Genomic DNA, 130,697 nt, shown 5'->3' on the forward strand with positions numbered 1-130,697 from the left:
ATCAGATTTAATATTTCCTTTGTTATAACCAATCAAATAGTGTGAATAACACTGTAAACAATGTATTGTTCTAGGGATTTTTGCGAATGTGCAACGAATCGTGTTTCCACCTATTCTTGGGACACATTAAAAGAAAGGATTGTGGTAAACAAGATTATATCGAAGTAGACAAACAGTTTAATCCTATAAAACGTTATTACAATCGCCAAATATATTTAGTTAGAACACTTTCAAAGCAAGTTTTACAATGAGTCCAATAATTTGGCCAATACTGTATATTTGAGGGCATGCCGTGACTTACCTGTTAAGAGTAACAGTATAAAGATGGCTAAATGTTCAATGAAGGCCAGATTTAACTTAACAGTTTATATTCTGTGACTTTGTTGTTATAATCAGTTATAATGTAGTGAAGCAACGGTATACATGTTGTACAGTTGTCCGAAATGTTTACTTTATAAATTAAGTGTTTATTTAACATGTAGTTTTAATTATAATATTTCCATCCGGTTTGGTTAAAAGACACTCTATTATTGAATACGTTATTGTTTTGACTGAAGCCATAATCCCCCCAAAAAAAGAAAGATAAGAAATTATAAGGACGACATTTTTTGGTGTGTGTAGTCAACTGATTCACAATCTTTGTGAGACCGCAATTTTGTTCGTATAATCTATTTTAATTAATTGATCTGTATTCATAATCGTAAAGAGTAATATTTCCATTATCTCTTGTTGCCGAATATAAAATCATGTATAAATCAATTGTCAACCACTGGATCTAATGAAAACTTGTAGTTTCCTCAAGCCAACATCATTAGATCAATTTGGTTAGTAGTACTGATCTTCATTTGCATGTTTCCTGGGTTCAAATCCCGGTTTGGGCATGGTGTTCTTTGTGAGTGTCCCTTTATCACTTTCATCATATCATCACTCATCCTCATCTTCGCAGATTAGGCAAAGGTGGCAAAAAAGAGAAGTAATTAAATCAATCTTAGCATGTTGCGTTTTAAACACCGGAAAATTCCAGTTAATCAGAATATTTCCACTACAAAATATTAGTTATAGTTTCAGAACATTTCGCGCCCGCCGGTCAAGATCTTCCATAAACGGGCTCTGGGGATTACCCAGGCTATCAGTAAACGTGACCATAGGGTGGTGCAGATGAAACTCCGCTGTTACAATGTATGTAGCCTTTCCGGCACTTCCCCACACTCCCTTTATGGTACGGTACATTGCACTGGGGAGGCTCTTACCGTTAAGTACAGTCACCGGCAATACAGATTGGATACGTACATCCTGAAATACTGGCTTCCCTGCACTGCATTGTGTGTGTTGCTCAATTCGACGGCGATCAGCCGACTTCAACAGCAACTTTTTAATAGGAAGTTCTGCTATTGGCGTAGACTTAGGCAACTCACAGGGGGAGCCAGTATTTCAGGATCTATGTGTCCCATTCTTATTGCCGATGAGTGTGCATTCCTCGCTGATTCAAATTAAGGTAGAACTGCCCTCACCCATACCTTTTCGACGACCCTCCACGAGAACCCAATACCACGTCGGGAAAAAAAATGAAACAAGAGTTATCTTGGTTCACCATTGTCACGTGACATTGATTTCTTCCTCTTCCGTTCTGCTGTCCTCCTCGTCCTTCACGCCTCTTTCTTGCCTCTCTAGCCTCTGGCGCTTCGTCTGTTCCTCGTCTTCGTTGTCGCTGACCCTGCACGACCCGTCGGTGATCTCTGGTGAATTGAGCGGTGAAAGATCCGATAGGTCGATTTTCGGCTTGTCCCCCTCGGCGTCGCTCAAGTCGGGGTTGGGGTTGTTTTTGTTGGGCAGGGTCTGCTCCCGGGAACCCCCGTTGGCCAGCAGCTCCCTCTCCTTGGAGTTCCTCCACTTCATTCGGCGGTTCTGGAACCAGATCTTCACCTGAAACCACAAAGAACACAAGTTCTGACTAAGATTTCAAATGAACTACAAAAAATACAAGAAATCATGAGCGTCGCCAGAAATTTTTGTAGGGAGTCAGGTCATTGTTAAAACTTGAACAATAGAATTAATAATTATTATTATTATCATGATGAAGATAGTTATTATACAATAATAACATTTTAACAAAAATTAACCAATTGCTTCCAAAATAATAATAATTATTACTATTTTTTCATTATCTTAAATATTTAATACAGTTAGTGTACTAAAATTCATAGTTATTCTATTTTGTTACTATACATATAAAGATTTGTGGAAATTTTAGTCATAAAGTTTATGTCATGTGATTTCTCATATAGAACTGCAATTTTTGAAACCATTTATCCATCAAATTAAATGGTAGAATATTAAGAAAATGGTTTCCTTATTTTACACTAAATTATTTCAATCGAACAGTTTTACTTTGGTTAGTCTGTTCGAATGCTAACTGAACTTGATTTCTGTCATTAACAATAGAAACAATAAGCTTTCTGCTTCTTTTACAATGATGATAGCAATTTCCAGGGAAGTTCAACGGGTAGGGTCAACCCCCTCCCCCCTTTCTACGCCCATGCAAGGTACTTGCAAATAATTAACTTGAATCGCAAAGAAAACGTGTACTTATACAGACTTCATCTGTAGTTACAAAGAAAAAAAATGCTTATCAAAGATTTAACTGTAAAATGATAGAGGGACTTCATATGGAATAACAATGAACAAAAAGACTTACTAACACTTCAAACGAAACTAGAAAGACCCGTGGACGTCCGCAGGATTTTTTCCAGGGAGGGGCAAGTAATGTATTTTTTCAGGGGGGGCAAACGTATGGCATGCCCTCCCTAGTATTGTTGCCCTCTCAAAAAACACTTCTTCAGATTTAAGTTATCTTGTCCTTGCAACATCCTTCTAATAATTAACATAAATTACTGTGACTGAAATGAAATATATGTGTGTATATATGGTTACATCCATTTTCCAGGTGGGGCTGTGGTACTTTGTGATTCCAGTTGAAGTATTTGAAGTCCTTGTGTACTTTGTGATTCTAGTTGAAGCCTTTGTTAAGTCCTTGTGTACTTTGTGATTCAAGTTGAAGCCTTTGTTAAGTCCTTGTGTACTTTGTGATTCCAGTTGAAGCCTTTGTTAAGTCCTTGTGTACTTTGTGATTCAAGTTGAAGCCTTTGTTAAGTCCTTGTGTACTTTGTGATTCCAGTTGAAGTCTTTGAAGTCCTTGTGTACTTTGTGATTCCAGTTGAAGCCTTTGTTAAGTCCGTGTGTACTTTGTAATTCAAGTTGAAGTCTTTGAAGTCCTTGTGTACTTTGTGATTCCAGTTGAAGCCTTTGTTAAGTCCTTGTGTACTTTGTGATTCAAGTTAATGTCTTTGAAGTCATTGTGTACTTTGTGATTCCAGTTGAAGTGCTTCTAAGTTCTTGGGCACTTTGTGATTCCAGGTCTAATGTTTGTAAGCCCTTGTGTCCTTTGTAAAAAAATAAAAATAACTTAGATTTGCATGTAATTTATGTGTCTGAGTTAACTAAACCCCCCCCCCCCAACCTTGTCTCCCTTTCCGGACGCCCATGCAGACCACAAAACTGTTAAATCTAATGCGTGACTGATTTTGGCACCAAGTTTAAGAATCTGGTTCCACCGACGGCATTATCCTTTGAAGTTACAGTATTGCACCAGAACTCCCCCCCCCCCCTTGCTCAACTAAACATGTAGACACACATCCGGAAACTTACTTTCCGATCAGCCCGAGTACCGGTAATCTTTAGCGAAACAGGGCATACAGGGGTGAAATACGTGAAAATACTAGAAAAAAAAACATTGTTGATGAGGGCACAAGGGTGGCAACAATGCATGAACATTTATTCTTACTCTGCACCAAATATGAAAAAGGCAAAGGCATAATTTACATCTAAGCACTGAGCGTCCTTGTATTAAGGTCAGAGCGATACATCATCCCTCCCCCAAGCCCAGCCGGCATCTCTTTAGTTACGAAACATGTTGAATTTATTTGCTCACGCCAGCGGTGCCCAGACCTTTCCAATACACCCCCTTCCCCACAGCAACCGTTCTTACCCAAAACCCGCCCCCCTCCTCTCCCCCCCTCATCTACTCTTGTTATACACGGAAGAGAGATGGCCGTGTTAATTTATTTGGAGTTTGTTAGTGGAGGGTTGTGTCCAGCGTTCGTAACCCTGTGTTAATTTTTTTTGCCCACCCGGCGGTGACAGCCTGGCGAAAAGCTGTCGCAGAGAATTTTCACCGGAAATTGCAAAGAATGGATATTTCCGGGAGTCGAAATCGAACAACTGCCGTAGTGAGTGATGTATGCTAAACAGTTGCGGAGATACAGTAGAAGTAAGACCTCAACTATAATCGCAAAGTACACAAGGACTTCAAAGACTTTAACTTCAATCACAAAGTACACAAGGAATTAAAATTTCAACTGGAATCACAAAGTACACAAGGACTTCAAAGACTTGAATTTCAATCACAAAATACACAAGGATTTCGAAGACTTCAACTTGTATCACAAAGTACACAAGGACTTCAAAGACTTCAACTTGAATCACAAAGCACACAAGGACTTCAAAGACTTCAACTTGAATCACAAAGTACACAAGGACTTAACAAAGGCTTCAACTAGAATCACAAAGTACACAAGGACTTCAAAGACTTCAACAGGAATCAAAAAGAACACAAGTACTTACAAAGACTTTAATTGGAATCACAAAGCAGAGCCCTCAAGAAGTTGTAAACACTTCAACTGGATTCACAAAGGACACAATGACTTACAAACACTTCAACTAGAATTACAAAGAACACAATGACTTACAAACACGTCAACTGGGATCACAAAGTACGCAAGGACTTACAAAGGCTTCATAGTACACGAGGACTTCAAAGACTTCGGCTGGAATCGCAAAGTACACAAGGACTTCAAAGACTTCAACTTCAATCACAAAGTACACAAGGACTTCAAAGACTTCAACTGGAATCACAAAGTACACAAGGACTTCAGAGACTTCAACTTGAATCACAAAATACACAAAGACTTCAAAGACTTCAACTTGAATCACAAAGCACACAAGGACTTCAAAGACTTCAACTTGAATCACAAAGTACACAAAGACTTAACAAAGGCTTCAACTGGAATCACAAAGTACACAAAGACTTCAACTGGAATCACAAAGAACACAAGAACTTGCAAAGACTTTAATTGGAATCACAAAGCAAGGCCCTCAAGAAGTTGCAAACACTTCAACTGGAATTACAAAGGACACAATGACTTACAAACACTTCAACTATAATTACAAAGAACACAATGACTTACAAACAGTTCAACTGGAATGAAAAAAATGCCCAAGAACTTACAAACACTTCAACTGGAATCACAAAGTACGCAAGGACTTACAAAGGCTTCAAAGTACACGAGGACTTCAAAGACTTCGGCTGGAATCGCAAAGTACACAAGGACTTCAAAGACTTAACTGGAATCACAAGATACATCAGAACTTTAACGACTTCAATTGGAATTGGAATCATAGAGGATACAATAACTTACAATGCCTACAACTGGAATCGCAAAGTACACAAAGATTTCGACTGTAATCACAAAGAACACAAAATGTTAATATTGCATTTAATTTACATATTTCCTTCATGATATTTTAACTCGTATTTAGATGCAAAGAAAGGAACAATGAATTATTAATAGAATATCATACATAGAATATAAATTCCTTACCAATAACACTTGATCGCAAATATATAAGAACATTTTAGATCGTATGTACTTATATTGGAAATAAATGCTTCCTGTTTACATGTTTCGTTCATTAGTATTTAAAAGTAATAAAAAATAACTTAGATTTGCATGTAATTCATGTGCCTAGGTGAATTTAAAAAATATTTTAATAACCCTTTCCTAAAACTGAAAAAAACAACTGACATCTATGTTTGCCTTTACATATTCTGATAGTTATTTCTAAGCAGACTAAATGTGGTGTGTGTGTGTGTGTGTGTGTAGATTTATCTTATTTATTTCTTCCAAAATTAGTATACATTGCTTTTAAGAAATTATCTATTTTTATTTTATTTTCAGAATTGATTTGCCATGTTCCCGAGAAGTGGTCACCGATGCACTATATGCTCTGAAGTACACGTGAGTATAGATATGTTCTTATTTCCTGGATAGAATGAACGAACCAAGATATCTGACACCCAGGAGCGTATATTCTAGGCTAGCTAGGCTAGAAGCCTGAAGTCTAGAGAATAAAATACTGGAGAAAAATCGATCAGAAATTATTCATATCAGTGAGATGATGATGCTGAATCTGGAGTTGGCAACCTGATTTCTTATGAGTTGGCAACCTGATTTCTTATGAGTTGGCAACCTGATTTCTTATGAGTTGGCAACCTGATTTGCTATGAGTTGGCAACCTGATTTCTTATGAGTTGGCAACCTGATTTCTTATGAGTTGGCAACCTGATTTGCTATGAGTTGGCAACCTGATTTCTTATGAGTTGGCAACCTGATTTGCTATGAGTTTTAACCTGATTTCCTATAAGTTATAAAACCTGATTTCTTATGAGTTGGCGACCTGATTTCCTATGAGTTTGCAACCTGATTTCCTATGAGTTGGCAACCTGATTTCTATTCATGACATAGTGACGTACATGACATAGTGAGATAGCCCTCAGTATACGCCACTGCTGACACCGTAGACATAACTAGAAGTCTATATTTCTTGTGAGAGTGGGGGTCCAAGTTGATCGATTTTTATGTATAAATTATTTACGTATGTGTCGATTCAGAAATTCTAAAAGTTAATAGGTCTTCAGGGGATCGCTCGATAAGTCAAGAGGAAACTGGATCTCTTAAACCGCCTCTAGTTACGCCTTTGTCTATACTTGGCACCATGGCCGTATTTAGAGGGGGGGTTTCTAGGGTTCAACCCCCCCCCCGAAACATCTGACATGTTGGATTAATGGAAGTTCAGAAACCAAAATCTGTAACTATTTTCAGAATTTTTTTCGAAGCATCATACAAATACAAGGAGACAATGATGAAACGATAGAGCTAGAATTTTCATACATTTGGAATTCTGAAAGTTGAGTGAAACAGGATTTATTCTCGGAATTGCAGCCCACCCATGACCCCTTCATTTTCATTTATACTGTCCTCTTTCCAGTTTAGTTCCTGCGTCACCATGAATATACACTGAAAATTCCCTTATGATTGTCCCAAAATTTTCTTTCCAACCTTTAAATTCCCTATCCGATAAAGTTGAAAATCCCCCTTGATAGGAGTTCAAACCTAGGATCTCCAGTTTAGCGCATTACGCGATTGAGGTTACAATCCATGCACCAGGCTAAGTTTTTAAAGAGAGTAACTGGTTCCACACTTTTCAAAATTCCAAAAATTAAGTTATAAGGTCAAAAAACAAAAACTTTGACTAAAATTTCTATCTAAATTTTAGAGCTTTTTCTTGAAGGTATCTTAAAATTTGATAACAAAGTATAATAATTGTGCATTTCAGTACACACTGTACGAAACGTTAAAAAAAAACAAAAAAAAACTTGTGCTCGATATTCACTCATCTGCTGAATTGAGTAAGGCCCCTTAAGGATATAATAATAATAATAATAATTATTATTATTATTATTATTATTATTATTTTGGAATAAAATTGTTTTATTATTATGAAATTTTAATTATTATTGTATAATTATTGTTATTATTAATATTATTCAAATTTCTGGCGACGCTCATGGGAACAATTATGAATGAACCCCCCCCCCCCGAATTTTTTTCTTGCCTACGGCCATGCTTGGCACCATGGTCTGATGTAAGTGCATCTCCAAGAGACATTCATATGCAAGACCTGGATTTTAATATAGCCAAAATATGCACAGAAATATACAGATTACATCACCAAAATTTGTAAGTATATTGAAATGTGTAAATAACCAGGCAACGGATCTACATGTAAATACATATTTATGTATGAAGCTGAAATTAATTATATTTTCCATTATTTTGGTGCATCGGCAAGTAGACTCGAAAAGTTCAGTTTTTATTTTCCATATTTGTAAATACAGTGCGTTCGAAAAATCCCCGCACTCAGACTTTGAAAATATGCTACGAGGGCAGTAGGCAACATGAGTTGGCAACGTTGGTAGGAGGGAAGGGTATGGTATAACCTTGAAGAACGAGATAATGTCGTGGGAGAGCTGTGCTGCTATTACAACGTCCGGTGTGAGTCAGATAAATGCAGTCGGTCGACAATGCATTTTGCGCGAGCACAGCGAATCGCTTTGTTAGAAGCATATTTTGAGTCTAAGTCATATTCAGGGTATGTGGAGAAATGGAGACATCTATTCCCTGATGATCCAACCCACGAAAAAGCGCAGTGTAAGACGATTTCGTGAAACAGGCTCTGTGCATGATCGACCACGAAGTGGAAGACCCAAGGTCATCACACAAGAATTGGTGCAAGACGTGCAGCAGCGATTGTTGCGATCCCCACGAAAATCGATGCAAGTTGGAGCATCAGTTGGACGTTGTGTTGTGTTTGGACAGGTTTTTTTTGGTGCGCTTAAATTAATGTGCCACCTTGTTCGTGTCTTCGTGACCATTGCCATTACAATATTATCATGGACGTCCGAAGGATTTTTTCCAGGTAGGGGCAAGCAAGGTAATTTTTTTCCAGGGGGGGGCAAAGGACACATATTTTCCTCCAAAATAGTGATGCCCCCTCAAGAAACACTGTTTCAGTCTGAAATTATCATGTTTCTTCAACGAATTTATAATAATTAACATAAATTACTGTGATTGAAATGAAATTATGTGTGAATTATATATATAATTTTTAGGTACACATTCATTTTCCAGGGGGGGCAGTGGCGCCCCCTTGCCCCCCTTCCGGACGCCCATGAGTATTATGCACCTTTGGTTTACACATTAATATCTGTGTCGTACAAGAACTAGTGCACCTATGTACGTATTCATTACGTTGCCATGTGGTGCATCACATTCTCCACAATAACTTCTTCAAAAGTGAGTGCGGGAACTTTTCGAACACCCTGTATACCTATCAGGTTTTGGCTCATATTTTACATATTTTAATTATTTTTGCATATTATTTCCATATTTCAGAACATTTCTCAACATATACTCCATATTCGCGCAATAACTACATGTTCCCGTGTGACGGAAAGTGTTGTGTGATTTTCTTGGGAATAAATCACAAATTTGAAATACACTACCATTACTTCTTGCGATATTGAAGAAAGTTTTAGTCAATATAAATCATCTTAAGTGACAACAGAAAAAAATTCACGTTCGAACATTTGCAACAAAACTTTGTTGTTCATTGTTTTGCAAACAGAAAATGAAAACACATTTTGTGTTTTTTACAATTAATGTCAATGTAAGCGTTATGGATTTTTTATAGCTCGTGTAGTGTCTTATATTATTAAAAAGGTAAATTTTTACAATTTTAGTCCATATTTTAGTGAAAATAACTAAATATGTACTTACATATTTAGCATGTTTTTACTACATATAAAATATGCAAATACATATCTTCATATGATGCTAAAATCTATGTTATTTTGCATTATTTTTGCGAATAGTGGTATGTAAGCTCCAAAAATGCTATTGTTATTATCTATATATTAACTTTTAGCACATATTTGAGTTATTTTTACATATAATTTCTACCTTTTCAAACTTTTTGAGATATATTCCATAGCCATGCTATTACTGCATTTTTCATTCGTTTTGCATTCTCTATTTATTATACATCTTGATAGTAGACAATGAATATGTTATTCTAACATTCGTGTCAACAATAGAGAATACAAGCTCAAGCTTACGCCGTGAAATTAATTATTTTAAATATAACCTCACATGCCTTCATCTGTATTAAACGAAGTTTTAGTCAATATAAATCTACAAGAGATTCACAATTCAGCATTTAAAGAAAGTTCGCCTTTATTTTAGTAACAGAAAATAAAGCATATTTTGTTTATGAATTTTCCATTACATGTATACCTAATGCACTTTGTTTAGTTAAGTGAGCTGCTTGCTTAATGAAAAATTGCCATTTTTTAGAAAAAAAACGTAAGTCCATATTTTGATTTTAGAAACTAAATATATATTTACATATCCAACACTTTCTGACTACATATAAATCCGTTCTCTGTTAATAACATTTTTCATATCGTTCCTATCCATGTAATTCGTCGATGTTCGTCATTCTGCTTGGGCACATTAATTACACAATCGGGGCTTTAGTTATAAAGTATTTTAGACATCCTTTGTTTACTCAATAGCCACCAATAGGAGGCCACTACTGTAGTCAGCCTCCTTCAGTCAACTCTAAACACGTGCCTAAACTTTGCTGGGCCATTTACGAGTACAGTGACAGACCCGTAGAGAGGGGAAGTCTAGGGGCGCTGAAGCCTAGAGCGCCATTCACACTTTACATACAGGGTATTCATAAAGTCCCGCAACCATTATAAATTTAATGTACATTGTAATTGTACCGGGACTTTATGAACACCCTGTATATATGTATATAACAACAGTCAGAATATGCGACGGAAAAATTTACTAAACTTTTTTAAAATCAGAAATGCAAACTAACAATGTTTAAATATAAACCATATTATTTTTAATGAGTTCTTCATTGTTTCCCCATTTCAAAATTTGTAGGATGTAAATATCACAAACCATGACATAAGAAGAAAAAATCGAATGACACACACAAAATATAAATGCTTGGTAGTGTGGAAGGATGAGGAGGACGCCAAAATATCTAGCTACGGGGCTGCACAATGAATTACATCTCCTGTACATATCTGCAATGCTCTCCACTGCATAAATTTGAAGTTGTGTAGTTGAGTATCAGGCTGGTTAGGCCCTTGACTCTCTGAAAACTATATTATTTGTTGAGTGTTTAGAAGTAATAGAAAGTGTTTGTGGCTATACTTGATTCTTGGGTCTGCAACTGTCGCAACACAAGCGACTTTGATATGGAAACTTGGTCTCATGAGCGTCTTGTGGCATTGAATGATTATGATAGAACAATTGTTGATTCTCAGTCGAAATGAAATTGAATGTGAATTGATTTTCAGCTAGGGGTGCTTCACTTCAAAATGCATTATAATCAAGAAACTACAAGTTCTTATTACCAATAAGTGTCTATATTTCTGCTCCAAGTTATATACATACACGTTTATAAAGGATACTCGGGCAATCCCCTCACCATTCTGTTTTCCTTGCATTCTGACAAAAGGGGATATCTGCTGCCATCTGTCAGCAAAAAGACGAAATAATTGAGTTATCCTATTGGTTATCCGTAACAGTGACAGTTTCTAAAAAGACCACAGCGTGCATTGGCTCAGACCGACATCAGAACAATGATAAGACGGAAAACAGCGTACGGGAGTGCCGGGAGGTCGAGTATTGTTCGCTTTTCCTCATTTCCAATCCAGCGAGTCCACTTCCTCCCCCGCTGCCTCATTTCCAGAAGGTTTTTTTGCTACAGAACTTTCGGAAGAGCCCTCATATAACCTCGCACAGTCGTTCGAAGCTCGTTTTGAAATCCGCAAAAGGCAAAGCTTGAGCCAAATGATGTAATAATCGATTTGGTATTAAGGAAAGGGAAAAGGAACCGTAAAAACGAAAAACGATCAATCATATCTTGCTGAAATAGGTCCCTTTCTTTCGGTGGGGGGTGGGAAAGAGGGGGTAAATCGGGAAATTTCCGCAGAGTTTCGGGGAAGCGGGGAATTTTCTGGATAAAGGAAAGCCCTTGCTTCCAAGCAACAGCAAAGGGGGAGGTGGATAGGTTATGAAATCATGGTGAAGTCGCGTGGAAAAACTGCTTCCCATTGTAGCGGCAGCCCGCGCGCGCGTAAAAACACCCATGATTCGCTCGTATCACCTTTTCCCTCCCAAAGAGCACTGTTATTTTTTCTTGCCAGTTAGGTTCGCAAGATTGCATCCTGCAGCCTGATGGACTGAGGTGGCAGATGAAAGTTGTCAACTGTTTGTCCGCAAAAGATGAGTCTTTTCCAATCCTCTTTGTGCCTCTGGTGGGAAGCGCGAAGTGGATATTGAAGCAATATGAATTGCGTGATGTTAATAGGCTTACCAACCCTCCAGAAAAGGCCGGTCTCCTGGACAAACTTGGTTATTACCCTGAATGACAAGGTTTAGTATTTTTACCTTTTCATTATTACCTTAATTCTTATTGGTATGGATTTGTTATTGCAAACAAAAGAACAGTTTTAAACCATTATTCCTCCATTCATCATTTTGCAGTGAAGATTTATCACACACGAAATGATGTGCCGTAGACTATAAGTTTACGTCTACATGCGTTGTCTACACGTAATCTACGCGTAGATTACATAGGGTTGTAGTTTACATAGACTACGTAGACAATTTAAAGTGCACTAAAATTAATTTTCAAGGCTTTCATGAAAGGAAATTGACATTTTCAACTATATTGGTTCCTAACGAAATGAAAAGAACCCTATTTACAACAAAACTCCTCTTCTCTTCTATTACCAACTATGGTAGAAGATAAATAGTATGCAAAAAACAACAACAGATGGCAGTCGTGAGGCAAGAGTGGTCTTATCCCCATAAAACACTAGAATATTTCCTATATTAGGTTTCTTCCAAGGTGAGAAATTGTTCGAATTTGGAAGAAAAAGTATGAAAAGTTCTCCTCACACATAAGCAAATGATAGGCAGTATAATTTTCTTTTAATTCCACGGCGCCCTTTGCTAAGTTATCACATTTCGCCATGTTGTGTACATAGATTACGTAATGTACGTGTATAAAATAGTCTACGTGTAGAATGTAGACTATCGTTGTTTACGTGTAGACGCACATCACTTGGCATTACCAATTTCAAAAAATTATGAATTTTATCACTGATTTGATCATCTCCTTCCTCAATAAAGAAAATCGATTTCCTCTAAATGGAATAGGGAAATCAAATTTAATAGGGTTTTATAGCTCTTCGAGAGTAGGAAAAAAAAGAAGATCTTTCAAACTCAATTTCATCCTTATTGTATGAACTCCGGAATATTATCAGCTTTCCCCAAGAGGGTCCGTGAAAGGCGCCACCTTACGGTAAAAGTTTAATAAGGGGTGATCCGATATCTCAAGGAAATCTTCCACATTTCTATTAGTTTCTTCCTCTTCCTTCAATCCTTTTCTTTTTAATATCGTCCTCCGTCGCTTCATTTTCTTTCATTTCGTCCCCTTTCTTTTCCCCCCGATCTTGACTGCTTAATCCCTTCCCCAAAAATCTTTTATTATTTCCACTCCAATACTTCCTTGTTTTTCTTGCTCCGCTGCCAAATCACATTTAATTATAGATACATAACTTTCCCTCCCCCCTCGCCCTCATTTTCAAAAACTTGAAGATCGATTTTTTTTTTGGGCTCGGATTGAAGAGTTTCCTGGCGGAAAGAAATATCCCGAGCCCGTCCCACGCCCCCTCTTTTTTTTTTCTTCCAAAACGTCTGTCGTCCTCCGCAACCCCCGCAACCCCCCCCCCCTCTTTAACTTCGCTCTAATTCACTATTGCGGACGCGGCAAGATGGCGACAGGGGGGAGGGGGGATGGTATGAATAGACAATCGTATTATCCGCATCGCTTCGCATGCATCAAACATGAGCAGGGTCGTTATCATAAAATTGATTTCAATGACGGTTTTATCCTCCCCTCTCTCTTCTATTCCACCCCTCATCCCTCCACCTCTTTGTCATTTCTCTCTGGCGCTCCTATATTGTTTTTCAGCTCCCCTGTGTTTGTTCTAAAATACACGATATTTTTATTCAAGCTGCTATGCCTCTACACGGATTAAAAAGTAGTTTGTATTTATGAAGTGCCTCCATAAGCATAAGACGTTCCTTCTCTTCTATACATAATTAACACAACACTAGGGTTGAGCCGATATCGATACCGGAAAGTATCGGTTGAATATATTGACCGATACCGGCCCATACTTTTCCGGCATTTTTTTATCGTTCACAGGCCTCCACAAAAATTCTGCACAAAATTCGAAGTTTCCATTGATTTTGTACCAATATTATATGAAAAACTATACTTTATGATTACATAAGAGGTATTTTGATATTCTGGTAAATTAATGCTTATATAACTAATATTAATAAAACAATTGAATAACTTTTAACTTGCAATATTCAAGCATTAGTATGGGTATTTGTAGGAATCGGTGTGGGTATCGGCTGAAAGTGGTATCGCCTCAACCCTACACAAAACATATTTAAATATTTTAACATTATTATTATTATAAGTCAGCTTAGTTCATGCATGCAAATCTTATTTGACATAAGAAAACAAACATTTGTCTTATAGAAACTGAGAAAGGCAGAAATAAGCTCATGAACTGTCAGACTATTTTTTCCTTATTGGCCAAAGATGGCGCTGAGAATGTTTTCAAAATAAATATGGTCTTCCTTGCAGTTCTCTTCAGATGTCGTAGGTAGTAAACGTGTTTTTGATACGACGATGTTTTCGTCACAAATATCTTAAAGAAATTTTTGAAGATAAGTCATTCACAAAGTGATATTTTCAAAACAGCATTGAAGTTCTTGCGACAAATCTTATCGATTATCCTTTTTTTTAAATAAAAAAAATCGTCACAAAAAAGTCACAATTGTACTGAGTGTATTTTGCATTGTATAACTCACAATCATGTATGTTATAATTTTGTAACGTAGTTATTTGATTGAGGATATTCCTTGTTCCATGTCCAGATGTGATACTGGTGGACTATCAGTCCTCTTGTGGACGTCGGATGACTTAGTTTAGCAACCGCCCGCTATTTTTCGATTTTTCCTTATTTTTTTTACAGTTAGATGTCAAAGAAGGGACAAAGATCATTAGCTAGTCTTAATGTTTATAGGCGTTTTGTTTTTAGTTGTGTACGTTTCGGGGAGGGGCTGGTTGTAAATTATTCTTACGTTAACTATTTTTATTGTTATATAGCCATGATAAGGGCCCTTTCAATCTTATATTAACTGAAAATGAATTGTTGGTGTAAGACGTTTCGGAGGGACAACACCCCTTCCACCCCTCTGCTTACAGCGCATAGCCTATGTTTCAAGGACTTGTTTTCGTTCTCTTGCTCCAGAGATTCCCGAGACAGTAAAAAAAAACTTTGGAGTAGCGCAGGGGGGCGACAGCCAAGAGTCTATAAGTCTAAGTATATATTAAAGTGCTGCAGCGAGAGCATTTCGCTCGAACGCCAAAAAGTTCGCACGAACGACGCTAGATAGCGTACGGAATCGAGAGCTTCTTTGTTGAAGCGAATAACGCTCGAACAGACAAAACGATAAGTAATCGCTTGAAACCCATTAGTACAAAAAGGCCATTCGGTTTATTATAGCTTGGGCTCTGGCCTTCAGCTGAGCAGAAGCCTGCTGTCAGCGCGACGATGCGAGTGTGCCAGAGATCAGAGTTGCTAACTGCCTTAACAATTACCTATATCCATAATCTGACTTCAGATCTTATTGGTAGGGGTGTAAAAAAAAAAAGTAAAGTGCTCCCCTGTGCATAGCACCACGCCATGAAGGCGTAAGGGGGTGTGGGGGTAACGCCCCAGACTTTCTTGATCCGGTCTTGAGTGGGGGTGATGTGATCAGCATCACGCCCCTGACCGCCTTTACCCCCCAGGGTTTCCCCCAGGTACCCATGTTATTCGACGCTGGGTGGGCTCCGGGGCCGCTTCCATCGTTAGAAAAGTTCCCGGAATTGAACCGGCCGGGGATCGAACCCGGGGCCTTTAGCATGGTAGTCAGACGCGTTACCGACTGAGCCACCGCGGCCAGGGGGTTGTGTTACTTACTGTTGTGTGTGTGTGTATATATAATGGCATTTTTCTGCATAGTATTTAGAACTGACTATATTTACTGTAATTGCCCTCAGAAAATATTCTCTCCCCTTTGGTCCAGATTTCCTTAGATGAAAAAACATTGTCGGATACGTGAAAGCATGTTACATTCGTTGCGTTTGTTATAATTTGGAGCAGATCTAGATAAATATAATGGACGAGCTCACTGCGCGTGGGTGTTCTTTCTGAGAATCTCTTCATCAATTTCATCATGTCATCAAAAAAGGCAGAAAAGGGTCGGAAAAGAGTTTGACACGCCCAAAATGAAACGAACGGTGTCATGTTCTTGTACTTTCCGTCAAAGTGGAAATATCAGCACTGGATATAAATGAGGATGACAGCAGTAAGGTTTTTCTACAATTGATTGAGTTTGTATTTTAAGTCCACTTTCTGCACAGTAAGGCTAAACGGCACTGGACGTATAGTTTAAATTAGGATCCGAACCACTCTGTACTTCTACAGAAGCCGGGACACTTTGATTACAAGGCGACGACCCTACCACTCCACCATCGGGGAAGCTACAAGAATCAAGTAGGGATCACTATTGGGTGTGGTGTGAACGGAAATTTTGGTTTGCAATAGGAGGAGAGGCGGCGATGACCAAGCAAGGTAATAAAAATATTTCATTTTATATATTTTAGAGAAGAAGTAAAAGAAATAAGTCAGAATACTCGCATATTTGTGCGAAATAAGCCAAGCGAAAGCATGAAACAGCTTAAAATACGCAAGAGATTCGCTAATCTTAGCGCATAGAAATGAGACCCCAGTACTACCTCTCGCGCCGAACCCTCCCGCCAAGTTTCCTATTGAATGCAATGGTGCCGAACAGCCGAACGCTTCCGAACAGGCAGACAGGTCCAACGATCTGTACTTTCACCCACTCTTGAAGGTCTGGGTCATAACAGGCTCTTTTTTTCAGCCCCATGTTTACAGCCACGGCAGGGTTTGTCTGGAGTCATCAAGATTCTTCCGAGTGTCCAGTGGCGTGCTCAAGGAGGAGTTGGTGAGGGTCATAATCCCTGCTTAGTCTCAATATTATTTTTTTTAAAAGAAAGGAAGAAAGAAAAGTATGGAAGGATGGCAAAATGAGGAATTCAGGAATGGCTACTAAAAAGTACACGTAACCCCTTCCCCTTCGAAAATCCTGGGCACACCACTCGAATGTCTGCTATTTTCACTTGTTAAGAGGAAAAGCACACAACGAACGATATGAAATGTGCTTTTCATTATCAAAACATTGGCGGCGAACCAAGGTTCGCGTTGACCTCAGCTTCGAGGTGAGGTAAGCGTCACCGCGCTCCAGTCGCGTTCGGTATGAAAGAAAACGAAAAAATGGCCTAAGAAGCTGAATCTTCTTACCTTTAAACGCGACAATTGAGGTGTTTGCATTTCAGTTTCCATCAAATTTAATAATTCTCGTCGTATGGGATAGAATTATGTGTCTTTTGTAGCCGTAAGGTCTGTGGTACGAATTGGCTATGATCTTAGCGTTTATCGCAGGGAAATATTGTGATCCCCTCCCCCTCCGTTGAAAGATCGACCCTGACGTTTGGCAAATCTTGCGATGATTACGTAAAAATGTCACGCTTAGCCACTGAATAGGAGAGGTTCAAAATTCGACGTTTGTGAATAAGAAATTGAGAAACCACGGGTAAACGCAATGCTTCACACCAGTGACGTAGCGCAGTTCTCTGGGGCTCCCCTGCAAGTAAAATATTGGGGGCCCCCTCAGTGAAAAAAAGAAACATCGAGATGATGCTAGACCCAATAGATGGCAACCCCCTCTCAGTTGTAAAATGAATTAACTTTAACCCTTCCTTTTCATTTTTTGTCATCGACTTAGGCTATATATCAGGGTAGTAGTTTGTCGAAACTAAATCAGGGTGGTCTGAAACTCTGATAAACAACTGGATGAAGAAATTAGAAATATTTTCTCTTACTTCAACGCGGTGGCACAGCCAGGATTCTTTTTTAAGGAGGGTGGAGGCTTCACACAGCCAACTATTTTGTTCATGATCCTTTGTATTTCTTAAATGTAGGTTACATATTATAATACATATATATTTAAGAAAATACTGTTTGGGGAAATTGTTTAAAGGATAGTAACACTTCTTTTTTGAACCTAGAGGTGGATGCACCTTGAGCCAAAAAGGCCATCTTCTGGCTATGTCAGACCAAGATTCAACGTTAAAGCCGTTCACATTACGCTTCTAATACAAATACTGAGTTGTATACTCAAGCAAACTTATCATTTCAGTTACGGGGGTTGAACTGGACATCTAGATTGTCGATGGGGACCTAACATCAAAAGTTCAATTGCAATCTGCTACGAAGAAATAGCAGCGGACTGAAGTCCTGAGAGATAGAAAATTAAGCAGCGACTGGACTTTATTCACTGAAAATTTGTCACTCAATGAAATGCCTATTGGAGGGATTGGAGCACTTTGAGTACAGCATACGATGTATACCCTGCTTGGCGGAATTGGACCTAAGGGCAAAGGAAAAATTGCCCCTGAGCTCAACATCCTGTGTGTTGTGTGAGGTGTGAACGTTGTGGGAAATTTATCTCGGACCTTATCAATCTCGTACTGACGCTTGCCCCCCCCCCCCCCCCTTAAGAATATTTTGGTGGGAAGTTACATTTTAAATATCACGTTATATTACTGGTAATAAGAATAAGGTCATAAATTATGAAGTTTGTTTGTTTAGGGTATTGAGTAACAATAAGGCACCGACCGGTTATGCAACTGAATCTCTCTACTCGATTCGCAACTGTATTACACTACACTACTATTACGAAAACCACGTAGCTATAAAGGTATGAGGAGATAAGAGAAGTTTAGTCTAGTCTTAGTCAAATCATTTCTAATTGGTTGCAATGACTTCAGTGTTTTGGGTAGATTAGCATTCATTTGTCTTGATGTATTTTTGTCTTGATGTACAAGTAACAATCATTGATTGTGTTAAACATGCTTACAAGGGAAGTCCTGCATAAAGTAACTGTGGGTTATTTTTTTCGAAATGAGTAACTGTAACTGGGTTACTTTTTTAACCAAGCAACTGTAACTGAGTTAATTTTAAGAAGTGACTTAAACCGAACACTGTAGCATGGAGTGGTTTTAGAAGCAGCGACTAGGGATGGACGATATTGGAAATTTGATGTCGCGATATCGTCAAGAAAATATCGTCATAGACGATACGATACGATATTTTTTCCGTATCGTGATACAGGCGATATATCATCTACACGATATATATCGCTAAAATATCGTGATGATATATCGCCTACACTATCCATATCGCCAAAATATCGTGAAGATATATCGCCAAATATCGTAATGATATATCATCTACACCATAAATATCGCCAAATATTGTGACGATATATGACCTACACGATATATATCGCCGAAATATCGTGACGATATAACGCCAACACGATATATATCGCCAAATATCGTGACGATATATGACCTACACGATATATATCGCCGAAATATCGTGACGATATGTCGCCGACACGTTAAAATATCGTGACGATAAGTCGTCTAGTTGATATCGCCTGGATGATATTTTTCAATATCACGATATATCGTCTGGACAATATATCGCCCACCACTAGCAGCGGCGATGGGACTCGATACGGTCATCACTTTTGAATCAGCCTTGTCCCTCTAAAACGGGCTGTTCCAACACGAAGTTTAGTCAAAATAGCTATGCTATTGTAATTTAAGACACATTGGTCATTGTCAAGGGTGTGAGTTGCAATAAGTCTAGCTGAAATATGAAGCAGGGGGTAAAAGCAACACAAGCAATCAAATTAAACGTGCTTGACATGATTCTAATAATCCATTAATGCGGTGATAAGGGCTCCGTGGGGAGACACGGAGGGGGAGCGAGAGCCCCCATCAGTTCAGATTTAATGAGGTCAGCGCCGTCTGTGTCCAGAAAAGTAAATTAAACCCATCAGTTTTTTTCCTCCCGCTCTCAGTATAAATATATACACATCTGGTAATGGCATGTTGCATTTTGGAGCGCATTGTCCTATTGTTGAAATATTGGAATTCTGGGAGGAGGGGGGAGGATTTGTAACAATGTTGGCTTATGACGTCAGATGTCTGCTTGAGGGTAAGGGGAAGACGAAATGTGGTGCTGGCAGGCGCGTGTTGAATGACGTATTGTGCTTCCCTCTCTCGGTGGAGTTATTGGGCGATCAGTCGGCAGACTTCACACGGGTATCGTGTATCCTTTAAGGGCGCTGTATCCGCCTCTCTCTTTCTCTCTCTCTCTCTCTCTCTCCCTGGGCCATCCTTGACTGAAAGATACAGTAGAGAGAAAAGGGGGAAAGGGGGGGGGGTGCCTGTGTGCTCCAGCGGGAACAACAGGCCAATGTTTGGAATCACTCAGTTCGAGCGACTGACGTTCCCTAATTGAAGATTGTCAAGAACAAACATTCCTCATCCCGGGACCCGCGTGTTTCCTCTTTTCCGCAACACCCAAACCCACCTCTCCCGTCACCAATTTGTTCGTTTGTCACTCAGAAACAGATTCGCGCACGTTCCCCCTCCCTCCCCCCCCCTGGATCGCCCCTCCTCGATTTCCTAGTTTATCTATCTGTCGGACGGAGGTCAAATGCCTGTGGGACCTATCAAAATTATGAAACGACAGAATCTGTTTCCCGGGTACAGCCAGACCACTGACTTTGCAGACGTTAAAATCCCCCCCCCCCTCCTCCTCACCCCCAACCACCACCAGTGTCCAATGACCGATGCAGGCATTTCACATATTACACGCACGAATACTCACCCAACAGATTTTTTTTTTTGTTTGCAAAAAAAATGCTTTTTTGAGCTTGCTTTCTGATGGGAGCAATCTAATCGAGTTGAAATTTACAGTTGTCCTGAACTAGAGACTGTAATATTAAAGCGAGTTACCTTAACTCAGTGAAGTACAACAATACAAAACTAGAATTAAGCTCCATGACACAACAGCCCTCTAAGGCTGCCAAAGCTGCTTTTTCATTGAGTAACTAGTGCTGCGCTTTGTGTAAAGTTCACTTTGCCTACAGCAGGAGCGTATATTCTGGGCTAGCTAGGCTATTTGCGAAGCCTGAAGTCTAGAGAATAAAATACTGGAGAGAAATGCTGATTCTGGAGTTGGCAACCTGATTTCTTATGAGTTGGCAACCTGATTTCCTATAAGTTGGCAACCTGATTTCTTATGAGTTGGCAACCTGATTTCCTACGAGTTGGCAACCTGATTTCCTATGAGTTGGCAACCTGATTTCTTATGAGTTGGCAACCTGATATCTTAGGAGTTGGTAAATTTATTTCTATTCATAGCCTAGGACCACGTGACATACTGAGATAGCCGAGATCTGGGATTCAGTATACTCCACTGGCGTACAGATAGGCTAATCGGGACTAAACCTACAGTTTAAAATGGGAAAGAGAGGAAGGAAGGAAGAAATGGAGAAGCTAAAGAGATTGTGTGTGTGTGTGGAAGACATACAGAAGCGAGAGGGGGAAACGAAATAGAGATAGTGGGAGAGAAAGAAAAAGAAAGAAATAGAAAGGCGAGAGAGAAAAATAACTATATAAGCAAGCGAAATAGAAGCGAGTGAAAACGAAAGCAAGAGAAATGCGAGAGAGAGAGAAAGAGAGAGAAATAGAAAGGTAAACCGGCAGATGGACAGAGAGAGACCACGCGCGAGGGAATAGTAATAGCAGAAGTTAGAGAGATAGAAAGAATAAAGAAGAAACAGAAAATGAGAAGAAAAACACAGGAGAAAGAGATGAAGGAAAGAAGATCGAATGCAGGAAAGAAGATACAAGGAGAGAAATAGGCAAAAGATTTACGGTAAAAGGGAGGGACGAAGGAGAAGTAGGCAATTTATTAAGAGAAAAAGAAGTAGAGAAGCAAGCGAAAGAGAAGCGAGTGAGAACGAACGAAACCAATATAAATACGAGAGAGAGAGAGAGACCGCGCGCGAGTAATAGCAATAGCTAGAGAGAGAAAGAATAAAGAAGAAACAGAAAATGAGAAGAAAAACACGGAAAAAAGAGATGAAGGAAAGAGGATGTAAACACAAAGGAAGAAGTATCGAATCAGAAAGAAAATCGAATGCAGGAAAGAAGATCGAGAGAAATAGGCAATAGATTTACAATTAAAAGGGACGGAGGAACGAGAAGTAGGCAATTTATTCCTATCCCAAGGGAGGTACCTTGATACCCCTTGTCCGTCCCTAAGGGCACCCATGTATACACTGCCAACCGTTCATAATGTGTTTTTTGTTTAAGTCCCAGAGTACAGTGCTAATGCTCTCTAGGTTTATTTTATCGACTTTGATGGGATACGTCAAGTTGAATAGATGGAGATAGTCATTGGTCAATTTTGTCTGTCTGCGTTAAATTCAAGGTAATGAAGATTTAGCTACGAATTATGGAGGTTGGGAATCATGGAAAGTTTTCTGAACAGTTTGATGTGGAGCATGGCAACATTGAGAAATTTGACCAAAGAGAGTCGTTAATTCGACAATGAATTTCCCCTTGTAATTAACGGATTCCGGGTTCGTTCCCCTATGAAACCACAATGCACAGTAGTTCGATCACACACTGAGCTGTAAGCCCAATACTAATTAACCCATCTCAGCATAAGTTGGACTTAAATCAAACTTTTCCTACAAACTTAATTACATATTAAGTATGATTGAGAGTGCTTTTGGTGAAGTGATGCATATTATTAGACTTTTAAAACAGATGCAAATTTAAAGCATGAATTGAAACATGACTATTTTTTCTCGTTGCTCTTTTTTTTATGTGCTGGATTAGCAATGGTGCCAGAACAATCTCTTCAAGAAAGTCAAAGGTTAAAACTTTTCCAGAACAGACTCAATGAAACAAATATTTTCACATACAGAGGACGGTCAGGCTTTGTCTGTCATTTTAAAAGCTACGTAATCCATTTTTGAAGAAGCATGGGGAAGGAATTGTAACGTGTTGCGAATTTTTGGTGTTTCGAAAAAAATCCGTTTGTCGCCACCAGCTCTTCCCCCCCCCAACCCAATCTCCAGTCTCCCCTGGCGGGGAACAAAATAAAAACACGCTTGAAAAAATTGACAGCGGTTGGCGGAAAGAGTTTGGCTATTTTCAAAGCGGGAAGCAGTGTATTGAACTGCCAGTTCATGTCATGAGCCAAAAACGAGCCATGTTTCCGTCAGATTAATAATAATCGAATGCTGGAAAAAAGGGGGATTTTAAATATAACGTTCAACGTGTCATTCAGTTGGAAACAAAAGTGGAGATATTTAGTTGATTTATTTCCTAAGGATTAATCTCTCATTTCAATTTATGCATTAGTCTTTTCCTTGAAATGGTGGCAAGGTTTGAGTTTGAGTTTTGTTGTAAATGTACTTTATGTACTTTATGTACTTTCGACGAGCAGCAGTATCAGTGGCGTGCTTAATGGGTATAAGTGGAGGTTATACCCAGTGATGTGCGTCTACGCGTAAACAATGATAGTCTACATTCTACACGTAAACTATTTTATATACGTAGATTACGTAATCTATTTAAACAACATGGCGAAAGGTGATAACTTAATAAAGGGCGCCATGGAATTAAAAGAAAATTATACTTCGTGTCAGTTGCTGATGTGTGAGAAGAACTGTTCATACTCTTCCTTTCAAATTCGAACAATTTCTCACTTAGGAAGAAACCTAATATAGGAAATATTCTAGTGTTTTATGGGAAAAATATCACTCTTGCCTCACGACTGCCATCTGTTGTTGTTTTTTGCATACTATTTATCTTCCATGGTTGATATTAGAAGAGAAGAGAAATTTTGTTGTAAATAGGATTCTTTTCATTTCGTTAGGAACCAATACAGTTGAAAATGTCACTTTCCTTTCATGAAACCCTTGAAAATTAATTTTAATGCACTTTAGATTGTCTACTTAAACTGCAACCCAATATAATCTACGCGTAGATTACGTGTAGACAACGCATGTAGACGTATACTTGTAGTCTACGGCACATCACTGCCTTATACCCCCTTTGATCCACAATTCCTGAAAAAATAACGTCAAATGCAAGAATGAGGGCTGATTCCTGAAGGAAGTATAGTATACGAACCCCCCCCCCCCCCATTTAGAAAATCCTGGGCACGCCAGTGTTTATTATTATTATTTAGTCAATTTTATGTCTAGGCAGGCTACGCCGGTGGCTGGCTTTAATTAAAAAAACGGTTAGCAAAAAAAGGCTTCCTTTTGTTGAAGAAAAAGGGGCAATTCAAAACAAACCTGCCACCCTTTTCCCGAAAGATTTAGAATAGCTATAAAAACAAAACGGTCCTCCTGGATTATGATATCAATTTGTCCCACTAGAATTGTCGTCCCTTTCCACGTTATCTATTTCTAAAGATATTTCTTCTTCCTGATTCTTCCCTCAAGAGATAAGTGCCACGAATCGTCTTCCTGTCAAGTGTGTCCCTCTTCTGGTCGACTGTCAACACCATAAGTTTCAGGAGCACATGTTTAATTCAGTCCCAGGAAGCGTGTGTTTTATGGGCAATTTCGACAGTCACTGCCCTAAAGGGAGAGTTTTGCCCTTCACGAGAAGAAAGAATCCCTTTCGCCTCCCCCCACGGATTTCTGACAGGGTTTGGGCGATTTATCAAAGAAAATGGCCATATTGAGAACATATCAAGGATGCAATATGAAATTCAAGGGCCAACGTTTTCCCCGGCTAACAGGCCACTGCTTTATATCTTCTCGCGTGATTTCACCCCCTTCGTCCTTAAAGATCCCCCCTCCCCGAAAAAGAAGCGGAGGGGGTGGTTTTCTCTCGCGCATCAAAACAAGCAGAAATTGTAAGGGGTGGGTTTCCACTTGGAAGGGGGGGATTTTGTGCACAAGCTTTCTTTTCGTCCATTGGACGAACGGTTTATCGACGCCAGAAATGTTAGGAGGGGTGGATAAAGAAGGGAGACGAAAAAACAAAAAAAAAAAAGGATAGGGAAAAACAAGAAAGGGAGAGGGGAACGCCTTCAAGACGATCATTTCGGGAAAAGAGGGTTGGGGGGAGAAAGGTAGAAGGACGTTTATATCGAGGCTTCCCATTGGCCGAGCCCGCGAGACGAATTACGAGCGTTATTGGTTACAGCTGTTGCCGGCATGTGACGTCACATTTATGGGCCCATGGATTCATTTGAAAGCTAATAATGACTGCTATATTAATATTGCTAGCGAGTACTGCCTCTGAAAGTGCGCAATTGGGGGTGAAATATGGCCAAATGATGGCTTAATTCATTTCTGAAGTTCCCTACGACCTCATCGCTGGCTCTGGCTCTCTCTCTCTCTCTCTCTCTCTCTCTCGCCAGGCATGCCAAAAGAGGAATTGGTGTTGGAGAGAGGGTGTAGGAAGGAAAAGGGGGTGGAGAAGAGAGGAGAGAAGGGATAGGAGTACGCACACTCACGCATGATACGCACAGAGAGAGAGAGCGAGAGAGAGGCTGGAGTCGCCAAAATCGTTTACGCTCCACCGCGATGTTTTAAGGCGTCAACTGGATATGATAGTAGAGGCTAAATCCAATCTCTGCAAGTGAAAGAGACTCGTGCGTTTCGGAATGAATAAGTCAGAGGGAAAAAAATGAAAGAGAAAAGAGGAAACCAGCGAAAAAAAAGTAATAAAAACAGAAAAAACCTTAAGAGCCTTACAATAATGCTAAAAAAAATTTCCTCTTCGTCTGGAAGAGTTCTGTAAAACCCTCATAATCGATTTTAATTACTGGAGAGAAAGGGGGGACGAAATGCATTCCTTTTCTTTTCCGTTATTTGCTTCAACCCTTCCCCCCTCCTTAGACTCACATATCCACTTCCCTTTCCGCCTTCCTTTCGGGACAAAAGTTCAATATTTTGCTCCTAGGCGGCGCCACGGAGAAAGCTTAGCTTCTGAAGTTAATTTCCCCCCTTCTAATCGCTTCGTTTATGTTGAAACCAAAACTCAAAAGTGCAAATGGCTTAAGTCAACTTTCAAAGATTTGTTTTCCAAAGCTCAGTTTCTGAAAACAATATAATAAGCTCCCGTTATGCCATACAGTCACACCTTCCTGTATTCAAATTCTTGCTTTTCTTTAAGAAGGAAACTTTCCGAGACAAAGACATTTCTTATCAAATCGAAAAAGTTAATCTTCCATAATAAGCAGAATCAGTTACGGGTTTTGTTGTGGACTCCCCGATGGCGCTTTCTAATCAGAGTGTCCCGGCTTCGATACCCGGTGGAAACACTTAGTGGTTCGTTTGAGTTTGTTTTAAAGTCCACTTTATGCACAGAAAGGCTAATCGGGACTGGACCTACAGTTTAAAGTGGGATCCGAACCACTACGTGCCTCCAGTCACTATATTTAGCAATGCATTTGAAAGCTCAATGTGTGTAGATCGAGATAAGCATCAGATCACTTACTCTAGATGAATTCCAGATCTAAAATTTATCTGCAATATTGTGACAGACTCCGTTATCTAGAGGCTAGAGCGAGAGATCTCTGAGATATCGAGATGAGGAGTTAATGATTTTATGATAAGAATTTAATACAAAACAAGACTCGAACGAAAAATACGTTGTGGTGTGACGTATAACACCAAGCCATAGCGAACAATTATTTCCAATATCAAGTAACCAACGAGATTCTCATTAACGGGAATATCGACACCACGACGAGACATTAACTGGAATGCCAACACGACGCCGAGACATTAACTGGAATATCAATACGTCAACGAGATATTAATTGCAATATCGATAAGACAGTGAAACTAAATAGGAATACTAATACGATAATGAGACATTAACTGCAATACTGAGACAATCACTATAATACCAACACGGCGACAAGATATTAACAGCAATACTGAGACATTCACGGGAACACCAATAGTGTTGCCCACGGGGCGAGACGAGACAGGCTTTTAAAAATTAGAGATGAGACGAGATTGATCATGTGTCCCGAGACAAACGAATATTTTCGAGACGAGACAGCATTTCACAGCATTTCCACGAGACGAGACAGGCCAAAGTCTCGTCTCGTCGGCAACACAAAACACCAACACGACGACAAGACATTAACTGCAATACTGAGACATTCACGGGAATGCCAACATGACGAGAAGAAATGAACTAAAATTCTGATACAATCACGGCAATACCAACACGAGGACAAGCCATTAATTGAAATACTGAGACATTCACGGGAATACCAACACAACGACAAGGCATTAACTGCAATACTGAGACATTCACGGGAATGCCAACACGACGAGAAGAAATGAACTAAAATTCTGATACAATCACGGCAATACCAACACCAGGACAAGACATTCATTGAAATACTGAGACATTCACGGGAATACCAACACAACCACAAGGCATTGACTGCAATACTGAGACATTCACGGGAATTCCAACACGACGAGAAGAAATTAACTTAAATACTGAGACAATCACGGCAATACCAACACCAGGACAAGACATTAATTGAAATACTGAGACATTCACGGGAATACCAACACAACGACAAGGCATTAACTGCAATACAGAGACATTCACGGGAATGCCAACACGACGAAAAAAAATGAACTAAAATTCTGATACAATCACGGCAATACCAACACGAGGACAAGACTTTCATTGAAATACTGAGACATTCACGGGAATACCAACACAACGACAAGGCATTAACTGCAATACTGAGACATTCACGGAAATGCCAACACGACAAGAAGAAATTAACTAAAATTCTGATACAATCACGACAATTCCAACACGTGGACAAGACATTCATTGAAATACTGAGACATTCACGGGAATACCAACACGACGACAAGACAGTAACTGCAATACTGAGACATTCACGGGAATGCCAACACGACGAGAAGAAATTAACTGAAATTCTGAGACAATCACGTCAATACCAACACCAGGACAAGACATTAATTGAAATACTGATACAATTATAACACTGTGTATGGACCCTGTCTGGGAGTGTATATATAAGATGATGTTTAATAACTTTCATTTATTTGTTGTGAAGTTTCGTCTGAAGCAGACCCTGTTAGAGGGTGGAAACGTTACGTTTTTAGTGTATATTTTTATACTATAAAAGTTTGCCTTGGCCAGCGTTTTAATGTTTCATTGAAACAATTACGCGAATACCAAGAAGACGACAAGACATTAACTAAAATACTGAGACATTCAAGGGAATGCCAACACGACGACAAGACATTAACTGCAATACTGAGACATTCAAGGGAATGCCAACACGACGACAAGACATTAACTGCAATACTGAGAGAATCATAGGAATACCAACACGACAAGGCATTAACTACAACACTGAGAAATTCACGGGAATACCAACACGAAAACCAGACATTAACGGGAATACCTTAACGAAAATTAACTGCAAATCCATACAAGAATAGGGCATTCACTGCAGTATAGTAACTACAACGAGATATTAACGGGAAAAACAAGATATTATTTGCATTACCGATACAATGAGGAGATATTAACTGAATACCAGAGCAAGAACGAAACATTAAACAGCACAACGAGATATGAGTACTATTGCCGATACAAGAACGAGAAATAACTTTCAAAATCAAAACTTTAGAGAAATCAAGCTGTGTGTGATGTGGGGAAACAGGACTTCAATTTATCGAGAATTCAGGTGCAATCACGACAGCTGGCAACCCTGCATTGGACATTGCCGCAATTTGCAATTTTTCCTCTTTCCCTTTGGCCGGGCGAAAGCGGAGTTCAGGCGGAGTGACGATGGCACGGCGACTTAATTAAAGCGTCAGTCCGTGTCGTGAACTCTCACCTTCGTAGCCGTTCCTCTCCTCCCTCCCCCCGAAACCAACCCTAAACAGCAGGAAACCTTCAACCCCTTTCGACTGGCGGGCCGACGCAGTATCTAAAATAGCTGGGATGTCATCAAGGGGATTGCGAACACTCTCAAGTATATAAGAACAGTCCCACGTTGCGGTTAATGGATCCCGGGGAGTGGGGGAATGGTGAACTTGCCACCGCATGTAACAAGGGGGAATCGATCTAAAGGTGCAATGGACCGGAACCCTGTCGCCAAATTTGGCATGCGTAAGGGCGGCCTTACACACACATTTATTTGGCACTTAATGTGACTCGAAGGAATTGTCTGTCTTTGTATTTTTGCAGATGTCGATTTTACTGCTATGTAGTGGAACTACAAGAAAAAGACCTGCGCAGAACCGCTTGGCGTGTGCATCGTACTCGCGCAGAGTGGAGCATGCTTCCTCATGGCGCGAGTTAACTGGATGGAGGGGATGATGCGCGAAGGTTTCTGGCCGAAGGTTCTTTTGTTTGTGTTCGCTCTGCACTTACCGTAATTCTCAATAATGTGCATGAATTTTGATGTGATTATGAAATTCTGGCATGAATGTCGGTATCATGAAATTTTTGTATGAAAGATGATGGGCTCATCAAATTCTTGCGTGAATGATTAAGGGATTATGAAATTCTTGCGTGAATGATTAAGGGATTATGAAATTCTTGCGTGAATGATCAAGGGATTATGAAATTCTTGAGTGAATGATTTGATTGATTGATTTGTTTTTTTTAATACACTTTATGCACAGAAAGGCTAATCGGGACTGGACCTACACTTTAAAGTGAGATCCGAACCACTATTAATGAGCCTCCACCAGGTATCGAAACTGGGCCCCCTTGATTACAAGGCGACGACGCTACCACTGCGCCACCAGGAAGGCCTCTCTTGGGTGAATGATTCAGGGATTACGAAATTCTTGCGTGAATGATAATGAAATGATGATTTTTTTTCATGAATCATTAACAAACCATGATTTTCTGGCGTGAATGCTGAGGGGCTCATCAAATTCTTGCGTGAGTGATTAAGGGATTATGAAATTCTTGCGTGAATGATTAAGGGATTACGAAATTCTTGCGTGAATAATTAAGAAATTATGAAATTCTTGCATTAATGATAATGAAATGATAATTTCTTTTCATGAATCATGACCAAACCATGATTTTCTGACATGAATGCTGATGGGATTATGAAATTATCGCGTGAATTATGACGAGATCATCAAATTATTGCATGGATGATGATGGGATCATGAAATTTGTGCATGAATGATGAGATCAAATTGAAAAATTCGATCTCTAGTGTCGGCCAAACTAAATTCCGGCCCGATGTTGCCGCGTTTACCTATGAAGAAACTTGCGGTCAAGCAGCTAATTATGCCTACCGCTGCCCCCCCCCCCCCCCACCCCTGCTGCTTGGGCAACAAGCGGCAACCTTGGAAATACTCCTTCCGGAAGCAGCCGTCACGGAAACTGGATTATGTCGAAATAACAGTTTAGCGCTGTGAATGGGGGGCCGGAAGAGAGAGAGAGTGGCCGACGGCGAGGTATAATTACACCACATACTGGTTAGTAATCATACTAACTGTGTTTATATTAGGTTGTTGCACATAAAATGTCGGATTTTGTAGTGAATCTTCAAAAACCAGTAACTCGGTGGCAGAGGCGTTTCCTGAACGCATGCGTTAATTGTGGGAAAAAGGACAGCTTGCTCTCCGACGACATTAATGAGCATTTCTACATTCTAATTTCTTCATATAGGAGAAGTAGGCTATTTATTTTACACGAGAGCGCTCAACTAAGCTTATATTACATTTCTTGGATCTGAAGTGAAAGAAAGTAATAATTATTTTCCCACAATTGACGCATGGTAATATATATATATAAATATAATTTTTACATATACTCCCGTTCTTACTGGGTAACGGTGATGCGTTATGGATATCCGTAAAATGTTTTTAGTGTAAAAACCTGGTGTAGATAGGAATGATCAAATTAAGCATTTGTTTCATTCGTGTTAGATTCTATAAATATTGACAATATCCCAGAAGTTTGGGTTAAGAAGATTAGTGTTGATGTGTCACAGTTCTGCAGCAAAGTATTTTAAAGAAGTGGAAGTAGTCACCGAATAGAAGATAAATTTGTTTAAAAATAATTTCTGTTGGCTTGAAAAAAATTACGTGTTTGTAGTTGCTTTTTCTTCAATGCACTCTGAAAAACAGTGTGTCGGCCCAAGGAACTCACATTCGCAACAAAAGTACATTCAAAGGAGGAAGGAGGAGGAAATGCATCGGGAACTAGTGAATAAATATTAAATAATGTCTTAAAAGACCATTAATTTATCTTGAAAGCGATTTGATAGGATGTCGTTGTTTTCCTGTCGTTAAACATTTATTGTGCATAAATGCATTTTAACGATACTTTGTAACAATAATAATATTATCGTTATTATTATTATCGTTTTATCAACAATATTATTATTTAATCAATTTCTGGGACCACGGTATGCCAAAGACCCGGGTTCGAGTCCTGGTCGAGCCCGCATTTTTCGCTGAAAATTTATACGTAGTTGAAGTGTCTTGTTTATTGAAATAGGTAACAAATTTTACTTTTTGTACAAAAATCTAAATAATCAATCTTGCGTCAATTCTGCGGATCCAAAGTGTCATTTTTTCCCCTTAAAATGCTTATCTTACGCATACATACTATTGATTTGAGGAATGAATTGCATCCAAAATCATTTTTTGGCGTTGTGGATCACTGTGTACTGGTGTAATTTATCATGAATCAAAGACAGTATAATTGAGACGAACTAAATCAAAACATGCCACAACGTTACTATGTTGGTTATATCTACATAATTTTATTGTCGTTTAAAAGAAAATTTTCCTGTTTATTTAATTCTTTTATAAGTAAATCTGATGTTATCGTAAAATTTTGATGAAAGATTTCTGATAAATTTTATTGCATCATTAGACATCTAGTGGCCATCTTATATAATAATTTTACTGTGTTTATATTTCAATTATGCTTGTAGGATGAAGAATAATATTGATAAAAACAGGGTTGTTAAAGGGCCAGGAATTTTAAATAAATTAAATTCCGGTCCAGAAGAAAAAATTAGCAAGCGTAAAGGGTTTCTGGACCGTTTAGAACCTTTTTATCTGTAAAATATTTCCATTCGGTCCAGGAACCTTTTTTCTGTATCAGTTTAAATACGATTCAGGAACTTTTATTCCCGGATCAATTTAAATAAGTTATAAAAAGTTTCCGGTCCTGCAGTGGAACCCATTAGAATTTATGTGTTCCTGGACCTTCAACAACCCTAATAAAAAAAATCATATTATTGTCCAACATTCTGCATTCAATGAAATAACCGATTTTGTTTAATGGATGCAGGATTGCTATGCGTGTCATGAACATATTGTTATTTCTGTTACCAGACAAACTATATTCAACATACCGAACAACTAACTCATTTTCTATTTCGATTTTATTCTAGAATTTTAAACTGTTCGTTAAGTAGCAAACTGCATTCCCCTAACCATATTGTTAGTTTCATATCTTAGCAATAGATGGTCAAGTTTTCCTAAAAATTAATTTAAAATTATTATAATGTAGAAATGCATAATTTGGCATTAGATTGCACTAGTCTAATTAAAAATTTGAATCTATTGTTTCTTAAATTTCTCTATGAAGTGAAATAAAATGTAAAATGATAAAATATACCTAGATTGTTCAAATACTCCAATTGAATGAAAACAAAACGGACCATTTAGCATTGTTACTTTTTCCATAATTCTCTCACCAATTTCCACGTATAGTTTTAAGAATGGGAGAAACATAAATGAACTTGGTCTTACTTTAACTTTCCTATTTTAAAATCTATTATCATGTATTTACTTCTGGACGTAGTAAACTACAGGGTGGCTCAAAATAAACTGGCACATGGATTTGTTTTCTATGTAATTTTTCATAGATTCAACCAGCCTGATGCTGAACTTTATATTTATACAGTGCACTGGAGTACAACATTGTTGAATACAGATATAATAAAACCAATCAATCAATCGCTTTCATTTGTTCAGTTTCTGACATGTTTTCCTATCTGTAACATGATATAAAAGTGAGTGTAGATAGAACCAAAGAAATGAATGGAGTTTTAGCTGTATTTGAAGTTTCTAAAACTAGAAATTGAATTTGTCTTGCTTTTTCCTAAGTTTTCGACAGGCAACACATTAAATGATGTTACGTTACAAATATCATAACATTGAAGAGTACAATTTATCAAAATGTAAGGTACCGTTGACTTCTATCAACTGAAATCGCACTCTTCGTAGCTCTAATATCAAATAGGCTATTTTCATCTCTCTGTCTCTCCGCATTGCCAACATCATAACGGAAATAATCAAACTCATAAGTTACTAATTTGATTTAATAATATTTTTATGTCCGTTGCATCTAGACTCGAGACAAAAGGGACACTTGTCTTTCGAGAATCAGGTAGGATAATGATAAGGGAGACTGTGGTAGGCTACTGTAATTAGATGTATTCCCTGAAAGGGGTTAAAGTAGAGGCAATTTGCAATAAATTTGACCATATGATACTCCGTCCGAAAATTAGTAGTTTTCGAGATATTCGAATTTCTATTGTTTTTTTTAAAAATGACTATTTTCCACATAAAAATACGAATTTAGAAAAAACAGCTCATTGGCACATATTTCAGCGTTTTCTGATAGCTAACAAATAAGTGGTTGGTTGGAACAAAGTTTGTTCAAAATAACAATCACATGTAAGTAACGGGTGGGTCTAAACTTACAAGTGATGATAAAAAAATGCACTCTTAGTTTACTTGGCAACGTATTAATAACAAAAATGGTATGACACGAAGCGTACAAATTACTTAAATTACTTCCTTGTGTCATCTGCTATCCAACAAGGTACAAATGTTGCTAACATTCACATTTGTGTACAAGAAATAATACTTCATTCATCTTCATGTGAATGGAATCAATGAACAATAGTTACAATTAAAGAACATTACACGTCTTGCTCAAAGTGGGCACCTCCGTTACGAATGCAGGCACGCAGGTTATTACGGACATTTGTTCTCGTAACTTGTGATGTGATGGTGTCCTTGATGTGTTGATGCTCAACCAACCACTTATTTGTTAGCTATCAGAAAACGCTGAAATATGAGCTGTTTTTTTCTCAATTCGTATTTTTATGTGGAAAATTGTCATTTAAAAAAAAAAAAATAGAAATTCGATTATATCGAAAACTACTAGTTTTCGGACGGGGTATCATATGGTCAAATTTATTGCAAATTGCTTCTACTTTAATCCCTTTCAGGGAATACATCTAATTACAGGTCACCCTGTATAATACCATCATTGTGTACTAACTTTCAAATTCGTGAACATTTCTATGTAACCATTTGCCACCCTACACCTCCCCCAGCCCCCCCCCTTTTTTCAATATTTTTCTGACGTCACTATTGTTGTGTTGTAGAGGGAGAGAATGTCTTTCTCCACCATGCCTAACTCTAAGGATTATTTTGTCATAAATTTCATAATCTGGTACTTTAATTTTCTGTTTGCGTTACCTTTGATGTTCGAAAAAGGAGATAAAAAAAAAGGATGAGTTTTGTGTGAGTTGTAATGCCAGAAAAATAAGTTGAGAGCGAGATATCTTTGTGATCTTTAATAAATGTATTTTGTAAAGGCGTAGATTCATTTATCCATGAAATGATCACAGAGAGAGACTTATTTTTCGTTGAGGCTAAAAGAATCAAACGGGTGTAAAAATTGTTTTTTAAAAAAAGTCCTTTATTCGTTCTCTTGCAAATTAAGAACTGCATGCTAGTCAGACAATTTTTAATTTGCAGATATAACAAGAAGAATTAAGGCTTTACCAAATTTACCAAGCTTTTCATTCTCTCGTGTTCATTAGAGCAGAGACCGACAATGAAACCAATAAAGAAGAAACGGCATTTTAATATTTTGACAAACTATGTACCGAAAGCTTACTGAAGATTTAGTGGAATTGTTATATGGTAATGCAACAACATTTATCCTAAAAAGCGGCATACATTAAAGAAAAAAACATAGATGCCGCTGCAAACTGCTTTACAAATACTTCACAGTTTGCAATTTTGTAATGCAGAAATAACAAGCATTCCTCTAATAATTAATGCAATACAAAATAATATACTGTATGTACATACTAATAGCATATTCTTCTTTTTGCCGTATCAAACAAGGTGAAACAAGTAAAATTCATTTGATTAAAAATACCGCCTTCAAATATTTCTGTTGGAAATGATGGGGAAAAAATGGGGATTGTTGGAAATAATTAGGGAAAAGCTGAATTTTGGTGTATTATTAGACCATCATTACAGGTGCATTTTCCCAAAAGTCCACACCCACCCTCCCTCCCGGAGCGTCCACCCCCTACACCCCCTGAACATCGTTTCAGGAAATCATGCATATCTGTTAAACTAGTGGACATACCGGGACGTTCTTTTTTTAATTTCAGTGCCAGCATTACTCTCTGCAAATTTTGTCGTCTTCATGTTTTAAATATTCCCAATGGTTTTTGAGTAATTTTAAGACAAAATTAAAAATTTGTAAATTTTTATACCTACTTTTTTTTCTTTTTGGCACTGTATTTTTGCTACGAATGATAATATTGGAAAATTATCCGAACAAAAGTTGTTGAGTATAAAATTATCTTTCATTTGATACCAATAATGAATGTTGCCGTGTAACGAGTAAATATTGAACGCGCACGCGCGCTTTCAATCACCATGTGCGCTCCCCTACTCTCGCTGCCTTCCGCAAAAATTTAGTTACTTAGTGTACTGAAGACGCACATTTAGATGTTTTTTTGTTCATATGTGCTACATTTAAACAATATTTTTAATATTTTATAACATTTCAAAGTAGTCCATGTGCTGTAGATAGATAGAATATAATTGTCTTGTTTTGAAAATATTAAAATGACCTGTATGCAAGTATTACGTATCTCAGAAAAATATCACTCCTGTCTGCCATTCTCAAATTGTTGAACTTTAGACATGATTGTTTGTTTCAAGTACTTTTTCGTAGCCTAGTTATACTCTGAAGCGGGAATCTGTAAAGTAGCGCCGCGCACAACGGTGGGGAAGTGGAGAGACCGAGTGGACGGAATATGCAGTGCGCGCTGCTGCAAACAGCTGGTGACGCAGCCGCGTTTCCCCTCCATGCATCCTCCCGCGATGTCCTAAGTCTGGGCGCCACCTCTGTTGCCTGGTTGGTCTTCGGCGTGTTCCTCGCTCCCCACTTCCCTTGCCAGCATGTAGGACACCCGCCGTAAGGCTAGACAACTAGATTAGCCATAATTATTTTCGCCACTTGAACTGTGTTTTCGTAAGATGTCTTCGTGCAGGAAAAATCGAATTTAGACACACCCGGAACAAAAAATTAAGTCATCACAACCAGAAGGGGGGGGGGGGGGGCCTTGGCTCCGTATGTTCATAGTATGCCGTTCACTTCTCAATCCCCTTCCGGCAACTGGTAGGGAGCCATCCTCATTGACGGTTTGGGGTAATTCCTGGTGTCTTTGAAATCGATCTGCAGATACAAGACGTCCAACACGGTCACGATCCCTGTCGGTCGTAGGGATGGACGATATCGGAAATTTGATATCGCGATATATCGTTTCCGCGATAAATGTCGCCAAATATCGTGACGATATATCGCGGACACGATATATATCGCTAAAATATCGTGACGATATATGGCCAAAATATCGTGAAGATACTGTATATCGCCTAGTTGATATCGCCGGGACGATATTTTTTCAATATCGCCATATATCGTCTTGACTAGTCATAGAGTTTTTCAGCTTTGGAGTTCCTTGCGTACTAACCCACTCCTTGTACGCCCTCTGGACTGTCCGCTCTGATACACCTACAAACTGGGCCACTTCATTCACTTTGTGTCCAAACGCAATGGCACCTTCTTGCCACTCCGTCCCGTCTGACTTGCAACCCATTTCACAAACTGCTTGCACACGACTGACGCTCATAATCTCTCGAGGTAACGATTCAAGACTTATCACCAGGTCCCGGATTTTGATGGCATGTCATATATTTTTCCTTACGTAGTATGCATTGCTCTTAAGTATTAAAATTCTGAATATCAAACTCTGATTTTATTGTGTATTTTTCGTCATATTTTCTATTTTTTAAGTTTTAGGTCATTTTTTCAAGTTTTACGTCATTTTTCTGTTATTTTTTCAAGTTTTATGTCATTTTCCGGTCATTTTCGCGTTTTACTTGTTTTTCTGGTCTTTTTTCTTAATTGCAAAAAAAAAGTGATGTGATTGCATGACGTTTCACTCACTCATTTTTAATTTTTAGCCAGGAACTGCCATTTATCGCCTTCATGCCTCTAGCAATGAAAACAGAAATTCTATCGCCACGTGATTGTAGGAAGAAAGCAACGTGCGCTCGACATTACCTACTGCAAGAATTTTGAATAAGGTAAGATTTTTGCACATTCTTTATACTTAACATTCACATACATCTTGAAATTTGAGTTCTAACTTTACAGAAATATGAACTATGCCGTACTAATTGCCATACCCTGAAATAAAACAAACAATTTAAGTCATTTTTAGGTCATCTTATTGATATTTTTAGGTTATGTTACTTATAGATCATTTTTCAGATATTTTTAGGTCATCAAAGTCCGGGCCCTGTTTATCACGAGCGAACGGATTTATATGTAAAAATATGCTAAATTTGTAAATACATATTTAGTTATTTTCACCAAAATATTGAGTTAAATATGGACTTAAAATTGTAAAAAAAAAATATTGCAAAAATTTATCTTTTTAATAATATAAGACACATACGTGACTCTTGAGTTTTAAAACAATTGATCGCTCTTCTCTTGGATTGTGACTGCCTTGAAGAGAAACCAGAAGCGAATTCCGTATGTGTGCTACGAGGGTGGGGTTGGCAATGGTACAGCGCCTTGAATAACGTAGTGTGGAAAACGACGCAAGAAACTGGTTCCCCGAGACGATGACAAGTAGATGGCACTGCGATCGACCCAGGTGCTAATTTTCTTATGAAAGTAATGCGGCTTAGTTAGTTTTTGGAATATATTGTGTAGATTTGTTTCTCTAGAAAGGCGGTAACTGAATTGATGGAAACAGTTATATTTGTGGAGTGATTTGCAGTGACGAAATGGCATTAATTTACACAGAAAAGTAACATAAATACGTTTTATGTGCAACGCAACACGAGCATCAACATAGCAATGTGAGGCTGGACGTCGAACGTTGGATTGTGTACACAAGTTTATTTTTGTATGCTAATAAAATTTATCTTTTTGTTTGGGAACACTAAATATACAAATACCCTTTTCTTTACTTGAACGATATCCACTAGAACAACCAGGCACAAAACATATCTTCGAGAATATATCTTTGAAAATATAACTCAACCAACACGTTGTTTACATTTCTCCAGTAAGCGGGAAACGAAAAGTGTCATATTTCACGCTTGCGAGTTTTTGGGCGGTAAGTTAGACAACACGCGAGTGGATGTAAAACAATCTTTGAAAAATAAACGAGTATTGTCTGTGTGAATTTCCATAAAAATAATATTTGTGACAATGACAATATTAATGAACCTTTCAGGATAATGCATACACAATACTAATTCTCGCAGAAATTGTCATGTTACGTGTTACAATCCATACCTATGTTTTCTTCCGTATTGTTAATAAAAAACTCAAGGACAGGTCATGATCGACGGTTCATAATATTCTTTAATATTTTCGCGACTACTGTACCAAATATCATAACAATTTTCTGATGCAAAGAAATGTTACAAGGAAAAGAATCAGACGTTGCAGCAAAAACCCCATTTACTTCCATTATAAGCAGTCGAACACCAAGCACCGGGGTCAACACCAGCGCCTCTAGCGGATCATTTTCGAGTGGAACCAGCCAGAGAGCGCAGAACCATGCCGTTTTCCACACTACGTTATTCTAGGCGCTGTAGCAATGGGCAGCTCGACTTGTGACCCTTCCAACGTTGCCATAATAATAACGTTAGTAACAACCAGAATCCGATGTTTGAGCCCTGATTCTCTTTTGTTGACAACAATTGTAACATCAATTGTAAATAAAGAGAAATTTCAAGTGGTTTACAATAGCACAAGCAAACAGTTGGGAGGTGTAAAAAAATTATCGTTCAGATGACAGGAAACTTGTAATTATAGCAATTAGAGGGAATAAAAAAGGTCGCAGACTTTTCTTTGTTTAACGTCGCTTCGGAATTTGTCTGGATTTATTAATTTATTTATTGAACACAACAGGCGAATGCCAAATTACAGTGTTCTACATAATTGAGTATAAACTACGAAAGAAATATAACTTTACAAAAATTGCGTTTTGAAATATATCTAATTTTGGTTCCCTTTCGGAGCATATGTTGCACAGTTCACACATTCTCCTGATATGTGATTTATTTATGATGCTCGGTCTTCTGTTACTTCAGTAAAAGAGATCCCTTTGGATTGTGTCTTGGAGATAGGAACACATATGTGTATTTGTTCTACAGAGCATTCCCTGGCGGCCCGGCATCAGCGCTCGTCTTTCTCGGTGAACGGGTACGCGACAGTTGGTAGAGTCGGCTATTAAAATTACAGTTTTCATATTGCGTACTAACCTTGACTACAGAAGGTGTTGAAAATGATGTCCCTCTGCTGCAACACATTCCTGGCATCTCCCAAGGAAATTGGCATTTACACGTGCAAGTTCGTCTACTGTAATTTTCCCGATTTCTCGTACAATACTCTCTTTTAACTCACGGATGGTGTGTGGATTGTCTTTGTATACTTTATTTTATAGATTTCCCCATTTTTCTTTCCACTTTGATTCAGAACTGACCCTGTTACTCTAAACTTTATTTTACGAGGTTTAATATACTGGTCCTATGTGGAACGGGAACACTAGGAAATTTCTTTGCAAAACGTCGTCGCACTTCTCGAAAATTCCTCTTTCCGAAGTAACACTCGACAAGATAAATCCTTTGTTGTAATGTAAACTTTTGTGGTGCCATATTAAGCCACAATCTTCAACACACGGACACGACACAACATAACTTCCGAGGGAAGATTATACTGGCGTCAGTCTGCAACGTCAACAGAAAGGGAAAGAGAGCGAAGGCAGGGAAACAGACTGTAGCGTGCGACTGTCGCGGACCCGTTCACCGGGAAAGACAATCACTGACGCCGGGCCGCTTGCCACCGAGTCTCGTAGCGAATATCAGGGAATGCTCTGTAGTATATGTTGCACTTGACCCGGGTTCGATACCCGGTAGAGGCACATAGTGGTTCGGATCCCATTTTAAACTGTATGTCCAGTCCCGATTAGCCTTACTGTGCATAAAGTGGACTTAAAACACCAAATCAATCAATCATGTTGCACTTGAATATTATTGTTAATGATTTTGTATAAGAAACATAGCATATTCCTTCTTTTGCTGAGAGAAGGCAGGTGTTCACAGAGGGAAGTGTATGATTCGTATCGGTGATATATGCCTGTTTCTTTGTAAGTGGCGTACCTTACGAATTTAGACTGTAGCATTTCTATTGTATACGTTAGTTATTCGCAAGAAATTCACATAACTCTTTTGGTCACAGGGGGACATGTAGTTATTGCGCGAATATGGACTATATGTTGAGAGATGTTCTGAAATATGAAAATAATACCTATGTACAAATAACTTAGATATGTTAAATATGAGCCAAAACCTAATATACGTACAAATATGGAAAATAAAAACTGAATTTTCCGAGTCTACCTGCCATGATGCGCAATGATAATGAAAAACATCAATGGTTTCAGCGTCATACATTAATATGTTTTTACATATAAATCCGTTCCTTGTTTATCACAAAGGTTACTGCTCGTTGGTTTGCCGTTGTGCAATCAGGACGCGATCTGTTGGGCTGGGAAAAGAATTGTATGTTCTACCTAGGGGTGACTAATATATACAGTAGAACCCGAGTTATACGTTTGTCAAGGTGAAGAGAAAATAATACGTACAACTGACAATTACTTACAAATTAGATTTAGACACCATGTCATATCATTATTAAAATACTGTAATTGTATCTATATTGAGGAACAAGATATAATACAGGTTATGTCAGTCATAAAGTGGTAAATTAAGGAATATAAAAGCTTGATTCTTAAATACATTACATTTCCCACTTTATTAGTGAACACTTTGATACTGAAATACTACAGTAGACACTATAGTCTTATAGTTTTACTGCCCAATTTGTAAAAATCATCTAAGAAAGCCTTTCTTTTGGTAATGACTGTGTAAAGTGTGGTATACGCGATGCCTAAATCTGCAGCTATTTCAGTTTAATTTTTTTGTAAATTATCATCCACTTCCTGTATAAAAATTTACTTTCTGGGCAAGCGTAACTTTATTCTCCGCGTTGTCCATGGCCGATCAATGGAAACTGAAAACTATCACTTTTGTGACATTGTTATAGCTTGGTTAAGCACAAATCAACTGTATTTTAGGAAAATTAGTACGTATAACACCGAATTACGTATAAATGCATTACGTACACTCAACGGCGAAAGAAACAGTAGGCAAATTGTCCATCACCATTTTCATTCAGTCTGTATTACACAATGTGATGATAATGAATTGAAATAATGACGTCAATAAGCAAAGAACAATGCCTGCTTCAAACCAACATAGTTTCATTTTTTTAAAACAACACAGGATGTAGAATAAAAAAGTAATGAAAATAGCGGTGGGAAATTTGCCTATCATTATCTTTGGCGTTGACTGTACAAATAAAGCTCAATTAACACGTTTTCAAATTATATTTTGCCGGGACTTACAGTAATTTACGTATAAAGCAGTCTCAGCTACATTTTGGACACAGAGTATGAACTGAACTAACAAATGCCATATGCTACGCTCATGCAGATCACCCACCTGGGAGTCCTTTAGGCCCAATTTCTCCGCCAACTTCTTCCTGTCCGGCTTGGAGATGTACTTCTGTATCTGGAATCTCTTCTCCAGACCTTTCCTCTGGAGATCTGAGAAGACGGCCCTCCTCATCATCCCCCTCCTGGGTTTCCCACGGGAACTGTTCGCCCAGGGGAAGGTTCCCGGGAGTGGAAAGACTGTAGTAGGGGTTCCGGTGCCAAGGGTTACAGAGTTTGACGTCGCTCCAGAAACAGGCGTTGTCACTGTAATGAGAAAATGAAAATAAGTGTTTCGTGTTTCAAATAGTCGTGCATATTAAACGATTAAAATAGTAACTTTTTCTATGGTGTTTCTGGAATCAGTGATGCCTATAAACATTAGCGTGCCCAGGATTTTTTAGCAGGGGGCTACAGAGCTACATTCTGGGGGAGAGGAAATTACCAGGGAACAGGTTTATATGTGGTAAATAGTGCTAAATATGTAAATACATATTTAGTTATTTTCACCAAAATATGGAGTTAAATATGGACTTAAAATTGTAAAAATTTACCTTTTTAATTACGCAAGACACTAAGTACGTACTACATAACTTCTGAGTTTTAAATCAATTGGTTGCGCTTCCCTCGGCATTGTAACTATTACCATGACTGTTTTGAAGAAACCAGAAGCGAATCCCATACATGTGCCACAAACATGTTGCTTCCGGTACTGCTGTGGGGTTTGCAATGGGCTGCTCGTCTTGGGACTGTCTTCCATTGTTGCCAAAATAACGTTTGTAACAACCAGGAGCCGATGCTTGAGTCCTCATTATCTATTGTTGACAACAATTGTAAATAAAGAGAAATTTCAAGTGGTTTATAATAGCAAAAGCAAACAGTTGGGAGGTATAAAATTGAAAAAGAAGAAAAAAAATATTGGTCGGATGACAGAAAACTTGTAATTAACGCAATTGGAGGGTATAAGAAAAGGTCGTTTGTTTAACGTCGCGTCGGACTTGGCCAGTTATTCACGAGAAATTCACCCAACTCTATCGGTCACATGGGGACATGTAATTATTGTGCAAATATGGAGTATATGTTGAGAAATATTCTGATACATGGAAATAATTTGTAAAAATAACTAAAATATGTAAAATATGAGCCAAAACCTAATATATGTACAAATATGGAAAATAAAAGCTGAAGTTTTCCAGTTCCCATGCCATGATGAGCAAGGATAATACAAAATATACTGATTTCAGCTCCATACATAAATATATATTTACATATAAGTTCGTTCCCTGTTAATTACCATTTTTATCCTTTGTTGGAAGTTATTCAAGGGCAACAGTGGTTATCGTGCGGTATTTTAAGAGCGGTTGCATTTACCACTTTGGTTTCTCCCGAGTTCTTTACTGCTATTCATTTGAGATTTTTGATTTTCTCAAAATTTCGGTGCGGGCTGTAGCCCCCTCAGCTCTCCCTTGCGTACAGAGCCTCTCAATGCCTTCTTTTTTTTTTAAAGGAATGTCCTATTTTGACTATAAATGTCTCCATTTCATATTATTACTAGTTTGTTTATTCTTTTATTATCATTAGTGACTAAGCAAACTCACGCTGGGAATCTACTTTCGAATTTTGAATTCCAAAACAATTTCAAACTTATTATATCTAAACTATCCCTCTTCCAACAGAGGGAAGGCTGAAGCAATATGAACATAAGTTACATTGAGCTATCTGTTGTGATATTTTATTAGAGTCACTCGGGGGAATATGTCCATTGGGATTAAATGTCCACCCCTCGTATCTCTCGCAACGTTAATGTTATGGCAACTCTGCGACTCTTGTGTGTAAGCGCCCTCCGTGGTGAGAAGAGGCAGCAGGTTTGGAGCTTGTGAGAAGAATCTGAAGCCATCCAGGGTTAATTTCATAAGGTAAGAAGACAATTTTTGGGGTAATAATTTTTTGGACGTTGCTGTGTTAACAGTGTGCAATAATATTGCACAACTGAATTATATTTGGTGTAAAGATCAAGAGTCAGGGAAACATATCTGCAGAGTGAAACTGCCGCATGGTGCTCAGAGTTGCCAACCCAGTGATTCAATTTTTCTGCTTGTAGCTGTGGGGTGATATGCCCACAGAAATTAAGTACAATATGCCCATGGGCATTATTATGAGAAGAAAGGACCAGAATGTGTCTGGATCCAGTGTATTCGTTGTAGTATGTGGCGTCCATGTGTCCAAAGTGCAATGCAATTTCTCACAAAGGTAAACAGTAAAAGAGGCTATGGTAAATTCAAAATAAATGTTGTTAGAAAGCTATGCTTGTCTGTACAAATGATGTTCTGTTTACGAAACAAACGTTAATAATCTTCCAGTTAGTGCTGTGTATTATTTTCCTTTAAATATGTCATGTCAAGTATTACAACAATTATTTCTTGTATTGGGCATTTTACCCTGAACACGGGGTGATTTGCCCAAATTGACGTTTATCTGTTTATTTTTCTATGGTTCTTTTGCTATAAGACTTACAGTAATAAAACTTATAAGTGACAATAACAAAACATGTCTAGCTTTCATTTGATATCCTTTTTATTGCGACAATTCTTCATTCAGCGAAGCTATAAACAGCCCAAAAAAAAAAGTTTGGCGTATTCCCCCGAGTGGCTCTATACCAGAAATACAGAAGATAATTCTTGCATTTCAAATAAACGATAGTTTTTCGGCATTTTCCTTGTAATCGTTCACTATTGTGAATGCGATTACCAGTGGCTACTTGAGTTGCACTTAGTTTTTTCTCTAATTTCTTCGTCATTGTCGTTATTCAAGTTTTAAAAACGGGAATGATCTGATTTTCTATTTTATGCTGTATTATTATGTGTTTATTTCTGCTTAGTTTTTGACGTAGCAAACTAATAGGAACGAGCTGACATCTTGTATTCGGCAAATAACCATTTTGAAATGGGCGAGTTTGTATGGCGAAGATTCACGAAATGAAATAGGTTCTAGTCTTACGTCTGGAGAAGGCTCGAAAATTTCAGTGTTTTCATCCAACACCAGTCTCTCCAATTAACAATTCATCTTAACAATAAATTGATTTGATTGATTTAGTTTATAGTACTCGCTTTTGTGCCACCTTTGGATAATTGCGAAGATTGAGATGAGTGATGAAATGTTGGAATTCATGAATGGACACTCACAAACACCCATGCCCAGGCCGGGATTCGAACCCGGGACCTCCCGGTGGAGGCACACTTTAAACTGTAGGTCCAGTCCCGATTACCCTTTCGGTGCATAAAGTGGACTTAAAATAACAATTCAACAACAACCCAGGACCTCGGGCGTCGTAGCGCGGTGTGCTAATCACTCCGTCACGTAGGCCGGCTCATCTTAACAATAAACGAATTCAATTCAATTCAATTCAATTCAATTCAATGGTCTTTATTCTTGGGCGAGGTTCAGCAAATGCTGATCTACCACCTAACCCGACAAAGAAAAATGTAGCAAAGTACCTAGGTACATTATTATACATGAAGATTATAAGACACTACATAAGTAAAATAACAAAAGAAACTATAAAAAAACTACTACTACACAAAGAAAATCACAAAAAGAAAAGAGATGACAAAATATATACAGTGCGTGTGTGCCAATAAATGAAAAGATAATAATATACATGTATTATTACTTAGTTTCTGTCCAGTTTTTTTTTCAATAACTCACAGGAAACAGTTTTTAATCATATGTGGTCTTACTTTGCTTCTGATCATCAATCAGTGAATCATATACTGCCCTACGAAAGTGTTTGTAGTTCAGGTGTTTTATTTCGTTCGGGAGTGCATTCCAGATTTTAGGTGCCATGTAACTGAATGAAGATTGCGAAACAGAAGTTCTGCAGCGAGGTATATGGAGATTAGCGGCGCTTCTGGTGGAGTAAGAGTGCGTATCACTCCTGGCTTTAAGCTTTACACTCAGATAGTCCGGGATGTTTTTATTTATGATTATGATTGTCAAAAAATTATAATACTGTTCAAGAAATAGGAGTGTGTGTGTACACCAGTGATTCTCAACTTTTGCGAGACTGCGGCCCGGTAAATTTATTTTTTAAAAGTCTATGCTCACAATGTTACTGTTAAATAACTTCCTAATGTTATGTACATTAATTAATATGTACAATATGTACTTGGGCGTCGCCAGAAATTTTCCTAGGTGAGGTCGAATCGAAGATGTGGAGGGGAGGACACCCTCTCCCCTCAAAAATATTGTGATACAGACCAGTGGCATATGCAGAAGTTTGTCAAGGAGGGGTCGGTATTTTAAATTGTTGTTGTTGTTATTATTATTATTAGTAGTAGTAGTTGTAGTAGCAGCAGTAGTAGTAGTAGCAGCAGTAGCAGTTTTAGTTTAATTTATTTTAGTATCCAATAAGTTTATTATATGAATAATATAGTCCTTGTTACAACCAAGATTACATAATAGTTACTTCTAGCATTAGTAGCAGTTGCAGCAGCAAACGCAGTAGTATAAGAAGCTTCGGAACGTGTGAAAGTTACAAATTAACAGAGTTTCAGTGTTGCAAATTATGAAAGTTTCGTACCAAATTCGATATCTCAAGAACCTTTTTAAACAATGACGCAAAATGAGGTGAAATCAAGTGCTTCGCTTATAAATGGCAATAACTTAAAAAAAAAAAATAGATGGAAATTTTCAGGGGTCGACTCCCCTCTGCCGACGCCGACGATTACCCTTTTAATTAAATCTTAATAAATAAATTGTAGCATAATAATAGCGTAATAGTTCGATTGCATCTAGGTTTGTTGCCAACTACAAAATTAGGTTTAAATTAGTGGTCAACCATGTTGTCTGATGGAATCTTGTAGTTTACTCAGGCCAACATTAGCTAGATTAATTTGAGAAGTGCTGATTTTCATTGGCAATTAAACAGAATATTCCCACTACAAGGAATGGGTTATGAAGATTGCACAAATTTCAGGAGAATCTCTCGTATACCGAGTGTAAATTATGCCAGGGCTCGGTTCAATACCGCGGGCTGGCGGTTGACAAGAACTGGTGTATACACACATGCAATCGGGAAATTAGAAAAACAAGAAACATGTTATACGACAAATGTAAATGCACGTACGTTGTGTGCATAATTACCCATTTACATTGTCTGACTGTTGCAGTCTAAATGCATGGTGCACCTGCACGATAGCTTAGTGCTAACGTCATCGCCTTGTAATCAGGGACACGAGTTCGATACACGGTGGAGGCACATAGTGGTTCGGGTTATACTTTTCACTGTAGGTCCAGTCCCGATTACCCTTTCAGTGCATGAAGAAAACTTAAAAACTGAAACTCAAAACACATAGTCCCACATTTTCTCATTGTACACAGATCAAATGACACGACCATATAGACGCTCAAGTTCATGATGTTTTCATCCCCCAAGTAGGAAGCAGGCATCCAAACGTCCAGGCTTGTGCCCCATGCTACCTTTTCCATACATTTGGCTATGTTTGCTGACGTTACCGTTACCGCCCTTGAACCTCAGTCCATAAATGGCAATTTTTTTCACTGAACTCCCGATCTACACAACCTGGTCTGGCTTCAAGGACCAATAAAGTGTTATTGAGCTCTCGAACCTTCCACAACCACTTTTGCCCATCCTCCAGCAATACAAGGAACACGCTCCATAAGCTTTTGGAGCACCTGTTGTTCGAAAAAACCAGCAATGCTCATGTCAAAGGACAGTGCACATCAATCAGGGGGTAAAACCTCATCAATATCTTCCTCTCAGTTGCCTCCTCATTCACTGGCCTCAAAAAGCCAGCAGACAGGGTCCACCTCTTGATGACCAGAACGAGGCAACCAATGACAGAAGCCCCAATTAGTCTTTTGTTTTCGGAAGCATCGGTTTTTTTTCCACCCCAACTTAATAGTTTTTTTCCACCCCATTCGTGTCATTTGATCCCAATTTTTTTAATCAAAAAAGGTGGAGAAAGCAGGAATATTATTTTCCGAAAAAAATCCTGGTAAAAAAATCATTAATTGATATAAAAGACACGTCGACGTTCAAGAGGTGCTGTTGGGGGTGATCTGTTTCGGAAATTCTGGTGACGTAGAGACAGATGGGAGTTTTTGTCACGTGGTATATTTGACAGGAGAAGTCAACCGCAAGTGGGAGGACAATGGGGCATACTTCAGCTAAATTGGCTTCATGTGAAATCCACATTTTTCGAAGAGCGAGAGAGGCGCTGCCAACAAAAGACAACTGATGTGCCAACAAACCGCGCGGCTCTTCTTACATTGGCACGTGAGAGACCACGTGGACAATGGCTTAGCTGGTGCTGCCCTCTTTCCCGAAGAATCATATTTCCTGCTGGCCTTTCAATTTTTTCGAGTTCTGACCTCAAAACCCCCAAAATGGCAGCTTCTGCTTCGAGTCCTTTGCAAATATTTGAAGATCTCGAGGTCCTAGATAAACGAACAACTTATAATAGCTGTTGGTTGTTGTTGAACAGAACACGACAGAAGGTTGTAAGCGCTCACAATGGCTTGCTAGAAGGTACAAATTAAATATGTCTCCCTTCTCATCTTCCCAAAACAGCAGATGTTTGATATTGGCAAGTGCAAAGAGTGTTTTCAGAGATTGGTTGATTGATTTATTTTACTTCGTATTTCTTCCACTATTAGCTAATCGCTCACAAAGAACACTCATGCCCAGGCCTGGATTCGAACCAAGGACCCCTGGTGCCCTAGTGCGATGTATTTTAAGAGAGATTAGCATGATATCAATATGTCGGAATACATGTTTAGATGAATACATTTCTAACTTTGTGAGAATTTAGAACTGTGATACAAATAAAATAAAATTATCCCTCACACAATAGATAATCATGATTTATATTACATTAGTCAATTAAATAAGTTTGTGAACATGGAGGCAGCACAATATTAAAATACTTTGATATTTTAGTGGGCTTCGGTACCTAGTTCGAGTTATCCCCGGTCATCACCCTGTAATCAAGGGGTCCCGAGGTCAATACCCAGTTGACGCACATAGTGTTTTGGATCCCACTTTAAACTGTCTATATTAGCCTATGTGTCCATAAAATGGGCTTGAAAACTCAAGAATCTAGTTTGAACACGAATTCTAAGTTCCTTATCCTGATTCGTATACAGCACAAAGAACAGTGTCTTAAATTTTAGTTTGACTTTTTAAGAACATGCAGTACCACTGTTAAATTCAAGCAATCAACAAAAATGCTGGGAAACATGGACTTATTATTCCGCATTTGTGCACGTTTTTCATTTTAAATCCTTCTTTCAATAACCTACCTTTAAGTTTGCACTAATTGTTACGGTTATGATACAGAATAAAAACTCTTACAGGTCGAAATCTTCGAAGTAAAAGTAGTTGTTATTTTAGACAGAAGATTTTACAAACTCCAGATAAGAAATCAAAGATAATAGATAGTAATGAAGCCAACAGTATTTTTAAATATTTACTGCCATCTGTCTTCTTATTTCAGCACTAATACATCCTGAACCGTACTTTTGAAAGCATTGCAACTCATAGATTTTTCGTTAGTATTAAATTATAAAGGAAAGATTGAGATATTAATAAATTGAACTGAGACATTCACCGTTAGAAGTTACCGTAAGAATTTATAATGTTTAACGATAACAGTATGTTATAGTGAAAACACATTTCTTGAAATTTACAGGAGAAACTACTTACTGAACTGAGTTTCTGTAGACTTTTGGAAGCTCGTGGAAGTGTTTTCTCCCTTCGTTCAACTTATTTGGCCGGTAAATCATGTATTTTTCGACATTAATGTATCTCCGATTCACGATAGCTCTTGCCACCATTACCGTCGACCACGTGAATCAAATGTTCCGTGAGTTCGATTATGTAACCCCCTGTTAGTGTAGCAACCACGCGGTAGTTTTACAAGATGACGTGTGAAGGTTAACAGCGTTTTTTTTTTTTTTCAATTAAATTTTCTGTTTGCCTAACCTAACTGAACCTAACCTAACCTTCCGTGAATGGTTTGTGGATCAATTTTCGCTTAAAAAAACTTCTGTGAATAGTTTGTGCGGCATTTTTCGGTTAATAAGTTTGGAAACACTGCATATCAGCTGACGATAGGCAACGTGAGTCAAGATTTGCCCGCCATATTGTGTGTAACGAAAGCGAATTAGCAACGAACAATAAATACTTGTAATGTGAAAAATTACCCTTTTTTCAGTGAAAAAAGCAAAATCCCACGTTCAAAAATGTTCCGCTATGCATAACAGGTAAGTACAAATGTAAATAATTAGGAAATAAACGAGTGAAATATGTTTTCACTATACCATACTGTTACCTGTTTAACTGCTAATCTTTAACAGTTTTCCTATTAATTTACAAAAACGAGACACAGCCGCTATACATTTAAATTTACGAAAGGGGATGCCAGAAGATTCTTTCCCTTCCCCTACCACTAGATACAAGTATCCCTTATAACACAGCTAAATTTTCTTCCCTCCCAGGACTAATTTTTGTCCCATAACGATGTAATACATTAAAGATATTTTGCCGAATACGAATGTAAACTTGTGCATTAAGTAAGTACATTTTTATGCTTTCAAACGTCGTAAGTACGTTCACGGGCATTATGTCGCGCTATTGTGAAACTGACATTAATTGGCTAGCTCAAATACGTGTGATGTGACGATGACACAAAATCTCTTCATGTTTTTGTTTACTGTTGGTACATATACAAGTAATGTGTATGATTAATACAGGCAATGCATAGTTTTAAAGGTTTTTAAGCTTGTGTCATTTCATTCAGCCATACGATATTCATGAGATAAAAATGTTAAAAACGGTTATAAAGCAATGTATGGATTTCTTCATTTAATTGTATAACTGTCCAAACAATGCGCTCAATGTACGAAAGTAATCAACAATGATTTCATCTTTAATCTTTCTCTTACAAAGCAGTAGCTTCCTTTTAAAGGCTGCCAACTTGTTTGAAAGGTGCAGGATTCCCTTGTACCTTGTAGAGGTACATTCGGATCATTCAGTGTGTGGAAAATAGAAAGGTATGCCAATTTCTGTACAGAGGCGCAACCACGATTTTTTGTCAGGAGGGGGAGTACTAGGGTAAACGTACCAATAATAATAATAATAATTTTAATTATAATAATGTTAATAAAAATAATGATATAATAATAATGTTACTAATAATGTTATTATATTATTATTGTTATTATTGATTTGCTTTATTTTACTTCGCTTCTTGTGCCACTTTTGGCTAATTTCCGAAAATGGGTATGAGTGATGGCTAGTGTTGCCCACGAGACGAGACGGGACGAGACTTTGGTCTGTCCCGTCCCGTCTCGTGAAAATGCTGTCTCGTCTCGTGTCTCGTCTCGAAAATATTCGTTTGTCCCGTCTCGTGTCCCGTCTCGAAGGGTTCTGTCCCGTCTCGTCTCGTCCCGTCTCGTTTTGTCTCGTCTCGTCTCGTAAAAGTGATCCGGGATATCATGCCAACAAAAGTCAAAAGTAGCAGAAACACGAAATATTTCTCCGGAAAGTGGGATAAAGCTCCAAATATTTTACCCATTGCGTGGTTAGAATAAATAAGGTTCGTTAATCATGAGGACATTAATATTAAAAATGCAGTTTGTTGGTTACTGATTGCTAGGTATCTTATGAAATCTACCTTGTGGTTTATCTGGCTTCCATACAAGAGTGCTCTTTTCATTTTACTGCTATACCTTTTGGAAGTTTTGAAATGTTTTCCACTAGACCTTCTTTCTTTCTGAATGTCGAACTTCCGTGCACTATGAAAATGTACATTTCTTCTTTAAATTCTAAGCTTGGCGCTCGGGAGCAACAAAAAAGTTTTTAAATGTGTAGTACGAACACAAAAGACTATTTAAAATTTCAATACTTAGTATATTACAAATAGAAAGCATTTATTGTTTTTAATATTGTTAAACATCTTCTATGACATAAGTTTCAAAAAGTGTTTCTTTGTGATATTGTGCTGTTTCTTATGCTCAGCTTATGACGCACATACTTCTTTGTTCTCTTTAGTCTCTAAGTCAGATACCACCACCGCTTGATCTAATTTATCCTTCGGCAGGCACCCATCTAGAAATATATGGCGGGGGAGGGTGTCCGAGCCAAGTGTTTCAGAAAAAATGATAATATTAAAATTAACGACAACAATTAAGCAAATGTTTAAATTAATACATTAATATAATTCATAGGTCTATTCACTTGAATATGTAAATTAATCAATTCTATTATTGTTATTACATGAAATGTTACAAAGATTGTAGAAGAATAGTAATATAACAGCACGAATATTAGCTAATATCTAGCTTACGTGTAGTTAAGATCGCCTAAATTTGCATAAAAACAACTGTCCTGGCAAGAAGTTTAATGTCAAAAAAGATGATGAATTGAATATTTGGTAAATAACAAAAAAGGATGTTAAGTCCACTTGACGAAAAATAAAATTCCTGATTAATATTTTATTCTCATTATTATAAGTAGTAGTGTACATAAATCTTCATTGATACTGTCATTCAAAGCCGTATGATCGCAATAAAATCCTTGTTCGACATAAAAAAGTAACCCTCGATTACGCTAAAGAAATATATTTTTGTTTAGCTAGAGCAAGGCCCCAGGAGGATGCAAGAAGCCGTTCCTGCAAAAGTGTATGTTGTACGAAGCGACGAAACGTGACAAAACCACCACGTATGGAAGGCAAACCTGCATATATTTTATATCGCACATTTACAGAGCCGTGTCTCCTGAAGTTATAAAAATCCCAACTTCAATGATTCTTTTAGACATGCTATAGTTGAAAAAAAATATGTTTAGATGCACCAAAAGTGCATCATTATCAGATTATACATATAACATGTTATTGGAATCAACATATTTGTGTAAATTGGGTGCCTCCCCGATTACGTAGTAATAACGTCGAGGTCTTGTAATCAAGGGTCCCCGCGTTCGATACCCAATGGAGGCACAAAGTGGATCGGATCGCACTTTAAACTGTAGGTCGGTTCGCGATTTAGCCTATTTGTGAATCAAGTGGACTTGAAACCCAATATCAACCTTAAGGATATTAGAACCCACTAATTCACCCGCAGCTAAGTCAAATTACACATCCTCTTCATCCTCGTTCATAGACTTCCTGCAATACTCTTGTGCATGTGGGTTGCATCCCACCAGGTGCGAGAAATGTGAAGAGTTATTCTTTCCCTGTACTGCGTTATTTCTTTTCATAAGAGTAAGGCTAAATTCTCGTTTTATCTGAACTTTTAAAAAATGTGCAAAATACGTCTCTATCTTTAAACAACCAAACTTTCTCATGTATGTGTAAAATAATCCCACTCTGTCTCAGAAAACCTCTTCCTAAGATCAAATGAAGGAAACAACTCTCAAGTCTCAACAATTATAATTTTTTGCTTAAATTTCCTATAATTTATACAAACAGTAGCACACATCACGTCCTTTGGTGCAACACTGTCAACAGCTAATGTTACTTTACTCGTCCTAATAAATTTACTTCCAACCAGTGACGGCGTCAGGTAAATGTGACTGGGGAGGGGGGGCGGAAGGCTGGCAACAAAATATTGTAAGGGGGCAGTCACATTTAAACGCCCGAAAACACTACATATATAATAATACTTATAATAATAATAATAATAATAATTATATTCATGTATGGTGTTTTGTGTCTGTCCTTTATTTAGAGTGGACGTTTACTGCCTAAATTTCTTTCTTGATTACGAGTTTATCTCCACATGATTCGTTTTAATAAAGACATTAATTCTTTTTTATTGATAAGTTGCGTTGTCTCTAGTGGCCTATTTCAGTATTGGAAGACATTCATAATTTTATAATTCATCGTCTTTCTTGAGATGAAACTACTGATATAAATATTTTAGTTATAAGATAATAATATAAATGACGAGAAATGCTTCGAAGAGTTTATTTTTCTTGCAAAATAAACGTGACGTTGGAAGAAATGAATCTTCTTAAGTATTAGAAACAATGTGAGGCACTTCTCCTGTAGGAGAATTCTGCTCTATGTGCTTTGGAGAACACATTGTCCACCTTTGGTACGTCCAGGACTTGACATTTCTTTTCAATGGCAAGAACAGCCAAATGAGGAAGTTTGCATCCAGCATCCTGTTTCGAGCAAGCCTTTTCAAAGATTTTAAGGACAACCATCTTCGTAATGCTGAAGAGTTTTGGGCAAAATTTGTGTTTCACCATTCAGGGAAATGTTATCACAGGATAAAAAAATCAGACAAAGGTTACAGTTATCTCATAATTCAAGAAATATTCTGACCCTGGCATTACTTACTCTTACTCTACCACTCCAACGTATGTCTGTGCTACACAATTACAGGCACCTATGGAGTTCGTGGGAAGAAGTTCTTCGATTTTGATATGTACGAGAAAGAGCGAACCTGCATCCAATGATTGAAGAGTGGCAAATCCTAATAAGCGTTCTTTTACCTGCCCGCGATATGTTTTGAATCGAATTTTAAGTGTAATTTGCATTTTAATTTTCACGTTCAATAAATTTCCAAATAATATCCCCTCATTAACTTCAAGAGTATCGAAGAAATTCCCTTTGTTACGGTTTCCTCAGACTCATCATCTCGAAATTCAAGTCCCTGAATAGTAAGAAACCGCGATGAATCCACAACAACTGACATGTAGTGTCTGGTTTTTCTCCGATCACCTTTGGTCCTGGGTTCGATACCCAGTGGAGGCACTTTAAACTATAAGTCCAAACTCGATTGGCTTTTCTGTGCATAAAGTGGACTTAAAACATCAAATCAACCAACCAAATAAAATCTTGAATCAACTTTGAATGTCTTTTAATAATTAGCGTTGTCACTAACGACCACGATTAGAATAATTTGCCCGTACTACAGATGATGTCTTGTGGTCCTGAAAATATTCGTGATGTTTTAAAACCATCCACATTCAACACTTTTTCCCAGTTTTTAAGACTGGTTAAAACTTAGGTTAATCTCGGCTATTACAGGACATAAATGAATGAGAAATCACCTATGCCCAGGTCGGCGCTCGAATCTTGAACGAAAGTCACATACACATAGCTATATATATATATAAACAAACTAAACAAATTAATATTTGTTAATCAAGTTGGTATTATAAGCAGGAAAGTGATATCATGCAGAATACACCACTTTGATTGATTGATTGATTGATTTAGTTTATTTTACTTCGCGTTTTGTGCCTCTTGGCTAATTTGCGAGGATGAGGATGAGTGATGAAATGATGAAATTGATGAATGGACATTCACAAACAACCAAGCCCGACCGGGATTCGAACCCGGGACCCTTGGCGTCTAATACACCACTTTGAAAAGGTGAAAATTGTCATACTCTTATAAATGAACTCTTATTATTCCAACTTCAGTTGGAGGGCCCGGGGGGTGGGGGGTGGCAAAGTGTCTGACAGGGGGCGTCCCCCTGCCTCCTCTGGCGTCGTCACCATAACATTCTAAAAATTTCGCAACCCGTGCAAATAATCACGTGGTAAAATCTTGTCATGGTTCCCTGTAAACACTAAAATCACCAAATTACTTCTTTCCATAATACCCGTATTTTCTCCTCCTCTTTAGCTCTCAGCTGTTCGGAGTGGGATAATGCAAGATTATTTGTCCCTAATTATCTCTTTCTCTTAGTCTTGCTAATATCTTGGACTCCTTAATAACTTTCCCAACAATTCCTTATCAATTTGTACTGCCATGTTTCCCACAATGTTTTTCCTACTTCCTAATAACATTCACTTCTGTACATCCTTTGATGTAAAAATTAAATAATAATAATAAACCCTATCCGTCGGTCCGTTTATCTTTCCAACCTATAGAGCTGAGACTATGTTTACAAGATGAATCTCGGACTCAGATACTCCACGATGTTCTGGCCCCTCCTTCACCTTCTCTACCTGCCCTTTTACTTGATGTTATTCAGAATTGCTTTAGTATCTGGAGTGCCATCGTAACATAAAATTATTAACCTGGAATGAATTGGAAAATAAAAATGGGGAGTAACTCTGTGTTTCGAAAGAGTATTGAAAATAAGTTTAGGTATTCAATTCATTCATTCCTCTCTCTAAAATAGCCTTCTTTTGACTTAATACACGCTTATCAACGTTTCTAATTGAAATACCTTTTTCCAAGCAAACAAGTATTTGCAACTGATTAAATATTTTGCTTTTATTTTTTCGAGACATTCGAGACGAGACGAGACTTTTCAAAAGCTGTCCCGTCCCGTCTCGTGTCTCGTCTCGAAAACGAGACGAGAAAGGCATTCCGTCTCGTCCCGTCTCGAATTTTAAAAGGCTTGTCCCGTCTCGAATTTTAAAAGGCTTGTCCCGTCTCGTGTCTCGTCTCGAAAACGAGACGAGACACGAGACGAGACGGGACATGTCCCGTCCCGTGAGCAACACTAGTGATGGCATGATGAAAATGATGAATGGATACTCGCAATCATCCTTGTCCAAGCCGGGATTCGAACTCAGGACCAACATTATTATTACTATTAGTAGTGGTAGTATCAAAGACGTTATTATCCTCGGAAATTACGCAAGAAGGGGGGTAGAAGTTTGTGCTAAGGCATTTGTGTTCGAACAAACGATTTGAATTATTTTTTAACACGTTCAATTTCACATTAATAACGGAAAACAAGCACATAAACTATTTTTGAAAGACAGAAAATGCTTGATAAATGCATTCCAATTATAATTCTTTTTTACATTAACATAACTTTCATGCACGATATATGTTTCACATATATGCAACGTGGAGTGACGTGGGCACTAAATTGTGTGCGTATTCAAAGTTTCTTTAATAAATATTATATACAGCATATATTATTTAAATACATTACACAACCAATTCATCCATCTCACAATAAACCAACAGTAAAAATTACATAAATTGTCTCTTAAATGTGCACGCTGCCTTTTCTCAAAACAATTGTTCATGCATTTAAAACAAAATCAATTAAGTCAAGTCTTATTTCTATGTCTAGTGATTTAGAATGATTACAGCGAACAAACATAAATTGCGAGCGAAGCGAGCAAGAATATTTCTGGATCCAATTTTTCTGCAGGCTGAAATCAATATTAATTTTATAGGACGCAAATAACTTCACGGAACGCCATGGCATTATATCATTTACAAGTTTTGTGCCTCCCCGATGGTGTAGTGGTAACATCGTCGCCTTGTGATCAAGGGGTCACGGGCTCGATACCCGGTGGGGGCACAGAGTGGTTCGGAACCCACTTTATGCTATAGGTCCAGTCTCAATTAGCCTTTCTGTGCATAAAGTAAACTTATAAAAAGACACCCATAGCGAACGAAGCGAGTAAGAAAATTTTGCGGAAAGTACTTTTATTTGCATAAAATTTGAAGTTCTGGGTGGTAATTGCCCCCTGCAGGTACACTTGGCCGTCAATGTTTGCTCCCCTAGAACTCATTTCCGACCAAGGTTGGGGGGGGGGGCAATGCACCTCCTGCCCTCTGTGGTTGCGCCACTATTTCTGTATAAAGGCACTATCAATGAAGTTTTCAACATTGGCGTGATTTTCTTCTACAAGGTACGAGTGAGGTTCCTGTGTCAGTTAAAAAAAAAAACAAGGGAGATGACATTGCCGATGGACAACCAACGTGAGTTGCAATGATACAAATAAAAAAATGATGTAAGCTTTCCTGGCGACAAATGATGAAAAGGTCAACTATACGCTCCGTAACTGCATCCCCGTATGCTAACGAGGCACTGGTGCCTGGCCTTAGAACCAAAATAATCCTCTGTGGGTTATTGTATTGTTCTGTGTTTTATCCGTTTGTGTGCTGACTGCTGAGTGGCCCTTAGCAGCCTCAGTTTTAATCACAGGCGTGGAAATTTTTGTCTTTCTTTTTGCTAAGGAGTGTGTCCGACTGGGCTCTCTGCAGGGTTTCCGTGTCAAGAAAAGTGAAAAAATATACGATATTTCAAGAGTAAAATGAATTAGTTATATTCCGGGACGTTGATGTAGCAAATGAAAATATCAATCAGTGGTTCTCTAGAAACATTCTTTCTAAATGTTCAGTTAAAATTTGAAAATTTTCTGTCTACTGGTTCTTAAGATAATCGTGGCCAAAGTTATCCCATAAGCTTACATGGAAAATGCTCAAATCTTCGCCGGGGTACGAGATGACCTTAAGAAGGTTTATTTTATTTAAGGCCTGTCCTTCATGTAGTTATTGATAAGGGATTCCGGCTCGGTGGCCGAGTTAAAATGATCTACTCTTTAGCTCACCCTTTAAGTTTCCGGATTCGAGCCCCGACTCGGACATGGGCGTCCTTTGTGAGTGTCCCTTCATCAATTGCATCTAATCATCCTCATCGTCACGATTAGACAAAAGTGGCAAAAGCTACTATAAATAACAAAAATATAAATACTTATTGATGAGTGGGTTGTCTCCGTGTATCGTGCTGTCACCCCAGCCATGTATCTAGAAATATATTTCGGGAGGGGGGGGGGGTCCGAACCAAGTGCCTCAGAAATAAAATAATAATATAAATGTTTAAATTAAAATAATTATATCATAATTATATGCAATTAAAATATATAAATTAATGTTATATTATTATTATTACATGAATAGGTATCCTAAAACGACGGTATAAGAATAGACAAATCATATTCTTACGTGTAGTTGACAATTTAGTGTTGCCCACGGGACGAGACGGGACAGGCTTTTAAAAATTCGAGACGAGACGAGATTGATCATGTGTCCCGAGAACAAACGAATATTTTCGAGACGAGACAGCATTTCACAGCATTTGCACGAGACGAGACAGGCCAAAGTCTCGTCTCGTGGGCAACACTAGTTGACATCGCCAAAATTTGTATGAAAGCAACTGTCCTGGGAAGGAAATTAATGTTAAATAGATGAAGAATTGCATATTTATTTAATAACAAAAAAGGATGCGAAATACAGTTGACGAAAAGTAAGATTCTTGATTAATATTTTATGCATGTTAACTAGTGTGCGTAAATTCCTTCAAAGCCTTATTATACATATGGTCGCAATAAAATCCTTCCCTTTCAATAAATTTATGGAACAGAAGCTGACCAAGTATATATTCATTATAATTTTAGTACTTGCTAAGTCTTTTCGTGGGGGGTCCTGGCCCCCTTGACCCCTAAATACGTCATTGTGCCACTCACAATTTTAATTTCAGTCAATCAATCAAGCACACTGAATGAGGTCACCATGCTAAGGGTCATGTGAACATCAAGGTGCTTGTATCAATCTAGTTTGATGTTAAGTTTCAAAACTTCTGAGAATTTGAAACCCCAGTTTTCTTGTTGTGCACGCTGCAGGAGAAAGACCAAGACATCTATAATAGCATGAAGAATGTGGGCAACGACAAATCACGAACACACACCTTGTTGCCTTCAGGAACCGAGGAAAAACGATATTTTCATGAAAGAATGGGAAAGTAGATGTCGACACAGTTCCCATTGAAAGCAGCGTGCGCCAGCCAATCTCCAAAACTGCCCTTTCATGCTTCTTTTTGCAACAAAAACCTTCTTTAAATTCTCCTTTGAGATCTGCACCCAGCCAGGAAGATTGCAATATATCAAAAACCTGGAGGCCAAAGGTAGGACGGACCCCCCACATATTGTTGCTTCTAGACTCACGCCTTGTCAAAAAGGGTTAGTCAAAGGAACAAGTTTACTTTTAAAGCCCTTTTCCTTGGCCCTTTCACTAGGGCAACATAGCTTCTCTTTCCATTATGACTACTCCTTTTTACATTACAGAGAGTGCACATTTATAGGCAGGTCCGCCATTATGTGTATAAAAAAGGACCCCTTTCTTGTACAAGTTGCACGGTTCATGGTTGATATGGCTTCACCCTTGGGCGCCATGTTGGGTCTCTTTTTCCATACCTGCGTCGAAGTCTCTTCGACCTTTTTTTCGCTTTTTTTTTTAAAGCCTCTTGGAAAAAATATTGTTTCTCCACACCTCCGCTGGCCGGTATGGGCCTGCAAGCCTGTTACCTTTGTGCGGTGACAAAGTTGGCAAACAAGTGAACAACGGAAAAATAACAACCCGATGTTTGGATTTATATCGGGGCGAAGAAAAAAAAAAGAAGGTAGGAGTTGGTGCGGTTGGACGAACCAGAATGGCTAAAAGGTAGACTTGGCAATATATAAGTGGGTGGGGAATAGAGTGGTGCTTTTTTAACCCCCCACCAAAAGAGGGATCCTCAACGCTTGTTACATAAGTGTTTTTATATCCTCTTCCGAATAAAGTTTTTTTTTACCTCCAGATTCCTGAAATTCAGGAATTCGAATAAACGTGCTGATGGGAGCAATTTTTGAGGTGGGTCTATTTTCGCCATTTTCATTCCTGCGAGATTTTTGGAATGCTAATTCAAAAGCCATCGTGCCTCATTCACCTCCCTGTACCCCCGTCCCCCCTTTTCTCTTTATCATCTGGCTTCTTCTGAACCCCAATTCCGGGTCAACTATGTGTGAGAGCAAACATTGACCCACAGGGGTGAGAAGACCCATCCGAGAAAGAGAAAAGGGGGGGGGGTTGTTATTTCAAGCAACTCAATGAGTTTTCGCAAGTTTGGTACGGGTCTTTGAATTGATGTAGCCATGTGGACAGCTTTTGGACAGTGAGGATTTTTTTTTTACTGCACATAATAAGGGCGAGATGAAAATTTGAACGCTCCTATGACATGAGGCCTATTTTATACATGAAAAAAAAGGTCTTCTTGAAAAGGGGGTGTGGGGCGATCATCCAGGCTCTCCGATCAGTTAATTCGGCAGATGAACTGCCTAGAGGACATCAGACCTCGATCCAGAATTGGCCTTGCACTAATCCAGGGTTTGTAAGGAGGATTAGTGCGGCATTGTAACGGAGGAAAGGGGATTGGAGATGGCTTTGACAAACTGTCCAATCAAAACCGCCATCGTTTATACGAACTACTCGCCTGCTCCGCAATCGCATTCTACAAGACGGGACGTGGAGGATGAAGTCCCCCCCTATTGAAACAGTCAATGGGATGATACAGAGTATGTAAAAGCCTGACCGATCTACAGCTGTCTCGTATCCACGCTGGATGTAGCGTCAGCTGCGGTGTCCCCTGACAAAGGGCTCCCGCAGATGTACCTAATAGCTCATTACGCAGCAAAGAAACTAAATAATTCATTAGCTACTACTAATTGCGTGTTTGTTCAGGTGAGGAGAATTTGCTGCGGCGTGATTATCCACATCCACGCTATTTCTTTAGCAATAGTGTTTCTTTTAGTTTAACTATAACTAGTGATGTACAGGGTGTGGCAAATGTAAGGCACTACGCTTTTAATTTGAAAGCGACTTGACGCAGGGCGATGAAAATTCGGATATGGGTAATTGGCGTGGAAGCACACCAGATGGGGCTAGTGTGTATCATGGCGGCCATCTTGGAATTACATCCAGATTTTCAAACGGGAAGGGGGTCATGTAGCATATCATTTTACATGTGCGTTTTCTCAGAAATAACAAAATGGAGTTACTTCCCACCTAACTTTATTTGGTGAGGATATTTTGTTTTTTGTGATTTCGTCTCTGAATGTAGTTGTTCTTTTTTATATACACATTTGTGTATGTTACCAGTCAGTATACTATTGCCTTACGGTTCTAAGTAGCTTAGAATATTCTTTCTAACCTAAGTCATTAAATTTTATGATAACGTTTACACGTAATTTAGAAAGAGTAGGGGAGGGTGGGGTTAGTGAGACAGGTCGGGCAAGTGCATCCATCCTAGCTAAATTGTAGACCGTGATAGAAAATGACTCCGCGAGAAGCTAGTTGGTGTCATGGAAGCTGGAAAGGCTGTGTTCGAAAGAAGTTGTACGCTCACTTGAAAATTGACGATTTTATAGGTACCTATATATTTATATTCGGTGTTATCTTTATAAGGATTATGGTGTATACAGAAATCTACATTCCATTTTGTCAATACATTTTAACATTTGTAATATATTTATTGCATAAATATCTCTTTACGAACCTCATACTGGCATCCGGTGAATGTATCATTATTAGACTCGCATCAGGCGTCAAGTAAATAAAACATGTGTGGTGGGGCAAGAGCGTCCACCTAGAATCTTAGACAGTCGCACTTGTTCCAAGTTTGATTGATTCACTGGTAGGTTATTTTTTGTTGCGTTACTACAGTTATAGTCTAATTTTAACAACAATGCCCCCATGTGTATTGAACAGTATGCGTGCTAAATTTTTCGTTCTGGGGAATGCCCACTCATTCCTTTTGCCAGTTAATTTTGCTGTCTGAAGGACTCCCCAGCACATTCCATTGATTTGGACACATGATTTAAGTGATTTAGAACGTTTGTCTGGTGAAAGTTATTTGCCAAGTTTTATTGTTCAATTTCTGTATCTGGCTGGTCTCATTTGCCCCACACCCGGTGAGGCAAGTGCGTCCACATATTTATTTCAATCTTTTAACGGAGAACTAGATAAAAATGTTCATAACTGTTCTACGTGTAGCCTGGTAAAAGTTTGTTTCTTCTCAAATAAATAATGTCCACACTATGACCTTTCTTTTCTTAAGGGGTCTCTCTTGCCCCAATCTCCCCTATATTTACGTTCTGAGAAAACCAAAATTCTTACACAAAAAGAGCTATCGAATTAGTATCACCAAGTACTTAACCAAATTTCTTTGCCAAGTTCAACCTTAGTCCATCTAACCTGCAAGTTTCTTGTGGACAATTAACAGATGTAAAATATCAGCGCTATGGCAAGTGGAAAACCGGCTGCTATTGTATCGGCTCAGTGTAATACACAAGGCTGCATTCTTTTCGTTAGGAAACCTTTGACAACTGGACAGGAATGATTTTTTAATTGTGTGTGTGCTTCATAGTTAGGAAATAGTATTCTGTATGTTATCGATTCCATTTACATTAAGGGGATAGAAACTTCCCTGGCAGGGATATAAATAATTTTGTTATGAGGGGGAAATCCCCACCCCCACCGCGTTAATTCGCACACTGGATGTAGTCCCAAAATTTTCAGATGGTACACGCTAAGTTTCATGAAAAATTAAATGGAGACAATATTCTTATTAATTTTGGATTGTGTTCCCATCAAATACATGGATGTAGACATTTAACTTTCACAAAAATATCATTCGTGGTAGAATATTGATGATGATGATGATGATATACCCACAAAAGAGGCATACTAAAATATTGAAAGCATTTCTAAAATGTAAAAAATATGAAACGCGAGACATGTTATTGTATTCTATTTCCTTGTTAATATTGCTTTTGTGAATTTTATCAATTTGTATACTTTTAGTATCAAGATGGACCTAAAGGAAATCGGTAAGGATGGAAAAGATTGAATTGATCTTGCTCAGGCTTGGGACAGATGGAAGGCTTGTGCCGTGGCAGCCATAAACCTTCGGGTTTAAGAAGGCTATAGAGTTAGTTATACTTTTAATAACTTTAATAATACTGATAATTGCACTAAAAATTAAAAACTTAGACAAATACTTAAATTTTAAAAAGTCGAGGAAATTAACAGATAAAAATTATCTTTTCTTCGTTCTTTCCGTGTTTAAAACTGTAATGCAACAGACCCAAATTGTCGCATTTAACGATCAGAGCCTTTATAGTTTGCCGCCAATTGTTGTGGAGAAGAGAAACAGGACCATTATTGAGACTTTCGCATTAGGCTTATGCGACAATTCGAAATCTCAGTTCATGTACTGTCAAATAAAAGGTAGTTAGTTCTCAGTAAGCTCTCTGAAGTTATGTGGAAGGTAATACACATTGTATCAGAAGACGCTAACGAGTACAATTACCCAGAGGGTATACGGCATCGACTACACCCCTTAATATAACTTACGAAATTGCAGACACTCTTATCTGGCACATTATGAATTACAGATCACAAGCTTGTTTTCCAACGCATAGATGGCGCTAATATTGAACCTAGATTTCATAGATTAAATCGGCAACGATTATATTACAATTTCAATAAAATTCTCTGAATTGTCCATATCTTAGTTGTGTAAATCTGTGTCAATAGTCTCATAACAACAGTTATTTTGCGACAAGCACTCTCTTAATGCACGTGCAGCTCTCGCTGAAAATTGCTTAGATCTCAAGAACAAGAATTAGAGACTCTTATCTGGCACATTATGAATTACAGATCACAAGCTTGTTTTCCAACGCATAGATGGCGCTAATATTGAACCTAGATTTCATAGATTAAATCGGCAACGATTATATTACAATTTCAATAAAATTCTCTGAATTGTCCATATCTTAGTTGTGTAAATCTGTGTCAATAGTCTCATAACAACAGTTATTTTGCGACAAGCACTCTCTTAATGCACGTGCAGCTCTCGCTGAAAATTGCTTAGATCTCAAGAACAAGAATTAGAGAAATTCTACTCAAAACGATTTTTTTGGTAATAATCAGTAGTTAAAACATTGGAGGAGCTGAAACAAAACGTTACACAGGAAATTGATAATATCGGTGCTGCAACCCTCAGGAAGGTATCCGAGAACATGATCAAGCGAACCAACTTATGTATCCAAGAAAATGGTGGACACTTCGAACATTTGCTTTAATTTGTAGGGATACCCACATTTCAGGGTTGCAAGGTGTATGTAATTTATTCCATATGTTCGAGAATAACCAACTTTCTCCTCTGTCGTTAAAAGTGCCTTAGTGTGATAGCCTGAGGTGAAACACGTCTGTTAGTGACAAGTGACAGCAACAGTGTTGCCAGTGTCCCTCGTAATATTGTGAAAACATCGATTTTTGGAACAGCCCATTTATTCCCTTGTGCAATGTTTTTGAAACTTCGACAAAGTTCTTTTTCTGTCAAATTCAATAGATGGCCATCCAAATTGTTCGTTGGTATTGTGAAATGTTGCAATAATTTACCTCAGTGAGTTCTGTGCATCACTACACACGATTTGCAAATTTTTCTTCCGCCGTCGGCAACACTTTGCTTATTTGTTATTAAAACATGCATGTTCTTACATATGTTTGTCTCTCTAAATTTCTCTTGGCAGAAAACTTTTCTTCTCATTCCGTTTCGCTATTCCGTTATACGGTCGTAAACACCGGGTTGCGTGACTTTTCGGACACTCTGTAGTATACAGATTGACCATCATTATTTTAAATTTCTTGTACATCCTTTTTTTTTTTTTTACTAAAGAAAGAAATAGCACTGATGCTTGAGCAGAATTTGGTATTTCTCTCTCAATTTTCGAACTTCGTATTACTTCAGGAGCGTTGTCAGCGGGGGTGGAGGGGGGTGGTACCGTGAAATAATCTTAGCCTGTCAACCCAAATAACCTACATAGGAAATTGCACAATTATTTTTTGTGAATGAATTCTCTTGTACAATGATATGAAAAGATAAATAAGTTGAAAATGGGAGAATAAAATGATGAAGAAAGAGAAAGGGGAGAAAGATAGAATGAGAGAGATGGGGAGAGAGAGAAGAATACAAGAAGAAAGGAATAGAAGAAAACTGAAAGTAGAGATGAAGGGAATCATGCGAGAAACCAGGGGAATAGCACAGAGAGAGAGAGAGAAGAAAGAAGATTGAGGATAAGAGAAGGAAGAAAGAGATATAGAAATTTAGGAAGGGAAAGAAAGAAGGAAGATAAAAAAAATAGAACGCCAGTGCATTGCAAGAAGAAATTCGTATGGTTTTTAATGACTGGCTATTTTTTTCAAATGACGATCAATATGATATAGTTAGCCCAATCAGGCTTCCTCCAGCATCGTAAAAATAGTGTACACAGCAAGAAATATTTATGTGGAATAACGAAAATATTCTTTAAATAAGATTTTAAGAAAAGTATCGTTCCTCATTCATTACTAATTTTGACCAAATTATTTACTTATTAATAATTATGAAATAATTTGGTCAAAACTACCAAGCTTAGTAAACGTGACTATTGCTAATTGTTACTGAACAGATCAACCAAACAATGTTAGTAATTCAAACAAGACAGTTCCTCTGCCATATTTGGAAGATTTTTTCAGGTTAGGCTTATGCCCCATGCGAAAGCCTCCGCAGGAGGTTCAATTGTCATTGAAATGGAACATTCATATCAAAACAAAATTGACCAATGAAATCTGCTGCAAAGTTCTTATTGGAATCTTCAAAGATCTAAAACCGCACCAGTACACGATCAAAGATTAATATGACAATAATTTCACACTGTAGCAGTGTGCACGGTAAGAAAAATAAATAAATAGTTTAGCCTTAACATTTTCTTTCAAAAGGAAGGTTGGTGTATGTAATTCGAAAGAAGTCTGATATATTCTCTCGATATTACAGTCAACATACAATCTGACAGCCACGGTAGCACAATCGCACAGCGCGCTACAATGCCAGGTACCCAGGTTCGAATCCTGGTTTGGACGTGAATTTTTGTGTTTGTCCCAATGAGCTTACAAAGAATTTAGAGAAAATTGATAAATGAGAAAGAGTGAAAGACTTATTTTTAAAAAAGAAGTCGTTATGGCGTCTGACTATCATGCGAAAGACCTGGGTTCGAGGCACGGCTGGGGAGAACCGGGATTTTTTTCCACCTGTTCAAGCTGCTCTGGCGCCCACCCATCGTCGTATAAAGTGGGTAGGTACCTGGAGGAAACTCTGGGGGTAAAGTTAGCCGGGGTGTGGTGCTGATCACATCACCTCCACCTTTGGCCGTGATGAAGAAAGTATGGGGCCTAACTACACACCCCCTATACACCTTCATGGCGTGGTGCAAAGCACAAGGGAGCAATTTACTATTTTACTTAACATGCAATCTGAGACACAGAGAAACTGTGTGATCATAATGACAAAAAATAACTTCTCAAAATTTTCTCTCTACAGATTCTGTATGTAGTAAAGTAGTTTTTTATCATTTCGTTATTTAAACTACAATTTAAGATCACAAAATATTATACACATACCTCTCCTGGTCCTCCCCGATGGCGCAGTGGTAGCGTCGTCGCCTTGTAATCAAGAGGGCCCGGGTTCGGTACCCGGTGGAGGCACATAGTGGTTCGGATCCCACTTTAAACTGTAGGTCCAGTCCCGATTAGCTTTACTGTGCATAAAGTGGACTTAAAACACCAACTCAAATCATACCTCTCCTTTCTCACTACCCCCACACAATCTTGTCTTTACACTTTCTGCGTCGCTTTTTCTTCACTACAAAATAGAAATAAATAAGCATTTTGTATCTCGATGCATTTTTCGATAATCGATATCAAAAGCATGTACTCTAATTGGCCGAGTGTTCGACACGAAAGGCTTTATTTAGAACCGTTCCGAATGAGGAATTCTTCGACGTTAATCACGTATTCGAGAAGAAACGAGATATGTACTCCGACGTCACCTACTTTAAGCGTGAAATTCAATGTGTTGTTCGTGTTTCATTGGATAGCGTACAGACAGCTTAATTCACAAAGCTTGTCGCGATTTCAAGGCATGTCACATTTCTTTAAACTTTTCAGAAAGGACGAAGACGAGATTTCAAGGCATGTCACAATTCCCTAAAATTTTCAAAAAGTACAAAGTCAAAATTGCAAGGCATGTCACAATTCCCTAAAATTTTCAGAAAGTATAAAGTCGGGATTTCAAGGCATGTCACAATTCCCTAGAATTATCAGAAAGGACGAAGACGAGATTTCATTGCATGTCACGATTCCCTAAAATTTTCAGAAAGTACAAAGTCAAAATTTCGAGGCATGTCACAATTCCCTAAAATTTTCAGAAAGTATAAAGTCGGGATTTCAAGGCATGTCACAATTCCCTAGAATTATCAGAAAGGACGAAGACGAGATTTCATTGCATGTCACGATTCCCTAAAATTTTCAGAAAGTACAAAGTCAAAATTTCAAGGCATGTCACAATTCCCTAAAATTTTCAGAAAGTATAAAGTCGGGATTTCAAGGCATGTCACAATTCTCTAAAATTTTCAGAAAGTACAAAGTCCGGATTTCAAGGCATGTCACAATTACCTAAAATTTTCATAAAGTACAAAGTCGTAATTTCAAGACATGTCACAATTCCATAGAATTATTATCAGAAAGTACAAAGTTGGTATTTCATGACATGGAAAAATTCCCTAAAATTTTCAGAAAGTACAAACTGGAAGAAGAAAAAAAAGAACCAGGAGAAACATTGAATGTCTTACCTGTAAGGTACGGATGCCTGCACGCAAGCAGAGATTGAAGGTGCGGATCGAACACAGGACCGGGGGCGGCCGGACGAGGGATTGGCTTGGCGATACACGTGGCAGAACCCAAGCCATAACCAAGGAACGGAGCTGGCAACAGTGTCTCTGGAATAAGCGATCGTCCATTGGCTGGCCTCCACAGTGCTGCCACCTGGCTTCTTTTTCTTCTCCTACTGTTACAAGCTGTTGAAGATTAAATTACAAACAGTTTCAATTCATGTGGTCTTTTCATAGTATTAAAATATTACTAAACATTATCAAACAGGTTTCTGATATTCAGTTTTAAAAATCACGTTTACAGCAAAAGCAATAATCTTATACGAGGTTAATTCTAACTCCACGCCAGTCCGGAGCCCGTCTTGCTCACCCACTAAAGCCCCCGCTGGGGTCACAGTGGACTAGAAAACCAAACAATTAAGAAATTCTATTAATTGCCCATCTAAAAACTCATGCTACACCGTATCATGGTGCAACAATGCGGACCGCAATAATTGTGACCTTCCCAACAAAGGTTCTTGGTTGAGCACGGACCAGACCTTAAATCGATGATTGACATGTCCTTAGAAAAGGGAACCGGCATGGCTCGAAGAGTAAAGGACTAGGTTGCACCTGCAATAACAACTCAGGGTTTCAAACTGAGGGTTCCCTTTTCAATGCTTGCCACGAAGCCAATGTTTATCTACGTCGTAACTCCCTAACGGCAACTGTCCAGAAGAGAAAATCCAGTGTTGGTAAGGCTTTGACCCTGCGCTTCTGCTCTATGCGAACAAAAGGCCCGGACAAGACTTCCTTTACCAACGTCTTATGCTTTTCGATATAATGGAGCAGTGTGTGCTGTGTTGGTAGTTGCCGGGTATGTAACGTGAGGGTATATTGCAATGATGAAGGGGTCATACATAGATAATGTCTGACAAACTTTCGGTAGAGTCAAATTACTTTCGGAACATCCCCAGCGAGTCTATCTAGCGAGCCTAGAGCGTGAGCAGATAGGTGCTGCGTTGTGATGACGTCAGCGGCTCTGTTGTTCATTGGATGTTTCGGAAGTAAAGGCTCGCTTCCAAGCTGCAAATGCATAGCAGGTAGAAATGTTAAGAAAATAATTTCACTGTACATTCCGTAAAGAGGAAGCAAGATTTAAATAACTTGTGAGAGGCGTAATTTAAATTTTCTGCTTCCACAGAACGCCTTTAACCAATCGTAACATAAAATCTACTGTTAGATGAGCAATATCTGTATTCAAGTACTCAGGAATATCAGCTAACAAGATATTCTCGCCTCCCAACAGGTTTCGTCTTTTTAATGTCCAGGTTTGGTCCCAAAAGGGCCTAATTTGATTGTACTACTGGCCGAACTTGATAAAAACAGCTAGTGTTGTTTGTCCATTTCTTTTTTGCACCCCATTATCCTTATTCGTGTACTATTACGCATTCTTATATAATATTTTTGATTTATATTACTTTCTCTCTTTTTCTCACTTCTTCGTGTACAATGCACGTACATGGAATCTCTGGAGCAAGCGAACGAAAACAAGTTTCTGCGCAAGTAGTTTACTAGATAGGACTCGACCAATGAACACGTGAAAATGGAAGTGAGTGCATGTAGGGGAAAATGCTGCTGCAGCTACCAGACGTTTGCAGCAGCGCGTAATGCTTTGCCTCACCCACTCGCATCTCCCCTTCAGCCTTGTTCCCCACTTTCTGCACTATTTCCATTCTGGTCCTCCCCCCACTCCCGTCAACCGTTTATTATTTAATTTTTTTTTTTTTATCGTGCATAGATATAGATAATGATTAGCAGTTGAGTGAACTGTCACATAAATATATTTTTAAAATTGCACCATTAAAATTACATTTTAATGTAATGACAATTTAATGACAGGTAACGAGTTTACAATACCGGACCACTCTCCAATTGCTAAGAAATTTCACCTACTCACTAATTGAGACCTCCTAATCACCAATCTGCATGTAATAATTGGCGGTCGAGTATGGAAATCGAGAAAAAAACTAAATAAACTGTGTTTTCTTAACGTAACGTAACCCTACCATAAGAACAGTAGCTCCACGGAACACGCCATTTTCCCCGAATGGGTGTCACTTATCGCACAACACTTTAGCAACATTGTATTCTGACTTCACGGGAGAGAGCTTTTTCATGTTAGGCAAGGCAAGGTATAGTTCTCTTAGCCAAAATATAATTTTTCTTTGCATTTATGCTAATGGAACCTAACCTAACCTCGTAGGCATTCCTTGTCTGACGTCAATATTCAAGGTTGCAAGATTGTTGTGCGTAAAGGAAGACCATTAACGAATTGCGAAAGAAAGATGGTTCCGAATTGCTGTGTATGGACAATCAACGTAGTAAATCGCAAGGTTATTTTACAAGTTCTACACGTAAATGTACAATTTTTACAAGGACCGCCAAATATGAACTACAGATACGTCATCAGGACACCGAAATTAGTAAGTGGGCAAAATTTTATAGAAATTGGAGAGTGGTCCGGTATTGTAATCTTATGTCGAAAAATAACTATCACTACCTATGTATGTGAACAATTTTTAAACACTGACTTTATTACTCGGTCGTTTAAACTCCATACTCCATACTCCTTCTTATTCACAGACTAGCATTAGCAATAATTGTAAAACTCACACAAACTTATTCTCAAAATTTTATCTAACTTTTCTACCGTTGGAAGATACATAAAAATCGCGCCATCTCTTAGTCTTACGTAGTTAATACGTAGTAGATTTCAGAAATTACTAATTATACGTTACATTCCAGTTACACGTCAACAAGGTACGATTTATACAGTTGGACCCGTCGCGCAATATTTTGGAACGAGGGGATTTTTTTAAATTTTCGTGTGTCTTAAGTTGAAGGTACGCACAAATTTGCTCAAAACCTCTGTTTTATTAATTTCCAATTTCAAAATTGGTAACTGTGGGATATAGAGTTTTGTTTTCTGCCAATTTTGGCTAATCGCGAATATGAGGATGAAAAATGATAAGATGAGATTAGAGAAAGGACAATCACAAATATGCATGGACAGGACATCAACATGAGCCCCATATAAGATTATACTGACTGTGAGTCCAGACGCCAGAGACACGTTAGCCTGCAAATGCAGTCCAGGTTGTACTATGTGGAAGAGAGGTTGACATTCTGGTGTCGTCTAAAGGGTCTCCTCATATGCTCCATAAAGATTGATTGATTGATTGAAATAAAATTATTAGGTGCATCAGTACTTAGGCTATGTCCAAACGTCACTTTACACACTCAGAGAACTAAATGCATCATATCGATTGATGCACCAGAATGCATCGATTGATGCACTAAAGTGTGTTTTGTAGCTTTTTCAAGGAATCAGATTCACATTTGATGCATTTTGGTGTATTTTTGTATCTCGTGAAAGAAACACCAAAGTGCATCATTTGATTCAAGTGAGGATTCCTTTCAGTCGGGATGCACTTTAATGCATCAGCTGATGCGTTTTGATGCACCTTGATGCGTTTTGATGCACGAGAATGCATCTTTTTTGATGATGCACTTAAACGTTTCGTCTGAGCTACATAAAGCCATTAGGTCAGACCAAACGTTTAAGTGCATCATCCAAAAACATGCAAAAAGGTGCATCAACTGATGCATTAAAGTGCATGTCAACTGAAAAATCCTCACTTGAATCAAATGATGCACTTTGGTGTTTCTTTCAAGACATACAAGAATGCTCCCAAATGCATCAAATGTGAATCTGATTCTTTGAAGAAGCTACAAAACACACTTTAGTGCATCAATCGATGCATTCTGGTGCATCAATCGATATGAAGCATTTAGTTTTCTGAGTGTACGGGACCAGCCCCTTACCATACCTAAAATCAACATCTGTCTCTGAGGACTAAAAGCTCCTTACCTAGGTTAAAGGATGAGTCTGTAAAGGACCATTCATCCTCATTTTCGCGATTAGACAAAATTGCAAGAAAAGTGATGTAAAATAAACCAATTCACTCGCTCGTTTCAAGCATCACGTTGTTGCAACCAAAAACAAGTAAGCCTGTATCAACGCCAAGATAAAATATGTATTTATACATACTGTAGAACGTCCCCATAACAGCTAAAAGTTCAATGAAGTGAATCTGTTTGTAGAAGACATGCGGGGAAAAAAAATACCCTCATAAATATGGTCGTACATACGAGAGACGCAAATGAAATCAGATTGCACAACGATTTCGTGCTCTATGCGTAGTTCAGCCAACCCATTCCGCTAAACTAATTAGAATTGGGCGTTTTGAATCTCAAACCAATCCTACAGACCCCCATCGGATACCATTCTCATCCTAAAAATAAGCGCCTGTTGATTTAAGGCCGGGTCTCTGAATACCGCGTATACCCCACAATCGCCATTGTCCATTGAAGCGCTATGATATGATGGATGCATTGAATACTTAAATAGTTCCTGTTCGCTGTTCGGTTAAAAAGTACGCTGAATAAACATTCTGCTGCACAGCTATCATCCGTTGGGAATTGTTTATTCATGGACCCAGCCGAGGAATGCATTCAACCAATGTCAGATAGAGGCCTAATTAGGTGAACATAGATATTCAAAGGTATCTGATCTCAAGAAGCTCTTTCATCTGTGTGGCTGGTTGTCTTTACGTTGTGCCTAAAGAAAACAAACATTTTCCCTACGCCTCAGGCATTTCCCGCTTGAAGGACACGGTGCTACTACAGAGTAGCAACCATGTTCTGAACGTCTATCGATTCAATCGTGAAGCTAGTCAGCTGGCCTATACTTATCTTGCTAGGTGTAAGGATGCGTAGTGACCTACTGCGCATGTCTTAACGTTCAGTAGCGTTGAGTGGGCGGAGCTTTCTCTGTTACATCAGCCTTTAGACTCGCTTTTAATATGTGCATTAGCTAGATCAAGAGCAAAGCAAAATTTTCCAGGGCATTTACCGACATTAAATCTTATTTTAAAAATGTGACACTGCAGGAAAGTTCCAATTTATAGCGTCCTACATATTACATTAAATCTTACGCAATATACGAAAGTAATAAAAATAGACAAAGTGACAATAGAATAGAAATAATGCAAAAGTACAAAAATAGAAAAAAGAAGGAACTGTTAAATAGTATTTACATAAACTGTTGTTGACATAGTTTTCGTCCTTCACTTACTTTTAAAGTAAGTTTGAATTTCAGCGTTGAATTTAAGTATATTTCTATACCCTCAACTACCATACCATGTGCTTTTGTACACAGATCTATTCTTCTAACTGAACATCTACCAGACGTCTTTAGCTTTTCGCTCTTTCAGGTATATAATCAATCACTGATTGTATGTATGTGTGTGTGTGTGTGTGTGTGTGTGTGCGCACGTGTGTATGAAGTTTTCTTGCGAGTAAATGTCATAAGTCTACATTTGCTAAAATAAAGTTTAAAATTGTTCTGGTTGCACCACTCGACGAGGATGTCCGTTTGTAGTTCCATAGCAATGTTATTATTCATTAAATCTACATGATGCTACACAATCTGTATGAACGAATATTCCTGAGGAACGTTGAAACCCTCCCTCGGAGGACCCCCTTTCTGAAACAGCATAAGTCGGTGGCATCTTCCAGTTATTGGACGACGAATGGCAAATTTATTGAAATCTGTTTCAGAACCCTTACTGCATCAGCAATAACTCATCGCGAGGAATATTCAACGTTATGTGTACATAAGAATTTTTGATAACAGAGGGGGTAACTTAAAGGTTTGAAAAATCAGCCCCTAAGCAAGCACCCAAGGACAGTTTTGAGAAAGACCGAAAGGGGTTTATCGTGATTATATTTTATTCATGATTTGCCGATGTTCCCTTCGTCCGTCCCCGAAAACATTTCTTATTTCGCTTTCTCTTTTGGGAAGTCGCCGTTTGAAATTTCTGTGCGTTTCATTATTTATTAGCGACATGAATCGCATAATACCAATGTTGGGAGTTGCTCTGCCTTAAGGAATACGAAAGTGGCTTCCGTGTTTTATAATGTCCGGAGCGAGACTCGATGAAATTCAAATGTCCCTTTGTTGGGAGGGGCCCACCGCGGGGATCGAAGAAAGGAAGCAATGGAGTAAAAGTCAACAGGGGAGTGGTGAGTTTCTCTTTGGAAAAGTCTAAGACGGATGGGTTTCTTTTGAGTTTGAACGAGAGTCAGGAGAAGGTTCACACCAGCAGCTTACGTACGCTCTCACTCCACATCACTGGCGCACCCAGGGACTTATAAAATTGGATGGTGCATAACTGCGTTCATTGGCAGAGAAAGAGATACGTATTTCATTTGTGGGGTACAAAATTCAACAATATATATATATAAAAGGAAGGAGGGCCACAAGGGCTAAATAAAAAGTGAAACAGGAGAGAGGAAACACTCACCGGACGCAGAAAAACTTCAAATTTTCGTGCTGGTATGTCACATCTTCAGGAGTAGAGAGACGTTGTAGAACTTGGTGACAAAAACGAAGAGCAAGCGTGATCTGCAGTGTTTCCAGGTCCCGAAAAAAAGTGTTGACAGTGCCACAGAAAATATATAGGTGGTTCTTTCGCCAGGCTTGTCGATGTGACATACCATCACGGAAATTTGAAGTTTTTCTGCGTCCGGTGAGTGTTTCCTCTCGCCTCTTTCACTTTATATATATATACAGTATATATAACTATATGTATATATGATGTCGGGGAATGGGAAAATCTATTTTGGAATAGCACACACGGAATTCATGTTTCTTAATGGAAAGTTTACATAAGTAAATGTTATTTCTGTATTTTTTAGAATCTTTGGTTATTTTAAAAAGGGGATAATTCCGAAACGTATAACTTAGTTCTGGGCTCATATTGAATGTGATGGAATGGATAATCAGAAATTTCTCACATGAAAGTAGCGAACAAACATGCGTTTGAACCATCAAACCTCTGGTTATGAATGACACGTGCTCCTCACGATAAAACCTCCAGTGATGGCGCTTGGATCATATACATCGTCGTGAATAAATTTCGGTGATGCTCTGATGGTGTTTTCTTATTTTCATGAGATATGGGCTTAAACCAGCGATTAGGGGAGGGGGGGGCAGTTGTCGCCCACTTTTTACCACTTTTCCCCCCGCACTATGTTAAACCTTATCCTCCGCAGTTTTGGAACCCAATCGCCGCCACTGGCTTCAACCTTCGTTTTGGAATTTTCCCGACTTCTTTATTGATTTCAATTGTTTTTTTGATTTTCTAAAAATTTCGGGGGGCTGTAGCTCCTTTCGACCCCCCCCCCCCTCAGCGTACGCCAGTGCTCCACATATATATATGGACGAGGCTTGGTCGCACTACCAGACCCTCTCATATGTAACGTTATTTTAAGTGTTCGGCATATTCTTATTGAATGTGCCGATTTTAGACAAATTTTTAATCGTCCCAACTGTTCACTATCAATGTTGGGAGATGGTTGCAGTATTTTAACAAATGTTTTCTGCATTTTGAGACGAATGGGCCTCTTACGCTGTCTGTGAGGAAGTTTAAATTGCATACGAGTGTAATGCTTGTGCTACAAGCAATAAGAAGAGGCTCTACTGCACCACGTTGAACAGGACCCGTCAACAAGTACGCGAACAATTGCGCGTGCAATGGCTGTTTCTCGCAGTATCGTGTGGGAGGTTCTGCATGAGCAACAACTACATCCTTACCACCACCAAAGGGTACAGGCTTTGAGACCAGCCGATTTTGTACCATTCGTTAACTTCTGCACTGTTGCGTCGAGGAATTTTGTCGCACGGTCGATGAGAATTTTGCCGACCCTGTCAACTACATTTCCAATTGCTCCACCAATCATCAGAGAAAATCCAAGGTAAGTTATTGCCTTTTTGTAGCTCTAGTGCTGATATTACATCCTCAATTTCAGGGACAAGACCTGCATTACTTGATATTGCTATACAAATCCACAGCTGCATCGACGAGCCCCAGTTTCCACGTCGAGTTCTGTTCACAGATGAATGTAAATTCAGTAGGGAGTGTGTTATCAATTCTCGAAACAGCCATGTCTGGGCAGACGAAAATCCTCATGCGACGCATGTCCGGGGATTCCAGCACAGATTGGCTATCAATGTGGGCAGGTATTCTGGACGGTCATGTGATCGGGCCGTACCTTCTTGCAGCCAGGCTAACGGGTGCCGCGTACTTGATTTTCCTACAGGAAGTATTGGCCCTGTTCTTGGATGCTGTGCCATTGAACGTCCGCCAGGAACTCTGGTTTCAGCACGATGGCGCACCGCCTCACTTTACACGTGACGTTCGGAGACATCTTAACCGAAGATTCTGGCAAAGATGGATAGGCCGAGGTGGTCCAACCGCGTGGCCCCCACGATCGCCGGATTTAACACCATTGGACTCTTTCTTGTTGGGTCGTATCGTATGAAGAGTATGGTGTACGAGACTCCTGTAGCGACAGAGGACGAACTGCTGGCACGAGTTATGGTCGCTGCACAAGACATTGACGGGACACCAGGTGTGATGGATCGAGTGTACCGGAACATGATTTGTCGATACAATGTGTGCAACGACGTTGTTGGTCCTCACATCGAGCCACTGTTGTAGTTGAACAGTGCCGTATGCGACACATCCAGTGCAGAAGACAGAAACAAATTATTGCGTTCCACTGTCGACACAGGTAGTATTGTGATCAATGATAGTACGTTTCTTTTTTGTTTCCTTGGCATTGTTACCAAATAAATTTGTTTGTATTATGGACTGAGTCACACGTCATTCACTTCTGTACCTTACGTAACACCTCATTTGACATGGTTGTTATAAATGATTACACTTTAGGTCATCAGGTCTGACGTCATGTACTGCCTACCCGGTTGCATACCAACATATTCCGGACATGGATTCCTTTTCCAAATATTGTCTACTCAGTCCCCTCTACTAGCCCTAGGAGTTTGTAATGGGAATTTCCGAGCACCCTGTATATTAAAAAGGGATTGAATTTACTTGCAAATTAAAACTGATTTACACATTGAAAAATTTACATAGGAATTTCCCTAGATTTAATTTGTATCTTGAATCTCTCATTTCCAGAGGCGTGGCGTGCATGTAACCGGTGTTACCGCAGGTAACAGCAAAATGTAAAGAAATTAAAAAGTTTTTTTTGTCAATAAAATAACAACATTGTTAAATAAGTTAACCGACAGCGTTGCAGTTGAGTGTATATTGCAGAGGACATTTTTTCTGCAGCCGACAAAAGCGAAGAGGCAGGGCGTTCAGCTACCCTCAAGAGGCAACAAGAGGAAAGGGCGCCCGCCAATGCAAGGGAACAGCGGGGAAAGACTTGGAGGCAAGTGTGCTCGGGGGTTATTTATATCCCTGTTTAGGGGCCCTGTTGCCGCTGCGGCCTACCGGATCAGCAAGTGTTGTCACATTGGATTTCAAGAAAAGAGCTAATTCACGCCTAAAACGGGGATACTATTTCTCTGAAGCAACAAGAGCTAGACTGCAAAACCAAAGCTGGATTTAACTACAACTGAGACCGTTTAGAAATAGACGAAAAGATAAGTACTTGATGCGATTCGTGATTTGGACAAACCTTGCTCCAAAAGACTAAGTTGGCAACAGAAGTAAGTACATCTGGACTTCCCTTCCACCGCTGGAGGAGGGGAATTATGTCGTCCGCTCAATGCAGAAACGTCAAACTGACCCGAATGTGTGGTTCTTCTTCCCATTTCCACCTCTTTGCAAAGGAACAGAGATTGTTGACAAGGCTCGACTACTATTCACTGGATTTTCGCGGTAACTCTCTCATGAGTGGTAGTTCTTTCTAGGAATGATTGTGGCTAAATAAATCATTGAGCGGGGAAAAAAAATCCAGATCAAAAGCATGTTTGGGGGGGGGGGGCGGTAGGGTGGAGATGATAACTTCTGATGGCTGGTAACACTTTTGAAAAAGTCACGCCACGCCACTGTTCATTTCCATTTTCTTTCGTTCTTATACGAATGAAAAATGAAAATTCCATACGTTTGCCTTATAATAAATATAATTTACTTTAGGTTTCATTCTATTTGACGAAGAAATAAATGAAATCCGACGGCTAAACCACGTTTCAATTCTTTTCATTTCCTTTCATACTGAAAAAAATAAATTAAAAGGTTGAAAAGACCGGCTAGCCTCCTTGGGTAACATACTCTCGGTACTGGGATCGATTTTCTGGGGCTGTGTAAGCTCTATCCTATTTACACATTAATAATGAATAATGGTAAGCCTTCATAGCCTGAGCTGAGAGAGGTGAAAACATAACTTTATCGTAAAATAACTTTAAAGAACTCGCACACTCAAATGCATTTTACATTGTCATGGTTGGACCCGGCACATATTTGTATATGAGAGTGAGGATTCTTACCCGCCTCAGCGATAGCCGTGAATCTCCTCGGAACTCCGGAGACAATCCCCAATTCCTGCTTCACCAACGTGTCACGTTTGAATCCCCCCCCCCTTTTCACTCTTTTCCCCCAACTATTTATTCTCCTCTCTTTCCACATAACAATCCCCAGGAATTCAGGTGTCATCCTTCCTACTCACCCATTTCCTGCTTCCTCTTCAGTAAATTCAACTCGGCAATAACTGACATAAGCATTCCATTAATATTTCCTGACTGGACTGATTACTAAATTTCCTCTTCCTGATTTTCAATCTTTCTTTTATACATAATTATCATCTCCTTACGCGTGTATCTTGTATCTGGGTGAGGTAAATTTCAGGCATACCAGCTATGGCCAGACGGACGTCAGTATGTTTTGGTAGTAGTGACAGCAGCAAAAGGGGGGCAAGGGGCGAACACCCCAGTCCACCCCTTCAACGTCCCCTAAGCTAACTAAATGATCTTTTAGCAAAAATAGGCATTATTATATGGTATTTCTATATATGAGTATACCAAACGTGTCTGGCTCCCAAGAACCCCCCCCCCCCCACTAATCTTTTCCCCAACCTCGATCTACCTCTTCATTCCTTCCTGGTCTCGCTTTTATGCATTTTCTTCACCAATTTGTCTTCAGATATTCCTTCTACATTCATGACACGAGTTGATATCACCCTCAACTACTTCGCCTTTTATGATGGGACTCCGTGTTCGATCCCCGTTGGAGGCTCATAGTGGCAAGAAATCCCACTCTAAACTGTAGGTCCAATCTCGATTAGCCTATCTGTGCACAAAGGGGACTTATACAAACAAACAATATGTTATCATAAAATTCTCGGAATTCGATCACGAAATTTATCCATATGACGTATGACGTGTTCCTTCTGAATGGGTACACACGTTCTGCACAGACAGACTGGTACCAGTATCCCTGCCATTCCTGGAAGCATTTCTGAAACGCGTCTTTCACACGGACAGAACGGCTGCTGCATTAGCTTTTATATCTTCAATTGTTAACAAAAGTTTAAAGCGGAGATCCTTCTGGAGAATAGGGAACACGCCGAAACCAGCAGGTGCAAGATCAGGCGAGTAAGGAGGGTGCGCCACCGGTGCATGAGTCTCTCCTTCCAGCTTGTTAGAATTAATACATTCCGGCACACTAACTGGATATGACTTCTTTCTCGGGTCTGTCACCCCATTTGGCCACGATGGGGATGTAAAGTTACCACAGTGAGGCATGGTTGGAAGATCATTTCTTTCTTTGGGAACTTTTGATATGTCTATATACACATTGCACACCCGTAACATACTTCGACATTCACCTACCTAGGGTATGAGAGGTATTTCTGCTGCTTTCTCAAGGACCTTGAGCTTTTTCTGATGCCAGCTCTGGACATCTTCCGAGCCTTATCTCTCTCTTTATCTCCCATTGACGTTTACTTCATCATATACAGGGTGAGTCAAAAGTCAGGTTACATAGGGATTTATACTATATCTTCAATGTGTGCACCTTCAACATTAATACATTTGTTCACGTGACGTTTCAAGTTCTGCCGAACCTTTTGCAGAAGGTCCGGCATAATCATGTCTGCACATTGCATAGTGCGTTCCTTGAGATGTTCTGAATCTTAACTGAAAGAAAAAATCATTGGTTTCAGATCTGGAGACCGCGGTGGCCACTCAGGAAAATCATCTCCACCCTTTCGTATTTTGTCAGCAACATTCTTCACTCACAGTCAGAAACTTCCTATGCAACATGACTTTTGACTCACCCTGTATTTTCCTTAACATCCCGTGGAGAAACAATGCAAACACAGATTATTTTCGCGTTATTCCTGGCGATTCGTGTCTAGTATCTGATGTTACGCAAAATGTTCGCCGTTTTCGTTCCACACGCGTACACAGTACAGGGCGCAGTAGATGGTCTTTCCATGTATCCGTGTCTCAGCGGCTAGCCTCGCAATCAAATCCAGGGATGTTACGGGCTTGAGCGAGCTCTACCACAATCATCTTGCTCCATCTTACTTCAGCTATTCCCATCTTGCCTCCCTTTCCCTTCCTCTTTCCCCTACCTCCCTCTCGCCTCCATCTGGCGCGTCAGACGATGCGATATTGACTTTTCCTTCACAATACTCTGGTCAAGAATTGCAGGGAATGGGGATGTCGTGGAAGACGAAATTCTGTTAAGGACGTGTCGATTTCCTCCGTGGTTCTCAGTATTGCCTCTAGATGGCAGCAGGTGTGGTGCTCTTGGTTTCCGCAATTTCAATCCAAGCCTCAAAGCATGCCACAGATGAACTTGCCTGAGAATAAACGTTCTGTTTTTGCTTATTAAAACAGAAAAAAAACAATTAATTCCTTCCAACGACAGAGTAACATAGAGTAAAGTTGATTTTTATTTTGTAAATGACATGGTGGTATTTTGAAAGATGTATTTCTCTGCTTAAAGTGATGGGAGTTGTTTCTTAGTTTTTTTAAATAGTTGTGTGCCTATTTTGCGGAACATGAAAGTTCAAGTATACTTCTTTACCTAGTTATGTGCCTATTTTGGGGAACGTGAAAGTTCAAGTATATTACTTTGCATAGTTATGTGCCTATTTTGGGGAACGTGAAAGTTCAAGTATACATCTTTGCCTAGTTATGTGCCTATTTTGGGGAACGTGAATGTTCAAGTATACTTCTTTGCCTAGTTATGTGCCTGTTTTGGAGAACGGGAAAGTTGAAGTATACTTCTTTGCTTAGTTATGTGCCTATTTGGGGGAACGTGAAAGTTCAAGTATACTTCTTTACCTAGTTTTGTGCCTATTTTGGGGAACGTGAAAGTTCAAGTATATTACTTTGCATAGTTATGTGCCTATTTTGGGGAACGTGAAAGTTCAAGTATACTTCTTTGCCTAGTTGTGTGCCTATTTTGGGGAACGTGAAAGTTCAAGTATACTTCTTTGCCTAGTTATGTGCCTGTTTTGGGGAACGTGAAAGTTCAAGTATACTTCTTTGCTTATTTGTGAGCCTATTTTGGGGAACGTGAAAGTTCAAGTATACTTCTTTGCCTAGTTATGTGCCTGTTTTGGGGAACGTGAAAGTTAAAGTATACATCTTTGCTTATTTTTGTGCCTGTTTTGGAGAACGTGAAAGTTAAAGTATACTTCTTTGCTTATTTGTGTGCCTATTTTGGGGAACGTGAAAGTTAAAGTATACTTCTTTGCCTAGTTATGTGCCTGTTTTGGGGAACGTGAAAGTTCAAGTATACTTCTTTGCTTATTTGTGTGCCTGTTTTGGGGAACGTGAAAGTTCAAGTATACTTCTTTGCCTAGTTATGTGCCTATTTTGGGGAACGTGAAAGTTCAAGTATACTTCTTTGCCTAGTTATGTGCCTGTTTTGGGGAACGTGAAAGTTAAAGTATACATCTTTGCTTATTTGTGTGCCTGTTTTGGAGAACGTGAAAGTTAAAGTATACTTCTTTGCTTATTTGTGTGCCTATTTTGGGGAACGTGAAAGTTCAAGTATACTTCTTTGCCTAGTTATGTGCCTGTTTTGGGGAACGTGAAAGTTAAAGTATACTTCTTTGCTTATTTGTGTGCCTGTTTTGGGGAACGTGAAAGTTCAAGTATACTTCTTTGCCTAGTTATGTGCCTATTTTGGGGAACGTGAAAGTTCAATTATACTTCGTTGCTTATTTGTGTGCCTGTTTTGGAGAACGTGAAACTTAAAGTATACTTCTTTGCCTAGTTATGTGCCTGTTTTGGGGAACGTGAAAGTTCAAGTATACTTCTTTGCTTATTTGTGTGCCTGTTTTGGGGAACGTGAAAGTTCAAGTATACTTCTTTGCCTAGTTATGTGCCTATTTTAGGGAACGTGAAAGTTCAAGTATACTTCTTTGCCTAGTTGTGTGCCTATTTTGGGGAACGTGAAAGTTCAAGTATAGTTCTTTGCCTAGTTATGTGCCTGTTTTGGGGAACGTGAAAGTTCAAGTATACATCTTTGCTTATTTGTGTGTCTATTTTGGGGAACGTGAAAGTTCAAGTATACTTCTTTGCCTAGTTATGTGCCTGTTTTGGGGAACGTGACAGTTAAAGTATACATCTTTGCTTATTTGTGTGCCTGTTTTGGAGAACGTGAAAGTTAAAGTATACTTCTTTGCTTATTTGTGTGCCTATTTTGGGGAACGTGAAAGTTCAAGTATACTTCTTTGCCTAGTTATGTGCCTGTTTTGGGGAACGTGAAAGTTCAAGTATACTTCTTTGCTTATTTGTGTGCCTGTTTTGGGGAACGTGAAAGTTCAAGTATACTTCTTTGCCTAGTTATGTGCCTGTTTTGGGGAACGTGAAAGTTAAAGTATACATCTTTGCTTATTTGTGTGCCTGTTTTGGAGAACGTGAAAGTTAAAGTATACTTCTTTGCTTATTTGTGTGCCTGTTTTTGGGAACGTGAAAGTTCAAGTATACTTCTTTGCCAAGTTATGTGCCTGTTTTGGAGAACGTGAAAATTAAAGTATACTTCTTTGCTTATTGGTGTGCCTATTTTGGGGAACGTGAAAGTTCAAGTATACTTCTTTGCCTAGTTATGTGCCTGTTTTGGGGAACGTGAAAGTTCAAGTATACTTCTTTGCCTAGTTATGTGCCTATTTTAGGGAACGTGAAAGTTCAAGTATACTTCTTTGCCTAGTTGTGTGCCTATTTTGGGGAACGTGAAAGTTCAAGTATAGTTCTTTGCCTAGTTATGTGCCTGTTTTGGGGAACGTGAAAGTTCAAGTATACATCTTTGCTTATTTGTGTGTCTATTTTGGGGAACGTGAAAGTTCAAGTATACTTCTTTGCCTAGTTATGTGCCTGTTTTGGGGAACGTGACAGTTAAAGTATACATCTTTGCTTATTTGTGTGCCTGTTTTGGAGAACGTGAAAGTTAAAGTATACTTCTTTGCTTATTTGTGTGCCTATTTTGGGGAACGTGAAAGTTCAAGTATACTTCTTTGCCTAGTTATGTGCCTGTTTTGGGGAACGTGAAAGTTCAAGTATACTTCTTTGCTTATTTGTGTGCCTGTTTTGGGGAACGTGAAAGTTCAAGTATACTTCTTTGCCTAGTTATGTGCCTGTTTTGGGGAACGTGAAAGTTAAAGTATACATCTTTGCTTATTTGTGTGCCTGTTTTGGAGAACGTGAAAGTTAAAGTATACTTCTTTGCTTATTTGTGTGCCTGTTTTTGGGAACGTGAAAGTTCAAGTATACTTCTTTGCCAAGTTATGTGCCTGTTTTGGAGAACGTGAAAATTAAAGTATACTTCTTTGCTTATTGGTGTGCCTATTTTGGGGAACGTGAAAGTTCAAGTATACTTCTTTGCTTATTTGTGTGCCTGTTTTGGGGAACGTGAAAGTTCAAGTATACTTCTTTGCCTAGTTATGTGCCTGTTTTGGGGAACGTGAAAGTTCAAGTATACTTCTTTGCCTAGTTATGTGCCTGTTTTGGGGAACGTGAAAGTTAAAGTATACTTCTTTGCTTATTTGTGTGCCTGTTTTGGAGAACGTGAAAGTTCAAGTATACTTCTTTGCCTAGTTATGTGCCTGTTTTGGGGAACGTGAAAGTTCAAGTATACTTCTTTCTCTAGTTATGTGCCTGTTTTGGAGAACGTGAAAATTAAAGTATACTTGTTTGCTTATTTGTGTGTCTATTTTGGGGAACGTGAAAGTTCAAGTATACTTCTTTGCCTAGTTATGTGCCTGTTTTGGGGAACGTGAAAGTTCAAGTATACTTCTTTGCTTATTTGTGTGCCTGTTTTGGGGAACGTGAAAGTTCAAGTATACTTCTTTGCCTAGTTATGTGCCTATTTTGGGGAACGTGAAAGTTCAAGTATACTTCTTTGCTTATTTGTGTGCCTATTTTGGGGAGCATGAAGGTTAAAGTATTTTTTATTTATTTGCATTTTCCTTGTGCGAGCTGTGCGCTGTACGCACTACGTGACTTTTACTTTACACACGCTTTCTCTTCCCCTAAATTCATATATTAACATTGTACCCTCTTTACGTTAATATACAAATAACTGTTAGTAGTTGATCAGATACAAGATAATTAGACATAATAAGTATAGTTTAACAATCCAAATATTGCATATGCAAATAAAAATGAGTGTTCGGTTCATTTGGCCTTCAGTCTCTATGTGGCTGTACTCTATTTCAATCTTTCACTTTCCACACACACTCCCGCTTTGCACTATTTTTCTTTTATTTCCCGGGCTGTCTTTCACACTTTCATTCTCCCCTCTTCGTTATATGAAAAGGGATGTTTACACTTTACGTTACACTATAAAGATGGCTCGTCTGGAGCATGATCACTCACTTCGCTGCCTTCTCTAATAGCTTTCCCCCGCCGTTCTCTTACTTCTCCCAGGTATTTCCCCACTTGATTTTCCGCTTCTTTTGTATTTATTCTATCGTCTACCACATCTATCACCTCCTTCCCTGTTATGTTTTTCATCCACTTGTCCCTTGGGTCACGTGTAGAAGGTCAGTTCAGGAGGATACGCTCGTTCGTTCTCCTCTCTGCAAAGAACATATAGTTTCTCCCGCTTCGTTTTTCTTCCTTAATTGTTTCCATCCACCTAGTCTGAACCATGCCAGCGAGCCTCTTACCTTTTCCTCCACAACATTGATATATTTCGCTTTCCCCCATTCTCACTCACTTTTAGCTCTTCCCTGATTGAGGGCTTCGTTTGGCAGTCTGCTGTATACTTCTTTGCCTCATTGTCGCCCAACGGGTCGCCAAGTGGCTGGGCTTGCCAAGTGTTGAAGGCTTCCCGGAGAAAAAGTTCTGCTCAAGGTTAAACTAAGTAGAGTGAACGTGTTTGAACAGTGCAACGAGACGCGTTGGTGTGTCTTCAGTTAATGTGCAAATTTTACAAGATTTGATTCCACTGAATAGGCTTATAAGATAAGCAGGTTCCGAGAACTTGAGATATCGGCTAGGCACGTTTGAACTTATATTGCCATGTGAGAATTACAAATTTTGTAATATGAGTCCTGGTGATGACAATTTGTACTGTTGCAAATGAAGACAAATCTAAGGACGAGAAAGTAATTGTGACGTACAGAAAGAGGGGAGGGGGAATAACATGAAGCTGTGTATATTATGTAGTGCTGTAGCAATGCATATGAACGTGAGTTAAACACAGGGTTCCGAACAAGTGACGTCAGTTGAAAAAGGTTATAGAGGTCGGTTTCTCACGGTTACCATACGTCCCATTTTCCCCGGACATGCCTTCTTAGATAATAAAAATGGTGCTCGGGCGATTTTTTTTTCAGAGTATAAATGTCCGGATTTTCTACAAATCCTTAACAAGAAATACAGTAAAATCTCGTTAATCCGGACCCCGATAAACCGGACTTCCCTTAATCCGGACAGGCAAAAGAAAAAAAAAAAACAACAGAATGCAAGGTTTTAAATGTAAGTCAACAATCGCATATTGCTCCGTAACGGCTATGAATACGTACATCCAACGTCCATGGAAGAACTTCCCAAAGGCAGTTAAGCACTGATGAAATTCTGTTTCCCGCACTTTCGGGAAGAAGCCGCATTGACACAGGAATGCCCTTTAAATACACAATAATAAACGTGTTTTGTTGCTATGAACGGAGTTTCAATGTACTATCTACTGTTCTTTTAGGTTATTTCAGTTAATCCGGACTGTCGTTAAACCGGTCAACTTATCCCCCAATTAGTCCAGATTAACGAGGTTTTACTGTATAAGAAAAAATAGAGCCCTAGATGTTACGCTAGTTCGAGTGCGAAAATTATTATCGCTAAAATCGATAATCAAATATCGTCGTTAGCGACCGATAGATCGATATCATAAATCTAAACGAAATGTTTCAGCTCTCAGATTTGAACGTCGTGTAACGCGCACTTGTATTCTCATCGTTATTGGAAAATAGAAGCTACAGCTTCAGTAAGATAAGAATGTCCCAGCAGACACCCCAAAAAGTGTAGTCGTTTGTTTTCTCCTATCACTTCCTCTTTTCTGGTGTCTCTGGACCCTGCGACTCCAGCGCCACAGGTTCGTTCTTATCTTAGTCACGTTGTATTGAAACTAAAATCTAAGTTTAACTTAAAAACAAATCAAGTTGTTTTCGAAAATTGAAGGATATTTTTTCACTTCACAAAAATATGGTAACGTTCAATTTGTATTCGAAAAATCTTATCAAGTTTTCTTGGTATATAAGGTTCTATCATGCGCGTTGTCTCTGGAACAGCAAGGTCAGGAGTGGTGGCACACAGCATAACTGATACAAATTACTTCTTTAACTTTTGATTTTTAATTATTTCTTTCGTGTTGCTTCAACCCTCCAAGGTTTGTCCTTTTCCGATATGGGGCCATCAACACCCTCTCGCGGCGTGTTGTCAAAATATCTGCGTAACATCACCCTGGCCAGCCTGTAGCCTGCCCTTGCAATGCCACCAAATGCCCGAAAAATCAACAGGCGACCTTGAAGGATCCAATGGGAGGGTACGTTGTGTGGAGGCAATTTTTTTTCCCAATCGACTAGGGGCCAGAGTGCCATCGGTGTTGCGAACTGCACGATTGAGTGTCCAAGTGTTCTGTATAATGTCAACGATGTAGCATACCCACCAAACTAGTTTAAAATTTATATACATAAATAAACTATAAAGTTTCAAAACAGGAGAAACACAAAAAGACGGATGACATATTCTATGTGAAGATATACCTTACAGGGCGTTCGGTCTATTAAGACAGCTAACATGTCCATGGACACATCCGCTAAATAGAGTTGGTAAAACTCGCTGTCCGCGGTCACACTTTTTTTCAAGCGCTTTGCGAGTTGAAAAGTTACTGTTTTTCGGGCGGATGAATTTCTATATGTTTGCTTCAACAACTTGAGTGTTGGCATTGTTTACTATTTACTACGGAAATAACTACGTGGTGCCAAAGTGGATTTGTGAATATTGCAATGTGTGGAAGTCTTGAAAATCATCCGCGATAGTCTGTTGCATTAAATACGTTTGACAACAGACCAACTGAAACAATATCAGATAGAGAGCTATTTTTTTTTCAGTATAACGTACCATGTACAAGCAATAAATTCTTGGTTTTTCTTAATTTTTTGTGATCTGCTACACCAACGAAAAATGTCACCGTACGCCACTGGGTTCTATGTTCAACCCCTCTCAAAATCAAATTCTGCTCTGTACACACAGAACACCAGAAACGCATGGATTGATGCACTAAAGTGTGCATTTTGTCCTATGTCTAGTATCAGGTTTACAATTTGATGCATTTTTGTAAATCATTTGTAAAGTTGACCCACAGTGCATCATAAGATGCAATTAAGTATTTCTTTATATGTCGAACTGCACTGTAATTCATCAGTTGATGCGTTTTTATGCATTTTCCTGCATCCTGATGCATTTACCTTTCTGTGTGTATTGTCAAACTCCAAATAACAAAATGCATTTACCAATATTAACTCAGCTTTCAATTTTAGCCATGGTTTCCTAATAGCATTTGGTCACCCCTGCCTTTGACTTAACTGTGTTTCTGCTTGCATGAACAATTGAGAAATTACAGATTTTTTTTAAAAAAAATGTTAAAACAAGAGAAAAATGATAAAGGGATGGAGAGGAAAAAAGTTGCCTTTGATTTCTACCGTTTCACATTTCCCCTCCCCTTTCATTTCTTTCTCTTCTACCGCCGGCACACACAACAGAAAGAGGGGGGAAAAAAACGCATCGCCGATTTCGCAAAAGAGGAAAATTATTTTCCTCTCTATTGGTCATAAGAGGCGAACGAAAGAGCTGCCACTTCCAGGCAGGGAGGTATAAACCACAGTTGGTCGGTGCAAAATAGAAGGGTTGAATCGGGAAGAGGGGGTGGGGGTGGAAGAGCAGAAAAAGATAGGGTGGAGCGAGTGGGGAGAGAGAGAGAGAAAAAAAATCATGCAACTCTCTCAGGTGTGAATTTCACAGGACAATCAGTTTTTTTCACCCTCCACCCCCCTCTCTTCCTGTGGTGGTGCACACCCTGCAGGCCTTCTCTCTCTGTTCTTTCGCCCCTCTACATCACACTACACTGACACCAGCACCCTTAGGGCGACGTCCTGTCATCAGCAAGCCTCTTTCACGTTGATAACTCGTACCGGTGCCGCGCAATGGAACTTGGGAAATATTTTTGCGCCAACGATTTTTCTTTCAACTGCTTAATGTTTATTAGGTATTCATTGCGCTTGCTCTTTTTTTGATGTCACGAGTAGCTACTTTTATTTGCGTGGTCGATGGCCAAAACTTTATCCGGAAATCCGCCGGGATTATCCTAATTGTTTGAATATCCGACATTTGGATCAGCCAGATACTCGCAAGGTAAGGTAAAATTCCCCATCCATGTAGCACCGTGCCGTGAAGGCACATTTAGGAAGCGTGGGGGTAGGACACAAAACAACTCAGCAATTTTTGGAGGTGATGTGATCAACACCACGCTCCGGCCGCCTTTATCCCCCAGGGTTGCCCCTATACCCGTTGATTTGAGGCTGGGTGAGACCCGGAGCCGCTTTATACTGGGACAAGCCCGGAAAATTTCCGACCCTGGAATTCGAACCTGGGTCTCCCGCGTGGCAACCCGGATATCCGTGTTATCCGAATGTGTGCAATATCCGGACGGTTTTATCGTATATCCGTTTTACGGGATGTCCACATGTTCCATTATTCGTCATTTTCGTATTTCACTGTACGGATTTCCTACAAATCCTTCATCATATCTGTTCTATCCGAATTATCCAGATATGAGGATTATCCGTTCCATCCGAAACGGATATCGGATAATTTTGAAATCTGGATTTTGTTACCATTCATGGTCGATACCCCCACCGCTTCCAGTAGCGATAATTAGCACTCATGGTAACCAGTGGGATTTTGCCACTAGGCTATCCTAGGCTATAGCCTAGAGGCCGCAAGTCCAGGGGAGGCGCACAAAAATGAGAAGCTGAAGGGGCAGAAGGACCATCGACTGTAATAATGAAATACATTTGTTAGTGGCTGGAAGTTGCGAGAAACTAATCTCTCGTTTATTGCAAGATTGCAAGGTAAAGGCAAATCCATAACCAATTGGACCAGTTTACGTCATTATTATAATCCATCATAGAATTACAGCGCCACGTTTCAACCTGGTGGCGGAAAATTGAACTATTTTTTTGTTATTATCACCATCCTCTTCCCCATGGTCTGCGTAGTGGATTCACCAAATTTCAGAGTTCTACGATGCCTCAAACAGGCTACACAGGGCTCTGAGTTGGGTAACTTTAATTCTGGCCACACGTACTAAACTAAAATGCAAGTCTGTATGGCTGCAAAGGAAGCCAGGTGAGGTCACATAACAGTGCTGAACTTGGGAAATTTGTTTTATAATTTTTATGAAATAGTATACGTCATACGTAGGCTCAAGATTTGCCCCAAAAATTAATTACTTTTTCTTTGTTCCTTGGACAGAAATGTAGGCTTTACGTTTAAAAACTCTTTCAGGTTATTTCTGACAGGAGTATGAGAACTTCATGGTGGGTATTTTTGCCAACTTTAGTTATAAGTTCCTATTTCGATGATAATTACGGTCTAATCTAACCTAACCTAACCTAACCTTACGGAAAATGATTTTTGGGGCTAACGTGAATGGTTTCTGGGGCTTACGTCAATGGTTTTTGGGGCTAACGTGAATGGTTTGGGGGCTAACGTCAATGGTTTGTGAGGTATTAACATAATTTCAAATCCGGGCACGAAAGTATGTATTTTCCGGTGAACGAGGTTGCAACACTGCACACAAAACACTCGCACAACGCGTGGTGATTATGAACCAGTACACTGTCGCCATAATGTGTGTTACAGAATCGGAATAACAAGTAACAGTAAGTACTCGTGAATATAAGAAAGAGACATTATCTTAGTTAGAAACGCATTATTTCACCTTACGAAATGTTCCGCATTCCAAAATAGTACGTTAGCAATGTAAAAAAGTGCGAAATATATGATTTATAGGTGTCACCCCCATACTATAATAGTAGGCTACCATAATTACTTTTTGAGTGCTTAACCCGGAGAAATGATTAAAAATATTTAGATGTTCATAAATGTTTAGTGCCTATTTTCTATTTTCTGTACATTCTTGCTTGCCTATTTTCAGTTTTCATTGCCTATCGATCCTAATCCTGGTTATACCCCCTTTACTTACCAGTGTCGGCGATTAGGAGGCGTTGGGGGGGGGGGGCACTTTTTGCCACTTCGTGTCCCCACACAAGGCATTTTATTGCTACCTTGTCTCCTACGAGAAAGTAAACTCCCCTTGCCCCTACCCCAGTTTTGACACCCCATCCCCGCCATTGTTATTAACCGTGTATCCACGGACAGCGTAATTAATTTGATTTGGTTTATTTTACTTAGCTTTTCTGCCCCTTTTGGCTAATTGCGAATGATATACAATGAAATTGATGAAGGGACACTTACAAACACCCATGCACAGGTCGGGATTCGAACCCGCTGTGCTAACCACTCCGTCATGGAGGCCGGCATATCATACTGAAGCTGTAATAAATTAAGAAATATTTTGACCCTCGATATTTTGTTTCATTAAGTGCAGGGATTTTATTTCTAAAATAAAATATAATAATTATTGGGTGGGCTAGAGACCCTCATGCCCATGTAAGTTGGCGCCACTGCGCCACTCCGTCGTGTACCTCTCTAATAGCAGCAATGCATAATAAATGTTTGCCAGCCGCCTCATCACTCCCCCACATGGCATGCTTCAAAATCTTCGTGCGGACCTCCAATCTTCAGTGCTTGAGCTTCTGTCCCCAAGTTGGAAGCGCGGGGCGGTCTTTGGAGCTCATCACGGGCATGCTCCGCTCTTCAGCCATCGATTCTTGGCATCGGCGCGTGCGAAGAGAGCTTCCGTGAAGAATGAGCCCAACCACGGTAAAGAAATTTACGAACGTTCTCATAGCTTTCGTTGGGACCACTTACTTTAATATCTGGTACAAAAATAAACTACATTTTTTCATGTAGAACTAGCACTGGAAAATAATCTACTTGGTCACAAATAAAGTTGCCGTACGAAGCAACGGAGAGCGCTGAAATTTGATATAGATGTATGGGGAAACGAATGCCGACGAAGAAAATAGTTTCAATTGGAAGTTAAACATGTTTCTTTGAAACAGTAGTGTCGGATGTCAATTGATGAAGAGTGCATCACGCAGGACAGCAGCATGATGCATTTATCTACGTATTTTGATGCACTGAAAGTACATGAGCAATTTATGCATTTTCTCGTGTTCCTGGAGTCCAAAAAATTATATTTTTTGTGTTAATTACCGTATTTTTAGCTTTGTGTATAATTTTACGAACATGTGTGTGTTCCAACTAAAATTTCGAATTGTCTAATCATGGGCGTCCGGAAATGGGTTGTGCCCCCACCCCCCTGGAAAATGAAAGACAACCAAACATTATTAATTTCGCACATATAATTTTGTTCTAGCCACAATAATATGTGTTAATTATTGCATGAACACCATAAATTCAAATTTAAGCATTTTTTTTTAGGGAACAACACTCTTTTTTGGGGAAAATGTGCCTTGTTTGCCTCCCCCAGGAAAAAATACCTTCCTTGCCCCTTCCTGGAAAATATCCTACAGACGTCCATGTTAATGTACATAACTGTATTTACAATATATATGTATAATTTTAAAGACTAGGTTTCGGTAGCTTGCGTCAAAATGAATGCACGTTTCATACTTTCAACAAGTAAAATCCACGTGCGTCCACGAAAACAGACCAGGGTCATATACTGCACACGCGCACTTTAAAACCTGGTGAAAATAGCTCAAAAGTGATTTAGTCAGTCACTCTGTAATTTTAAAAACATTAACACACAGATAACAAAGTAATAAAATTCTCACACTGATTAAAACTTATGGCTTATGTGCAATAACATTTGAATAGTGTAGATCAAATTGAAATTTTGTTCCGAGTGTACTTTATGCACAGATAGGAAAAAGGCGACGTTACCACTATGCTACAGGGAGATCCTTGAGTTAAACTGAATGCAACCTCAAAAATACCACTTAAAAAGAATTCGTGTTTCGTACGACAAAGGATGGTAATGAAAATGAATATCTTTGAATTGAATAATGGTTCCCGTAGGAACGTCCAAAAATTGCCATAGCCGACGATATTTCACGTCGTCTTGACGGGGTATTGGTTAAAGTTTTCAAATAGCAATAATCGCACCTCGGTAAGCCCTCATTGGTTACGATATCGCCACTGCGCAAAGCTAAAGTTGGAACCCTATACGGCCGTTAATATACGACATATCTTAAGTAAGCGATTGCGAGAGTTGCAGCTCATTACAAATTTTAGATATTGTGTGAGCAAATTTGCAAGTGAGTGTTATACAGTTTAACACAAAATATATTTATACATTTAATTGTTAGATAAGTTTCAAGGTCGTAGTTTGGGGAGCGTTGTACGCACAAAATTTGCAAACAAGTTTCAAGCCAGACGACGCCATTCTGCACACAGCTCTACAAGCAGGTGCAAAATGACGACGTCATGGTTTCACCTGGTGAAAGTTTTGATGGACATCGCAGGGTCGACCCGTGGATTCTGGAAAACGTTCTGAGAAGAGAAATATTGGGCACGTTCCGAAAGGCGCCCATTGTTGCCATGTATGTTTTAAAATACAGAAAAGAGTGCATTTGTTTTACAAACAAAGCTGTTCGCATTGCTGAAAATTTCTAATCTTTCTTGCAGTAGACAAAATCTACTGCTATTAATTGTACTCTACTCATGGACGGAAAGGCCGCCCCCGTGGCGGAGTGGAATGTCGACCTCCGTGGCGAAGTCTGGGTTCGAGTCCCGGGTAAGGCATGGGTATTTGTGTTCGTCCAGTTGATAAGAAACAAAGAAAAATGTAAGAATTGAAAAGTGTAAAAGTGAGAAAAAGAGTGACTGGTGAGGGATACCTCCGTGTAGGGGGTATTTCCTTTAAAAAAGAAAAAAATAGGTTAGGAGAGCGCGCTACAACGCCAGGGGTTCTGGGTTCGAGTCCCGGGTAAGGCATGGGTATTTGTGTTTGTCCTGATGAAAAGAAACTGAGAAACTGTAAGAATTGAAAAATGTAAAAAGTGAAATAAGTGTGAATGGTGGGGGATACCTCCGTGTAGGGGGTATTTCCTTAAAAAAAAAAAAAAGAGTGGTTAAGCATATCGCGCTACAACGCCAGGGGTCCCGGGTTCGAATCCTGGCCTGGATGTTTGTGACTCTCTATTCATCAATTTCATCATATCATCACTCATCCCCATCCTCTTAAATTAGCCAAAAGTGGCACAAAAAGGGAAGTCAAATAAATCAAATGAAAATAATAAAAATGATGGACGGAAATTATGTATTTCACACATAATTTCATTTTAGCCACAATAACTTATGTTAATTATTATAAATACGTTGCAGGAACATGATAATTGCAGACTGAAATAGTATTTTTTTTTGAGGTGGCATCGCTATTAAGGAGAAAAATATGCCTCCTTTGCCCCCCCTAAAAAATTACCTTGCATCCCCCTCCTTGGAAAAAATCGTGGATGCCCGTGTGCTAATGAATGACATATTTTCTGTTGTAACTGATCGTAACTCCGAAGTGAACTGTTCGAATCGAACAACTATCTTTGTTTAACCGTTATAGCGCATGACTCCTCGTCTATCTGAGTTTATGTAGCTCAGACGAATCGTTTAAGTGCATCATCTGATGCATTAAAGTGCATCTCGACTGTAATAAGTCCTCACTTGAATCAAATGATGCACTTTGGTGTTTCTTTCACGACATACAAAAATGCACCCAAATGCATCAAATGTGAATCTGATGCTTTGAAGAAGCCATAGAACACACTTTAGTGCATCAATCGATGCATTCTGGTGCATCAATCGATATGATGCATTAAGTTCTCTGAACTGTGCGTGGTGAACTGTATTAAAGTGTATATTATTTTACGATTTTATTATTTTTTTCTACTTCTCACCCAGTTAAATGCACAAATGGCTTCAATTTTTTCTTTCTTTACGCGCTGCGCGAGATTTGACGGCCCAGCTACCGAACACGTAGGAGACCCGGGTTTGATTCCCAGGGTGGTTAATGCATTGTCTCTGCACAGACTGGCTCTGAGGTTCACTCAGCCTCTAATCTATGGGTACCTCGGGGCAATCCTGGTGGGTAAAGGCAGCAGCAGGAGTGTGATGCTGATGACATCACCTCCGAGATCATGAATGTGTGGGGCCATACTTCCAAACCCTCCCATATGCCTTCATGGCATAATGCAGTGTAGGCCTATACAGGATAGTTTTTACTTGCTCGCAACAGTTTCGTACACAAGGAAGCTGTAGCTGGTGGGGCTATACAGACCTCTCCGAAATTTTGAGAAAGTCAACATTTTCAAATAAAGGTAGCTAAGAACTCAGGAAAACCATAGTAGTATATGCAACCCCACGTTTGCAATTTTTGAGAGTAGAAAGTTCTCTTCTTGTGTGTACCGTCCCCCTAGAAAGCAGTCATGTTCTATCCACCCTTTACGATTCAGCCCTTCCCGAAAAGAAAGTTCTGCGTAGGCCAGTGTTTATGTACGTATGCATGTTTCTTAATGAAGTTTTGTTCTCCGCAATGTAACACTTACTGCAACATGTTAAACTTGGAAAATAGTAATTATCTTTAGTAAAAAATAAATGAGTGAGGCGATATTCATATAGTGAATATTGTAGTGGATCCCTCAACACAATGTATTATTGACATTAAAGCATTGAAGTATGCCTCCGCCTCCCTAAATGCAGCAAATCAAGGTAGATGCAGTTTTGGTTTATCAATTTACACATGTAAACTTGCAATTTTGGTTTCTTTGAAATGATCGTGTTTGATTTACGTAACAGCAGCTGATAAAAGTAAACTTTTTATGCATTTCGGTGCACTACGTATTTTGATGCATAAAAAGTCCATCATTATCATTTTATACTTGTACACTTTAATGTAATTTGTAATTGGCACAAGTAGCTATATTTTTCTCTAAAAATATAATTTGATCAGATTAGTACTATCATTCAACGATGAACAATGCAGTCAACAATAAATATACATTTAGAACACACAATTATGTTTGATGCATATTCTTTTCAGTTAGTTGAGTGGCCAGATTAATTAATATACACTATAATATCGGTTAGAACTGCAAATAACTTGTCTATTTCACGAAATCTTGATAATGTTACCGGAACTAAATGAATTATAAAGTATCAAGAATGCGAGAACATAAGAATTACAATTATTAACCTCTTGGGGTTGAATGTTTTGAGCATGCACACGACGAGCACCATGGAAGATTAACACAGTATAGTTGTGGACTTGCCATTGTAGCTATGACTATTTCCTGTCCAAATAGTTGTTCTTCATCCTAAGCACATTAAAACCATATTTGTCACATGATCTTGTTTAGTTTTCCTGTGGCAGTTGTGTTGTGTGAAAGCCTTTAGGAGAATCACGTGAACACAAGTTCAAAATACGCGCGCGTTTAAAGCGGGCAAAAGATGAAAACATTACCAACACGGCCTGGATCAATCCTTTGTAAACTAAATCAGGATATTTCACAGCAATCAAAGGTTGTTATTTGATTTAAATACAAGAGAAACAAATCATCGAACTTAATAATCAAGGTGAGTGGAAGTGATTTGGAAATTGGAAATTCAAATCAGCTTTGGTGTATATCTATAACATAACTATATAGGCTTTGCATTATGTAGTTATAGAGAAGATAGATGTGTTGGTAACTGCTGGTTAATCACCGCATCTGTGCAGTATATCTGTTCTAATTTGATACGATTATCACTATTTATATTAATGCATTTAGTACTTCATCGTGGTCGTTTTCCGAAAAAACATGCGTGGATATTTGCTATTTAATTGATCGGACAAGAGGTGTTGCGAAAGCTTGCACTTGAGAAGGGCAAGAAGATACGTATTATTTATATAGCTACATATTTCTGCTCTTAGTACAAAAATAAGCGGATTTGAACCAAATATTTGTTCGTAAATTTGCTTATCCACGTATTTCGAAGTGTAGAATTTGGAAATATAATGACGTTTTCACATGAAATATTTGCATAAGTATTTTTGTTGTTTTTTATTTAAATTTAGATATGTTTACTTAAACTAGTTATTTATGGTTCATAGTGTGCTCTTAATTTAAATTGTGTTAAAATACAGTAAAGACTCTACAATAATATTAATTGAAAGCAAATTTTGTATTTGTAATATACGCACGGTTCTAGCATAAGAATGAAGGCCCAACATGTATATTCTATAGAATCCAAAAGCCTATACGGAATGAGTCCTTTAAAACTGATGTGGACCGATTTATTAACTTACGAAACGTGTCTAATTTTGTGAAAAAATTATACAGGATATGAGAATAAAGTGTTGCAAATGAGTTCTGTTTTGAAATAAATTGTAAATTTTCAGTGGAATTTTAGTAGTTTCTCGTGTGCGAATAAATGTTTAGAGAATTTTGGATTTTTTAAAATTACATTGAAACACATGCACTCAGAACTCAAAACGTGTCAATTGACACATATATATTTTGATTTCAATAACACGTTAACGTGCATAAACTGCAAATGTTGCACCTTTTAATGTGTCAAAATACATATTGGAATGTATTAAAGGGTATTTTTATGAGATGAGGTTCACTCAAATGCATCAATTTCGAAGATCAGACAAGATCATTTCGAAGATAACAAACTTTCACTTTTAATGCATCAATTGACACATCTAAATGTGTAATTTTCTTATCTTCGAAATGATCTTGTCTAATCTTCGAAATTGATGCATGGATCACACGGAACTTCATCTCATAAAAATACCCTTTAATACATTCCTATGTGTATTTTGACACACTAAATGGTGCATCATTTGCAGTTCAAGCACGTTGACGTGTTATTGAAATCAAAATATATGTGTCAATTGACACGTTTTGGGTTCTGTGTGTGGAAATCGATTTTCCACTAAATCACTTTCTAATAACTAGCAAAATGTGACCAGTAAAGGATATTTCTAATACCTTAGCTTTTGAGTAACGGCAATCACATAGATATTTACAAGTGGTTATAAATTTGTCTTACATATCTCGGGATCTTTCAAGTTTAAAAGTTTCAAAGCTGGTGTAAAATGTTTTAAACATAAAATATATCAGTTAATCTGCTACATGTATGTGATTCTCTGCGAAAGTGACTAAAAAGAGAGGAGCACAGCGAGTTTAGATTTCATTCGTCTTAGCAGAAGATCAAAACAATAAAATTACGTAATGAATACTTGCTGTTATATCGCTTATCTTATAGGACACCGTCTTTTATTAATTAATTAATTTTTGCCTATTTTATCTATTTTTGTAGTAATAAAAATATACATTAATTTATTAATGTATTTAATATAAACATTTATGTAATTATTTGTAAGACACTTGATTCGGATCCCTACCGAAATGTATTTCTAGATACTTGCCTGCAAATACATTATTACTGTACTACTCGTTAAATAAATTAAAGTGTGGGGTGTTACCCCCACACCCCCTATACGCCTTTATGGCGTGGTGCTAAGCACAGAGGAGCACTTTACTTTTACTTTTACTTGTTAAATAAATTCGAAATGGAAAATAACGTTATATTGATTGATTGGTTGATTGAATTGGTGTTTTAAGTCCACTTCATGCACAGAAAGGCTATTCGGGACTGGACCTACAGTTTAAAGTGAGATCCGAACCATTATGTTAGCATTTTTCTAGTTCCGTTTCATTACAACATGTTGTCACGTATAAAATTGATGAATAATGGAAGAAAAAGGTGTAGAAGAAGGGGTTGCTTTTGAACTTAAACAACAATAATGTAGAGTAAGAAAGAGTTTGAAGAACTCTTTTTTTTTGTTGTTGTTAACAGAACAAAGAAATATCCAAGTACTGTACGTAGGCATATTTTAAAACTTTAATATAAAGACTTCTCACTTAATTACAGTGTGATGTTTACACAATCGAGACTTTCTTAATAGAAGCAAAACTAAAAAGTGTACATATTTTAAACATTTTTTGTGTGCTCAATCAAATATTATTTCCCTATACATGAAGGAAACGCATTGAGTGAGGTGTAAAAATGAAAACCTAATAATTTCTAAATTAGCTCACAATTCGTACTTTTTGTATGAAGTGTAATTAATATCCAAAATGAGATGGTGCTTAGTGATTACACAAATGAAAAAGAAGTACATAACATCGCAGTCTGAAATGAAATGGTTTGTATTCGTATTTGAAATATGCATGTATGTATCAATTTACATAGAACAAGTCCTAACTTATGTAAGTATAGCATGCCGGTTGTGTGAAAGGAAAATATTTTGTAAAGCTTCAAAGGACGTAGTTTTGAATTTTCTCTTGCCTAACAGTAACAGATTAATTAGAAGAATTCTGCTACAACTTCCAAGAATTACACACAGCTATCACTTGACACAAAAATGACTCATTCTTTCAGCGTCACCGTTGGGGTACGCAAGATTGTGTGCGAACTGTGTATCGGGAGGGTGAGTCCCTTAAATTTTGGATAGTGAAAATATAGACTACTTCCATTTCTCCTAAACTTTTACCCTTCAATTAACATAGTGATTAGTATTGTTTCTATCAGTGTCGGCGATTAGGGGGGGGGGCGAATTTTTGGCAGTTCTCCCCACCTTTTGCCACTTTTTGCTCCCGCAGTATCCTAAATCTTATGGAAAAGTAACCTGTTCTTGCCCCCTTCCCCCCAGTTTTGGCACCTTGCCCCCCCCTAGTTTTAGAACCCAATCGCCCCCACTGGATCGTTTTAAAAGTGATAGCCAAAGGCGATTTCCCTTTTCCACTCACATTTTATAGCATTTCATTTTTTTATTGTGATGAATCTAAATGGAAGAAATGCACGGCAATAAATAACTATAGCAAAGTAGCATTTAGTGCACAGTTAAAAGAAAATTGATTGATTGATTGTTTTGCTTTATTTTACTTCGGTTTTTGTGCCACTTTTGGCTAATTTGCGAAGATGGGTATGAGTGGCGATGTGATGAAATTGATGAATGGAGACTCCCAATCATTCGAACCCGGAACCCCTGCCGAGTGCTAACCACTCCGCCACGAGGGCCGGCACTTTTAAAAAATACAACCATCATAATATAATAATAAGCCATACCACATTTTAACAACATTAAGTGTCATTTCACAGTTGAAACAGCATTTTTCCATATCTGGGCGATAGAATAGCTTACTAAAAATCAGGGAAAGACATAGGCCTGTGTTATGAACACACAGTTGTCCGTAACAAGCAATTCAAACATGTTTTCACAGCAATAATACGCATTTGATTGTTGCCATGTCTTGAGGTACCCGTTTCAAAATTATTTTTTTTCTGTAGTAGTATTGCTAATGTGGGGTTTCTTTTCTTCTTTCTGTACGAATGTGATTGCGCTTACGCAAGAAATGAATGAATAAACGATTTCAGAAGCGCGAGGCTCCTCAAAGATCGAGGCCCTGTGCGGTGACATGCGGCGTACACCCTTAGCTGTGATCCTGTCTTTTATCTCTAATAAACCATAGCTATAAGTGATAATGCTTGTGATATGAAGCAAAGTAAGTCAGAGGCCGGAGAAATTATAGAAATTCATCGAAAGACGTGTTTTTCTGCTATTTCTTTCAATGCATTAAATATGCATCTATTACACAGATCAGACGATTTAACTGCGTTTATTGATGCACCAAAAGTTCTTCAAATTTTCTGTGATTCATTTTGAATTCTGTGTACATCTTCTACTAACTTTGAAAGCTTTATTGCTATGCAAATGATTCTAAACTCAAATGAAGCAGATGAAATGGACATTCCCAAAGCGCTCGGAGCATTCTGATGTTCATCAAGCCTTGAACGATTTGCAATCTAATGTTTTAGTAAACCGTGTTTGATAAGGAAATGGCGTTTCTGCGTTTGAGCGCAATTATATATCCTATAATGTGAGCTACAAAACTTACACCTTCAGTATGCTTTTTTTGCACACGACTCATCAAATCTGTTTTGCCATTTACCACCTTCGATCATATTGTAACGAGTTCCAGATTGGTCTCGACACTTGCTTCTTTCTGAAGTAAAATATACTTGTTTCATTATAGCTTACATATAGATACCGAAGCTTTATCCGGAATTGGATCTTACGATATCATTAGGTCGCAATGATGGACGAGCATCTTATTGCTATTCGATCTGTAAGGCCTGCTAAGATCCTAGGTTGAAATATCCAATAGTAATAAAGGAAACCATACCTTATATTACTTTTTATCATATCATAAACTATTACGTGCATTGTTGATATATTATGATTGACATGTTGTCAACGAACGAAGCTTTAATGACACTAACGAAAGACACTTTGTGTCCGCCCCCCTCAAATTCCTCAAGAGGTGTATACATACATACATACATACATCTATCTATCTATCTATCTATCTATATATATATATATATATATATATATATATATATATATATATACACACACACACACACACACACACACACACACACACACACACACACACACACACACACATATATATATATGAAGGCAACTTTTGTGACAGTCTTGCCCCCAAATTTATTAGAAGTTGGCCCTGCTGTTCGAGCTACATAACTCCTCCTCATACGATTGTTGCACACATTTCATTTGGGGATACAATGATTGTGCCTTCAATAACATACATTGTCCCCTTTTTAAAATAGTTATGCTTACGTATAGAAATGTGGTATTTTTACACATTATACAAACAATTTTCGGTTTATTTTCACTCATTTACATTTTGGTTTTTTATTGTACTGCATCGAATACATTCTTAAAATGTAATGAAAGAAAATTGTGCAAATAACTCAGTTCCCATAACTATATAGAACAATATTCAAAAGCACTGACATGTAAAAATTCGTCACTAAATTACGTCGAATCCAAATTACAATGAATGCGTGCCGAGCAGATAGATAGACTCATATCATATAGTCACTTATGAAATGAGCCCCTACACGCCTTGTCCGAAATGTACTTTAAGCGCTCATAAATTTGTTTTGACTTGGTTCCGATTTTTATGCTATTCGAATTACAAAGAAGCTCATTGTACACTACATTTATGTACTAAACGTTTACCAAAACTCTAATTGCTCTAAGAAGTGTAGTTTAGTATATGCCTTGCAAAATGACTAGTTTTAGTATGCGACAACGGTGCAAAATGATTTACAAACAAAAAAAGTATGATGGGAGTAAATTGTGTAATGAAATCTTTTTCTGCAACAATTTGTCAACAAAATTATCGATTCCCTTTGTTTATTTTAATACGTATTTAATACTTGTTGTACTGTGTTAGCGAGGCATTATTAGTCCAATCATCCAAGTGATCGTTTCCGTTATGATTAGATCGTACATACAAGCATAATTCATATTATTAACCTTACGTCACATTGTTCAGTAATTATCGTCATTATTAATAATTTAGCAATTTTGAGACAACTAGAATGCCTTTCGTCTGAGAGGGTATTATTATATAAAATGATCTTCTCTTCTACTTTCACAAGAACATTTTTGAACCTTGATATTCGTGAGATTGCTTCAAAAATTCAGTGCTCGGTTTCCCTTGTGTCATGTGAGCAAAATGTTGCAAAAGATTCTGAAATTGTATTAGAGGCTTTGGATATGTACAAAAGAGCTAAAATGGTACACAAGTTCTTCAACACACGTTGAACGCTTTCGAATTTTATCTAATTCCTTGCTGAGCTTTGGTTAATTTGCTTACTTGAAAGTTTCGGTTAGCCAAAGATGTACATAAAATAGACATAGAAATGAGGAGCTTTCAGTTGAATGCACAGGCACATTCATACGCAACTTGTGAAAAGAAAAATTCACATTATTCGCGTGTAGCGATGAATACATATACGTTTATCTTTACAAGTTTTAAAATTAGTAGCATACAACATAGTTCGTAGTAGAACACAGTATGTAACATAATGCTCCGGTATAAATGTTGACTAGCACATTGCTCGAGGAATGTGAATATATTTAATGCACTGAGATATGAAATTACTTGTATATTTCCGATGTAATTGTTGTGGTAAAATTTGGCAAAATTTCTCCGCACACAGGCTCATCGGGACTGGATTTACATTTTGAAGGAGGATTCGAGCCACTAAAATGTTTGGTCATTGGGTATCGAGGCCAAAACCAGTTATTTACAAGATTGATAGCAAAAGTGCGAAAGATTCCGGCTTCAAGTCCTGTCCAGGAAAAAAAGAAGTATCTTTGCGAGTAGAATACATCTAATTATTATTCATCCTCATCGCCGCAATTAGCTAAACGAGTCAGAAAACGACATAAAATAATAATACAAGATGCACATTGTGCATGTGATAGGTAAATAGCTATGTTTTGTTTTGGCACAGAATGGCTAATCGGGAAATGTAACTCCACAGACAGTCGAACCAGGGATCAGTAATTTCAAGGCTAAGTGGTCGAAAGCCTCATTTATTTATAGCTATTTCGGTTATTTACGTTCCTTTTTATATCTCTTATGTTAATCGTGGCGATGAGGAAGAATGATTAAATGCGCGGTGGGACAAATGCAATGATGCGAGCGATCTCTGGCTTTGCAGGGCGTTGTGAATTTCTTCATGATGCACGAGAACATAGAGAAATTGGTACATAATCGAGCACAAGAAAAGAGAAACATGCTGTACTGACCTGTACAAGGCTGCGGTTTCACGTCGTCCGCCCCAAGTATGGCGCTCACACTAAACTTCAGTATAGGCTTTGCATCGTCCTTCTTGGCACCCGACGACGGTTGCCGCTGCCGTGGCGACGAGCTCGTGTATCCGTCCCGATGCTGACACGTGCAGGATGCAACCCCGTCGATGGTGCACGTGGTGCATGGTCCAGCACACGCAGCATCCGTGGGCGGGCTCATGGTCCCCGAGCCACTATAGTACACGTGCTTCCCACCGTCCTCCCCGGTGCACGAACACAGGGACAGCGGCACTGGCTGGGCCGGAATCACGCGTCCAGTAGATGTCACCACGGGAGAGGAGGTGACGGTCGGCGACTGTCCTGAAGATGTGGTCAGGTACCCTGCAGGAGCGGTCAGCATCCCGCTACAGTGGAGCTGCGTTCCTAGAGGAATGTCCGTTCCGTTTTCAAGTATGCTCCCGTTACCGCCACGGCCTTCCACTATAGAGTACGACGCGGTGATGCCTAGCGTCAACGATGCGGTGGCCGTTGAGGGTATTGCCGGTGGAGGCTCTTGCACCAAGGAAGCCCTAGACGAAACAAGATTGTCCAAAGATTGTTTTCCCATCAGGCCTAGGCTAGATTGCGACAGTCCGTGGAAAGGTATCTTAGACGGTATGGGGCATGCGAGAAGGGCTCCGCCGTTGCCGCTAAGCCCTCCGACGACCCTTTGGTCCTTGAGAAGATTGTCCATGAGGAACGGAGATGTCCCCGTGGCGGAAACTGCTTGCGGGTATCCTTTGAGCATCGTGTTGTACAGTGGTGAAGAGTTGAGTAGATTTGGATACATGGCTACGCGGTACGAACCGCTGACGGGTGATCCGCTTCAGCAACCATTCACTCCAGCAAGTTTTAACAGATCACTGCCACCGAAAAAGAATCGTAAAAAGGGCTGCTGCAAGACACTACAAACACCAAGACGATATTTTGTTACATTGTTAAACAACTGTTGATCATTTCTATACCACTTTCCATCACTTGTACTGCGAGAACTGTCAGATATCTTCAACGTCACTTTTTTGGGGCGCCGGTAATAGGACACTCAAGTTTGGCCACAAATCTTCGACTTCAACGCGATTCACGACAATCAAGTGCGAAGTCCCTCTGAGGATGCAGTGATGCTCCCGTCTGAAGTATTTCTGCCGCTTGGGTTCAAAAGAAGGAGGGGGTCTCTCGCACACAACCCCCATCATCCCCTTCCCCACACCACAACCACCAAGCTCTTGTTAACCTTCTCAAAGTGCACCTCCGCCCCCCTCTACCCTCCCCTCGCTTCGCCTTTTCCCTCCTTATCTCAAGGCCCCTCCCTCAATCTGTTAAAATGTGCGTTTCTTGCATTGATCTGTCGAAAGGGGGAGGAGCTTCGGGAAGCGGCTCGGCCAATCCGGATCCTCCCTTCGCCTCCGGAACACGTGGTTGGTGGCAGGGTCAAGCTTTACTTTTGGATTTTGCTATGGAAGAGACCGGCTTTTCAGAGGGACTCAGTGCGTTAGACCGTGCCGGCTGGAGCTAAAATGCTCATTCACCGCTCCGTCGGATGCTGCGTGAGGTTGCGTGCATGTGCGCGTGGGGAGACGACGGCGTCTGTGCGTGAATGTGCGTATGCTTGACCTTTAAAAGTGTCAACGCTTGAGAGGGGGGGAAAGAGGGTGAGAATTTGCATGGGAAATGTGGACTGATGCTCGTGAATGTGTTGTTTTATGGAAGGGGGTGACGCTGTTTCTAAGTTCTGACTCATTATCTGCAATTGAGTGGACGAGCTGAAGAACTTATAAACAGATCCCCTTTTCAATTACCATTAACGTGATAGTATTGGAATTATAGTTTTAACCGGCCAGTCACCCTTCTTCCCCAACTAAAGCCGACCTCAGTAGCGAAGTGGTTATCACTGCGCTACGACGCCATGGGCTCTGGGTTCGAATCCCGGCCTCGACATGGATGATCTTTGTGAATGCCCCTTCATCAACTTCATCATCACTCATCTTAATCTTCGCGATTAGCCATAGAGAAGCAGGAAAGCGAAGTAAAATAAACCAAATCAATCAATCAAATTACATTTAAAGAGTATTATTTCGATAGTCGATAACACTTTGGGCAAGCGGGGGGAATTGGGAGGTATGATTTTAAAATGAAGCTCTGTAGACTCTGATACTTGTTTTAAGACTTTGGACCTAATTTATTATCTTGAGAACCTTCAATTACCATCTATTAAACACACTTTAATTTTTTACCTCCTTATTTTATGCATTAAAACAATTAAAAGTAATTTACAACCCAATTACCCCATGGGGCTAATTTGGAGGTATACCTAGAACTCATAAGATATTAGTGCTACAGTCTGTGGGCAAATGGGTGATAAAAAACAAAGTAAAAACTACATTTTACACTCAGTTTTAATAGGAGAAAAGAAAATTAAAATATTTTTTTCAAAATTACAAATGTTTTTTAAAAAACTTCGCAATTTTCTTAAAACTAAATAAAACAATATTATCCCAGTATTCTAGGGCTTTGAAAATCCTACTGCTTACAGTTTATATATGTAGGTAAATTATAATACATACAGTAAATTTATTGGTACAACCTAAATTTTTTTAAAGTATCTCAAAAACTTTGAAAAAACCCAGTGATTTCGGTCGCAAGCAGAACAACTACAATAACAAACCTGAGTTCAGTAGGCTTAGAACAAAATAATACGAACTAAACATATTCTTTTAACTTTCTAATATAAAGTACAATGTACAAAAAGTGTTTGTCTTAAATTCTGACAGTTTTTTAAGTTTTAAAAAATATAAACTTAAAATTAAGACATGTTGAATTTAGTTAAGGTCATATTAGGTCCTACAAAGTTGAAGACTACCATGTTAAAAAGTAGGATTGGTTTGAAACAAAAAAAGTAGGAAATGACCTACTATTTCACAATTTGCTCACAAGATGTTCTTGATAAAGTTTTTTAACTTTTGAGTGGTCCGCACTGGTTAGGCCAAAGTGGCGGGAACTATAACAGGAATGAGAGGATCCACTTTGTAGAGTATGTCTTCCTCTAAAATAGGCACTTCATCGTTTTTTTCTTGTGGCCAGATAAATTTATTGTCTCCTTTGTTTTCAGTAAACTGTAAATGATAGTATTTTGTACAACATGGGGCTTCTCCAATCTGTGACCAAAACATGAAATAACTGCACTGAAATAAAAAATACAGTGTGACCACTGCAGAGGAAAGAATTGCCACCAAATATCCCACTTCGGGGTAGTTGGGAGGTACTGTAAAACTTTAAAATATTAATATTAAAATATTAATCCTGTTTGACTCTTACTTCCAAAACAGCTTTATTTTTACATAATAAAGGCATACTTCACGTTATTAATCCTTATTTACAAAACAAACAATTACCTCCCTTTTTCCCACATGTGGGTAAATGGGAGGGAATTTTCTCTCCTCCTTAAAACCCCGTGGCTCAGTCGGTAACGCGTCTGACTACCATGCTCAAGGTCCCGGGTTCGATCCCCGGCCGGTTCAAATCAGGGAACTTTTCCAACGTTGGAAGCGGCCTCGGCGCGCACCCAGCAGCGTCGAATGACATGGGTACCTGGGGGAAACCTTGGGGGTAAGGCGGTCAGGGGCGTGATTCTAATCACATCATCCCCACTCATGACCGGATCAAGAAAGTGTGGGGCGTTACCCCCACACCCCCTATACGCCTTCATGGCGTGGTGCTAAGCACAGGGGAGCACATTACCTTTTATTTTACCTTAAAACCCCCCTTTAAAGTTCATGTATTGAGATTTTTAAAAATGCTTCATACTCCTTGGAGTACATTTACTTGTTTTAAGGCTAAAAATCAAACAATTCCCACTTGACAAAAAATTAGTGTTACATTTAGTTAAGCCAGGACTAACATAGTTTTTCACTTTTAGAGCCAGAAAAGTGCAGTAGTCGAAACAATATTTTTTTACTCGCTAGAGAATTGAAGCAAAATGCTGAAAAAATACTATTAGTGCCCAGTGAATAAAGCTATCATTCCATGTACTAGTTATTGTTTTATGACAATACAGGAATTTAATAAAAATAAAATAAAATTATACCACCCAGTTACCCCACCCATCCAATTCCCCCCGCTTACCTAATTGATATTCCAGCAGAATAGCAACAACAAACATAGCTTAGTTCGAAAAATGTAGTGTAAATTGTAGAAACCAATTCAAAATGTTATGTTTTCATATCCTACTCATGATTTGCATGAGTTACTATGTTAAACGGGGAGCACTGAAGGATTTATATATCAATACATACAAACAAAACAAATATGCATACCTTTCATTATCCAAAGCAGCAATAAAGAAATCGTTTGTAAAAAACGGTAAAATTTTAACTGGAGAAAAAACGGTCCAAGGCCATCAATTTCCGCTGCCATACAACTACCGTACAAAAATTACCATCACCCTTTTTTAAGCATTACTGCCATTGGAAGTCTAACGCAATTAATGTAAATTTAATGATTCATTGGAAAAATATATTTATGGTACAGTGGGATCCATGAATATCACCGTGCAAATTGTCCATCACCATGTTCGCGTCCACTTTATTTGACCCAATAAGATCTTCAAGAATTAAAAGAAAACTCAAAACAAGCTGTTGATAACTTCTGCACCACCGTACATAAAAATCCATCGCTTAAAAACACATAGGATGTAAGATAAAAATTAATGAAAATAGTAATGGACAATTTGCACCGTAATACTCATGGATCCCACTGTACACGCCACTGCAAATTATAATCATTATTTATGTTTATGCATGATATAATATTCAAATTAAGTTAAAGAAAAAAACGGTTGCGTCCCTTAAGACTTAAATTTTAACGGTAGATGTTCATGTACTTTCTTCCACGAAATGATACACAAAGTTAGTAATCACTGTTCCTAACTCATCCAATTGCCATACATTCAGCTCTTTCACAGTGAAACCTTTGTCATTATTGCCGCTGTAATCTAGAATAATATTTGATATATTACCATCTATCATAAATTACATGAAAAACTGGCAGTTTTAATCCTTTAACAATTTTACGTACAGCTTTACTTAACATAATAACAACACAGATTAATATTAAATTCTTTTTCTTCCAAAATTTCAAACTGTAAACTCCAAACAAATTGATTGATTTAGTTTATTTTACTTCGCTTTTGTGTCACTTTTGGCTAATTTACGAAGTGGGGATGAGTGATGATAAGATGAAATTGATGAATGGACACTCACAAACATCCATGCCCAGGCCGGGATTCGAACCCGGGACCCCTGGCGTCGCAGCGCGCTGTGCTAACCACTCCGCCACGGGGGCTGGCTAAAGGCTAAACTCCAAACAGTTTCTAGTTGAAAACGACTATTTTGTATTTCAACTGTCATTATATTGTTAACCCATCCCCCTCGAAGTTAAGCCTATAGTTCGTATCTGTCCTCCTACCCTCAAACTTAAGTCACAAGTTACGCACATGTAGTCATGAATAAACAGTAGCGAGCTATCAAAAACAGTTTACAATGAAGCATTTTCATTGCTTAATTGTATCCTGTTAACAACAACAATAATAGCATATTTTTAAGCGCTGAGCAATTTAAGGAACCAAATGAAATACCAAGTCAAAATAAAATGTAGGATTATACAAATAAGATATATGAGATATAAATGAGCAATATATTTATATTTCATTCTTTTTCAGTTTCAAAAAACGCGAGAGCTGCCTCCCAAGTGGACAGTTTCAGAACTTCTTGCAGAAGGTTTGCTGCCTGAGTTCAATACTTGAACCCAATATGGCCAGTGGCGCAACCACAGGGGGGGGGGGAGCAGGGGGTGTAATAGGAAATTAGTTCTAGGGGGGCAAACATTGACAACCAAGTGTACCTGAAGGGGGCAATTATCGCCCACAACTTCAAATTTTATACAAATAAAAATACTTTTCGTAACATTTTCTTGCCCGCTTCGCTCGCAATGCATGCTTTTCTTATTCTTATCAAGTTCAAAACCGTTAGGCGGCGACGGGAGTCGGCCCAGGGCACCGAACGATCTAAATGAAAATAAGTTGTAAAAATGATTGATTGATTTGTGGTTTTTAGTTCACTTTACACACAGAAAGGCTAATCGGGACTGGACATACAGTTTAAAGTGGAATCCGAATCACTGTATCATGTGCCTCCACCGGGTATCGAACCTGAGACCCCTTGATTACTAGGCGACGATGTTACCATTACACCATCGGGGAGGCACAGAAGTTGTAAAAGAGAGAATGCATTGGCGTCCCGTGAAATTATTTGCGCACTATTAAATCAATATTGATTTCAGCCTGCAAAAAAATTGGATGCAAAAATTTTCTCATTGTGTTCTCTATAATGCATTGTAAATTACCAGACAGAGAAATAAGACTTGTCTCAATTGATTTTGTTTTAAATGCACGAACAATTGTTTTGAGGAAAGGGAGCGTGCACATTTCAGAGACAATTTATGTAATTTTTGCTGTTGGTTTATTGTGAGATGGATGAATTGGTTGTGTAATGTATTTAAATAATATAAGTTGTATATAATATATATTAAATAAACTTTGAATGCGTACACAATTTAGTGTCCACGTCGCTCCATGTTGCATATGTGTGAAACATATATCGTGCAAGAAAGTAATACATGTTAATGTAAAAGATAATTATATTTGGAATGCATTTGTCAAGCATTTTCTGTCTTTGAAAAATAGTTTGTGTGCTTGTTTTCAATTATTAATGTCAAATTGAACGTGTCGAAAAAGTAATTCAAATGTTTGTTCGAACACAAATGCTTTAGCACCAACTTCTACCCCCTTTTTGCATAATTTACAAGGGTAATAACATCTTTGATACTACCACTACTACTAATAATAATAATGTAGGTCCCCGGTTCGAATCCCGGCTTGTCATGTTGTCAGTGTCCATTCATCAATTTTATAATATCATCACTCATCCCCATCTTCGCAAATTAGCCAAAAGTGGCACAATAAGCTAAGTAAAATAAAGCAAATCAATAATAATAATGATATTGTTATAATACTATTAACTTTATTATTATTATCATTATTATTAAAATTATTATTATTATTATTATTATTGTTATTATTATTATTGGCACGTTTATCCTGGTACTTTTCCCCCCAGACAAAAAATTGTGGTTGCGCCTCTGAATATGGCATACCTAAGGTTTGTGATTGTAGCTAATGGTGTACAAAGTCAGAAAGATAAAACTAATGAAAAGAGGGAACATTTCTGGACGTTTGTTGATAACTGAAGTCAGTTCCAAATAATAACATGGGTGCAGGGAAGATTTTATTAAAGAGTAACGTTTAGGCCATATTTGGTACACATTTACCCAATATGGCCTAGTAATATATTTCGTTATTTCGCATCAAAAAATGCAAAATAAATCGTAAAGAAAGTACCACAAAGTTGTTTTTATGGGTAGATAAGTGTATTGGTACACTTACATTTTATTTACGTAATGACATGTGAGATTTGCACAAGGAAATGACATTGTTTACAAACCAATAAACAAGGGAGTTGTTACAATTTGTTACCCGAAGACCATGCATTACAAATCGCAGTCTGGGCAAATGAAAGGTCCTTTATCATCCTTAGTGACTCCAGACACTATACGTGAACATAAGAGTAACAAATGTCACATTTGCGCATGTCCTTCACGATATATTCCTATGTAGGCCATATTGAGTCTACCTTACATAGTATTATTTTTTCCTTCGTTGTAAACATGACTTAAGATTAAGTCTAAACTAAGTGCAGTGCTGTAAAATACAAATTATGAGCTATCATAATATGCACTAGAGATATTAACACCTATCACTTAGAAGATGCAGTAAGTAATAACTTACATATGCACTATTAGATCACGTAGAACACAATGACGAGGACCAGCTATTCGATTCATTGTTATAAAGTTACTGTATGTACTATAAGTACGGCCAACATGTTCAATCACATCATTTGGACTGACTAAATGAAATGAGGACTATATGTGGTAAACGTTGTAAGTGCCAAAAGCGAAAGTGTTGGGAAATCGCATCGTTCCGCACATCAGCCCGTACGAACGTTCACACTAGGGACCTCTTTACACGCCCTTTGAACTACTTAGGGGGCTACCAGCCACATTTCACGTTTACCACATTATAAAGCATGGCACATTTCACAGTTTAACGTGGAAAACGGTGTTTGAATTCTTGTGGAAAATACAGCGTTTACCAATTTTAGTCTTCAAATACTAAATGACTAATTAACCATGTAACTACTTGGAAACAGCAAATAAGCCATATTGTGTACTAGGCCATATTGGATTCAGGTCAGGGTGCGAAATCCTGCGGGGACGGAGTGGATTTCCCCCACCAATAATCTTGGCCTTAAAAATCCCCCCCACCAAAAATTTCCAGGGGGTGAGAGTTTTTGTAATAAGAAACAAAAGATAAGCAATTACTTTTAATTTCAAATATACTTTACTAAGAATAATATCGAAAACACACACAAATGAGTGTAGGTGAGTATTGAATGCATTCTCTCTCAAGAGATCATTAACAAATCTACATCATTACGCACAATAAAAGAAAAACAAGAATGCAAGAAAATAACAACTATGAAATCTAATTGATTTATCATAAATCACAAACTAAACAAAAACTTACACATAATAAAATCACTTGAACTATTTCATAATTTATTAACATCTTTAACCAGTTACTAAAGGAATTAGTTAGCTGCTTTGCAATATCTGATATGTATAAAAGTAACAAATTAATTTCCTGTATGTAAATAATAATGATAGTAATAATAATAATAATAATAATAATAATAATAATAATAATAATATTTTTGATTGAGTAATTTATTTTTATTTTTAATAACATTACAAATATGTATCGTATAATTTACACATATGTTTGTGGGGGAGGGAGTTTGTAGATGAAGAACTTTCTCCCCCACCAGTTTTCAATTATTTCGCACCCTGTTCAGGTACCTTACGTTTATCTATAGCCAATAGCGGCGATTATGGAGCGGGGGGCAGTTGCCCCGCCCCACTTCTCACCACTTTTGCCCCGGCACTGTCGTCGCCACTGTATATGGTTATAATGTTCAAGAAGTCTATTACTAGATCTCTAACACTGTACAAGAATAACTTTCGTTGACTTTCCTCTTTTCTAAGTGCGTTAGCTCGTCGATGTATATTTATACAAAGCAACTTAAGAAAGATTCAACTTTATCAACATGATTTCTACGTGCTAAAGGCAATAATTCACAACTATATTCTAAAATTGGAGATTACTAGTCTTATACAAACATGTAAAGGTACTCTATTTTTAAATATATTAACAAAAATAACTTACCATGTTCTTAGCTCGTTTCGTTTCGATATATGTCCATCATAAGGAGAAGGCAATTAAAATTTCCAAGTTCTTACGGTTTTTAAACAACAGTGATGATGTTAATATTTCAATATCATTGAATTAATGAAAACTGAACATCTGCCATTCTTGATCTGTATGTACGACCATACACAAATCTGATTATAGTTCGTATAATGGACGGTGAAGAATAATTGTGACGTCAAATAAGTTTATATATTTTGATTTCGAAATTTAGCGACTTGTTTTTCTAATTACATTTAACTTTTTCTGAATATATAAGAAGTAATGAGAATACGGAGGAGAAAGAATTTAATTCCCAGCGTTTTCTTCTCTTCCCTTCTCTCTCTCTCTCTCGTGGGAAAAAAACCGAGGGTTTCCATTATGACGTCACGCTATAATAATTTTTGCTGGAAATATTTCTGGAAGTGAAGTCTGAAGAGTACCCAACTAATTTTTTCCCCAGCTTTAATCCCAATTCCAGAAAAGAAGGTGAAGCCGGGGGAGATGATTTTTCAGTAATTACTCCACCTCATAAAAAAGAGGGGGGCTTGGGTTCAAACTTCCTAATTCAAAAAAAAAATGTAATAGAAGAAGCGAACGTGGAGAGAGAGAGAGAGAGAGAGAGAGAGAGAGAGAGAGAGAGAGATGGAGTTGGCTTAACTTTTCTTTCGCATCTTTTCCCCAGTCTCCCGTTCTAAGCTAGACAGCTTCATTACATGGGTGCATAGTGGTAGTGACATGTGTCACAAAAATCCTTCTCCTGACCAATTCTGGATGGCCTTGCTCGTAGACCTCCACCTCTTTTTTTTATTTTTTCTATTTCCAACAAAAAAAAAATATGATCCCTTGCATATTCTTTCGCCCCTACTCTCTTTTCCGTTGCCAGGCAACGTAGTAAACAAAGGCATTTTTTAAAGAAGTCAAAGATGGTTATGGGAGGGAGATGATGGCTGTTGAGTGTTGAGGGAACATCTAGAAGATGCCAAAGTATTTTAAATTGGAGATTCAGAAACTTCAACTGATTGCTTTGGCGTTAAGTACATCAAAGGCAGCCAGTTTCCTAACAATGATCAAGAAAAGTTGAAATCCACTTTTCAAGTAAAGCTTGAGGTGAAACCGACCTGGGTATACAACGAAATTTAGATCATGCTGTGGTACACAGAAGAGAAACATGCATAAAATTTAATTTATACACTTAAAATGTTTGTTTCATTGTTCATCGAAATATCTGATGCATTTTCAATGCATCAGAAGAAAATGATAGTGTTAAGATGAATGGAGAGGGATAGTGGTTTACATTTTTGCACTTGAAATCAAAATTCAATGCATTTTCTTGCATCATTAATTCAAATCAGTGGATTAATACTTTTCATCTTTTCTTCTATCCCTAATATTATTATTATTATTATTATTATGATTTACAACTCAAGATCTGAAAAAGTTCTCTCAAACCACAAGTTGAAAATTACTAACATTTGGCATATTATGCAATTTAAAACATTAATCCAGCGCATTAATTACTGCGTTACAAATGGGAAAACATTATTCTAGAGTTGGCTGGATATGAGGTTAGTTATAAACCGATAGCGAAAGATCATTTGTTGACGAACTGACGTCACGCCGTCCGAATCTTATAAAAAGAAAAATGCGAAAGTACTGAGGTTGTTAGTAGAACAAGGATTGATGTGTGTGATGAAGATGTATGTGTGTGTGTGTAGTATATATATTTATTTATATTCCCCACATTCATTTTTGATATTTTATTTTATTTATATTTTTTTATTTGTTTATTTAGCCTTTATCATTTGGTTTAAAATGTGTGTAAAATCAACTAAATCAATCAAAATGTGAGTATACCATTTTTTTTTATTTTTTTTTGCCTTTTTTCAGTGATTCTCTATTCCATTTCAAATGTGCCTTGGGTTTCTTTCTTTTTTCAATAATCTTAACGAGAACAATGTTTTGCAGCAAAATTTCGTAGCCATTTTTATTTAATGCGGTCACAGTTTCGACGAAATGTATAGCAGCAATGAGAATCAAGTGAATACTGAATATTCTATGCGATTGTTATGCAAATGAGAAGAACGATTCTTTGCAGTCAAATTCTGAGAAGATGGAGCGGTCAGTCACGGTGGATTTCAGCCATTTTTCGAAACTGAATGGATACAGGTTGGGCGACCCATCTTCCCAATGCTGGTTACCTGAACAGCTATCAATCTACCACCACCAGGCTGTAATGTTAGTGTGTGTGTGTGAGCGAAAGCATCTGTGCATGTCAGCCATGTTAAAAAAAAATCATCCCGAATGAGATCAAAAGAGAGAGAGTTGACAACTTGAAAAAAATTAAATATGAAGTGATAAATGCAAATATTCATCACCCTATCGGTTCCTGTTTCGTTTATCTGTGAGAGCGTCGGCCGGGCGGGATACCGAACCGTGCATGCAAATGTAGTAGCTAAGCACCGTGAAATGAGTCCGGATTTAGGAATCGCGTCCCGATGTTTTTAACGAGCAAAAAAAGAAGAAGAAGAATGACTCGTACCTCGTTTAATTGGGGTTAGCAGCTATCATATGCAAATGTTAGGGGAAGGTTACGTTATGTGATTTCTTGAAAGGGATCGGGGTCCGTATCGAATTGTTTTCAATGACGAATTCCGCATTTATAAATGAGTCTGTCATCAGGCCGTGATAATGAGGTATGAAAGAAGGAAACTGTTTCGGAATGAATAAGGGAACGGACAATGAAGACGGGATTCTTAACGTTTACCAGCCTACGGCCAGCGCCATGTAACAGTGCCGTTAAAGGCGGGTGGTAGGCAAAACACCATAGAAGCGAATTACAAAAAAATCAGAATGAAAGATAAAATAGACAAGATAGGTAAAAGATAAAGTTTCGCGTGCATATAACACCGCGCAATGAAGGCACATTTATGGGGGCTGGGGGGTAGAGCACCACACATTCTCGATCTCTGACATTTTGGAGATGATGCGATCAGCACCACGATCCGGCCGCCTCCGGAAGAATTCGTACCTTAGATCACCCACCCCGGGAATCGAACCCGGGTCTTCCGTACGTCAGTCAAACGCCCTACCGACTCAAGAACTATTTAAAAATTTATATGTGAAATTTTCAGCTTAAATCGTAATAAAAACCAAGGGCGTGGCGGTAGATGAAGTGTGGGGAGTGGACGTTCAAACACGCTACCACCCAATATAGTATGAAAAGTTGGAAATCATCATTCTCCTCCTTTCTCCCTCCCCATACATACAAACAGGCTACGACTATCACAATCCCTTCGAATTTTTTACACGGTCGCACCTCTGAAAAAGAAACTATTATAATAAATACATTGCCAATGACACATGAAGTTCACATTACAATTTAAAAACGGGAGAAAACATTGCTTCTACATTCACAAGTGAATTGAACATAGGAGGAATGAGTGCCAGCTGATGCCCTAAGCAGAGCCCTTTGGCCCTTTCACTTCGGGCGGATGACCTTTTTCGCCTCTTAAAACTTACTGTTGTCAATTTCACACATTGGTGTTCTCTCGGGAATTTCAACGATGCTCTAAGCGCATGCCCATGGATGAATCCGGGCATGGAGCTTCTAGAATATGTTTTCAAAATTCTCACTTCGTATTATTTCAAGAAATAATCAAATTAATTTGTTGGTTTTATATATAGGTATACAGAATGTGCACCTTATTTGTGATTTAAAAATGTATGTGTGACCGAGCACATTGACTGGTGAAACCTCGGTATCACTATTCGAAGTTCCGGGTTCAAGTCCCGGCATGTTTCGCGTGTGTTCGTGCATTTCATGTAATCCTCAGTTGTCCTCCCGATTAGCCAAAATAGAAGAAAAACGACGTAAAATTATTTAGTAACCCTACCTTGACACCAAAATCACATAGGCCTTTTTTTCGGAACTTCGAAGAACTAGCAATTTGTTTTAATGTTTCATTTTATTATTCAGCGTCGCTTTCTGCCACTTTTGGCTAACGGTGAGGTGTGCTGATTGCATGAAATTGATGATGTAAGACTCAGAAAGAATATCCATGGCCAGGCTATGATTCTAACTCGAGGACTTCGATAGCGAGTACGAAAGTCTACCACTTTTAGAGCTCAGCTTCTGAATCGGCTTTATTAAGATATAAACTACCATTGTTGATACTGTTAGATAGTATAGTAGTAAGCAAATAAACCTTCATTTACATTCTTTGAATTTCGCATTATTTCGTGTTAATTTTAAAGATTTCGTTGTAGTTACACATACTGTATTTTGTACATATGTAATGGTCCATATTTACATATAGGCAGTTGCAATTTTGCAGTCCAAGTAGATAATTTGCAAACAAATGTATAGCATCAAGTATCATGTAATCCAGTGTTCGGCACCCGGTATGTCGCCACAATATGACAGGTGAGGTACGAACTCTGTTGAACCGATTTTTACTGCAAAGAAAAACGAGCAATCCCAACAAAGGGAAAGAAAAAATATTAGCAGCCGAGACGTGAACAATTAGCGCACACTACAGCGCCTTGAATAACGTAGTGTGGAAAACGACCCAAGAAACTGGTTCCCCAGACGAATGAGAAACATAGATGGCAGTGCGATCAATGTCGGTGCTAATTTTCTTATGAAAGTAATGCGGCTTTGTTAGTTTTTGGAATATATTATATGTAGATTTGTTTGTCTTGAAAGGCGGTACGTGAATTGATGGAAACAGTTATATTTGTGGAGTGATTTGCAGTCACGAAATGGCATTAATTTGGAAAGAAAAGTAAATAAAATTAATAAATAAATAGCATACGTAACACAAGAAGAAACATCGCAATGTGATTCCGGACGTCAGGTCTTGGACTGTGTATTAGAGCTTATTTTTCTATGTTATTAGAATATAAATAGTATCCTGAGAGATATTTCATACCGAGGCTACAAACCACAAATGTCGCTTGAAAGCGAGCAGTCGGAAATCAATGCAGCCTTTCGAACCGTAGGGACACAAGCTCTGACTGCACCGTTTCCTCAAGGAGATTTTAGACCAAAGCGACACGCGACAAACGATACGAGGATTTCACACCAAAGCGACACGGGTCATTCGGTCCAAGGCAACTTTCATACCGAAGCAACACATGTTGCTTGGAAACGAGCCAATCAAGAGCAACATTTCACATCGTAGCGGCATGACGGGAAGCACAGGCCAGCGTTCGGTTGGTGAAATCCTCAAGCGATAAGTGTCGCGTGCCGCTTGTCGCTTTGATGCGTAATCTCACTAAAGCAAGACACTCATTGCATCGCGTATGCGCGAACAACAAACCACGGCAACATGTTGCAAGCTATTGAGGAAATGGCCCAGTTTGAGCGACGCAGAAGCGACAGAGACACGTGTTGCTTATCGTGTCGCCTATATCTGTAGTTGTAATGTGCGGTTTATCGTGTCGCCTATCTGTTGTTCGCAAGCAACGCTTGCTAATAGACTATAGGCACCATGTCGCTTGTCACTTAGTTGGGAACTCCCCCCTGTAGCGCGTCGCTTCGGTCTCAGCACCCTTCCTTTAAGGAGCTTTCCGACCGAAGTAACAAGTAGCACGCGAATACGCCATATGAACGTGTCGTTTGCTGTTTGGACCCTCATGTGCAATGAATGCTATTTTACAGTCTGGAAGTGTGTGTCACTAGTGTGACAGTGTGAACATCCCGTGTCGCTTGTCCCATTGGTTTGAAAGTTGCCTTACACTCATGTCGATGGCACTAAGAAAGTTTTGTGGGGTTCCCCTTGTCGTTTCTTGCAATCATCATTATCATCATCGCCGCGATTAGTTTAAAGCGGAAGAAAAGAGACAGTAAATATCAAAAATACGAATGCTTCAGTGTGTATATCTTTAAAAGAAATGATGATGATGATAATAATAATGACCCTAATTCATACACAAAAAAATTGTTGCCAAGAGCATTCCACACGTATATTTTCTCCCGTATTATTAACGAAAGTATGACGATAACAGGACGTGGTCGACTGTCTAGAATGTTCGTTAATATCTTCGCGACCACTGTACCAAATATCATATCAATTATCACATTCATAGAAATGCTTCACGTAAAAGAATCAGACGTTGCAGCGAAAACTCCATTTACTTCCATTATAAGCAGTCGAACACCAAGCACCGGGGTCAACACCAGCGCCTCTAGCGGATCATTTTCGAGTGGAACCAGCCAGAGAGCGCAGAGCCGTGCGCGTTTTCCACACTACGTTATTCAAGGCGCTGTAGCGCAAACCTGTTCTCAGCAAAGCAGACGCAAGTATCATATTGAAGGTATGAGTACAAATAGTAGTAAAAATGTGTGTGCGTGTTCTTTTGTACAATGGTTTCCGATTCATAAAATGTTAATAACTATGATTCGATTTGTGTTTGAATAATAATAATATCAAACGTACCGTTAACTACCAGCGTCTGGGATTAATAGTAATAACGTAACTATATTGTGACTTACTCTTATACGTCTAACAGCGCTGGTAACATATGTCGTGTTCAGTCATGGATAATTTATGATGTGCCGAAAGATGAAGGTTGCGTAATGTTTGAATTTTGACCGCTAGATGGTACTAGTTATGCTAGTGATGATGAAGAATCGTTACCTAAGCAGTTAGCATACAGTGTTAGCTGTCAGAACATGAAATATTATGTTAGTAACAATGCTTGGACGTGCATACAATCTACAGATGGATTTACTTTTACATTATGTATATGAACACAACGATCAATAACTCACATTTTTTCAATGATAATTTCCGATCATAAATTGGAGATGTTCAAAAATCAAATCTCAACTCTCTCTTCCTTCTTTATTTCATCTCTCACAGAAGCCCGTGTATCCATAGCATCTTAAAGCTAACTCTTTGAGCTGCAAAGGAAGGGATTGGAAGGGGAGAAAGGAGGAGCTTTGGGGGTGGTGAAGCTAGGCCTTCATTTCCGTTTATCCCTCAATCGAGTTCCAATAGAGGCAAGAGGTGTCAATACCAGATGTTGCATTGCAAGATTTCCCCCCGCGAAGACTGTGCGATGTTATTGCTGACTGCCGAGTCTATCTCTCCTTGTCACTTCAATATGTGTCCTCCGACTGAGATTCGCATCATGCCTTTCGAATACCAAAGTGGTCACGATCCTGCGTTGCCAAATGTAGGCACGCATCAATCATAACCGCACAGAGTCGCTTTTTCCTTCTTCCTATTTCGGAGGTTTTGGAAATCTGTTTCTCTCGTACTTCATCTCAATTTCGTTCTCCTCTCATCTCTCTCATTTCTTCTTTTTTGTTCGCTCTTTATCTCCCGTTCTTTCTCTTACTCTCACCAGTTTTCTCACAATCTCCTTCTCGCCCACGTTTTCTCTCTTTCGTCCTCTTCCTTTTATCACATGGCTCTCTCTTTCACTCATCTCTCCCATTCTCTCTCTCTCTCTCTCTCTCTCTCTCTCTCTCTCTCCTCTTCCATCCTCTTACATTCATTTTTCCCGCCTGTTCTCTCTCTCTACATCCCTCTCTTCCATTCTCTCCACCCCGTTCGTTCATTCTCTCTCTCATTCTCTACTTTTTCAGTATCTCCCGTTCACTCATATCTCAATATCTTATATTCTCTCTTTCTCTCAATATCTTCCATTCGCTCTTTATCTCAATAGCTTCCATTTTCTCTTCCTCTCAATATTTCCCATTCTATCTTTCTCTCAATATCTACCATTCTCTCTTTCTCTCAATATCTACCATTCTCTCTTTCTCCCATTATTTCCTATTCTCTCTTTCTCTCAGTATCTCCCATTCTCTTTCTCTCAATATATTAAATTCTCTCTTTCTCTCAATATCTTAAATTCTCTCTTTCTCTCAATATCTCCCATTCTCTCTTTCTCCTATTCTCTTTTTCTCTCAATATCTCCCATTCTCTCCTTCTCCCATTATTTTCTATTCTCTCTTTCTCTCAAAATCTCCCATTCTCTTTCTCCCATTATTCCCTATTCTCTCTTTCTCCCATTATTCCCTATTTTCTCTTTCTCTCAATATCTCCATTCTCTCTTTCTCTCAATATCTTCCATTCTCTCTTCCTCTCAATATCTCCCATTCTCTCTTTCTCCTAGTCTCTTTTTCCCTCAATATCTCCCATTCCCCCTTTCTCTCATTATCTCCCACTCCTTCTTTCTATCATTATCTCATATTCCCTCTTTCTCTCAGTAAGTCCTATACTCTTTTTTCTCAATATCTCCCATTATCTCCTTCTCGCAATATCTTCCATTCTCTCTTTCACTCTACTTCCCATTTTCTCTTTAACTCAATATCTCTCTTTCTCTCTCTCTCTCGATCAAGTTATACTATTCTCTGTGTAGTTCTTACACAGGGTTCTTTTCTCTTTCTCCATATTTCTCTCTTTTTCTACCCAGTTCCCTTTGCATGTCCACTTCTGTCCCTTTCTCTACATCTCTTCCTCTCACTCATCTCCATTTTCTCAATCCACTCTCCTCTCACGCTCGATAACTCTTTCCTATCTTTCCCCTTCCCTTTCCACCTTGGTGGCTCGCAGGGGAAGAATTCTGAAACGGTCTTCGATCAAATTGATAAATTTGTCTTATTTCCGACTTTATATGTCGAAGTCAAGACTGGAATCCTAAATCACTTGAAAGATATTTCCAACTGATACCTCACGTACGTTCCCGGTGCCCAATATTGGAAACTACAGATAATTTGTTCATTTTTCTGCCATTTCTCTAGAAAACGCAACAATATAGAAAAAAGTGAGCAGATCCCTCCCCGAAGATCACAATGGGGTAGCAGGCATTCGGATGGACTGCAACTTAGTTTCGGAACTGGTAGAAGTTCTATGTTAAATTTGTGACTAACTAAGCATGATGAATTAGCTATCATTACTTCTAAACTGTGTAGCTTTAGGCAAGAAGTTATGATATAATATGGTGTATTTTGCTCATTTTTGTCTTATTATCCAAAGTTTACTATTTAAGTTTTCAGATATGTTTTGTGCACGAGTATATATATTAAATGAATATATATTCATAATAAACATTTTATTATATCTATATAATCGCAAGAAAGTAGTTTTATTGAATATTATTCCATTTTTGTGCAGGTATGTATGCATAAGTTTATACAAACTGATGTGATTGAATGAACGAAAGAACATTTTGTTGATCATGGTCAAAGTGACAGAAAATCAAAGGAAAAATAAAACTAATCATAAGATTGGTCCTCTTCTGTTTTTCTCTTCATCCATTCTTCAAATTTCTTAATTTATTTATCCATCATCCTCAACTCTTCAGTTTCCAGTCTTGTAACTGGTTCCATTCTTGTTATTGTCACTTTACTCTTTTCTGCATTAAGGTCTTTGGTTTTCTCATTACTCATAACAAAGATATATTCTCTGTGTGTATATACACGGTGGCCCATAAGTAGTAGACCATACTTTCAAGCGCCGTAACTTCTAGCAGAGTCGGCATCAAAAGGAAACAGATGGCTTATTTTGTAACGTAAACACTCTTTAATATCGGTTTTCCATTGTGTGATCAACTTGCATGCCATCAGCGTCAATACAGGCCTGTAATCGCAAAGACACATTTTCACACGCTTTTGCACACAGTTCATGAGGAACAGCAGTAAATTCCTCAGTAATCACATCCTTCAGGTCCTGTAGGGTGTTGATGTTTCGGGAATAAATTTTATCCTTTAAATACCCCCACAGGAGAAAGTCTGGTGGGGTGAGGCCAGGAGAGCGGACATTCAATTGACTCACGACGTCCGATCCAACGTCCGGGGAATGCCTGGTCCAACCAATTCCGTACAATTGTGGCATAATGAGGGGGAGCTCCATCCTGCTGCCACCACAACTGATCAAAGTGGTGTCTCTGTTGGAGTAAAGGGTAAACAGTGTCCCTAATGAGCTTCAGGTAATTCTCACCAATGACGCCATCTTCAAAGAAGAAAGGGCCAATGACACCTTGGCACGTAACACCTCCCCAGACCATGACGCTGGGTCTTTTATCATCGTACTCGACTACCACATTTGGATTCGAATCACCCCAGTAAACAGAATTATGTCTGTTTACACTACCGGACAGATGAAATTTGGCTTCATCAGTCCACAACCACACACTGTTCCAACTGTGGGTCCTCTTCCAACTTGGTGAGCCACTCTTCAGCAAACTACAGGTGGCGATCAGGATCATCTTTAGAACATTGCAATATGACACTTCTGCTACATGTTACAAGTTAAACCTGTCAGAAAATGCACTTCCGCTAGAAGTTATGGCGATTCAAAGTGTGGTCAACTACTTATGGGCCACCCGGTATTTGTCGGTGGAAAGCTAAAGACGTAAAAGAGTTCTGATTTCCTGGTCTCTGCTTTCTAGGTGGCTCTTCCATGGAACTACATTATCGTAGGTTCGAGGCTGGTTCGGTCCTACTTAATCGGATGCACATGGAACTCATTTTCTTGGATAGAACTGTTGTAAGTGATAAACATTGGCTGACTTTTAGTAAAATAATATAATATTACTGTTTCCCATGTCACATGTTTTGATTAGATTTTCGAAATTTTGTTAGCTTTAATCAACTTTTATTTGAATGATCTATTTTTCCACACTGTTGGTGTAGCAAAAGTACTTTGACAGCCAACGAAGTCGAGTTCCCTTCATCCAATTGTATGTAATCATCTCTCATTCTCATCCTCGCGATTAGCGAAAAGTGCCAGAAAATGACATAAAAATGTCACATGTACGATAACGCTTGCTCTTCAACTTATATAATATTAAAGTTTGTTTCCATGTCTACTTTATGCTCAGATATTCTAATCAGGACTGGATGTACAGTTAGAGTTGGATGTCAACCATTGTGCAACGTGCCTCCAGCGGGGATCAAATCTGGGATCCCTGTGAATACGAGGCGAGAGCGTTGGATCTACGTCATTGAGGAGGCCCTATCGACTTACAGTTTCTGATTAAACAAGGTTCGGCAAGCTCTTCAGTTTTTCTTCTTTTCTATTCATGTGTTTTTGTAGTTATATTACGCATCGTGTTCCTATGATACTCTAAGAAGATTTGTTCCATAGGTACCTTTGCAGAATTCTAGCTTCGGTCCGGCAGGACCTCTTCCTCTCGTTCGGTGCCTTGCCTTCTGTGAAGGAAACTGCATCTCTTGCCCTATAACTATGGCTCGGAAGTTGAAGACCTATAAATTGACAAAAAAGACCTATAAAAAGACCTAAAAATATCAAAAAAAGAACCTAAAAACGGAAAAAAGGTTGTATAAATGTGATCCAAATTAACCCTAGCAGGACCAAGGTGTGGCATAAAGTACCAGTTTTCAAGTTTTTGTGTTGGTAATCGAAACTGCCTTGAGCAATTGAATTAAAAATCCTGTTTATTGTCAATTCAGATGTGTATTTTCATATTTGCTAAAATTCAAGAGAAAATTTTATCCATTTTAATTTTTAAACTGAAGTTGATTGAGCCACATGTAGCAGATAGAGCAAAGAACATTGAGGGATTGAATGCAAATACAGGTACGGCAATGGAAAACGTTCTTCAAAGGAAAATTAGGTCAACGGTTGACAATCCCACAGATATATCTACTTATGTAACTGCTCCGAGAAAAGGAAATAGGTGTTACATTTGCATTTCCAATGGAGAAAGAAGAAACAAACTCTCACGAACTACAATTTCATGCAATGACTGTGGTAAATGTGTCTGTGGAAGACACTGCATGAAAGTTCAGATCTGTGACAACTGTGCAATTTCTAATAATAGTGAGTAATGCTGAGGAACTGTAATTTACTGACAATGTAGAACTGAAATGTGTTATAATTTTATAATGTTTTATTTATTATTATTGTTAATAATAAATATGCAGATGTACATTTCCAAATAAAAAAATACTTAACATACTTATCTTTAAAAAAAAATTACTTAACAAACATTAAAAATATACAAACTATGACTTATATTAAACAAAACATTTTTGTAGTGCAAAATAACTAACAAATGTAGCAGAATAGTAAATTGGCACAAAATGCCATCCTTAGTCCAGCATGTAACAGATCAAACCTTGGTCCTGCTAGGGTTAATTAATAACTTCAGTTTTAATTACATATTACATAAAAGAAATACAAAATTCTGGTGGTATGGAACACACAGTGCGAGAAAACTATATGAATGAAATGCATCTTCTTTCAGTCCAAAAATGTTTTTCTCTCGTTTCAGGGATGGTTCAAATGTACATCTATCTTTCTTCTTTTTATTTCTTTACAACAGAGAGGATGTTTAAGAGGTGATGAACTGATGATAATTCGAATTGAGAATGGGCAGTAAAAACGTAGTCGAAAGAAGGTAAAGTTGTAAAAAAAAGCCGTTAAGACCTAAAAAAATGCTAAAAAAAGACCACTAAGCCAAAAAAACGCCGAAAAAAGCAAAAAAGGACAAATAAAACCCACCTTTTTCTGGCCTACAATGACCCAAAATGAACATATATTATGTTGGGCCTCGTCTTCGGACACTAGGGGAAAAAAAGGATTTTTAATCAACTTCCGAGGCCTACTTATAACTCTAGTTACTTACTTATTTTGCAAGTACTTCGCTTCTTTTGGGTAATCGCAATGATGAGGAGTGGATGAAACTGATGACGACACGTCTATTTATAGGCCGGGACTAGTGGCGCCAACTTGCGTAAAACGCTGGATGGATTGGACTCGGAGATTTACTGAACCACCCTGATGACGTTATGATAACATCGTCGCCTTGTAATCAAGGGGTCCCGGGTTCGATACCCGGTGGAGACACATAGTGGATCGGATCCCACTTTGAACTTTAAGTCCAGTCCCGTACTAAATTCTGTTCCGGCTATCTCTGGAGTAAGAGAACGAAAACAAGTGGATTTAAAAAACAAACTCGAACTCAGTGATTTGTTGTATAAATCTGTACAACACATAACACGTCATATGACACGGGCAATGTTTATAATATAGAACACTGACAAGTATGAAATTAGAGAGTTAACAAATTATAATAAACAGTAATTTAACTAACTCTCTAGCCTTCTTAAACCCGAAGGTTCATGGCTGCAGCAACACAGGCCTTCCATCTGTCCCTATCCTGAGCAAGATCTATATACTCTTTTCCATCCCTACAGATTTCCTTTAGGTCCATCTCAACGTTGTCCCTCCATCTTCGTCTTGGCCTTCCTACAGGTCTCTTACCATCAGGTTTCCCAACAAGAATCCTGTAAACTCCTCTTTCCTCTCCCATTCGTGCCACATGGCCTGCCCACCTAAGTCGTCTTGATTTAATCATTCTAATAATATCTGGACATGAATGCAAATTATGTAGTTCTAAATTATGTAACCTTCTCCACTCACCTGTCTCCTCATCCCTTTTAGGTCCAAATACTTTCCTAAGGATCTTATTTTCAAATACTCTCAATTTATGTTCCTCTTTCAATGTAAGGGACCAAGTTTCGCATTCATATAATAATACAGGCAAAATTACTGTTTTGTATATTTTAACTTTTAGTTCCTTAGATAATAAACGAGAAGACAAAAGTTTATGAAGAGAAAAGTAACATGCATTTCCTGAATTAAGCCTACTTTTTATTTCCTCTTTAATATCATTTTCATTTTTTTAGTATTACTCCTAAGTATTTGAATTTGGAAACTGGTTCAAAGTTGTTGTTATCAATAATTAGATTTTGATTATTACCTAACACTTGGTTTCGGCCTGTAAGCATATAAATAGTAATTAATTTCTGAAAATTATTTTAAGTGTACAATTATGAATTTACTTTGATAAACGCGGTGACTTTATTTCTAAAATATAATAACTATACGAGACAAATTATCGTGTAGGCTCCAGCCCCACAGGCCCATATAAATTGGCGCCACTGGCCAGGAGTCGAACCCGGTATATTTAGCCACTGAGGCACATTAAATTTTAGTCAAAGCATATTTCATTTTCCGAAAGAAGTACGCAGTAATAAAAAGAGAAGAAAGAAAAAAAACGATGAGGGAGTGAATACCTCGAAAATTAAAACTACCCTTGGATTTTTTTAAGGAGGGAGGTTTGTTCCTAATTAAACAAGCATCATGAAGACTAAACAGGCAGAAGAAAAGTTTTCCCAACTTCCTTAAATCGTCTGTCGCCTGCAGGCTTGTTCTTTTCTCTATCACTGAGTTTTATTTTGTAAGACACAGCCCAGAGCAAGAAGGAGAAAAATTAATGGATGGAAAGAGAAGGAAGACGGGGAGGGGGAACATGAAGACGCTAATAACTTCAGTTCAGTGTGTTCCTCGTTTAACTATTTCCTCGTGTTTCTTATTTATGAAGGTTGAGGAGCATCGTTTCTTTTTAATGTTTTTCAAGTAAGGCGTAGATGAATTGAGGGAACGTTCTTTCATTGTCCTCCACAGTATTGTTAAATATGTACTGTATTTATTAACCTTCAGCAGAGATAAGTCTTTAATTGCAGGAGGTACAATAATTGTATTATACATTTACATGTTCTCGATGAAGTTTGAGTACGGAATAATATAAGATTGTTCTCGGTGAAGTTTCAGTAAGAAATTATATAAGGTTGTTCTCGGTCAAGTTTGAGTGCGGAATTCGTAATATAGGATTATTCTCGATGAAGTTTCAGTGAGAAATAATTCCAAGATTGTTCTCTGTAAAATTTGGGTAAGAAATAAATATAAGATTGTTCTCGGTGAAGTTTTAGTGAGAATTAATTATAAGATAATTCTCGATGAGGTTTGAGTGGGAAATAATACAAGATTGTTCTCGGTGAAGTTTGTGTGAGAATTATTATAAGATTGTACTCAGTAAAGTTTCAGTGATAAATAATGTAAGATTATTCTCGATTAAATTTGAGTGAGAAATAATATTATTCTCGATGAAGTTTGAGTGAGGAATAATAATACAAGATTGTTCTCGGTGAAGTTTGAGTGAGACTACAAATTCTCGTCGTTCTTTGACGGTTTTTTCTACACAAAGGAGACATAGTGAAATTGCTATCAAAAATGCCAAAGACATTTCTTTTGGGACTGAATGTTCTCTTTAGAATGAGCCAAAAAGGAAAGTCAAATTTATAGGTACAGCTATGTCGGATTAAAATATCACCAATATCTTGGACGACAGGAACTTATTGCGAAGCAAGTGTCGGCTTGAAAATATATATATGCAGAAATCTGGCGCTGACTATATCCCCTTTCTTCCCGTGGAATGGAAGTATTTTTCCTGGCAATCCTTCAGGAAAGAAATCCCTTCCTTCAGCACTTGGCAACATGGTGTATTGATCAGTACGAGGAGACAACATATGAGAGTCATGGTGGCATATGTTCGACATCGAGATATGGTGACGATATTGGAGGCAATCCTCCCCACTCAACCTTTATGGAGCTTCTAGGAGCAGTGTTGGCAAGGCCGGAGAAGGGATTTTTTAAGGGGAAAATCCTGACGTTACAGGGAAATTATATACACGAGGTGTGTAGAAAAAGTAAGGGATTTTTATGCACTCAGTTATTCCTCACAGCTCTTTTTCTATCCTGAGGAAGCATATAAAAGTTTTACAGTCATGAGTAAATTACCATTACCGAGAACTTACCGGAAAACTTGCTGAAAAACTCGTTACAACTTTCATCTTATTTTTAAAAACATTTAAATTCATTTTCATTCTTATCTGGCCTTTTCTTTGTCAAAAAGGAACATAAATTTTAAGAATTTTAAGTTTTTAAGAAATGATTCCGTGACAGGGACTAGATATCACTAGATATCATAACTCAAAACATTGTCGTTAAGAGATAAACCTTTTGAGCAGGCCTCATCTCCAGGAAAAAATCAACTCAGGGCAATCCCCGGCACCTATTGACCTGTTGGGTGAGATGAGTCAAGGCAAATAGATAATAAACCTTTTTTCTGCTCCTCAAAAATAGGCAATAGTTAGGCTGGAGAGTTCAGTGAACTAACCGATCTCTAACTACGCGACGGTGATTACTGTACAGGATGATTGAAATTACTCGAGGTTCCAGTTAGTGATGTCGTAACTGATATGACCTAACCTATTTGATCTTAACGACAATGCACGTTAAGATCAAATAGGTTAGATCATATCAGTTACGACTCACTAACTGGAACCTCGAATCATTTCAATCATCCTGTACAGTAATCAGGGCCGGATTAACCTATGGGCAACTGGGGCAATTGCCCCGGGGCCCACACCAAAAGGAAGCTGTGAAAGGTCTCCACCAAAAAATCTTTTAACCAGCTGGCTATGCTTATGAAAAATTACATAAGAAGTTATATTTTAAAAATTAAAAAAAATCAATATTGTCGTATGTCCTTCTATCTGGGCATACTCTTCTGGATCCAATTGTAGCACACTCTCAGTCGATCTGTTTGTAGATATCTGAAGCTCAGTATACTTTATATCATGGATAAAAGGCAAGAAAAGTGAAAGGCAAATCTACTTGAATTTTTTTCCTGATTGTTGTGTCTCCCAGTCTGAAACAGTACCACCACAAAATCAGGCATGTCAAATTGAATACTGGAGAATGAATTTGTGGCATCAAACTCATAATAAGTACCAGAGGCAGGCTTCTGTACGCATTGATATGTATAAAATTGCAGAGGAACCTGTGGATTTTTTAGGATATCTGCTTTGTATTTAAGAGCGTAACTGGCCTCATATTCAACAACGGGGATTCTTAGCTCCATAGTCTGAATAATGCATTTGCCTGCATCAGGTAGAGTATTAGGCATAGCTTCCCCCGTAGGGTTTAATGTGCTGTACCTCATCAAAGCATTATTATCATTTGCAGCTCTTCTAAATGTAATTCTTAACCCACCCTTCCACATAATTTCTTTGTAATCCGAGAAGAATCCTGGCAACAGGCGCATGGGGAACAGCACAGTGTGGTTCTTAGATAATATTTTATCACCAGCTTCAAATCCACCTATTTTGTAGTAAGAAGCTTCGGTTTTGGATAATTTTAGTGTGGCCAAAGCCGTGGAGGTAATGCCGGGATAATCTATTCTGTTTATAACAACGCCATGCTTTCTGATCTCAATTTCAGAGAACAGATGCGGCACAAAATTATCCACCAATCTTATATTTGAATTTGCCGGGTAATCTGTTCCATCGAGCTTTACAACATCAAATTTGATGTATAGATCTGCTCTGTGGGGGTGTATAAAGCCATCCCCTACATCAAGATCAACCTCAATCTCTGTGTTGGGTTGATTTAAATTTGCAAATGTCCTCCTGTTTGGAGGGAATGATTGTAGCTCATAACTCTCAATATTTTCCATTGTATGTATTTTTATTTAAATGTTAATCTCTATGATAGCAGTTGTTGTGGCTCCAGCAAAATCAACTAATTCTTCTTTTTCATTAGTGACCATCAATTCAATATAATCTATTCTATTATGACTCACAGGAAAATATAATGTTGGGGATGGATTGTAGATAATAGGCTCCATGAATTCGGAATTAGGTTTGAATGTTGCAATGATGCCGGTTTGTTTGTGAGTGCCTATGCCATTTGATTTGGTGATCATACCCTCAGCCACATTACAGTGAATATTCAGAGTCTCTATGGCTAAGAATTTAGGTATATTCATAGCAGTGTGTTTGATGCCTGGTTCAAGTTTTGTGTTGTTCTCAAATCCTAACAGCTCTCCTATAGTACCCAGATGTACTGTCTCCGTAGCAGATACAATCTCTACTCTGTGAGTGACAGAATTTTGACT

At 38.5% G+C, this 130,697-nt stretch overlaps 1 protein-coding gene and 1 non-coding gene across 2 annotated transcripts; both read right to left on the bottom strand.

The window, feature by feature from the left end:
• Window positions 1–1,509: 1,509 nt before the first annotated feature.
• On the bottom strand, window positions 1,510–78,754 carry Dbx (homeobox protein Dbx). Its single transcript, XM_083121489.1, has 4 exons — window positions 78,589–78,754; window positions 68,142–68,366; window positions 41,871–42,127; window positions 1,510–1,923 (listed from the first exon to the last, which is right to left on the bottom strand). Exons 1-4 carry the CDS (start codon window positions 78,752–78,754, stop codon window positions 1,597–1,599), a joined length of 975 nt encoding a protein of 324 aa, XP_082977615.1. The 3' UTR covers window positions 1,510–1,596.
• Window positions 78,755–92,775: 14,021 nt separating this feature from the next.
• Window positions 92,776–92,916, bottom strand: LOC145987368 (U4 spliceosomal RNA). Its single transcript, XR_014441665.1, has one exon. It is a non-coding gene; the product is annotated as a U4 spliceosomal RNA (small nuclear RNA).
• Window positions 92,917–130,697: the final 37,781 nt, after the last annotated feature.

The sequence above is a fragment of the Lepisma saccharinum genome, chromosome 4, assembly GCF_977018435.1.
Source record: "Lepisma saccharinum chromosome 4, izLepSacc3.1, whole genome shotgun sequence".
Lineage (NCBI taxonomy): Eukaryota > Metazoa > Arthropoda > Insecta > Zygentoma > Lepismatidae > Lepisma > Lepisma saccharinum.

Excerpts from the sequence above, each read along its gene's own strand:
- Dbx (XM_083121489.1), bottom strand. The coding sequence starts at position 78,754 with ATGACACCTGAATTCCTGGGGATTGTTATGTGGAAAGAGAGGAGAATA. Across the intron at positions 68,367-78,588 it reads CACGGCTATCGCTGAGGCGG|CTTGTAACAGTAGGAGAAGA; the intron begins GTAAGAATCCTC and ends AATCTTCAACAG. Across the intron at positions 42,128-68,141 it reads CAGGCATCCGTACCTTACAG|TGACAACGCCTGTTTCTGGA; the intron begins GTAAGACATTCA and ends TTCTCATTACAG.